The sequence below is a fragment of the Giraffa tippelskirchi genome, chromosome 2 (genome assembly GCF_054371585.1).
Source record: "Giraffa tippelskirchi isolate mGirTip1 chromosome 2, T2T-mGirTip1v1.2.pri, whole genome shotgun sequence".
Classification (NCBI taxonomy): domain Eukaryota; kingdom Metazoa; phylum Chordata; class Mammalia; order Artiodactyla; family Giraffidae; genus Giraffa; species Giraffa tippelskirchi.
The window spans coordinates 226,603,473-226,744,931 of record NC_137276.1 but is presented as its reverse complement, the minus strand read 5'-3'; the positions used below and the strand labels follow the sequence as shown (position 1 = coordinate 226,744,931).

The 141,459-nt window shown below is 44.6% G+C and overlaps 2 protein-coding genes and 1 long non-coding RNA gene across 6 annotated transcripts; 1 reads left to right on the top strand and 2 right to left on the bottom strand.

Annotated features, from left to right (window-relative positions):
- Nucleotides 1–50,265: 50,265 nt before the first annotated feature.
- Nucleotides 50,266–79,086, bottom strand: IL10RB (interleukin 10 receptor subunit beta). 3 transcript variants are annotated; one of them, XM_081572952.1, is made up of 7 exons: nucleotides 78,952–79,086; nucleotides 76,434–76,557; nucleotides 72,116–72,273; nucleotides 70,455–70,621; nucleotides 65,254–65,401; nucleotides 57,190–57,350; nucleotides 50,266–51,261 (listed from the first exon to the last, which is right to left on the bottom strand). In XM_081572952.1, the coding sequence occupies exons 1-7, from the start codon at nucleotides 78,998–79,000 to the stop codon at nucleotides 51,115–51,117; spliced, it is 954 nt and encodes a 317-aa protein (XP_081429078.1). In that variant the 5' UTR covers nucleotides 79,001–79,086; the 3' UTR covers nucleotides 50,266–51,114. The 3 variants fall into 3 exon arrangements, with proteins under 3 accessions (XP_081429078.1, XP_081429079.1, XP_081429080.1); XM_081572953.1 differs by having other exon boundaries at nucleotides 50,266–51,211; nucleotides 57,191–57,350; XM_081572954.1 differs by lacking the exons at nucleotides 50,266–51,261; nucleotides 57,190–57,350 and adding an exon at nucleotides 64,091–65,121.
- On the top strand, nucleotides 78,843–87,755 carry LOC145539242 (uncharacterized). The gene is made up of 3 exons (XR_014077663.1): nucleotides 78,843–79,275; nucleotides 79,787–79,924; nucleotides 86,883–87,755. It is a non-coding gene; the product is annotated as an uncharacterized LOC145539242 (long non-coding RNA).
- On the bottom strand, nucleotides 80,135–111,855 carry IFNAR2 (interferon alpha and beta receptor subunit 2). 2 transcript variants are annotated; one of them, XM_081572934.1, is made up of 9 exons: nucleotides 111,630–111,855; nucleotides 100,943–101,034; nucleotides 99,195–99,236; nucleotides 97,456–97,579; nucleotides 95,529–95,701; nucleotides 93,255–93,412; nucleotides 91,644–91,812; nucleotides 86,056–86,186; nucleotides 80,135–81,681 (listed from the first exon to the last, which is right to left on the bottom strand). In XM_081572934.1, exons 2-9 carry the CDS (start codon nucleotides 100,995–100,997, stop codon nucleotides 80,953–80,955), a joined length of 1,581 nt encoding a protein of 526 aa, XP_081429060.1. In that variant the 5' UTR covers nucleotides 100,998–101,034; nucleotides 111,630–111,855; the 3' UTR covers nucleotides 80,135–80,952. The 2 variants fall into 2 exon arrangements, with proteins under 2 accessions (XP_081429060.1, XP_081429061.1); XM_081572935.1 differs by lacking the exon at nucleotides 86,056–86,186.
- Nucleotides 111,856–141,459: the final 29,604 nt, after the last annotated feature.

Genomic DNA, 141,459 nt, shown 5'->3' with positions numbered 1-141,459 from the left:
AACTCCCTGAGTCCACCCAAACCCGTGTCCATCGAGTCGGTGATGCCATCCAGCCATCTCATCCTCTGTCGTCCCCTTCTCCTCCTGCCCCCAATCCTTCCCAGCATTAGGGTCTTTTCCAATGAGTCAACTCTTCGCATGAGGTGGCCAAAGTATTGGAGTTTCAGCTTCAACATCAGTCCTTCCAATGAACACCCAGGACTGATCTCCTTTAGGATGGATTGATTGGATCTCCTTGAAGTCCAAGGGATTCTCAAGAGTCTTCTCCAACACCATAGTTCAGAAGCATCAATTCTTTGGCGCTCAGCTTTCTTCACCATCCAACTCTCACATCCAGACATGACTACTGGAAAAACCATAGCCTTGACTAGATGGACCTTTGTTGGGAAAGTAATGTCTCTGCTTTAAATATGCTATCTAGGTTGGTCATAACTTTCCTTCCAAGGAGTAAGCGTCTTTTAATTTTAATTTCATGGCTGCAATCACCATCAGCAGTGATTTTGGAGCCCAAAAACATAAAGTCTGACACTGTTTCCACTGTTTCCCCATCTATTTCCCATGAAGTGATGGGACCAGATGCCATGATCTTAGTTTTCTGAACGTTGAGCTTTAAGCCAACTTTTTCACTCTCCTCTTTCACTTTCATCAAGAGGCTCTTTAGTTCTTCTTCACTTTCTGCCATAAGGGTGGTGTCATCTGCTTATCTGAGGTTATTGATATTTCTCCTGGCAATCTTGATTCCAGCTTGTGTTTCTTCCAGCCCAGTGTTTCTCATGATGTACTCTGCATATAAGTTAAATAAGCAGGGTGACACTTGCTGTAAAAGTTTGTCTCTGGGTGAAGCATGAACTAAGCTGAGCGCCAAAGAATTGATGCTTTTGAACTGTGGTGTTAGAGAAGACTCTTGAGAGTCCCTTGGACTGCAAGGAGATCCAATCAATCCATCCTAAAAGAGATCAATCCTGGGTGTTCATTGGAAGGTCTGATGTTGAAGCTGAAACTCCAATACTTTGGCCACTTCATGCGAAGAGTTGACTCATTGGAAAAGACCCTGATGCTGGGTAGGATTGGGGGCAGGAGGAGAAGGGGACGACAGAGGATGAGATGGTTGGATGGCATCACTGACTCGATGGACATGGGTTTGGGTGGACTCAGGGAGTTGGTGATGTACAGGGAGGCCTGGCGTGCTGCAATTCATGGGGTCGCAAAGAGTCGGACATGACTGAGCGACTGAACTGAACTGAACTGAAGCATGAACTAATTTCCTGTGTGGTGCTAGCTCTGTAACCTTAACCTAGAACCTCTCTTACCCCTTTTATTCAAGGCAAAACAATCCGAGGTTAGATAACTGAGCAGGACCCTATGAGGCCTTCCCAGAATAGAGCCCCCACCTCTGTGTTCTCCACCTGCCCTTTGTCTGTAGAAAAACTTTGGTCAAAGAATAAAATTGGCCAGAGAAGTGAGAAAATACAGAAAGAAAGGAAAACAGTCAAGCAAGACAAAATAGTAGTATTAGTACTTTAGCCATTAAAGTCAAAGACCTTTAGTTCATCCTCAGGGGCTATAGATAATATTCTGAGCCATGTCCTTGGAGCTGTTTTGCAGATACTGAAACCCCCACTGGCTGGAAGAAGTTAACTGTAAGCTGCCCACAAGCACATAGACTACAGACCTTTTGGAACTGAATGTTGATGATGCTGACCCCGATTTCCTCACCTCCAACCGGTCAGAAGAATGTCCACAAGTGAATCACACCCTGCTCCTAGAACACCATAAGACTCCTCACCATCTCCCTCCACCAGGGAGGGGCACAGAGTCTTCAGGGCTTTAGCTCTTTGTGGCCCCCTTTGCCCGGCAACACAATAAAGCCCTTTCTTTCTATTTCATTGCAAACTCCGTCTCCAAAATGTAATCCAGTGCCAGTGTATACAGAGGCTGAGATTTGGCATCAGTGACAGTTGCAGTTTTTCTATAAAACATGGTATTTTGGAGCTTCCCAGGTGGTGCTAACGGTAAAGAATGTGTCAGCCAATGCAGGAGACTTAAGAGACACCAGTTCAATCCCTGAGTTGGGAAGATCCTCTGGAGAAGGGCATGGCAACCCACTCCAGTATCCTTGGCTGGAGAATCCCATGGACAGAGGAGCCTGGTGGGCTACAGTCCATAGAGTTGCAAAGAGTTGGACACAACTGAAGTGACTTAGCATGCATGCATGGTCTTTTTGACTTTTTATTTTGAAATAATTTCAAACTTAGAGAAAAGTTGCAAAAATAATAAAAGAACTCCTGTACACCCTTTGCTCAGATTCACCAAACTGATACTTTGCCACATTTGTTATCTCTGTCTACACACACAAGTATGCATACAAACTTCTTTTTGGTTGAACTTCTTTAGCTTTCTTTAATCTGGAGCAGTTAACCTGGTCTTGGTCTTTCACAACACCTACTTTACTTTTTAAAATACAGACTAATTATTTTATTTGTTGTTTAGTCACTAGGTTGGGAAGGGTCTATTTGGCATGAGAAATAAGCTACAGGACTCATCCAAGAGGCAAAAGGCTGTCCTGTAATGCCTGTAGCAATTCCGTTGCTTTCATGGCAGCATACTGAAAAGGTCTGTCAAAATGAGATAAGCCAATAGCTGGCGGTGTAGCCACAGTCTATCTGGAGGCTGCCAGAGAAGTAGCAAAAGGCTTGCTGGTGAGGAGTTGGAAACTGAAAAAGCATGGTGGGTGTTAAGAGGCCCTGAAGATATTAGGATGGGCTGAGACATGGGCGATGAAACAATGCCCGCAGACTCCAGCTGCTGAGTTGGTTTAGAAGTGACAGGTAGACAGAAAGCCTTTGAGTAGATGGGAGAAATTCTCACCAGTGTCAATTAAGAAATCCAATTAGGAGTCTCTATTTTAGATTTAATGGTAGGCTTTTGGGGTTGAACTGAGGATCAGCTGACACTGTCATTTGAGGGGGAATTGTCCCTCAGGTGGAGAAAAATGAATCTGGGAGTCCTGGGGCCTAGAGGGGTCTTAAACCTTCCTTCCTCTTAAGTGCAGGACAATTTCTCTCCCAATGTCTGGATTTCTTACAATGTCTGCAATTGTCTGGAGGCAAATAGGAAGATCTCTGAGTGGTCTTGGAGTTGCTGTTAGAGTCATGCTTTTGTTTTTCTAAAGATTTCAGTTGCAAAGCGAGAACTGTTTCGTTTATTAATAACTCTTTTTCCCCTGCAGCATTCATTCCTGCAGACTATTTTCAAAGAATTGATTGCAGCTTCCATTATTAGCTTAGCGATTGCCCAGACAAACCAATAACACCATTTTTTTTAGTGCTGTGTGTTGTTTTTTTTTAATATATTTTATTTATTTATTTATTTGTCCACGCTGGGTCTTAGATGTGGCATGCGGGATCTGCTATCTTCCTTGGGGGCTTGTGGGATCTTTAGTTGTGGCATGTGAACCCTTAGTTGCAGAGTTCTCATTCCCTGACCAGGAATGGAACCTGGGCCCACTGCATTGAGAAGGTGGCGTCTTAGCCAAAGGACCACCAGGGAAGTCCCTGACCACACTATTTTTAATTTGCTTTTAATAACAGGGAAAAAATTTCCCGCCAAAGCAGACGTGAGGAGATTCTTGTGTTCTAGGGCTTTCGGGTTCAGTGCTGTGTGCCTTTGAAAAGTTTGTATAAAACATTTAACAAACGCTTTTGGATGCTCTCCATTCTTCTGAGTGTATAATTCCACCTCAGACCAAGTAATTCTGGGGGAAAGGCCTCTATTATTGCTTGAACAACAAACAGATTTATGGGTCCTATGCATGTGTTCTGGCCTATAATTCTTCTTCCTTCTGACAAATAACCCAACAGATAGAGACAAGGGAAAGCAGTGACCATTGGGGAGGAAGGAATCAATATAAAGCAAGCATACTCATTTAGCACATGGTGAAGGCCCTAAGTCATAAGGAACTGGCTCCAAAACTTACCTCCTGCTAATCTAAACAGAAGAGAGAAAAGGGACTCCCACCACTTTCCCTTCAACCAGACCTTGCAGGCAGAGACCTGGGTGAGTGTCTGTTAGTCACTCAGTCATGTCCGACTCTTTGTGATCCCATGACTGTAGCCCGCCAGGGTCCTCTGTCCATGGAATTCTCCAGGCAAGAATACTGGAATGGGTTGCCATTTCCTCCAGGGTATCTTCCCAACCCAGGGATTGAACCCAGGTCTCCTGCCTTGCGGGCAGATTCTGAGCCACTAGCTGGTCTTTGTTATGTGTCCCAGGATTTCTCAGCTGTAGCAGTCTTGGGGTGGCAGTCTGGCCAGTTTCCTGGATGGCTTACCAACTATCAGGGAGACGGAAACGTCCTCCTCTTGAGTTCTGGCAGGTGGATCATTAATGAAATTGACACAGATAGGTTAACAGGAGAAGAGAAACAAACGTTAATTCATGCACATGGAGTTCTCATAGAAATGCACCCTAAGAAGCGGCCAAAGCAGGCAGCTTCTGTACTTTTTCAATGGAGAAATAATAAATCCGTGAGGAATTAACAGGACAAAGAAAGTTAGGTTTAGGTGCTTAGTTAGTGAAGAATCTAAACAGAATTTGGGCTTGGGTAGTAAATTAAAGAAATAACAAGGTTTGTTTGTATAGGCTTCTTGGATTCCCTGTCTTCTGAATTCCCTATCTCTCCTGATAAAGGTGTCCTACTTCTACTTTTCACATGGGAGGCTTATTTCCTGCTTTCAAGGGAACAGAGGAGGGTCACTTTTTTCTTGCATTGGCTTCTTCTCTTTTGGCTCAGGGGGAGCACCTAAGTCTGCTCTTCTGAAGGATCACATAGCCCCAAAGATCGAAACTTCTCTGTCTAACCTCAGCTGGGCTGAAATTTAAAACCATCTGCCCTCACTGCAAATCTCTGCCCCACTGCTTCCCTTTTTCAACAGATGTCCCACCCAACTCCTACCTTCTTGGAAAATTCAAGCAAGCAACAGATCAGACTGCAGTTTCTCACCACCAAAATCTCACACACACCTGAAACTGCAGCCCTTCTTTCTCTCTCTCTCTTTTAAGCCCTTTATTAAGTTGAGAGGTTTAATTTTTAGACTGAAGGCTATGGATATTATCTGAAAGGGGTTCTTTGAAAGGAGAAATAACTTGCTCCAACGTTCCACATAGAAACATTCTGGCAGCAGCATGGAGAGCGAGTTAGAGAGAACAGTGGGAGAATGAAAGGTTTCTCAAAGTATAATTGCATGTATCCTTTTGGACCATGTTCTTCTTCGGATATATGCCCAGGAGTGGGATTGCAGGATCATATGGCAGCTCTATGTGTAGTTTCTTAAGGGACCTCCATACAGCTCTCCATATGTAACAACCTAAACAGGAATACAATTTGAAAAAGAATGGATACATGTACATGTATAACTGAATCACTTTGCTGAACACCTGAAACTATCACAGCATTGTTAAAAAGCTGGAAGATTTATAGGATCTGAAGAGAAACCAGAGTATGTAGCTATCACAACATTGTGAGTCAGCTATTTTCCAATATAAAATAAAGAGTTAAAAAAAATACAGTTACAGTGAGGCTGGCTTGAGAGGGTTGGCCTTTAAAGGCAGGACTGGAGTCATGGATAAGGGAAGGAGCTAGTGAATACCATGGAGTAGCATCTATCTTTTGCTAATTAGTTGTAGAAGAGGTTGTAGTTGAGGATGATGGAAGAAATGTTCACATATTGAGGAATGCAGAAGTCATTCTAGCTTACACATGATTTAACTTTAGGCTAACCAGAACAGCTTGTTTTGTGGCCTGTTAAACATGCATTGTACACCTGCTTTAACCATTAAGGGAAAAAATGCATTTAAAACTCAATATGGAGTAGTTGTAGTTCAAGCATTGAAAATGGAACTGGGCAGTCCCTATAGATGTGGTTTCAGACATGTTCCAGTATTACTGGGAACTTGAATTTTCTTAACTTGAAGACACCATCAGACCATTCTCAAAACAATTATCTGCCAGCAGCTGCCAGCTGGAGCCTTCTGGTCTCAAGTTCTCCTCTTGTAACTAGGCAACCGTTTCAGACCCCAACCAATCCTTGCTTGACAAGCACCCAGACCTCTTGCCAGTTCCAATTATAATTCTTGACAAACTTATATAATTTTTGGGGTTTTGCCTTTATAATCCTCCCCTATCTTATCGTCCAGCAGAGCACAATTCAAGTGCTTCTTGAACCTGCATCTCCCAGGCTATAGTCCTCAGTTTGGCTCAAATAAAACTATTTTCTATTCCAATTATAGATTGTTTATTGATTATTTCTGTCAACAAGGATGACTCCTAAGTTTCCACCTTGAAGAATGTCTTGATGGTGAGCCCATAATCAAGACATAAAATAGAAAAGAAATAAAGAAAAAGGTGGAAAACGTGAGTTTATGTTGAGACCTGTTAAAGAAGGTAATGGCTGTATATAGAATCTGAGTTGGAAAAATAGATTTCATAGTCATCAGCCTTATATTTTATTAAATGAATCCATGCATGTGTATGAGGTCCCTGAGAGGGAGCGTGCATAGAATGAGAATGACAGAAAACTGAGGAACATAGGCACGTAAAATCAGAAAGGAAAAGAAGAATCTGCAAATGGGCCCCAGAGGGGCCATCCAGAGAAAAAAGAGAAACCAAGGGAGTGACATAGTCTTTCTTTCTTTTTACTTATTTGTTAAAGTTTTTTAAAAATTGAGGTATAGTTGATGTATAATGTTATATGCTTCAGATGGACAACATAGTGATTCACAAATTTCAAAAAAGTTTTATTGGAATATAGTTAATTAATTAGTTTCAGGTGTACAGCAAAGCAATTCAGTTATACATAAACATATATTCATTCTTTTTCATATTCTTTTCCCATATCAGCTACCACAGAGTACTGAATAGGATTCCCTGTGCTATACAGTAGGTCCTTGTTGGTTTTCTATCTTCTATACAGTAGTGTGTGCACATTTATCCCGAGCTCCTGATTCATCCCTTCCCACCATGTCTCCTGTGAAAGTGCTGCACTCAATATGTCAGCAAATTTGGAAAACTCAGCAGTCGCCACAGGACTGGAAAAGGTCAGTTTTCATTCCAATCCCAAAGAAAGGCAATGCCAAAGAACGTTCACACTACTGCACAATTGCACTCGTATCACATGCAAGCTAAGTGATGTTCAAAATTCTCCAAGCTAGACATCAGCAGTATGTGAACCGAGAACTTCCAGATGTGCAAGCTGGATTTAGGAAAGGCAGAGGAACCAGAGATCAAATTGCCAGCATCCGTTGGATCATCAAAAAAGCAAGAGAGTTCCAGAAAAGCATCTGCTTCTGTTTTATGGACTACGCCAAAGCCTGTGACTGTGTGGATCACAACAAACTGTGGAAAATTCTTGAAGAGATGGGAATACCAGACTACCTTACCTGCCTCCTGAGAAATCTGTATGCAAGTCAAGAAGCAACAGTTAAAACCAGACATGGAACCATGGACTGGTTCCAAATTGGGAGAGGAGTACGTCAAGGCCGTATATTTTCACCCTGCTTATTTAACTTATATGCAGAGTACATCATGAGAAACACTGGGCTGGAGGAAGCATAAGCTGGAATCAAGATTGCCGGGAGAAATATCAATAACCTCAGATATGCAGATGACATCACACTTATGGCAGAAAATGAAGAGGAATTGAATAGCCTCTTGAAGAAAGTGGAAGAGGAGAGTTAAAAAGCTGGCTTAAAACTCAGCATTCAAAAACCAAAGATCATGGCATCCGATCCCATCACTTCATGGCAAATAGATGGGGAAACAATGGAAACAGTGACAGACTTTATTTTCTTGGACTCCAAAATCACTGCAGATGGTGACTGCAGCCATGAAATTAAAAGACACTTGCTCCTTGGAAGAAAAGGTATGACCAACCTAGATAGCATATTAAAAAGCAGAGACATTACTTTGCCAACAAAGGTCCATCTAGTCAAGGCTATGGTTTTTCCAGTAGTCATGTGTGGATGTGAGAGTTGGACCATGGAGAAAGCTGAGCGCCGAATTGATGCTTTTGAACTGTGGTGTTGGAGAAGACGCTTGAGAGTCCCTTAGACTGCAAGGAGATCCAACCAGTCCATCCTGAAGGAAATCAGTCCTGAATGTTCATTGGAAGGATTGATGCTGAAGCTGAAACTGCAATACTTTGGCCACCTGATTTAAAGAACTGACTCCTTGGAAAAGACCCTGATCCTGGGAAAGATTGAAGGCAGGAGGAGAAGGGGACGACAGAGGATGAGATGATTGAGAGGCATCACTGACTTGATGGACATGAGTTTGAGCAAGCTCTGGGAGTTGCTGATGGACAGGGAAGCCCGGCATGCTGCAGTCCATGGGGTCGCAGAGTCAGACTCAACTGAGCGGGTGAACTGAACTTAGATACACTTATCCATACTATCTTTGTTTTCTTACTTCCCGCGTATTTCTCAGCATACTAAGTCTGGCTCTCCCTCCCTACCATTGTGCTTACCTTGTTCTCAGCAAGATCACCAGCTAGTTTCTTCAAACCTGTTAAGACTCTTTCCAGGCTTTATCTTATCTGACTTGTCAGTAGCATTGCCTATCTTTCCCTGTTCGCTTCTTCTCAGGCCTCATTTCATTTCACCCTCTTTTGCTGTTTCTTCAGTCCCTCTGGCCTCTCTCAATCTCCATTGCAAACTCACACCATTGCTTTTTACTTAATATTAGTGTCCTCAACTGCTTTGTCCTGGGCCCTCTTCCTACTCATTTTAAACGATCTCCCCTCATGATCTCTTCCCCTCCATGAGTTTATTGACGGTCATATACACTGATAGCTCCCCAAATTGTCATCCGCTTAGATCTCTCTCCTGATTTCCAGATTTGATACCCAGCAGCATATCGGAAATATTTCTCAGTCATTCTGCATCCTATTTGAGGATTCTGCTTCCGGACCAAAATCCTATGTGTGACTTTTCAGTCCAGACCACAGGCAAGAATAAGGCTTTGCCTGGGTGAGGAGGGTCCTCAGTAAAGGGAAGCTGAGTTCCATACACCAACTCCCCACCTCCAGCAATACTAGCCGAGTTCATAGGCATATCTGCATTCTAGGCATCTCCTTTCAGAGGTCTCAGCTAAGGTACTTTTGTGTACTTTTTTGTTTGTTTGATTGATTTGGCTGTGCTGGGTCTTAGTTTCGGCACACAGGATCTTTGACCTTTGTGTCAGTATGTGGTTTCTTTAGTTACAGCACGCGGAGCCTTTTTAGTTGTGACATGCATGATCTTTAGTTGCAGCACGGGAACTCTGAGTTGCGGCATGCACGGGAACTCTGAGTTGCGGCATGCGGGATCTAGTTCCCTGACCAGGCATTGAACCTGGGCCCCCTGCATTGGGCTCGTGGAGTCTTAGTCATTGGACCACCAGGGAAATAACCTTTTCTCTGCTTTGATTTGGTACCTTTTCTCTCCCAGACCTTCTCCCCCTCCCCGACCTCCTTTGTTCAGGGGTCCTTGGCAGTGAGACATTTCTCCTGTCTGTGCTGTTTCTGGGACTTCCCTGGTGGCTCAGATGGTAGAGAATCTGCCTGCCATGCAGGAGACCTGGGTTCGATCCCTGGGTCGGGAACCTGACTGGCCTGAGCAGTGCTGTGGGGAAGGGGAACACTGGGCAGGGAGCCTCCACAGTGCCTCTTTGGCAGGCTCAATAGAATTAAATGAACAAAGGCTTGCTTGTTACTCTCAGTTTGGCTCTTGCCCTAATGGACTACCTGGACACTTTGATTGCTTGACATCATTCATTGGGCCCTTTTGATCTGAAAACTGTGTGTCTCTTCAGCTGAAGGAAATAGTTTGTTGAGCTTCTAGATCAATGTGTGTTTATAGTTTTCGTCAAGCCTGGGAAATTATTTGGCATGACTTTTTTGAAAGATTTTTTTTCTTTACTGCCCCCTCTTTCTAAACACACATATTTTAGGTTGCTTGAAGTTGTGCCAGAGTGTACTGATATTCTTTTCACTTTTTTTCAATCTTTTCTCATTTTGGATAGTCTCTATAGCTATGTCATCGAGTTCACTCATCTTTTTTTCTGCAGAGTCTAATGTGCTGTTAATATGAATTTAGAAAATTTTCCTCTCAAACATTGTATTTTTCATCTTCAGGAGTCTGAATTTTTATAGCTTTCATATCTCTTTTTTTGTAACATAAGAATGCTTCCTTCTACTTTCTTGAATGGTTTTAATGTTCCAACCTACTAATTCTATTCATGCTTTTTAAAAAATTGATTTTCCTCCTCATTATGGGTCATATTTTCCTGCTTCTTTGCATGCCTGGTAATTTTTGATCAGATGACATATATTGTAAATTTTATATTGTTTGGTGCTTGAAATTTCTGTATTCCTGTAAATATGCTTGAGTTTTCTTCTGAGAGGCAGTTAAGGCTTTTGAAAGAGCTTAGTTGTTTTGAGGCTTGGTTTTGTCAGGTGGGAGCGGAGAAGTGTTCAGTACGTCCGAAATTTGCCTGGCTGCCTGATGTCCCATGAGTCATCAGGTTTTCCGCTCTGGTGGGTGAGCTATCCCTACTCTGTTTGAGCCCTAGGTATTGACCTCATTGTTTCTTTGGGTGGGTCTTTCCATAGCCTCAAGTTTTCTCATAACACATGCTCTGATCAGTACTTAAGCAAACATTTGAGGGAACCCCTTTGCAGGTATCTAGAGCTTTCTCTCTGTCAGAATTCTGCTCCCTGTTATCCTGCCCTGTGAAACCTAGCTGCCTCAGTCTTTGTGGGCTCCTAGTTCCACAGAAGCTTTGGGTTCCTCTTTCTCCTTTCTGTGCTGATGCCTGGCAATTCTCTCTAGAAAATCAGCCTGGGCAATCACAGAGTTTATCTCAGTTGTTTCTCCTCTCTCAAGGATCGCTGTCCTGACTGTGTCTTGATAAATATCCAGAACCGGAAGTCCCACCATTGTACTGTTTTTCAGCTGCTTTCTCCTCTCCATTTTCTCTGTTTTCTTCTTATTAGGACATTTTACTTTCTTCATGGACCCTTGGTGTCTCTTAATCTGCTCATTCTTTTTTAATTTCTTTGTACTTCTGTGCTTGATTTTGGAGGACTTATTTGACTTCTAATGACATTTTTATTTTTGCAATTGTGTGTTTAACTTTCAAAAGCACTTTATTATTCTGATTTTTTTTTTTTTAAGTAGCACCTTGTTCTTGTTTGATGGGTCCACAAGCATCTCAAATCTTTTGAACTTGGGTTTTTGTGACATTCTTTTCTGTTCCAATAGTCCGTGTCGTCAAGTCAGTTTTCTCTATTTGCTTATCATTATACTTTTTTTTAATGCTGCTAGCTTTTCTCATTGTCTGGTAATCTTCGGGCATATATTTATTTAACAGGTCAAAAGTTGTTTTTTTCCTTTCAAAATGCACCAGAAATGGTTCTTGAGCATCATAACTGATGTCTTATTTAATAGAATATGTTGTGTCTGGGTTGGAGGTAATAAAAGGTTATGAATGCACAACAGTAAGCTCTTCTCAGTGCAACTGCTGAGACCACAGAATTATGAAAGTGATTCATAAGGGAAGCCACTGAGAGCCATGTGTACCCACATGTTTTTTTATTTTGATCATTTGCAAAGCTTATTTGCTGCTTCAAGAATAAACTAAAATCGCACTCCATCCTAAGCAGGGACTGAGTCCTATTTTTCCATCTTAGAATTGGGACCAGATGTTATTGCCTGGCCTTGCATATACTGATGCTGTTGGTAAACCATGACCCTTCGAGTTCCCTTTACCTGTCTGTGTACATCAGACAGCATCTGCTAATGGCAAGGGCACCTATACCTTTGTCGGATCCAGCCTAGAAGTTGTCAGGAATGAGGCGTGAGGGGCATAAATACCCCAGCTCCCTAACCCCTTAGGCAGGATACTTCTGAGAAATGTGTTCGACTTCATTTTCTTGAGCTTCTCCATGGGATTAAGATTTACTCATCCACTTTGAGAGCTGGTTTATTGGAAATCTTCATTTCCCTGTATCATGTTCTCACTGCTCTTGTCTTTGCACTTGCCAGGAAAACTACATGCTCTCCATCATCACCTTAGGATCTTCTTCTGGGGGGAATCCAACTAAGGTAGATCGTAATGTGAACCAAAAGCTCACACCCTCTTCATTTCTACTTCTACCAAAAGCCCCACTCCTTTCTCTCTGGAGGTTCATTAAGAGAGTCTGGTGAGGAGGGCCAGATTTCTACTCTTGTGCTTCCAAGAGTGTATTTACCCCTGCTAACGGGAGGAAGAATGCCTGTACTCAGAATGCGGCAGACCTGTCTCTAAGACTGTTAAACCACAAAGGACACAAACCCGCCAGACGGGCAGAAGGACAGACCTCAGCTGTCATAAAGAATCTCTTCTGCTGATGTTGGTGTTTCACATCCACTTATCTCCACCACAATGGGTGCTTTTTGAGTCCTGCAAAATAAGTAGTCACAACAATACAGGCATCTGCAAATTTCATAATAAATTAACAATTGATACACCATTTAAGGGAGTGGTCGTCCAACTTTTGTGTGTCTCAGAATCACCCAAGGGCTTGTCAGAGCACAGATTTAATTATAAGTCTCACCCCTCGAGCTTCGGATTCAGTCCTGTCGGGCTGGGATCAGAGAGTTTGCATTTCTGATAGGTTTCTCAGGTGATTGTTGCCGTCCAACCAGCACACTTGGAGAATCATTGCTTTAAGAAATTTTGAAGCTCTTCCCAGCCTAGCTAAGGTGATTATATTTTTTTAGTCTCTGTTCCTTTCATGGAATTTTCTAACACAATCTTTGTAGTTTTCCATGTGATTGTATTGTATTGGGTTGGGCAAAGAGTTTGCTTGGGTTCCCCCCCCCCCCCACCGTAAGATGTGATGGGAAATCTGAACGAACTTTTTGACCAACCCAACATCCAGTGGATTCAAAGTTTCTTATTTGTGATGATAGGATATTCAGAATTTTCTACCGTATCAGGCTAGCCTCTTCCACTAGCAGTTCTTTCATCCCAGTAAAATATTAGCCTACTGCGTTGAGTTTTAAATGCCATCAGAATCTCATTATTCTCAGAAATGACAATGAATATAGCCAAATATATTGCAAAGGCAGTTCAGTTTCTGTCAAAGATACAAAGTTTCCAATCTTTTAGGACACTCTTTACCTTCATAAAGTGATTGGCTTTGAAGGAAAAGCTTTGATCTTCCTAAGTCTGAAGCATTTGTTTTGTACTTCCCAGAATAAAGAACAAAGTCCCCTAAGGAGTTTGTGGGCGCAGTGTTTCTGGAAGGTGAGAAATTGGTACCAGGAATGGGGTGGAGAAAGGAAAGGGAAGACCTCTGCTGTGAGGCCAGGGCAAGTGTGGCCAGCAAACAGGAAGGCCACCAGCAGAGCTTAACTGTGCACCGTGGAGACCCAGACGGTCCGGGCAGGTTGGAGAGGATGAGCAAGAGAACAGGGACTAGGCAGCTCTGAGGAGGGAGTCGCAGAGCAAGGAACAGATGCTGGAGAGAAAAAAAAAAGTGGTCCTGGGGGTGGAGTGGGGAGCCAAAAGAACTCCCTGAGTTGGAAGCAGCAAAGATGTAGCTGCTTGTAGCTCCAACAGTGTGACTTGAGCAGAAATTGTCTCTGAAGGGCCCTCATCAGGAAATACGCTACGATTTTCTGTAATAAGAAACACTGTACGCTTCAACTGCTCTGTTGAAGAGCAAGATACAAAAATGGTTAGAGGCTGTTTTATTTTTTTAAATGTTTCATTTTATATTGCAGTAGGGCTGATTAATGATGTTGTGATAGTTTCAGGTGGACAGTAAAGGGACTCAGCCATGCATACATGTGTATCCATTCTCCCATATCCACACATGCCAAATCTTCTCAAGTTTATAAGGAGTTAAGATGGAAAAGGAAATAAGGCTTTCTGGAGAAATATAATATATTTGATGACAAATACATGAGGTATGTTTGTTTTTGGAAATGTAGTTTGCTCCAAATATTTTAAATAAACACACTAGTGATACTTAACCTACCACTCTAATCTGTGCCCAAACTAACTGACCCACTAAACCAGTGTTTTGTTATTTTAACTCTTCACTGTGGTCGAGATTCTTTCATTACTTAGAAAGCACTAAATTCCTGTCTTAGCTTTATCTTTACAGACCCCCTGCAAAAAACAATGCCTGAAACTACCCAGATATTCATCAGTGGGTGAATGAACAAACGCTGTGTGCATGTGTGTGTATGAATATTATTCTTCATGTTAAGTGAAAGAAGCCAGACATAAAAGGGCACATATTGTATAACCCCATTTATATACATTCCACTCAGAAAAAGCCAATCCGTAGAGACAGAAAGCCAATTGGTGGTTGCCGACTGGGGGCGGGAGAATGAGGAGTGATTATTTACTAGGTATGGGTGATGAAAGTGGTTTGGAACTTGATATGGGTGGTGATTGCTCTGCACTGTGAATATACTAAATGAAACTCAAGTGTACACTTTCACAAAGTCTATTTTATATTATGTGAATTTCACTTCAGTGGGGAAAAAAGGAAAAACATTGCCTGTGGTGCATCAGATGCAACTGTAATGCGAAGCTTACTGTTTTAAGGGCTGGGGATCTAGCAGCGAACAAGACACACAGTCTCTAACCTCACAGAGCCTGCAGTTTAATGTGGATACAAACGACTCTGTGAACCAGTATTTGTTGAGCTGAAGTGAAATAATGTAAAAGCTCCAGGAGTTGGTGATGGACAGGGAAGCCTGGCGTGCTGCAGTCCATGAGGTGGCAAAGAGTTGTGACTAAACTGAACTGAAGGTCAACCGATGATACCTGCTATGAGAAAGAACCAAGCAAGAGAAGGGACCGAGAAAAGGAAGACCTCTCCAAAGAGCAGACATTGCAGCAGAAATGCAAGGACATGAAGAGAGGGCTGTGTAAACAGAGAATGTTCTGGGCATAAGGAGAAACATGTGTGAAGGCTCTGAGACATACGTGTGCTTGGCATGTCCCAGGCACAGCAAGGAGGATGAAGGAGCTGGAGTACGGAGAGGGAGGGGTGCAGAGGAAGGGAGCCAGGCAAGTAGTCTGTAGGGCCTGCAGGCTCTGGGGAGGGTTTGGGTTTTGTCCCGAGTGAGATGGAGACTGTTATAGAGATTTCAGCAGAGGAATGAACTGGTGTCTCAAAAGGATCACTCTGGCTACTGTATATTGATTACAGTATTGAGTGGTGGACTGGAGAGGAAGTAAAGAAACCTGCTGAGAAGGTCCTGTAGTAATCCAGGTAATTGGTTAAAGGAGGGCTGGTTGGGGTAGAAGCAATGGTGGTGGACAGAACTGCTGCACATTGCAGCAAAAAAGGGGAGGGGGGTGGAAAGGACTTTCCTGGTGGACCAGTGGTTAAGATTCCACCTGCCAATGCAGGGGACATGGGTTCAATCCCTGGTCCGGGAAGATCCCACATGCCTCCAGGCAACTAAGCCCATGCATCACAGTTATTGAGCCTGTGCTCTGGAGTTACAGTTACTGAGCCCATGTGCAGTAACTACTGTGCACCCTAGAGCCTGTGCCCCCCAACAAGGGAAGTCACCTTAAGGAGAGGGCTGAGTACCACAATGAAGAGTAGCCCGTGCTTGCTACAGCTAGAGAAAGCCCATGAGAAGCAACAAAGATCCTGAACAGCACCCTTCCCTCCCCCCAAAAAGCTATACATTGGACTGTTTTGAAGGTAAGCCATACAAGTCTTGGCGATGGATTGTATTTAAGAGTGAGAGAGAACTAGAGGAGAAAAGGATGACTCCCACATTTTGGCCATGTCCTTGACTCTGTAAGTCTTTGGTTCTTCATATATAAAGCGAGGGGGATTTGACTAGGCCATGTTTAACGATTCTTCCAGCACCAAGAGTCCAAGATTCTAAGAGAACACTGGACAATACACAGAAACGGAAGGACCAAACCTCAGTTTACTCATCTGTAAAATGCACCCATCTGAGGCTGGTGGTGAGGAGCAAGTGAGGTCATAGATAACACTAGCATACCCTGAGGGTCAACTACTAGCTGCCTTCCTTTTTTTGAATAGAAAGACTAAAAGTTCTTTATTGGCACACATCTTCGTTTCTCTCGGGTGTATCTCTAAGGGTGGATTTGCTGTCAGACGGTAATTCTGTTTAGGGAACAGCCAGACTCTTCTCTGAAGCAGCTGCACCATTTTACAACCCTAACAGCAGGCAACAGGAGTTCTGATTTTTCCACATCCTTGCCAACACTTGTTATTATCTATCTTTTAAATTATGGACACCCTATTGGATGTGAACTGGTATCTCACCGTGGTTTGGATGGTATTGCTCTGATGGTTAATGATGTTGAGCAACTTTTCACGTGCATCTTGGCCATCTGTGTTTCTTCTGTGGAGGAATGTCTATTCATATTTTTTGCCCATGTTTAAATTGGATTATTTGTCTTTTTATTTCCTGTGAGACTTTTGAAAGCCCCAGTGCTTCTACTCACAGCAACATGCATAAGACCTTAGGTTAAGAAACTCTGGGCTCTGGAACTGGGCTCTGAAGGCCAATCCAGGATAGAATCAGCTATGAAATTGGGAAAGGAGATTTTCAAGGTCACCTGACGCTTACCTCCTTCTTGGCTTATAATGACATTGCACTTACCCCATTTAAAAATTTTAATGTCTAAGGGGTTCTTGTATACCAATAAGAATGCACATTAAATTATTTGTTTTTTTAAAGTTAACAATTAGCTAAATATTCACAGTCTCCCTAGATGATTATCATATCAAAAACATGAATTTTACAAACAAGAGTTCCCCAAACATTTCAACAGTGATCTTAATCAGTTAAACTATTCCAAATGAAAACTTGATGAAAATTATAAGCCAAATTATGAGATAGTATGCTGCTGCTGCTGCTGCTTTAGTTGCTAAGTCATGTCCAACTCTGCAACCCCTTGGACTGTAGCCCGCTAAGCTCCTCTGTTCATAGGATTTCCCAGGCAAGAATACTGAAGTGGGTTGCCATTTCCTTCTCCAGAGGCTCTTCCCAACCCAGGGATGGAACCTAGGTCTCCTGTGTTGGCAGGCTTTACTACTGAGCCACCAGGGAAGTCCCCATGAGATAGTATAAAATGCCTTAAATATCTTAAAAATCTGACATACATAAATGCAATGATTACAAAATTTTCAATATATAGCTCACAAAACTTTGTTGCAAAAATGCCACTGTCATATATCTAAATTTTCTCCTAAATTATCTCTGTTCTTATTCTTATTTTCTTTTTTAAAATTGGGGTATAGGTGCTTTACAGTGTTGTGCTAGTGTCTGCTGTACAACGAAGTGAATCAGCCACATGTATACCTATGTCCCCTTCCTCTTGAAACTCCCTCCCACTCAACCCTCATCTCATCCATCTGGGTCACCACAGAGGACCAAGCTGAGCTCCCTCTTTTTCATGTTGCTTTTCTGGTGTCCTGGAGCCCTCCACTTGCTCCTCCAGATCCACTCTCCCCCTGGTCTGCCCTGGGAGACATTTTGTATAAAATACAGCAATGGAGTCCTTTACCTTATGACTCTGGTTGGGTTCTGCCAGGGGGAGGCATCAATTTGAGATTGGAGGGTGGGAGACACTGAGGTGGGATCACTTCCTGGAGGGTCTCCATGGGTTGGCTACAGACCCTGCGGCTGACCCCTTTACACTCTCTGGAATAATGGTTCCTCCCATTCCCCTCCAGGCCTAGAGCTAGTAAGCTCTCCACTATCACCACCCTCATGCTACAGCATTCTTTCTGTTGGTTGCCCTTACCCCTGTCCTCCCCGCTACAGATAGCCCCGTCTTATGATCCTCTTCACCTGCTCTGTTGGAGTGTGCCGTTTCTTTCCTTTTAGACCCCTAACTGATAATCAGGTTACAATTTCAGTTGCCTAACTTGGAAAATCAGAGTGACCTTTGCTGACCAGTTAGCATGATCAATGCATTCATGTGTGCTATGTTGATTCAGTCATGTCCAACTCTTTGCAACCATATGGACTGTAGCCCACCAGGCTCCTCTGTCCATGGGATTCTCCAGGCAAGAATACTGGAGCAGGTTGCCCTGCCCTCCTCCAGGGGATCTTCCTGACCCAGGGATTGAACCTGTGTCTCTTATATCTCCTGCATTAGCAGGCAGGTTCTTTACCCATAGTGCCACATAGGAAGCCCATGATGATCAATACAGCATTATCAGTTGATAGCTCAGAACCAGGGACAGGAGACTTGCATCTGCCATCCAAGGGGTGTGTCCAGGCAGAAGAGCCTCTTTATCTTTTTTGCGTGGACTTTGTTTATTACATGAGACCCTGCCCAGGTTATTGGCTCTAAATAGTCTCAGTGTGATTTTTTTTAATGACCTCAGTCTTGTAATTCCTTGAGAAACAATGCTGTTTGAAGGTCTTATCTTGAAAGTAGAGGCTGGTAAAGGACTATGTCCAATTGCATAAGTCTTTATGATGCATCCAATAAAAGTCATTTTATTGCTTGTTCCAAGAAGTGCCTGGTTTGGATTGACTAATTATGGTCAATTCAATGGACCTAGACAATGATATTTTTTTTAATTTTTAAAATTACAAAATTAAAAAAAAATTTTGTGTTAGGGTATACCTGATTAATAATGCTGTGATTCCTGGGTTGGGAAGATCCCCTGGAGAAGGGAATGGCTACCTACTCCAGTATTCTTGCCTGGAGAATTCCAAGAACAGAGGAGTCTGGCGGGATATAGTCCATGGGGTCACAAAAAGTCGGACACCACTAAGCAACTAACACTTGAACACTTGATAGCTGATTAACAATGTTGTGATAGTTTTAGGTGAACAGTTAAGGGACTCAGCCAAACATACATGTATCCATTTTCCCCCAAACTCCCCTCCTATCCAAGCCGCCACATAACAGTGAGCAGAGTTCCCTGTGCCTATACAGTAGGTCTTTGTTTCTTATCCATTTTAAATATAGCAGCCTGTCCATGTCCCAAACTCCCTAAGAATCCCTTTCCCCCATCCTTCCCCCCTGGTAACCATAAATTTTTTCTCTAAGTCTGTGAGTCTCTGTTTTGTAAGTTCATTTGTATCATTTCTTTTTAGACTCCACATGTAAGGGATAGACAATGATTTTTATTTCTCAGTAATCATTAAGACTGACAAGAATGAAGCCTTTCTACCTCTGGGTCCGCTCAGGACCTCAGGGGCACCTGAAGCCTCCAGGGCAGTGAATATAGTCAAAATGACAGGGCCTTTTAGGGTAGCCTGCCTGGTGCAATTTCAGGCTTTCAAGAGAACAACCTTAGTGATGATTCTCATTAGCCGCCTGGGGGTCAAGAAGAGAAAGACCCCAAGATTCCACACTTGAGAACTTTCTGATACAAACTGTAATGTGTGAGTAGGTGTGGCAGGAGTTTTACTGCTTGTATTTTGAAAATCAATTTGATATTTGAATTTCCCCACCTGTGGACATGGGCTGCTCAACTGGGTGCCTCTAAGTCACTTTCAGACACTTTCTGCTGCCTGCGGGATCATTTTCTCCCAGGACTGCTGTGGAAACCAGAAACACAGCAACAAGTCAACATCACCCCCTGGGAGGGCTCTTCTTCCAGCCCTTTTTCCATCTAATGAAGAGAAGCAGCTGCTGTTTGCCCATCGCAGAGGCAGGCACTTTGCAGATAGTTTACTGCTGGTTTTCAAGTACACTCCCAACACTGCCCAGTTAGCCTGCTCCCTCGTTGAGTGAATTCACTGTATCACTGTCCTAGAGAACCATTTCATGTCTCCTTATTTCTCCCAAACTCCTCTGTTCCCTCCTTTAGCTGATGACATTTATTAGGAACGTAGGAGATGCCAGACTTTCTGAATTTCCCTCTACCCTCCCCAGTCGGCTCACCTGCCTGTGATGACCCATGCTCTCTTCTCTCTGTCCTGCCCAAGGCCAGGACCAGGGCTCTGGGTCCTGCCACCCTCTCCGGTCCTTTCCAAGGGCATCCTCCCAGCCCCCATGGGTATCATCAGCGTTTGCATCCAGGGCTCAGCTGAGCTGGAGAGGGAGATCCCAGCTGCCAGGGGTTGGAGTAGCTGATGAAGCAACAACCCCAGATGAGAGAGTACCAGTGAGGTTTCCATCTCTCACAGCGACGGTATACACAGAGGCACCCCATTCCATATCCTCCCATGGAACATGCCCTGGTCCAGGTCAGATGGATCAGCAGGGGTTGTCTCACTGTCGAGGGAGCCTGAATCAAAGGCTTCTGCAGTTTTGTGGACCTGGGCTTGGAGAGAGGGGAGAGTGACTGGGTGCAAGGCACAGTGGCCAACCGTGCCTCAAGGCTTTCTCCTCCTCCCTTATAAGGGGGCCTTAGCAGAGGCCCCTGAAGAAGACCACAGATGAAGAGATCTAGGAATGAACATGCCAGGGCTGCAAGAACAGTGTGTTAGAGCATGGCCAGCCAGGGACCCAAGTTCTGGACTGCAGCTCCGGTCAGAGACTTCAGGCCTGGCAGTCACCAGTTCTCAGGCAGGGAGGGAACTTCCCCTGGGTCCTGCCAGGTAAAGCCTTGTAATTGCCTATTAGTCAGGCCTGAAAGTCACACAGCAAGTTTTAAGGCAGGAGCTGGACTCCACGAGGCCACCTGTGGAGTGGTGGTCCTGTCTACTGAGGCCACCCAACAGTCTACAATCGCGGTAGAATATCACTTACCCTAATACCCCACCCCTGACTTTCTTACCCTCGTCTAGGTACCAACGCATTTCTCTGAGCCCTGAAGTCATACTTCTCAAAGGAGGTGGCTATGCCTGTGGCCTAAACTTCCCACACCCTCCCCTTCACTCAGCTCCCTGAAACCTAGATCTGAATCTCATCACTCCACCGGAGATGGGTCTTGTAAGGTTTCTGTATTGGGTTGGGTTCCCTGGAAACAGACTGAACAGAAAGGAAAGGCATCTGGAAATGATCTTGGGAACAACTTTCTTAAGGGGTGAGGAATGGACCGCTGGGCAGAGGGAGAAGCTGAACCCGGATTTGGTCACATCTCAGCCAAACCATCAAGAAGCTCTGCTGTGGGGTGATACTTCAGAGTTGTCTAGAGTCGAGGCAAGGACTGGATTTGCACTCCTGCTTCAAGCAGACATTGGACGTGGGCTTCCCCCGAGGGAGGTGGGAGCTTGCATAAAGTCCTTCCTTCAGCTCTGTCCTGACGGAGGGACTGGGAGACACCCCACCATGTCCACTACATGGCCTCTGGGCCACTGTATCTATTACATCTCCTGTCCTTATCTCACCTACCTTACCAGCTTTCAACACAGCTGACCACTTCCTTCTAGAAAAATCCTTTTGCCTCAATTCCCAGAACATCACACTCTTGTGGGTTCCTTTTTTTCTTACTTGTTTGACTGTTTCTGCTCAGGCCCTTTCATGAGGCTCCCTTTCTTCTCTTGGGCATTCCATCCTTCTGGTTCTTCTTCTCAAGTGTTCTTGTACTGTCTTATCTGCTTAAAAAATGCTACATCCTTGGGACTGCCCTGGTGGTCCAGTGGCTAGGACTCCATGCAGGGGGCCAATCCCTGGTCAGGGAACTAGATCCCATATACTGCAGCTAAGAGTTCACATGCCACAACTAAGAGCCGGTGCAGGCAAATTAAAAAAAAAAAGAAGAAGAAGAAGAAAAAACAACAACTAGAAAACAGCTATGTCTTTGATGCCAATGTTAATGTCTTTAGCCCAAAACTTCTAGCTCTTACAACCAGCTACCGACTTGTCATCTTAACCTGATTATCCCACAGGCATCTCATACTTGGCATGGCAGAATGGATGTCTTGGTTTCTCAGCTCACTCTATAGCTGCTCCTTCTCTGATTGATCTTTTCCATTGAGGAAAATGGCACCCCTTCTTTCCAGTTCTCCAGAGCTAGAAGCCTGGGCTGTAGCCTCGATTTCTCCCTTTCAGTCGGTTGTTTCTGCCTCCGAGAATCCCTCCGCTGCGGTCTTGCCCCCACCTCCAGCAGACCCCGCCATTGTCTCTACCCTGGCTGCAGAGAGGACCCCGTGCTGCCTTTCCCACTCCAGGCCCTCCACGGGGCTGACCCCGAGGACAGCCCACAGAGTCCACTGTTGACTCAGGTGGAGCCCCAGCTCCTCTGTGCTGGGCACAGGCTTCTTTCCTGGATTCCCATCTCCATCCTCCCTTCTTCTCCGACCTCAGCCCCTGGTGCTCGCGGCTGCACCCTCGTCATATTTAAGGATGTGGAGTCCTGGAAGAGACCTGACTGTGGTGTGTGGGGTCGCCTCCTCCTGATAGCAGAGTGAACTTCGGTTCATTTCAAGAACATTCTTTGGTAGGAGGGCTTCCCTGGTGGCTCAGTGGTGAGGAATCCACCTGCCAATGCAGGAAACGTGGGCTCAGTCTCTGGTCCAGGAAGGTCCCACGTGCCTCGGAACACCTGAGCCCGGGCGCCACAACTATTGAGCCTGTGCTCTAGAGACTGGGAACCACAACCACTGAAGCCCATGGGCATCCTAGTGCCCCTGCTCTGCAACAAGAGAAGCCACCACAATGAGAAGACCGCACACCGCAGCTAGGGAGTAGCCCCTGCTCGTGGCAACTAGAGAAAAGCCCACCCAGCAACAAAGACCCAGCAAGCCAAAAATAAATAAATAAGATGATTTTTTTTTTTAAAGAGTATTTTATGGTGGGAGTCTCCTGCTTTTTCCAAAGGAAATCTGATTTTCATGGCTCAGTGCAAAAGGTGGGTCTGGGGTGCTCTTGGTAGGAAGGTATCAGAGGATGGTGGTCCTGGGCTGGTCTTTGGGCTGCACCACAGCAGAGAGTCTGACTACTGTCCCTGAGTGACCATGACAGCCCCCTGGGGAGCCTCCTTGCTGGCCTTTTCATTTCTGTCTGGGAATTCCTGTGGTCAGCCTTTCTTGTTTGTTGCTGTGGCTCTTTGACAATTTATCACAGAGCTGCTGGTGGACATAGCTGTTTTATCCTGTACACATAGACCCAAACAGTGACAGCTGCATTCAAGTAGCACAATTTCTATTTTTAAGAGGGAAATGCCACTGAGATGATCTCCAGTCGTACAGATAACAGGGTTAGAAGTCAGAGGCTTGCCTTTTAGTTTTCCAAGAAAACCAAAGTCCACTTAGTGAGCACTGAGAATGTACACCACACCACTCCTGGCCAGGCAGATCTCTTTCCCAGGACAGCTTATAAGAGGCACTTGGAGGCACTGCAGGTGGTAGAGAATTTGCAAACTGTATGTTCAGTTGCATTTGGTTTCTCTGTGTTAATAATTTGCCTTGCCACAGGGGCTTGGGGACAGCCACACATAGGAAACAGCTGTCCCTTTCTTAAGGAATTTCTCCTCTTGACTGCCAAGTCCCGACTTTCGGAAATCCAAAGTAAGATGGTTTCTGATTACTGCTGCATTCACCAGGTTCTCTGGTAATGCTAGAATCTTACAAAGGACAGGTGTTCTGGCTCTAGGAGATATCAAGGCCTCTACCTGTCCGTGGGTAATGCCAGCATGCATTAACCCATCTTTGGGTACTGCCAACCTCCCTCCACCCCCTGGGCAGTTTGCAGACTCATCTGTGGTTAACACACCCTTATGCCAAGTCTAAATGACAGTCCAATGTCTGGCTTTTTGACTCAAAAACATCCCCCAAATGCTCAACTTCCTCAGTTAAATGGGAGAAAGTAAACATTTATTGAGGACCTTTAAATGATGAAATACAGTGATGAACAGGTTAGTCCTTGCCCACCAGTTGCACTGATAATTAGAGCTCTGATTAAGCTCTACACTACCAGCAAGAATACAAGATGATTTAATAAGTTGTTGTTCAGTCACTAAGTTGTGTCTGACTCTTTGTGACCCCAAGGACGGTAGCACACCAGGTCCCTCTGTCCTCCACTATCTCCCAGAGTTTGCTCAAATTCATGTCCGTTGAGTTGGTGATGCTATCTAACCATCTCTGCATTTACCTTTCCCCCTTAAAGTTATTTCTCAATGTTCATTGGTTTTTTTTGAAAAATTAATGACCTTTAAAAAATCTGAAGTATAGTTGGTTTACAATGGTATGTTAATTTCTGCTGTATGAAATTTTATTTTTAGGGCAGTATTAGATCCACAGCAAAGCCGTGTGGAAAGGACCAAGCTCCTGTATACCCTCTGATCCCACACTTGCCCAGCGTCCCTCACTACCAACGTCCCACACCAGAGGAGTCTGTTTGAAATAATCGATGAGCTTACAATGATGCAACATTATCACCCAAACTTCATAGTTTACATTAGAGTTCTCTCTTGTTGTTGGACACATACAGGTTTTGACGAACGTATAGTGCTAGGCATCCACCATTATTGTCTCAGGTAGAATAGTTTCACTGCCCGAAGAATCCTCTGTGCTCTGCCTGCTCGTCATTCCCTCCCCCACCCCCCAACCTCTGGCAACCGCCAATCTGTTTACTGTCTCCTTAGTTTTGTCTTTTCCAGAATGTCATATAGTTGGAATTATGCAGCTTGTATTCCCTGGTGGCTCAGAAGGTAAAGCGTCTGCCTATAATGTGGGAGACTGGGGTTCGATCCCTGGGTTCAGGAAGATCCCCTGGAGAAGGAAATGGCAACCCACTCTGGTACTCTTGCCTGGGAAATCCCATGGATGGAGGAGCCTGGTAGCCACCATCCATGGGGTTGCAGAGTCGGACACGACTGAGCGACTTCACTCATGCAGTTTGTAACCTTTCAAATTGGCTTCTTTCACCAAGTAATATATGGTTAAGTTTCCTCCACATCTTTCCATGGCTTGATGGCTCATTTATTCAGTGCTGAATAATATTCCATTGTCTGGTTTTGTTTGTTTGGCCCGTTCACCTACTGAAGGACATTTCAGTTGCTCCTAAGTTTGGGCGGTCATGAATAAAGCTGCTATTAACATGAAGTGCACAGGGTTTTGTGTGGACGTAAGTTTTCAACTCCTTTGGGTAAATACCAAGGAGTGCGATTGTTAGTTCATTGATTTTTAATGATATTTCCCCTGTTCTAATCTCCACAGTTTCAGAAATTTCAACCTGGGAAAACGGCCGAATCAAACACAGTTGCTCCTCCTCCTTCCATCTCCTTTCCCCTCTTTCCCTCCTTGTTCCTCCCCTCTGCCTTCCTCCCACTCCTCTCTTTGTAGCTGGTTTGCAGTTGTGCCCTGTTCCTTGGTCTGTAGTTGTTGGTTTGTTTTGGTCTCTGTATTTTAGCCCAAGGAGAAGGAATTTCATGAGAGCCTAGGTCAGGCAGCAGAGACTGACGGAGAGAGGATACCCAGGTTCAAGAGCACCTCTTTGCACAGTGATGTATTCTATCGATATACATTGAGCCAAGTTAAGTGCTGCAGGGAGAGAAAAGCTGTGATGGGGGAGGGGGATTGGATGAAGGAGTTCTCTAAATATAGTATCTCACTTCTACTTGCCAGAATGGGATGCTCTCAACGTCTCAGTTTTTTTTGAAGAGAATAAATCAGTGTGGGATTTGAAGAAGCGCAGCTGAGTGTTTGCGGGCTTCCCTGGTGGCTCAGTGGTAAAGAATACACCTGCAAGGCAGGAGATGCAGGAAACACAAGTTCGATCCCTTGGTTGGGAAGATCCCCTGGAGGCGGGCATGGCAACCCACTCCAGTATTCTTGCCTGGAGAATCCCATGGACAGAGGAGCCTGGTGGTCTACAGTCCAGGGGGTCACAAAGAGTCGGACGCAGCTGAAGCCTCTGAGCACACACGCACGCAGCTGGGAGGGGACGTGGAGGGACCAAAAACTGCTCGACACACCTCCAACTCCCCCATTTCCAACTTCGTCCCATGGTCCTGCCTCCTGGGGTGCTTGGCACATCTCTTTCCAGAGCCTTTCTGGGGGCTTCTCATGGGCAGCCCCTTCCTTAGATGCATAATTTCCAGGTTTTTCCGCTCTGCTAAGTGCTGTTCTTTTATTGAATTGTCAGGTTCCAAATACGTGTCAATATCTTTTGGCTCTTTTTGCTCTTCTTCCACTCTTGTACATGTGGGTTTCTGCTTTTTTATCCAGTTAATGTGACTTGGGTTGAAGTTTTCTGGACTTGGAGGCAGACGCGACACCTTAAGTCCTCAAGGTGGTCAGTTAGAAGATGATGCAGACAGAATTAGAGTAGAGGTCTGTTTGCCCTCCTAGGGAAAGACTAGAGATAAATAAATGGGTCCAGTGGGCTGGGTTTCATGACAAGGGGCTCAGGGCTTTCTGTGGAATATGAAATTCCTGAGTGGAGTTTTACATTGTTATTCTTGCACAAACTCACCATACTAGAAATCTCTTAAAAAAATATTTAGGGGCTTCCCTGGTGGTCCAGTGGTTAAAAGTCTGCCTTGCAATGCAAGGGACACAGATTTGATTCCTAGTCCGGGAAGATTCCGCATGTTGCGGGACAACTGGGCCCGAGTGCCACAAGTACTAAAACCTGGGCTCTAGAGAAGCCACCGCAGTGAGAAGCCTGTGCACCGTGATGAAGAGCAGCCCCTGCTCACCACAGTTAGTGAAAGCCCACGCACAGCCAAAAGTAAACATAGTTAAATAAATACTCTAAAAATATTATTTATTTGGCTGCACTGGGTCTTAGTTGCAGCATGTGGGATTTTTAGCTGTGGCATGTGGGGCCTAGTTCCCTGCATTGGGAGCCTGGAGTCTTAGACCCTGGGAAGCCAGGGAAGTCCCTAGACATCACTTTTGATTGCCAGGTTTGTGTCTTTCAAGTGGAGCAAAAACATCAAGGTAGCTGTGAGGCAACTTGGCACCAAACAACTGACTCTCGTTTAACACACAAAGAAGAAAATTCAAAGTCCCCCCACTGGCTCTGAACTGGCCGGCAGACACTGCAAATAAGTTGTATACTGGACCTGGGCAAATCAGTTAACAGAGGCTTAAATGGAGGGCAGAGAAGATAGTGTCTGTGTATATGTGTAAAGAAAGACTGTCATCTCCCCCCACGCGGGCAATATAGTCATCACATACCTCTTATCTGCAGGGCATTGCAACAGAAGGAGAAGCAGGGAACAATGATGAGTAAGACAGTCTCTGGACTCAGGTTTGCCCAGTCTCAGCCCATTACCCGTTGGCTGTGGGACCTGGAGGACTTTCTGTGTCTCCTCTCACTTCCTCCCTCCACTGTAGTCACACGGGGCCCCTTGTCCACTCTGGCTCAGGAAAAGGGGACACTCTCTGCTTCCTCTGTTGGGAATGCTCTTTTCCAGATAGCTGCAGCTCTTTTTAAAATTAATTAATTTATTTTAATTGGAGGCTAATTACCTTACAATATTGTGGTGGTTTTTGCCCTACGTTGACATGAATCAGCCACGGGTGTTCACGTGTTCCCCATCCTGAACCCCCCCCCCTTCCCTCCCCATCCCATCCCTCGGGGTTGTCCCAGTGCACCGGCTTTGAGAGCCCTGTTTCATGCATCGAACTTGGACGGGTGATCTAGTTCACATATGGTAATATACATGTTTCAATGCTGTTCTCTCAAATCATCCCACCCTCAGTTCCTGGACAGGCATCTCACCTTCTGCTCTTGCTTCTTCACTGCCTTCAGGTCTCGTGTTCAGATGTCTTATCTTCACTGAAGCCGTCGGTGATCTCCCTCCTACCCCCCAGCATTCCTTATCCACAATCCTCAGTTTTACTTCCCCGCCAGAGCACCTCTTGCAACCTGCCATATGACTCATTTATGTATGTGCCATTGCTGCTATAGTTTCTCCAAAGAAATAGAACGGATAGGATATGACAGACACACACATACATCTATATACACACAAATGCATGTATATGTGCATATATACACATATATGTGTGTATATATATATAATGCATATGTATTTTTATATGCGTATATGCTGAGTAAATAGCTGTCAAGTGAATGAATGAAACAAACCATCACTCACTGAGGTGAGGAGGACTTGAGGCCTGGCATGGTGCCTGGTCAGTGGGTTTGTGGCTAAGGTAGAACTCAACACCAGGGGCCTGTGTCAGTTATCTATGGCTGCATAATGAGTAACCCCAATATAACAACTTAAAACAACATTATGAGACTTCCCTGAAGGTCCAGTAGTTAAAATTCTGCACTCCCAATGCAGGGGGCATGGGTTCCTGTCCTTGCTGGGGAACTAAGATCCTGAATGCTGCACGGTAAGGCCAAAAACAAACAAACAAACAGAAAACAACATTACTTTCTCAGTCCTATGAGTCCAGGAATCCAGGCAGAGCTTGGCTGGATCCTCAGTTCAGAGTCTCTCAATGTGTCAGCCAGGATGAGGGTCCACTAGAGAAAAACCCACTTTTTCTTTGATTTACTTTTTATTGAAGTATAGCTGATGTACAACATTATATAAATTACAAGTGTACAATACAATGATTCACAGTTTTTAAAGGCTAGATGGCCTTACAGTTGTTATAAAATATTGGCTATATTCCCTGTGTGGTTGTGGTTTAGTCACTACGTTGTGTCTGACTCCTGTGAGCCTATGGACTGGGAACCTACCAGGCCCCTCTGTCCATGGGATTCTCCAGGGAAGAATACTGGAGTGGGTTGCTATTTCCTTCTCCAGGGTATCTTCCTGACCCAGGTATCAAACCCAGGTCTCCTGCATTGCTGGCAGATTCTTTACCAACTGTGCTACAAGAGAAGCCCATATTCCCTGTGTAGTACAGGAAAAATCCACTTTTAAGATCACAGGGATGTTGGTGGAATTCAGTTTCTTTAGGGCCATTTTTAGCTCAGAAGGGCTTCCCTGGTGGCTCAGATGGTAAAGAATCTGCCTGCAATACAGGAGACCTGGGTTTGATCCCTGGGTCAGGAAGACCCCCTGGAGGAGGGCATGGCAACCCACTCCAGTATTCTTGCCTGGAGAATTCCACGGACAGAGGAGGCTGGCAGGTTACAGTCCATGGGGGTCTCAAAGAGTTGGACACAACTGAGCGACTAACACTTTCACTCTCATTATCTCTGAGAGACACAGTAAGTGGTCCTGAAGAGAGATTCTAGTTGCCTGTCCAGGAACTGAACCTGGGTGACTTGGATGAAAAACCAGGAATCCTAGCTGCCTGACCATCAGGGACTAGAGGCTAGACGCGAAATGGCCCTAGCTCTTGCCCCTGTTTGAAAGCAAGAATGTTTCAAGGAGGCAAAGACTGTTAAAGCAGGTACAAAGTTTAGAGACACAGCACTTTATATGGGAGAGCACACAGGGAAAGTTTACTTATTTAAGTCAGAAACAAGGCGGAATGACACACCCGGAGAGAAAGGGTGTGGGTGTCTGGAATGCAGAACTCAGTAGAGAGGAGGTTAAACCTCTCATATAGGGTCAGTTCTGCCCAGTCTTTGTTTACCTTTGACCAGTTATCTTGTTTCTTATCCCACATCTGACTTATCCTAAGGTCCTCCCCCATCTTCATGAGCATCTTTTCGCCAAGATGGATTCCAGTGCAGAGGCCTGTGGGAGGCTTGACATCACCTATTATGGGATGGCATCCCCTCCTTTTTGACCCCTCCATGAGCCCTCCTGTGCGTGTGCAGACAGGGAGGTTTTGCTTGACCTCAGGAGTGGGCATCTTATCTCTTTGCTTTGGTCGAACTCAGTTCTTGCCACTAACTTTGTCCTTGGAGTGTCTGGGTGAGAACAAAGCTTCAGTTTTACTCTGTTTGACAAACACCAGCTGTCTAGTCCCGGGGCCCATCTACTTCCTGCCGCGGTTAAACTGAGGACCTTAATTCCTTACTGGCGAGTGGAGGTGGCCTCAGGTCCTTGCAACGTGGGCCTTTCCACCCTGGCAGCTTGCTTCCCCAAAGGAGGCAAGCTGAGCACTTCCCTGGTGGTTCAGTGGATAAGAACCCACCTGCCAAAGCAGGGGACCCAGGTTCGATCCCTCGTCCGGGAAGATTCCACACGCTGTGGGACAACTAACTCCGTGTGCCACAACTACTGAACCTGCGCTCTAGAGCCAGGGAGCTGCAACTACTTAAGCTCATGCACCCTAGAGCCTGTGCTCCACAAGAGAAGCCACTGCAGTGAGAAGCCTGCACACTTCAACAAGCAGTAGACCCCCCCCCCCCACCCCTGCGCTGCAACCAGAAAAAGCCACGGAAATAAATTTTTTTAAAAAGGGTACAAGCTGAGAAGTCACTCAGGAGAGTCAGCCAGCAAGACGGGAACCACCATCATCTGTAACTTAAATACAGAAGCGGCATCCCGTCCCCTTTGTTAGCTTCTGTCGAGTCACAGGTACCATCCACGCTCAAGAAGAGTGGATTACTCAAAGGTGGGGATCACTCAGAGGTGTGACTACCAGGAGGTAGGGATCAGTGGTGGCCATCCCAGAGTCTGCCTGTCACAGGTGGGTAAGAAAACAGACTCTGGAGCCAGACCACCTAGCTTCAATTCCCTGTTCTGTGACTTCTTCCCTGTGTGATCTTAGGTAAGTTACTTAGCCTCTCTGTGCTTGAGTCTCAACCTTTGAAAAATGAGGCAAATAACAGTATCCACTTCATAGGGCTGTTGTGAGAATTAAATAAACATGTGGAAGTGCTTATTTATATAGCTGCACACAAGACTGGCTATCAACTCCTGCTTCATCCGGGCAAGTACACAGTGTCGTCCTCAGAAGGAAAGATGTCTCAGCTGCCCTGGGTTTCCTGTTTTGGTAGAATTGCTCAAAGCAGTCCAGAGCCTGTCCTGGCCCTGATTTCTCCTGCTCAGAGATTTTACTCTCGTAGCTTTAACCTTCTGGGCATACTTCTAATCACAAACCAGGGTAATCATCTAGCTCACTGAGTGCCAGCCTGTATGTTCCAGGCTGTTGAATGAAGAGTTCTGATGGGCGTGGAAACTAAGGAGGTGTTCCCCAGTGGCTCAGAGAGTAAAGCGTCTGCCTGCAATGTGGGAGACCTGGGTTCGATCCCTGGGTCGGGAAGATCCCCTGGAGAAGTAAATGGCAATCCACTCTGGTACTCTTGCCTGGAAAATCCCATGGATGGAGGAGCCTGGTGGCCACCGTCCATGGGGTCACAAAGAGTCGGACACGACTGAGCGACTTCACTCACTCACTCACTCGGCTCAGACATCAGTCGTGAGGCGGCCAGGAGACAGAACATGAACACGACTCAGGGAGGAAAATCACATTGAGTCTTTGTTGAGACAGACTTTCAAATTTCTTTTCCGCATTTTCTCCCCCCAGGAAGTAGATTGACTTGAGTCTTGTCTGAACTAGGCTTCAGGGTACGAGACATCACGCAGTTACTCCTCTTCTCTGAGAAGAGGGTGGAATCATGTTCCTGTACAGTCAGCTGCTCGCTCACCTGCCCTCCTTCCCATTTTAAACATTAAAAAGAGGTTATAACTGGGCAGGTTAAAACAATGGAGCCTTTTACTACTCTGTCGGTTTCCTGTGGCTGCTTTGACAAATGACCATAAACTGAGTGGTTTAAAAAGAACCGAAATTATTCTCCCACAGTTCTGGAGACCAGAAGCCTAAAATCCAGGTGTTGTCAAGGCTGTGCTCCTTCACAGACTCTCAAAGAGAACCAGTTCCTTCTGCCTCTGGTGGTTCTGGACGTTTCTCAACTGTGGCCACATGACTCCAATCTCTGCTTCTGTAGTTACATCACCTCTTGCCCTCCTATCCGCAGAATTCCCCTCTGCCTCTCATACAAGGACACTTGTACAGGCATTTAAAGCCCACCTGGATAATCCAAGACAATGTGTATGTCAAGACCTTGAACTTGATCCCATCTGCAAAGATTCTTTTTTCCAAATCGAGTCACATCCACAGATCCAGGAGTTAGGACCTTGGTATCTTTTTAGGGGACTATTTTTCAGGACTTCCCATCCCACTGCTTGAATAATTTCATGGCTGAATGATTGAATGATGGCCCTGTGGACAAAGTGGAGATGATGGCCAAGCTATGTAAAAGTGAGAGGTGCTGAAATTGTGGACCGTAGGAAGGGCATTTCCAAATGTTTTAGGATGAATCAAGGCTCTCCCAAAGGCACAGTAGGAGAGGAGGCAACCCATGAAGATGAAGAGGAGTGTAACTAAATGTTTACTCACTCATGTTTTTTGAGCTCAGACTTACAGGACCCATTCTAAAGATTGAAGGCAGGCACACAGCTCTAGGCAAGCGTTTTAGAGCATCCAGAACCTTCTAGCGAGAGTGCCAGAGAGACTGCAACACCAGAATGAGCCAAGAATCTTCTAGAGATGAGCTTCTGAGAAGCCACATTTGCAGCAGGAAGAGCAAGGAAGGGCAGGCCCTCTCCCCTGGGTAGAAGGTGTTTCGTAAACGAACCAAGAGGAAACAAAACGGTTCCCCTGCTATTTTTGCTTCTGGCCTCACCATCAAAGCAGCTCAGACAGGAAAGAACAGATGGGGTGACAATATGCTGCTGGGCAAATCAAAGCCAGAGACAGGTGTAGTTAAGGGGTCCTGGAAGGAACTCTGGCTTCTGAGGCTAGAAGACTTGGCAGACTTGACTATGGACCAGTGAGAAATACGATGGGGGTGCTGGAGAGGGGCCAGTGGAGTGAGGGTGAAGGAGGCTCCAGGCACCCACAAGCAGGTCAGGGTCCTCACATCATGAAGTTCTCCAGTCTGACCTGTATTGTAGAGAGTTCATTAACCATGGCCCAAAGGGTAATTTTGAGTCTAGGGATACTTGTTGGGGATGGAGCTATTTGGTTGAAAAATCAATAATGCAATTTATCCAGTTCTGATACATAGAGTCAGCTAACCAGGCACCCCTCTCTCTGAATGTTTATTCTTCTGCCGTTTTCAAGGAGAATCAGCAGTGTGCATCTATCGAGCCCACTGGATTCGTTCTTGGGAGTGCTCTCCTCCCTTCCCCCGCTTCATTCCCTAACCCAGTCTGGACATGGATCCTCTTGCTGATCCCCCCTCACCCTGTCATTTTTCCCCTTGAATATGAATGAGGCAGATGAAGACATGGATCGCGTGAAAGGCAATCCTGACGGCTCTGGACCAGCCAAAGGCTGGCAGTGGAAATTATAAATGGGCAGAGACCACTTACAGAAGAGGTAAGGCCAAGTTAACTTGCAGAAGGGGAGTAAAAGCATGTAAAGCTTTACCCAGAAATATTTCTTGGGACTCCCCCTGGTGGTCCAGGGGTTAAGATTTCACCTTTCAGTGCATGGGGTGTGGGTTTGATCGCTGCTCAGGGAGCTAAGATCCTACGTGCCTTGTGGCAAAAAAACCAAAATGTGTCACAGCAATGAAAATCCCTTGCATTGCAACTAGAGCGTAGCCCCCACTTGGCACAACTAGAGAAAAGCCCATGAAGTGATGAAGACCAGCATAGTTTAAAAAACAAACAAACCCACAATAGGATACCACGATACCACCTCACACCTGTCACACACTATTATCAAAAAGACAAGAAAAAAACACTGCTGATGAGGGTGTGGTGAAAAGGGGACCCTTGTGTACTGTTGACGGGAATGTAAGTTGGTATAGACACTATGGAAAACAGCCTGGAGTTTTTTTTTTTAAATTACAAATAGAACTACCATACGATACAGGAATTTCACTTCTGGATATTTTTCCAAAGAAAAGAAAAACACAAATTTGAAAAGATATACAGACTTCTATGTTCACCACAGCGTTACTTACAGTCAAGACATGGAAGCAATCTAAGGTCCCTCAATAGATGAATGGATCAAGATGGTGTGGTAAACATACAATGGAATATCACTTATCCACAAAAGGAATGAAATCTTACCGTCTCTGACAACATGGATGAACCTAGATGATATTAGGCTAAGTGAAATGAGTTAGACAAAGATAGACAAATATCATACGATTTCATTTGATGTAGAATCTAAAAAACTTAATAAAAGAACAAACACTAAAAACAGGAACAAGAACACACTCACAGATGCAGAGAACAAAAAAGTGGTTTCCAGAAGGGAGGGGCTGTGGGTATGAATAAAATACATAGGGGTAATTGAGAGATAGAGATTTCCAGTTACAAAACAAATGAGTCTTGGGGATGAAATGCACAGCATGGGAAATACAGTCAATAATATTGTAATAACTTTGCATGGTCATGGTAACTAGATCTATCAGGGTGATCACTTTGCAATGTATCGAAATATTGAATCACTATGTTGTACACCCGGAGAAGGAAATGGCAACCCACTCCAGTACTCTTGCCTGGAAAATCCTATGGACAGAGGAGCCTGGTAGGCTGCAGTCCATGGGTTCGCTAGGGGTCAGACAGGACTGAGCGACTTCACTTTCACTTTTCCCTTTCATGCATTGGAGAAGAAAATGGCAGCCCACTCCAGTGTTCTTGCCTGGAGAATCCCAGGGACGGGGGAGCCTGGTGGGCTGCCGTCTATGGGGTCGCACAGAGTCGGACACGACTGAAGTGACTTAGCAGCATGTTGTACACCTGGAACTAACATAGCATGTAGGTCAGTTATACTTCAATTTTTTTAATTAATATTTTCCCCTTCTTGTTCTAGCCTTCTAGAAATTCTATGTAGAACTCGTGGCTAAGAAATATGATCTTAAGGAACGACAACAGATTGCATTTGCCAATAAAACAAGTGAACGACACACAGATGGTTTCTATTTTCTATAACCAGTGGAAGCTTTTGTGGCTGATCACAATGCCAGGGGACTCCAGGAAGCTGTGCAAAGAAGTGACGCTAGTGGTACCAGAACAAAGAACACAGGAAGCTCTCAGACAACCTCTAAGTCACGTAAGTGGCCCTCCTGAGTCCTGCCCTGGCATCCTGTGTGTACTGCAAATTCAGAACTTAACAATAAATAAATAACACTTTTACTGAGATATAATTCAGATACTATATAATTCACCCGTCTAAAATGGAGGATTCAAAAGTTTTTGTATATTCACAAATACATGATGGCCATCATCATTATCTTATTGCAGACCATTTTTATCACCCCCAAAGAGATCCTCTATCCATGAGTAGCCATTCCCCATTCTTCTCCTCTTCCTCCCTGCAACCCCAGCACTTTAGGTAACTTTTACTTTCTCTGTTAATGGATTTGCCTATTCTGGATAATTCATGAAAGTGGAAAGATATCAAATCTTTGTCACCCTTTGTGACTGGCTTCTTTCACTTAGCATGTTTTCAAGGTTTATGTGGCATGTAGGTCAAGTGGCATGGTCAAGTGGCAAGGTCAAGTGGCATGTAGGGATACTTCATTTCATTGCTGCATACTATTCCATGGTGTGGCTTTACCACATTTCGTGTATCCATTCATCATCTCATGGACAAGTGGGTTGTTTCCACTTTTTGACTAGTATGAGTAATACTGCTATGCATATTTGTATAGAGCAGGTTTTTGTGTAGATATGTAGTTTCAGTTCCCTTGGTTGTACAACCAAGACTAGAATTGTTAGGTCATATGACAATTTTATGTGTATTTCTTTGATGAACTGCCAGAATTTTCACAGCATTGGTTTTTCACACTGTTAGTTATTAGAGTGGTCGGGCCAGATCCTTGTCTTCCCTAGCATTTAGGATAACAAAGAGGGTACTAGATGCTTGCTGAGACTTCCGCTTATTTAAAGTCCTCTATTCTTCAGGGCCCATCAGTCCACTGAAGACCTTTACAGAGAAATATTTCTCTTTTTTTAAAGATTTTTGTTTTTTGATGTGGGCCATTTGTAAAATCTTTATCGAATTTGTTAAAATGTTGGGTTTGTTTTCTGAATTTCTCTTTCTGATAGTTTGTTGTTGGTGTATAGAAATACAATAGATTTCTGTGTATTGATTTCTCTGTATTGTATTGTACTGAATTCACTGATAATGTCTAATAGTTTTTTTGGTGCCAGCCTGAGGATTTTCTGCGTATGATATCATGTTGTCTGCAAACAGCCACAGTTTTACTCCTTCCTCTCCAACTGGATTCCTTCTATTTTTTTCCCTTATCTGATTGCTGAGGCTAGGAATTTCATGTTGAATGAAAGTGGTGAGAGTTGGCATACTTTTCTTGTTCCTGATCGTAGAGGAAATCCTTTCAGCTTTTCACCATTAAATATGGTAGCTGTGGGCTTATCATGTATGACCTTTATAACATTGAGGTATATTCCCTCTACAGCCACCCTGGTGGTTCAGCGGTAAGAATCTGCCTGCCAATGCAGGAGATGCAGATTCGATCCCTGGGTCAGGAAGATCCCCTGGAGAAGGAAATGGCAACCCACTCCAGTATTCTTGCCTGGGAATTCCCATGAACAGAATAGCTTGGCGGGCTACAGTCCATGGGGTTGCAAGAGAGACGGACGAAACTTAGTGGCTACATAACAACAACAATATTCCCTCTACACTCACTTGGTTGACAATATTTTATCATGAATGGATGTTGAATTTTGTAAAAAGCTTTTTCTGCATCTATTGAAATGATATGATTATTATTCTTCAACTTGCTAATGTAAATCTTATCGATTGATTTGCAGATATTGAACCATCCCTGCATCCCTGGCATAAACCCCATGTGGTCTTGGTGTAGAATCCTTTTGATATATTGCTGAATTCAGCTTGCTAATATTTTGTTGAGGATTTTTGCATTTATGTTCATCAGGGATATTGACCTGTAATTTTTCTGTGTGTGGTGTCTTTGGTTTTGGTATCTAGATGATGCTGGCCTTGGAGAATGAGTTTGGAAGTGTTCCTTCCTCTTCAATTTTATGGACTATTTTGAGAAGGTGAGGCATTAACACTTCTTTAAATGTTGGATAGAATTTACCTGTGAAGCCACCTGGTCCTGGACTTTTGTTTGTTGGAAGTTTATTAATTAGTGACTCATTTTCATTACTGGTAATCAGTTGACTCATATTTTCCATTTCTCACTGATTCAGTCTTAGGACATTGTACACTTATATAGGAATATATGTTGTCCATTTTATTGGCATAAAATTGTCTGTAGCAATCTCTTATGATGCTTTGCATTTCTGTGGTGTTGGTCATAACTTTTCTTCCTTCATGCTTGAGTTTACTGATTTTTGCCTTCTCTATTTTTCTTGATGAGTCTGCCTAAACGTTGATCAATTTTATCTTCTCAAAGAAAAACTTTTAAAATGTATCTGCTAGGATCTTTATGATTCCTTTCCTCCTACTAAGGTTTCTTTGTTCTTTTTCTAGTTTCTTTAAGTGTAACTTCAGGTTGTTTATTTGAGATTTTTCTTGTTTCTTGAGGTAGGATTTAGTGCTGTAAACTTCCCTCTTAGAATGGCTTTTGCAGGGTCCCATTGATTTGTGATCGTTGTATTTCCCTTTTCATTTGTCTCCAAGTACCTTTTTTTAAATTGGGATAGAGTTGCTTTACAATATTGTGTTTAGTTTCTGCTGGACAGTGAAATGAATCAGCTATATGTATACATATACCCCCTCCCTCTTAGACCTTCCTCCCACCTCCCCACCATCCCAGTCATCTAGGTTATCATAGAGCATTGAGCTGAGTTCCCTGAGCTATGCAGCAGGTTCCCACTAGCTATCTGTTTTGCACAGGGCACTGTACATATATCAGTCCTAATCTCCCAATTCATCAACTCCCACCCTGTGTCCACCCATCCATTCTCTACGTCTGCGTCTCTATTCCTGCCCTGCAAATAGGTTCATCTGTACCATTTTTCTAGATTCTACATATATATATGTTAATACACAAATTTGTTGTTCTCTTTCTGACTTACTTCACTCTGTATGACAGGCCCTAGGTCCATCCATGTCTCTACAAAAGACCCGATAGCATTCCTTTTCCATTCTACGTATGTACCGCATCTTCTTTACCCATTCATCTGTCAGTGGACATCTAGGTTGCTTCCGTGTTCTGGCTATCGTAAATAGCGCTGCAATGAACATTGAGGTGCATGTGTGTTTCTGAATTATGGTTTTTTCAGGGTATACGCCCAGTGATGGGATTTCTGGGTCATAGATTGTCATCAATAGTTGCTCTGTAAATAGTTGTAATTTGGGTGTGTCCCTGGGAGGAGGTGAGCTCAGGGTCTTCTTACTTCGCTATCTTCTCTCTCCCTTGAAACAGAACTTTTAAAAAACTTGTTTTGTTTTTTTTTTAAACCCTTAAGTTTCTTCCACAGTATTTCAGTTCAGTTCAGTTCAGTCGCTCAGTCGTGTCTGGCTCTTTGCGACCCCATGAACCGCAGCACGCCAGGCCTCCCTGTCCATCACCAACTCCCGGAGTCCACCCAAACCCATGTCCACTGAGTTGGTGATGCCATCCAACCATCTCATCCTCTGTCATCCCCTTCTCCTCCTGCCCTCAATCTTTCCCGGCATCAGGGTCTTTTCAAATGAGTCAGCTCTTTGCATCAGGTGGCCAAAGTATTGAAGTTTCAGCTTCAACATCAGTCCTTCCAATGAACACCCAGGACTGATCTCCTTTAGGATGGACTGGTTGGATCTCCTTATAGTCCAAGGGACTCTCAAGAGTCTTATCCAACCCCACAGTTCAAAAGCATCAATTCTTTGGCGCTCAGCTTTCTTTACAGTCCAACTCTCACATCCATACCTGACTACTGGAAAAACCATAGCCTTGACTAGACGGACCTTTGTTGACAAAGTAATGTCTCTGCTTTTTAATATGCTGTCTAGGTTGGCCATCCTTATTACATTTCTCCATTTCTTTCTTCTAAAGAGCTAAAAAAAGTTTAAAAGCTCACTTGGTGAAAACATTCCATTATTTGTCCTTGTGCTCAAAGATGGCTTTTGACATTAAAACAGTTTGCCACTGAGGGTTTGATTTCTAAACCACTCTTCTGCTGCTAACTAAAATAAGGGGGCTAATCTTATTTTGGCATAAGAAGCAAAAATTGGCAACAAGATTTGGCAACAAGAAGTAAAAATATTAAAAATGGGGGATAGAACTGAGATAATGTAAAATTCTGTGTCTTCTGATGTGCAGCTGAAGGTGAAAAACAACTTCAGTTCAGTTCAGTTCAGTTCAGTCGCTCAGTCGTGTCCGACTCTTTGCAACCCCATGAATTGCAGCACGCCAGGCCTCCCTGTCCATCACCAACTCCCGGAGCCTACCCAAACCCATGTCCATCGAGTCAGTGATGCCATCCAACCATCTCATCCTCTGTCGTCCCCTTCTCCTCCTGCCCCCAATCCTTTCCAGCATTAGGGTCTTTTCCAATGAGTCAACCCTTCGCATGAGGTGGCCAAAGTATTGGAGTTTCAGCTTCAACATCAGTCCTTCCAATGAACAGCCAGGACTGATCTCCTTGAGGAGGGACTGGTTGGATCTCCTTGCAGTCCAAGGGACTCTCAAGAGTCTTCTCCAACACCACAGGTCAAAAGCATCAATTCTGCGGTGCTCAGCTTTCTTCACCGTCCAACTCTCACATCCATACATGACCACTGGAAAAACCATAGCCTTGACTAGATGAACTTTTGTTGGGAAAGTAATGTCTCTGCTTTTAAATATGCTATCTAGGTTGGCCATAACCTTCCTTCCAAGGAGTAAGCGTCTTTTAATTTCATGGCTGCAATCACCATCAGCAGTGATTTTAGAGCCCCCCAAAATAAAGTCTGACACTGTTTCCACTGTTTCCCCATCTATTTCCCATGAAGTGATGGGACCAGATGCCAACTCAATTTAAAAGTAGACAGAAGAGAATATAACCTTTTTTTTTACTTGGGAGAGTTTCACTGATTTTATTTTTCTCTTGCCTATGTTTTGGTATTTTGTTAACTTACTTAATCAGAATTAGCTCTATTTAATCTGCATGTGCTAATGAGTTTCTATTTGATCTGCAGTGTAGTTGCCAGGTACTCAAGAAGGCTTCAGTTTACATTTTTATTACCTATTATTTCAACAGACACTTCTTAATACTAGGTCTATGTCAGGTGCTGGCATAGAGAAAGGGGTAGCAGCAGGGAGAATTACTTCCCAGATGACCAGTGAGGAGAAGCTCAGAAGCCTGGAGCAGAGCTGGGAGGAAAAATTTTTGGCCACAAACATATTTCCCTGAGATGTTCATAACTCTTAATAACTTCTGATCTTCTTGTAAAAGCAGAAGGTGATGGGTGGACCTTTTGTTGTTGTTTAGTCACTAAGTTATGTCTGACTTCTTAGTGACCACATGAACTGTAGCTTGCCAGGTTCCTCTGCCCATGGGATTTCCCAGGCAAGAATACCAGAGTGGATTGTTGTTTCCATCTCCAGGGGATCTTTCCGATCCAAGGATCTAACTCACATCTCCTGCGTTGGTAGGTAGATTCTTTAATGCTGAGCCACCTGGGAAGCCCTGGTGGACCCTTTAGCTGGGTATTAAAGTCAAGAGAACAGGAAAACAGACAGGAGTGCAGGGTTACAGGTACTCACAATCTCTCACACCTTGTCTGGCAGAGCAGCGATATGCACCTTGGTTGCACACTCCCTGGGAAAAACCTGGGAAAGCTTTAAAACCTAGGACACCTGAATCTCACCCCAGACCTCTAATTTAGTGGTCAGAGCAAGGCCTGGCATTGACAACTTCTAAAGCTCGCCAGGTGGCTGCAATGGCAGAAATGGCTGAGAACCACAATGGTGAGGAGGAACAGGGTGACCGAGAGCCTGATCTGGTCTTGGAGAGCAGGATTGGAAGTGCCTGTAAGGAAGCACAGTGAACTCTTCTCTTCTTCTTCCAGAAGAAGGTGGCAAGGGGAAGCCTGGGGAGGGGGTGATGGGAAGTTAGCTCAAGCTGGCTTCCCTTAGGGGGTCTTTCAAACAAACCTGACATATGTTTCTGCTATGGTGTCTTCATGGGGGCCTCCGAGATGACCTGGTGGATCCTTTTCTGATCTCAGAATTCTTGGACATTTTCTCACCAGTGAGGTTCTCCCCTCTTTCTTCACTTCCTAGCTGCAAAGCTTGCAGCTTTAGCAGTTAGATAGCCCACATCCTTTTCAAGAGAACTGGGCTCCAGAGACTTGGCAAGGCCCCAGAATCCACCCTGAGCCTGGCAGGGCCTGGGCCACACCCCTCATTACACATGCGAGTTGAACTCTCAGTGCAGCTCCTGCAGCCTGCCTTGGGCTTTCCTTCAGAGGGTCCTGTGGAGGGTTCAGCCTCAAAGAATAACTAAGATAATCAATGTGAAGTATTTATCACAAAACCTGGGTGCTACTCCCTTAATGTCAGTTGAGACAATCGGAAGTGTTTTCAGACATTGTGAGATGTCCTGTGGGACACAAATCTGTCCTGTCCTATGAGGGAAATTAAAATGGAGGAAGTCTTGCAGGGTGGGGCCGGAAGTGCCTATAAGGAAGTGCAGTGAGAAGCAGAAGCAGGAGAGCAGTCCTCTGACCTTGCTTCTGATCTTCCTGGACACTGTCCCAATTCCATGCCGGTCCCCAAGCACAGCTAGTCAGGCAGCACTTTAGATGAGAAAGGAAGTAGGACTTCGAATTCTTGAACCCCTGGAGGTTTGGCCAGTCATGCCTGGAGTTTAAAGATATCCTATGACTCACAAGATAAAACAAACAGGATTGTAAAAATGTTAAAGTCAATATTAACTGGACCTTGAAATGTTTCATCTTTAGTTGTTCTCCTCCGTGTTTTAGTTTAAATCCAAGATATGTTACACGGAAAATAGTTGTTCAGATTTACTCATATACCTACCAGTTTTTTTCCTGTATTTCTTTCTTTCTTTCTTTTTTCCCTTTCCTATATTTCTTCTTACATGTCATAACTTCCATCTGGGAATGGTTTCCTTCTGCCTAAGATATATCCCAGAGATCTTTCTCTAAAAAGGTCTTTTGATGTCAAATGTCATCAACTTTTGTTTGTCTGATTCTTTTTTATCTCTTTTACTGAAAGATTGAAGTCGATATCAGTTTGTGACCTGGGATTATGAGTGGGAACCCCTGGAGCTGCAATTTGAAGTCTCATCCATGGAGTGGATGCACTGCCTGGGACCTTTTCCTGATTGGGATTCCAGGGACTTCCCAGTACTATTTTTAAGTCTGGATGTAGGTCAGCCCAATTTGGTGATGTATGTGCTATTACTCTTTTCTATTGTTTCCATTTCTCTTCTTTTAATGACTGTATGTTGAAATTAAGTCATATAATCTTCTATAAAAAATTGAAATTATTTATGTGTTACAAGTGGTTTCTTCTGTTAACAAATCTTTTGAACCTAAAATGAAAGTAAAACTTTCAGTAAAACACCTCCCCAATTAAGAACCACTTCTCTAGAATTGAGGTGACTCTAGAAATGTTATGATACTTAACTTATCCATATCTCAAATTCATCTTATTCTCCTCTGAAACAAAGCAAGATCTTAAAACGTTTCATCTTCAGTTGTTTTCCTCCCTGTGTTTTATTTTAAACCCAGGATATATTGCTATTGTTTTATACAGAAAATAGTTGTTTAGATTTGTTCATGTATTTACCAGTTTCTTTCCTGTATTTCTTCTTATGTATTATAATTTCCATCTGGGGAATGGTTTCCTTCTGTCTGAAATATATCCCTTAGATCTTTATTTAAAAAGGTCTTTTAATGTCAAATATCATTAACTTTTGTTTGTCTGAGTCTTTATTTTATCCCTTTTCCTGAAAAATATTTTTGCAGTCTTATAATTCAAAGTTGACAAAAATGTTAGTGCACTTGAAAGGTATACTATCACTTTTTGGCTTCTTTACTGCTGAGATCATCATCCATAATTTACTTATCTTTTCTTTGAAGATAATATGCCTTCTCTGTTTTTGAGGCCCTGTGATTTCACCTTGAATTAAATTTGCCCATTCCCATTCATTTTAGTTCACTGATTCCTAAGATGTTGATGATCAATCTTGCCATCTCCTGCTTGACAATCTCCAATTTACCTTGATTCATGGAACTAACATTCCAGGTTCCTATGCCATATTGTTCTTTACAGCATCAGACTTTACTTTCACCACCAGACACATCCACAACCGAGTGTCATTTCTGCTTTGGCCCAGTTGCTTCATTCTTTCTGGAGCTATTAGTAATTGCCCTTTGCTCTTCCCTTGTATCATGCTGGCAACCTTCCAACATAAGGGACTTCTCTTCCGGTGTCATATCTTTTTGCCTTTTCATACTGTTCACGGGGTTCTTGTGTCAGGAATACTGCAGGGGGCTGCCATTTCCGCCTCCAGTGGACCATGTTTTGTCAGAACTCTTCACTGTGGCCCATCCATCTTTGGTGGCCCTGTACCATATAGCTCATAGCTTCATTGAGTTATGCAAGCCCCTTCGCCATGACAAGATGGTGACTGCAGCCATGAAATTAAAAGACACTTGCTCCTTGGAAGGAAAGCCATGACAAGTCTGTGAAAGTTGCTCAGTCATGTCCGATTCTTTGTAACTCCATGGACTATATAGTCCATGGAATTCTCCAGGCCAGAATAATGGAGTGGGTAGCTGTTCCCTTCTTCAGATAATCTTCCCAACCCAGGGATCGAACCCAGTCTCCTGCATTGCAGGTAGATTCTTTACCAGCTGAGCCACCAGGGAAGCCAATGCAGGCGTGTTAGTCACTCAGTTGTGTCTGACTCTTTGGGACCCTATGGACTGTAGCCCACCAGGTTCCTCTATCCATGGGATTCTCCAGGCAAGAATACTAGAGTGGATTCCTGTTCCCTTCTCCAGGGGATCTTCCTGACCCAGGGATCTAAACTGGGTCTTCAACATTGCAGGCAGATTCTTTACCATCTGAGCCACCGAGACAGCATATTAAAAAGCATCACTTTGCTGACAAAGGTCTGGATAGTGAAAGTTATGGTTTTTCCAGTAGTCATATACGGATATGAGAGTTGGACTGTAAAGAAAGCTGAGGGCTAAAGAACTGAAGCTTTCGAATTGTGGTGCTGGAGAAGATTTTTGAGAGTTCCTTGGACTGCAAGGAGGTCAAACCAGTCAATCCTCAAGAAAATCAATCCTGAATATTCATTGGAAGGAATGATACTGAAGGTGAAGCTCCAGTACTTTGGTCATGTGATGCAAAGAGTCAACCATTGGAAAAGACCTTGCTGCAGGGAAAGATTGAAGGCAAAGGAGAAGAGGACAGCAGAGGATGAGATGGTTAGATAGCATCACCAACTCAATGAGCATGAATTTGAGCAAACTCTGGGAGACAGTAGAGGACAGAGGAGCCTGGTGTGCTGCAGTCCATGGGTTGCAAAGAGTCAGACTCGACTTAGTAACTGAACAACAGCAAGTTTTGCCCTGATGTGATTTCTTCTTCTTTGTCCAGCTAGGGATTTGTTGGAATTCCTGAGCTTGTAGACTGGTGTCTTTCATCAGTCATTATCTTTTCAAATATTCAAATACTGCTTTTGCCTCGTCCTTTCTCACCTCTCCTCCTGAGACTGTGATTCAGTTCAGTCAGTTCAGTCACTCAGTCGTGTCCGACTCTTTGTGACCCCATGGACTGCAGCACACCAGCCCTCCCTGTCCATCACCAACTCCCGGAGCCTACCCAAACCCATGTCCATCGAGTCGGTGATGCCATCCAACCATCTCATCCTCTGTCGTCCCCTTCTCCTCCTGCCCTCAATCTTTCCCAGCATCAGGGTCTTTTCCAATGAGTCAGCTCTTCGCATCAGGTGGCCAAAGTATTGGAGTTTCAGCTTCAACATCAGTCCTTCCAATGAACACCTAGGACTGATTTCCTTGAGGATGGACTGGTTGGATCTCCTTGCAGTCCAAGGGACTCTCAAGAGCCTTCTCCAACACCACAGTTCAAAAGCACCAATTCTTCGGCACTCAGCTTTCTTTATAGTCCAACTCTCACATCCATACATGACTGGAAAAACCATAGCCTTGACTATACGGACCTTTGTTGGCAAAGTAATGTCTCTGCTTTTTAATATGCTGTCTAGGTTGGTCATAACTTTCCTTCCAAGGAGTAAGCATCTTTTTATTTCATGGCTGCAGTCACCAGCTCCAGTGATTTTTGAGCCCCCCAAAATAAAGAGACTGTGATTTGTAATAGATCATCTCACTCTATTCTCATATGCGTGCGTGCTAGTCGCTTCAGTTGTGTCTGACTCTTTGCAACCCTATGGACTGTAGCCCACCAGGCCCCTCTGTCCATGGGATTCTCCAGGCAAGAATACTGGAGTGGGTTGCCATGCCCTTCTTCAGGGGATCTTCCCACCCGGGGATCGAACCTGTGTCTCCTATGTCTCCTGCATTGGCAGGGGGGTTCTTTACCACTAGCGCCACCTGGGAAGCCCCTCTCATATTTCCCATCCTTACATTAATGCATCCTTGATAATGACTTCAGATCTACCCTCCTGGCGGTGGTTAGTTTGTCAACTTGACAAGGCCATAGTACTCAAATACCTGATCAAACACCAGTCTGAATGTTGCTGTGAAGATGTTATTTTTAACATGAGATTGGCTTTTAAGTTAGAAGGCTTTGAGTAAAGCAGGTTACCCCTTTATCATGTGAGTGGGTCTCATCCAATCAGTTGAAGGCCTTGAAAGAAAAAAAGACTGAGGTCCCCAGAGGAAGGAGTAATTATGCCTCCATACTGCCTTTGGACTCAGCTGAAACATCAATCCTTCCCTGGGTCTCTGGCTGTCAGTCTGCTCGACATATTTTAGACTTGCCCACCTCCGCAATTCCATGAGTCAATTCCCTAACAGAAATGTCTTGCTTCTCATTGGCTCTGTCTGAGTCCTGACTCATATGCATCCCTTTCTGCCCCATTTACTTACTTTCATTTCAGTTTTCCTAATTTGCTGTTAAGCGCATTCTCTGACTTTGAAACATCAGTTACAGTTGACCCTTGAACAATATGGTGATGACGGGCACTGACCTCCTGCACTGTCATAAATTCACATATAACTTTACAGTTTGCTCTCATAGCTGTGGTTCCACAACCATTGATACATTACATACATTATGGTATGTATTATTGAAAAAAAAATCTGTGTATAAGTGGACCTGCACAATTCAAATCTGCATTGTTCAAGGGTCAACTGTATCATAATTTTCATTGCCAGAGGTCTATTTTTGGAGAAGGCAATGGCGACCCCGGAGAAGGCAATGGCACCCCACTCCAGTACTCTTGCCTGGAAAATCCCATGGATGGAGGAGCCTGGTAGGCTGCAGTCCATGGGGTCGCTAAGAGTCGGACACAACTGGGCGACTTCACTTTCACTTTCATGCATTGGAGAAGGAAATGGCAACCCACTCCAGTGTTCTTGCCTGGAGAATCCCAGGGACAGCGGAGCCTGCTGGGCTGCCATCTATGGGGTCGCACAGAGTCGGACACGACTGAGGTGACTTAGCAGTTAGCAATGGCGACCCACTCCAGTACTCTTGCCTGGAGAATCTCAGGGATGGCAGAGTCTGGTGGGCTGCCGTCTATGGGGTCGCACAGAGTCAGACACGACTGAAGTGACTTAGCAGCAGCAGCAGCAGAGGTCTATTTAGCACCTCCTCTACCATACCCCCACCCCGTCACCAAATCCGTTTGAATCTTAGTCTGCAGCAGATTTTATTTATTGCTCCCAATTATTCTCTCTCTTCCTTGTGAGGGAATCATGCAGTCCTGACTGTTCCTACGTGACTTGCAGCTCTTCCCAGGGAAGGAGCACACGTTCCCATTCTACTAACATCGGACTTGGCCAAGCTTTTGGCCAAAGGAAGTGGAGGGCAGTGACATGCTCCATGTTCAGCAGAAGCTCTGAGGACGATTGTGGTCTGGTAGTTCTTTCCCCATTTGGCAGGTCCTTCAGCCTAGATTCTAGAATAAAGACATCATTGAGAAAAGAACAGACCCTCAGTTGATTGCCAGCCATGCACAAAATGAGTGAGAAAGAAGTCTTTGTTCTCCAAGCCACTGAGATTTGGGTTCCTATGAATCACTCAGCTTCTTGTGCCATCCTGATGCTATCAGGATGCTTTCTTACATTTATTTGACTGCGTGCTCTCTTTCCTTGGACCATTTATGTCAGCATCTGAAGTCTTGGTGGGTCAGGCTCAGCTGCCTGTTGTTTCTGCTGGCTTTTCCTTGTGACGTTTTCCTTTGGGGCTTTGTGATCTCTAACAGTTAAACTCAAGTTTTATTTGACCACGCAGGAAGAGGGATTAGGAGCTGCAAATCTACAGTTTTGAGATTATAAGCTCTCAGGAAAGATGCTACTTTGCCTCTCCAACCAGAAACAAAACTGAAACCGAAAAGGTTCCCTGGCAGTCCTTGGGGCGGGAGGGTAGTAGGCTGAATAATGATGCTCAAAGGTACCAGGTCCTAGTCTCTGGCATCTGTGAATGTGACCTCTTTGGGAAAAGGGTGTTTGCAGATGTGATTAAATTAAGGATCTTGAGTTGGGTAAGTTATCCTGGATAATTACCTGGGTGGGCCTTAAAATGCAACCACAGGTGTCTCTATAATAAAGACACAGGCAGAGGGAGACAACAAAACAGAGGGAGAGAAAGTGATCTGAATACAAGCAGAGATAGGAGCGATGCTGCTGCAAGCCAAAGACTGCTGGCATTTGGAAGAGGCAGGAGCAGACTGTCCCCTAGAATCTTTGAAGACTTTTCTGACACCTTGAATTCAGCCTAGTGATGCTGATTTTGAACTTAAGTCCAGAGCGGTGAGAGTAAGTTTCTGCGGCTTTAAATGACCAATTTGTGACACTTTATTACGGCAGGAAACTGACAGGGGGTGGGATGGGATTCATTTATTCCTAGTTCACCCTTACACAGGGAAGGGGATGCTCTTTGGGATTTCAGACTTAAGGGGAGGTGTCCTTTCCTCCCCACCTTGGCTGAGCCCCGAGTCTTATCTTTTGTCCCGAGTCCTTGCAAGGGGCTGAAATCCTACAGGGTTTGTCAATTACCCTCCAGGGTGAAAGGTGGCATATTCCTTCCTTTCTCACTAGGGATCATTTGAAATGCTGTTTTTTTTAAACATAACATCCAGCATCTTACTTGACTTCATCTGAGGGTCAGGGAAGTTGCCATACTATGGGACAGGGAAGCCTAGATGAGGTTCCCTAAGATTGCTGACATCTTGGGGGCCAAATGATAGACATGTCCCCCTCCTATTCATTGTGCAGAGACACGAGCCATATTTCCTCATGAAAGAGGCAGCCAAGAGACACACGGAGTCATGCGGAGGATGGCGAATACGAGGGCCACTTGGGCAAACGTCCATCATCAGTGGTGGGAGACAACAGTGTGTGTGTGGGGGGAGGTGTGCAAACAGACAGTGCATCGCCCAGTGTGGCTAGAGAGCCTGGTCCCTGAGATGTCTCTGATTCCACCCCCACAACACTGTATTCGGGGCAGGGCAGGCAGTGGCTCAGGGGTCAGCTCCTGGCCCGGGAGGGCCTCTGCCTTTCTCTGCCCTCATCTTAGCCGCACTGTGTCCCCCATTCTTGGTATGAGTCGTTACCCTGCGGTCTCCAGCTAGTCAGTCTCAGGCTTCAGCTGGTCCCCTTGAAGCCCCTCAGGACCTCCCAGCTCTGGGGAATGAGTGCTGCTGTCAGTCCTTCTGCTGGGGAACCACCCAGAGATGGCTCACTCCTGTCATACCCCTATGACAGGGGTAAATTTAGGACTGGAAATTTAGGACTGGAAAATTCCATATCCTCTCTGCTTCGCTTTGGGAAGCCTGCTCAGGGCTTTAGTTGCAATCATTAGAAACTGACTGGCTAAAACGAGTGTCTCAACCTGATTTGGGGGAGCTCACAGAATCTCAGGAAGGGTTGGAGGAAGAGCCTTGGGAGGTGAAGGCAGAAACAATGTCCAAACCAAACCCAGTAGAGAATCTGCCTGCAGTGTCAGAGACCTGGGTTCAATCCCTGGGTCAGGAGGATCCCCTGGGAAAGGGAATGGCAACCTGCTCTAGTATTCTTGCCTAGAGAATTCCATGGACAGAGGAATCTGGTGGCCTACACAGTCTATAGGGTCGCAAAGAGTTGGATACAACTGATGAACTAACCCTTTCAACACTTAATGCTGGTGCTGAGCCTCCCAGGCTACTGGATGCTTCTACTGGAACCCTGGCCTCTACTGCTGCCCTGCATGCCCCTCCCCCTCTCCCAACTCAAAGCCCAGCAGCAAGGGGGCTGCAAAAGAGCAGGTGGCATTTTGAGCCCCTAAAAAGGGAGAAGCGTTCACCCTTTCCAAGATGGAGACTCCTCAGACACGTGAAGGGCTTTAGGCAAGGACTGGATGAATAATGGGCAATAAAGGAATATTTCTTTCCTTCTCTCCCAAGTCAGACCCATTCATGTACATGCATTCCTGTCACGCCTCCTTCAGAGACAACGAGCTGAACTGGGGAAGGGAACTGACTTCTCCCATCGTAAGACTAGCTCCAAACCAGAGTCAGGGGCTGAGAACCCAGAACATGGTGATCTCTCCCTCACAACATCACGGAAAGTAATTTAAAAATACTGAACAGGTCAACAAACTTTTCACCTTGTCCCCCCATATTGTTTCCATTAAAAAAAGTGTCAAATTATTTTAAAAAGTGGGTTTTAAAAAAAAAATTTTTCTGTTTTGGGGAACTTCCATGAATCTCCTTTATTGCGCAACCTGGCCCAGAGGAAGGGACATTTGTTGCTGACCTAGGTTTGTGAAGTCAGTCACACCCATGAGATGATGCAGCTGATAAGACCAGCTACTACTTATTGAGTAACTGCTGTGTGCTGGCACTGGGGTGGGCATTTTTCACCGAGTGTCACTAATCCTTAGGTCTTTTCATCTTCATGTACAGATAAGCGTCTGAGGTGGAATTCAAAGCCCATGTGTGCATGCTCAGCTGCTCAGTTCAGTTTGACTCTTTGTGACCCCATGGACTATAGCCTGCCAGGCTCCCCTCTCCATGGAATTCTGCAGGCAAGAATACTGGAGTGGGTTGCCATTTCCTCCCCCAAGGGATCTTCTCGACCCAGGGATCGAACCTTGTCTCCTGCGTCTCCAGCACTGGCGGGCGGGTTCTTTACCACAGAGCCACCTGGGAAGCCTGGAATTCAAAGCTGAGGGCCTTCTATTTTCTGAAGCTTCCCGGTGGCTGTCGGGCCCCTGTGCCTGGCACAGTCCCTGGCTGACAGCCAAGCAGGGACAGAGGAATATCCACTGAATGAATGAACAGTAAAGACAGCATATGAGAACCTGGTTCACTCTAACAGCCGCACAGATGGGAGTGTCATTTAACGCACATGGACTAAATAGACAGTAAGGCTTTAATTGAGCAGCAGCAATATACAAAACGTGTCTGCATAGAAAAATAAATCCAGTCCTAGTGTCCCTGAGAATCCAGAGTCTGCACTCTGTACAGTGCTTGGTGACAGCGACTTCTGAGTCGACGTCATTTTCCCTGTCAGTCTGTTGGCACTCTTAGATTTCACAATGCCTTGGTCTTTCTTCCTCATTTTCTGTATTTTTGTTTCTAACCATTTAAAACTTTTTTTTTTTTTTTTGATCGTTCTGTTGTTTTGCCACATGGCTTGTGAGACCTGCGTTCCCTGACCAGGGACTGAACCTCAGCCCTTGGCTGTGAAAGCGTGGAGTCCTAACCACTGGACCTGCTGGGCAATTCCCTAAAATCTTTTTATATTAGTGAATACATAAGACTGAGAATCATACCTTTGGTGGCCAACCTCAACCTTTTTTTTTTTCCTGGCCACACATGTGATATGTGGGATCTTAGTTCTTCAACCGAGGATGGAACCTGTGCCCCCTGCATTGGAAGCGTGGAGTCTTTTAACCACTGGGATGGACCATCAGGGAATTCACAATGGCCAACTTTTTTTTAAATCATCAAGGCCTTTAAAAAGTGGCAAGTTCCCAAGATTTTGCCATGTGAGCATTTTAAAGTCCAGCTCCTTGGTGGTGTGGACATTGTCCCAGCGTCTGTGTGTGAGATCTCCACCTGGGGTTTACTCAGGTGGTCTCGGGCTGCACTGGCTGGCCGCTCTGACTGCCCTTGGAGGCAGATGTGAGAAGGAGGGGGTCACTGCACCGGCTGAGTGTGCTCCCCCCTCGGACACCAGCTGGAAGGACCCCTGCCCACGTCAGTTCCTGAGACTGCCGGCCCCAGGGTTCGGCTTGCAGCTTTCAGACACTTCTGTGATGATGCTCAGTTTGTCGAAGACTTCATTCTCATCAGACAGTGGGAAGGAGAATAAGAGAAGAGTGCTGTGATGAGGGTGGCTCATAAACTGCAGGGAGGAAAAAAAAAAAGAGCTAATTAACAAATTTTCCCATTTCTTTTTCTGGGCTCACAATTTTCTACGGAACTCCTGGCTGGAAAATGCTGTTTTAAAAAAAATGTAACTAGAGTATTCAGTTCCTCACAAAATTAAAAACAACAATTACCGTATGGGCCAGCCATTTCACTTCTGGGTATACACCCGAAAAGAACTGAAAGCGCTGTCTCAGAGAGATAGATCCATTCATACCCCTGTTTTCAGAGCGTCATAATTCATGAGATCCAAAGGTGGGAGCAGACCGAGTGCCCATCCACACGTATGTGCGTGCGTGCTCAGTCGCTTCAGTCGTGCCCGACTCTTTGTGAGCCCACGGACTGCAGCCTGCCAGGCTCCTCTGTCCAGGGGGATTCTCCAGGCAGGAATACTGGACTGGGTTGCCATGCCCTCCTCCAGGGGATCTTTGCGTGGATCAGCTTCTTCCCAGGGATCAAACCCATGTCTCCTGCATTGGCAGGTGGAGTCTTTACCACTAGTGCTACCTGGGAAACCCCATCCACATACGACTGGATAGATACTGGGTTGGCCAAACGTTTGTTTGGGTTTTTGTTATATCTTCCGGAAAAATCCAAACTAACCTTTTGGCCAACCTGACAGAATGTGGTCTATCTGTATAATGCAATATTTTTCAGCCTCAAAATGTAATGAAGTTCTGATACATACCAGAACATCGAGGAACTTTATGCTAGGTAAAATATGCCAGATACAAGAGGACAAATTGGGCACGATTCCACTTACATGAGGTACTTAGATTACGCAAATTCACAGACAGAAAGTAACGGTGGTGGCCAGCGGCTGGGGGAGGAAGGGAGATGGGGAGTTCTGTTTAATGGACCCGGTTTGTTTTGCAAGATGAAAGAGGTTATGAGGATGGAAGGTGTACGGGTTGCACAACAATGTCCATGTACTCAATACCACTGAACTGTATGCTGAAAACTGGAGATGGTGGCAAATTTTACGTTATGCATGTTTTACCGCAATTCAAAAAATTCGACAATAAATCTGCACCTCCTTTGCTTAGTGATCACAGGTCCTCCTCTGACAGTTCCTCTTGTAAACCCGGAGGGAGACTTAAGGACAATCGTGATGCCGCCCGGGGCATCCGTGTCTCTAGGAAGCCGGCATGGGATACATGTGTCTTAGAATAACAGTCACTCTCCTGTGCATCCTCAGGCTGAGTTGGAGGCCCTCTCGGGTGCTCCCCAGCACCCCGGCCGTCCCTTTGTTCAGCCTTCAGCCCTGTGCCATCCTGTCCGGCAGCCAGCAGCCATGTGGAATGTGGCCGGTCTGACTCTTCGTGTGTCGAGAGGTAAAACACACACCAGATTTTGAAGACTTTGTATGAAAAAAAGAATGTAATGTTTTGACAAATGAAAAAATTATTGATTCCATGTCAAAATGATATTTTGGATATATTGGCTTGCATAAAATGTATTACGAATATTAATTTCATCTGTTCCTTTTGGTTTGTTATTTACTAATTGGAGTCTAATTGCTTTACAATGTTGTGTTAGTTTCTGCTGTACAGTGAGGTGAATCAGCTATATGTATACATATACAGCTATCGTATACATACATGCATATATGTATCCTCCCTCTTGGGCCTCCATCCCCTCCCCATCCTACCCACCCACATCATCGCAGAGCCTGAGTTGAGCTCCCTGTGCTGTACAGCTGGCTCCTGCGAGCTATCTGTTGTTGTTTTGTGTTTTGTTTTGTTTTTCTTGGCCATGCCTCAAGGCACGCAGGATCTTAGTTCCCCGAACAAGGACGGAATCTGCGCCCCATGCAGTAGAAGTATAGAGTGCTAACTACTGGACTATCAAGGAAGTCCCCTGTTCCTTTTCACTTTTGAAAAAACTGTGCATGCGTGCTTAGTCACTCGGTTCAGTTCAGTCGCTCAGTCGTGTCTGACTCTTTGTGACCCCATGGACTGCAGCACGCCAGGCCTCCCTGTCCATCACCAACTCCTGGAGCTTACTCAAACTTGTGTCCATTGAGTTGGTGATGCCATCCAACCATCTCATCCTCTGTCATCCCCTTCTTCTCCTGCCTTCAATCTTTCCCAGCATCAGGGTCTTTTAAAATGAGTCAGTGCTTCGCATCAGGTGGCCAAAGTATTGGAGTTTCGGCTTCAACATCAGTCCTTCTAACGAATATTCAGGACTGATTTCCTTTAGGATGGACTGGTTGGATCTCCTTGCAGTCCAAGGGACTCTCAAGAGTCTTCTCCAACACCACAGTTCAAAAGCATCAATTCTTTAGCATTCAGCTTTCTTTATGGCCCAACTCTCACATCCATACATGGCTACCGGAAAAACCATAGCTTTGACTAGACAGACATTGGTCGGCAAAGTAATGTCTCTGCTTTTTAATATGCTGTCTAGGTTGGTCATAACTTTTCTTCCAAGGAGCAAGCGTCTTTTAATTAAAAGACGCATGGCTGCAGTCACCATCTGCAGTGATTTTGGAGCCAAAAAAAATAGTCTGTCACTGTTTCCACTGTTTCCCCATCTATTTGCCATGAAGTGATAGGATCGGATGCCATGATCTTAGTTTTCTGAATGTTGAGTTTTAAGCCAACTTTTTCACTCTGCTCTTTCACTTTCATCAAGAAGCTCTTTAGTTCTTCTTCACTTTCTGCCATAAGGGTGGTATAATCTGTGTATCTGAGGTTATTGATATTTCTCCCAGCAATCTTGATTCCAGCTTGTGCTTCATCCAGCCCAGTGTTTCTCATGATGTACTCTGTATATAAGTTAAATAAGCAGGGTGATAATATACAGCCTTGATGTACTCCTTGTCCTATTTGGAACCAGTCTGTTGTTCCATGTCCAGTTATAACCGTTGCTTCTTGACATGCATACAGATTTCTCAGGAGACAGGTCAGGTGGTCTGGTATTCTCATCTTTTTGAGAATTTCCCACAGTTTGTTGTGATCCACACAGTCAAAGGCTTTGGCGTAGTCAATAAAGCAGAAGTAGATGTTTTCTGGAACTCTCTTGCTTTTTTGATGATCCAGTGGATGTTGGCAATTTGATCTCTGGTTCCTCTGCCTTTCCTAAATCCAGCTTGAACATCTGGAAGTTCACAGTTCACCTACTGTTGAAGCCTGGCTTGGAGAATTTTGAGCATTACTTTACTAGTGTGTGAGATGAGTGCAATTGTGCAGTAGTTTGAATATTCTTTGGCATTGTCCTTCTTTGGGATTGGAATGAAAATTGACCTTTTCCAGTCCTGTGGCCACTGCTGAGTTTTCCAAATTTGCTGGCATATTGAGCACTTTAACAGCATCATCTTTTAGGATGTGAAATAGCTCAATTGGAATTCTATCACCTCCACTAGCTTTGTTCATAGTAATGCTTCCTAAGGCCTACTTGACTTCGCATTCCAGGGTATCTGGCTCTAGCGAGTGATCCCACCATTGTGGTTACATAGGTCATCAAGATCTTTTTTGTATAGTTCTTCTGTATATTCTTGCCACCTCTTCTTAATATCTTCTGCTTCTGTTAGGTCCATACCATGTCTGTCCTTTATTGTGCCCATCTGTGCATGAAATGTTCCCTTGCATTTAGAAATCAGAAAATCTCTAATTTTCCTGAAGAGATCTCTAGTTTTTCCCATTCTACTGTTTTCCTCTATTTCTTTGCATTGATTACTGAGGAAGGCTTTCTTATTTCACCTTGCTATTCTTTGGACCTCTGCATTCAAATGTGTATATCTTTCATTTATACCTTTGCCTTTAGCTTCTCTTCTTTTCTCCTTATTGCCAAATTCAGACTTAAATTGAAGAAAGTAGGGAAAACCACTAGACCATTCAGGTAAGACCTAAATCAAACCCCTTACAATTATACAGTAGAAGTGACAAATAGATTCAAGGGATTAGATCTGATAGACAGAGTGCCTGAAGAACTATGGACGGAGGTTTGTGACATTGTACAGGAGGCAAGGATCAAGGCAGTCCCCAAGAAAAAGAAATGCAAAAAGGCAAAATGGTTGTCTGAGAAGCCTTTACAAACAGCTGAGAAAAGAAGAGAAGCTAATGACAAAGGTTATATTAGTACCTATGTAATATCTTGGGGCTTCCCTGGTGGCTCAGGGGTAAAGAATCTGCCTGCCAATACAGGAGACACAGGTTAGATCCCTGGGTTGGGAAGATCCCCTGGAGAAGGAAATAGGAACCTCCTCCAGTATTCTTGCCTGGAAAATCCCATGGACAGAGGGGCCTAGCAGGCTACAGTCCATGGGGTCGCAAAAGAGCTGGACACGACTTAGTGACTAAAGACCAACAACCACATAATACCTCAATCTTGGTTACAAAGCCTAAAACAGTTATTATCCCAGAGGGAGACGTTTCCACGAGGGGACACGGTAGGGATTCCATCAAACTGTAAGTTATAGCTGCCACCTTCTCACGTCAGGATCCTTGTGCCAAAAACCTAGCCGGCCAGGAAAGCAGTCAGGAGTCACTACGTGGGTCATCAGGAGGAGAAAAGGCTGCTGCTACATGATGGGACTTGGAGGGGAGGGGGGATTCCTGCCCAATTCTGATGGTACGTGGAGAAGCACAAGAGCCGGGGTCTCTGGTGTCCTGTGACCAGGGGCTCAGCCCTGGCAGAGCGGAGGGTCTGAGTCGCCCCCATCAGGTCAGTAGCCCGTGTCAGGGGAGAAGAGACGGCAGAGCAGTGAGATCACGGGTGTCACTTGCGCCCACGGGACCAGCTGCAGTGGCGGGGCTGGCCCTTGTTCCCTTAACGTTCCTCTTGTAACCTTCCCCGGGGGAGCAGATCGACTCAGCTCTTAGAGAAGCTGCACCCCTGGGTCCTAGCGGTTTACACGTAGGCTGGAGTGGACGCTGAGATGCGCCATCCTCACCTCAATCTTCTTTAGGAAGCAGGCGCTTGCTCCCTTGGCTGCTGGGAGTGGGGAGTGGGGAGTGGGGCTCCCCCCCTACCCCCCACCCCGGGAGGTTCCCTGAGCCGAAAGAACTGCTCCATCCCAACTGCGCCTCCTTCCAGGGGGAGCCCACACCCAGCCCAGGGGAGAGGCGGGCTTCATTTCACATTTCCTTTCACTTCATTTCTAAGTGAAACGAAAATGAGAATGTAAGCAAGATTTCATTTCTTAAAGCTGCTTCTGTCCTACAGGCTCTATCCAGGTACATTCTTTCTTCCACCCAAACATTTTGAAAGTACCTTTCCTGTAGCTCAGTTGGTAAAGAATCTGCCTGCAATGCAGGAGGCCCCGGTTTGATTCCTGGGTTGGAAGATGCCCTGGAGAAGGGAAAGGCTACCCACTCCAGTATATCTGGCCTGGAGAATTCCATGGACTGTATAGTCCATGGGGTCGCAAAGAGTCAGACACAACTGAGTGACTTTCACTTTTTTTTTTTCACTTTCCTGGAGGAAAAAAGAGAAGAACTGCTTTCCTAAAGCCTGGGACACACATTCCGTAATTTCAGTCACTCTCAGACGTTTCCCCCTCTGACACTGCTCCTGCCCCTCCGCTGTCCCTGGCTGTTTGCTGGCACTCAGCCTAGAGTCCTCTCTTTCCCATCTTTTCTGCTCTGAGCTCGGCATGGTCCCTTTCTGCTCCAGGACCATCACCTGGCTCTCTGATGACTTGGGGCTCTGGGTAGGGAAGGTCAGAGAAGGAACAAACATCCAGGCTGGAGGAAGGGCTTTTAGGAACGAAACCTTAGCCCCTCCTTCCTATAGAGCTGTTCCCTGAGCTCAGACTTGTCTGAAAGGGCACCAGGAATGGGACCTGCATGCAAGGTGTGTGTCATCCTCCAAGAAACCACGCCGGGCTGAGTTAGGCAGCTCTGACTTTGAACATCAGCGTCTTCTTATCCACATCTGGCTCTGTGCCACTACCTACCTCTTTCAGGTGCTGCGGAAGAGAATTCCTCGGGGGGAAGGCGTGCCTGGCCTTCCTGTAAATGCACCGCAGCAGGAAGAAGCAGCCAAGCAGCAGTAGGAGGGCGGCGCACAGGGAGGCTGCCAGGACACCGCTGGCCACCATCCAGGACGGGGTGGTTTCTGCAGGGATGAAGGGCTGGGTCATATTCGCGTCATGCATGGCTTGGGTGATGGTGACCTTAACGCTCTTTTCACTATCATGATCTAATTGGGAACCCCTTACCGCTGGGGCGGGGGCGGGGTGGGGGGCACAGGTGTGTCTCAGAAGGAAACACAGCAGCAGCTATTTGAGGATCCAGAGGTTTTCAAGTCTCACCCTTTCCTACCATCCTCCAAGTTGGGTTTCTGGGGCATGATTGCTGATACGCCCCAAAAAGCAGCAGCTGCACGAGCTCTGATCTCGCTATCTACCCACAGGGGAGCCATCAGCTCCTGGGGCTCCCCGGGCACCAGAGCCCCAGTGACACACACGTGCTACAGCGTTTTGTACTGAGAACTGCACAGGGGACCCCATCTGACCCCCTGCGCACAGAGACCTCTCCAAATGCTAGTGCGGTGCCCAGCAGCCCAAAGCTGATCTCTGGGCGCCCCCCTCCCTTCCCCAGCACCTCTGTGAGCACCTGTCTGGAAAAACTCAAAGCTACCAAAAGAATTCACCTTTGTTATGCCAACTCTTGACCTTCCTTTCTTAGTGCACTTTCATAAAAACCTCAGGACTGTAAATCCTTCCTCTCTCCCTGTGAGACCTAAATTAGCTCCTTCAATCCAGGAATGTCTTTCTCAAGGATCTGGAAGCCAATCCTTTGACATGTCATCAACAGGATGGAGCATCAGGACAGAGGAAGAGTCTCTGCCTCAGAGTCCCAGTGGGAAGGGGAACACCGCAGGTGATAAAATCCAGTTAGCAGCAGACGCAGAAAACGGCCTAAATGCGTTAACACCGCCCCACGCGCCCACCCAGTTTTGGTCATTTGTCACTTCCATGACCCTGATCTCTTTTCGCCCCGATTCCCAATTCTGTCTTTAAAATGCCCCATCAGCTCTTTCGCCTCCTCCAGTCATGAATGAATCAAATCTGTTTTTACCACCCTAACTGATGTCCGGTTTTATCTTGGACTGTCTCCAGGGGGTCACCCTTGGTGGCCCAGCTCCCCTCATTTACCAGGCCCCTTTGCCAGCCTCCCTGTGACCAGCCCTGTCAGCCAGCACCACCCTCCTGATGCAAACTGAAAGTGTTTGGTGCTGGGAGAGGCCAGGAGAAGGAACCTTGCCCTGGAAGAGCAGGTCCCTCTATGGGGATTGTGGCAAAGTGCCAACTCTTACTTCCCCAGGGCAGATCAAAGAACCCTGATCGGCACACAGTCCTGGAGCCACCTGGACAGCAGGCCCCCTGCTGGCCTCTCCCAGCACTTGGCACAGTGCATGGCCATAGACACTCCTTAAACATCTAGCGAACGGTGAGGGCACCCATCAGGGGGAAGAGGCTGCACTGGCCTGCTGCCCACTCTTGCACTGTGATTAACACTGGCAGTGACCTTGCAGCCTTTCCAGCTAGTGCCCTGGCCGAGTTCAGGGAACTCACTCCTTATCCCTGTGCCCCATGAATTCTTGTTTCAGTTACTAGAATCGAGCGGTGGTGACTTTAGCAGGTTCAACTCAGATGGGTTTTCTGGGTGGATACAGGGTTGTGGGGCAAGGGAACTGGTGGGGGTGGCCCCCAGGCTTTACCAAAGCTGATGATGGTAGGTCAGCTTTGGGATCTGACATCCCAGCTCTGGAGGAAGTTCCAGGACCCATCTACTCATCTCTTTATCTTTCCACCTAATATTTCTGTAGCTCTCTAATTTGCCATGCATCAGAATCACTCATTAAATATTCATTGAACATTGACTCCTGGGCCCCACCCTGGCATGGTTGGTGACACTGTGATGTTTCCCCTCGGGGGCAGCTCCTGGGTCCCCTTGGGCCTCCAACCCAGACGTTTCAGCATCTTACACAAGGACATTATTCCATGGGCACACCTGGTTGATGGTGATAAAATTCAAAAGATGCTTTTGTGACTTACCAAGAAGGGGAAATGGGGAAGGAGAGGGGATACTGCTTTACATAGGCTGTGAATTTTGGAAGAAACTAGTAATCAACTGAACTGAACTGAACTGAACTAGTAATCAACACTCTCTATGTAAAGCTCTCTAACTTGTTTCAGTCTATCTGACCATGCGGTCAGCTGAACTCCCTTTTCCTCTTTCACCCAAGGGCAAGTCATGCCTTTGCTTATGTATGGGATCAATCTGTAGGTATGGGCGGAGATGTTACTTCCTGTTATTTACTGGTTGAGCTGACTTTGGGCAAGTTACTTCATCTCTCTGAATCTTCACCTTCCTTCTGGGAAAGGGGAGAAGAACATTTCCACACTTTCACTGAAAACTTGTGAGGTTTAAATAGAAGAACTACATTTAAAAAAACAAACAAAAAACCCCTAAACTGATGTCTGACAAAAGCAGGTTTTCAGTGGGCTATTCTTTTCTTTTATAAAATGTCTGGATTTTGTTAGTTAATGAGTGATCATTTAGAGTCACAAGATATTTGAAATACTTTTCTTTTTGGTCCAAGTGTGAGCCTCATGCCACGTTTCATGACATAAGCCTTAAGTAATATTTTAAAGGTATGATTTTATTTTTTAAAAAATATTTATTCGGCTGTCAGGTCTTAGTTACAGGGCTCTAGAGCTCAGTAGTTGTAGTGCAAGGGCTAAGCCGCCCCATAGCATGTGGGATCCTAGTTCCCCGACCAGGGATCAAACCTGCATCGCCTGAAATGGAAGGTGGATTTTTAACCACTGGAGCATCAGGGAAGTCCCTAAAAGTATGATTTGAAAAATGTCCTTATTAATAACAGTAATGACACCTAACCCGTATTGCAGGCTGACACTGTGCCTGGCACTGTCCTGGGTGACACCTTTGATTACTCTCATCTTGTAGATGAGGTGACTGAGGCACTGGGCAGTCCAGGACCTGCCCCACGTCACTCATTGTGTTGGAATTCACAGCAGGGAAGGATGGGACACAGGACAACCAGGCATGTACTCAGCCCTGGAGAAAGCAGTCAGCAGGTGTTTGTTTAGAGGAAAGAGCGAAGATCCCAAAGTCAGGATTCTAGTGATTTAAACAGGATGGGTGCTCCCAGGGCACAGAACTCTCATTCAAGTACAAATGATTCATGAGCGGAATAAAAAGGTAGGCTTTGGGGAGTTCCCTGGCGGTCCAGGGGGTAGGACTCTGTGCTTTCACTGCCAAGGGCCTGGGTTCAATCCCTCGTTGAGGAACGAACATCCCACAAGTCTTGCGGGGCAGCCAAAAAAAAAAAGGTTTTTTGGTTTTTATTAAGGCAGGCTTTTGTTATTTAGAGGCACTTGTTCAGAGGCTCAGCCACAGGGTGGAACACAGGCAGGTGGACTTAGCTTTGGACAGCAGTGGCTCGGCACTAGCCGGGGGCTACAGAAAAAAGAGAGAGGCAGAGAATTCCCTCTAGAGAGACAGCAAGACTCCATTTTCTATGTGGCTCTGTAATCCTGAGAAACCGTGCTTAATATTATTGCAGGATACTTTTGCATGACACTGGAAAGATCACGTGACCGGGTGAGATGAAAGATTCCTGGATTTGGGCAAATAACTTTGTTCATCTACAAAACAAGGGAAAGAAATCTCAACAAGATTCAGGAAACTCCAGGCTGGTAAGCCTGATTCAGTGTCCAGAAAAAAATACAAAAATTCTAAAATGGATCGTTAAGTGGCTACTTGCTGTTCGTTGTTTAGTCACTAAGTCGTGTCTGACTCTTTTGTGACCCTCTGGACGGTGGCCCACCAGGCTCTTCTGTTCATGGGATGTCCCAGGCAAGGATAACTGGAGCAGGTTGCCATTTCCTTGTCCCGGGATCTTCCCGACCCAGGGATCAAACATGCGTCTCTTGCACTGGCAGGCTGATTCTTTACCATTGAGCCACTAGGGAAGGCTGAAATTATGGCAAAGTTGCATTTGATTCTTTGAGATTCTATGGACTGCAGCACACTAGGTTTCCCTGTCCTTCACTATCTCCCAGAATTTGCTCAAATTCATGTTCACTGATTTGGGGATGTTATCTAATCATCTTATCCTCTGCAGCCCCTTCTCCTCCTGCCCTTAATCTTTCCCACCATCAGGGTCTTTCCCAATGAGTCAGCTCTTGGCATCAGGTGGCCAAAGCACTGGAGTTTTGGCTTCAGCATCAGTTCTAATGAATATTCAGGCTTAATTTCCTTTAGGATTGACTGGTTGGATCTCCTTGCAGTCCCAGGGACTCTCAAGAATCTTCACAGGCACCATAATTTAGAAGCATCAATTCTTTGGCACTCAGCCTTCTTTATGGTCCAACTCTCATATCCGTACATGACTACCGGAAAAACCATAGCTTTGACCATCCAGACCTCTGTTGGCAAGCTAATGTTTCTCCTTTTTAATATGCTGTCTAGGTTTGTCATAGCTTTTCTTCCAAGGGGCTGTGTTGCGTTGTGCTTAGTTGCTCAGTCGTGTCCGACTCTTTGTGACCCCATGGACTGTAGCTGGCTAGGCTCCTCTATCCATGGGGATTCTCTAGGCAAAAAGACTGGAGTGGGTTGCCATGCCCTCCTCCAGGGGATCTTTCCAACCCATGTCTCTTGCATTGCAGGCAGATTCTTTACCATCTAAGCCACCATAGAGGTGTCTTTTAATGTCATGGCTGCAGTCATCATCTGCAATGATTTGGGAGCCCAAGAAAATAAAATCTGTCACTGTTTCCACTTTTTCCCCATCCACTTGCCATGAAGTGATGGAACTGGATGCCATGATCTTAGTTTTTTGAAGGTTGAGTTTCAAGCCAGCTTTTTCCATTTTCCTCTTTTACCCTCATCAAGAGGCTCTGTAGTTTCTCTTCACTTTCTGCCAGTAGAGTGATATCATCTGCATATCTGAGGCTGTTGATATTTCTCCCAGAAATCTTGATTCCTGCTTGTGATTCATCCAGCCCAGCATTTCACATGATACACTCTGCATATAAATTAAAGAAGCAGGGTGACAATACACAGCCTTGACATACTTCTTTCCCAATTTTGAACCAGTTAGTTGTTCCATGTTTGGTTCTAACTGCTGCTTCTTGATCAGCATATATGTTTCTCAGGAGACAGGCCAGGTGGTCTAGTATTCCCATCTCTTGAAGAATTTTCCAGTTTGTTGTGATCCACACAGTCAAAGGCTCTGCATAGTCAGTGAAGCAGAAGTAGATGTTTTTCTGAAATTCTCTTGCTTTCTCTATGATCCAGTGTATGCTGGCAATTTGATCTCTGGTTCCTCTGCTTTACCTAAACCTAGCTTGTACATCTGGAAATTCTTGGTTCACATACTGCTGAAGTCTAGCTTGAAGGATTTTGAGCATAACCTTACTGGGGTGTGAAATGAACACAACTGTACAGTAGCTGGAACATTCTTTGGCATTGTCCTTCTTTGGGATTGGAATGAAAACTCACCTTTTCCAGTCCTGTGGCCACTGCTGACTTTTCCAAATTTCGTGACATGTTGACTGCAGCACTTTCACAGCATCATCTTTTAGGATTTGAAATAGCTCAGCTGGAATTCCATCACCTCCACTAGCTTTGTTAGTAGTAAAGCTTCCTAAGGCCCACTTGACTTCACATTCCAGGATGTCTGGGTCTAGGTGAGCAATCACACCATCATGGTTATCCCAGTCATGAAGATCTTTTTTGTACAATTCTTCTGTGTATTCTTGCCACCTCTTCTTCATCTCTTCTGCTTCTGTGAGGTCCTTGCTGTTTCTGTCCTTTATTGTGCCCATCCTTGCATGAAATGTTCCCTTGATACCTCCAACTTTCTTGAATATATCTCTAGTCTTTCTCATTCTATTGCAGGCTGGTTTTTCTCAAGCTGTGTTCTTGGAAATGCTCCTTCTCAAAAAAGGTGTTGAAAGATCAAATATGCGAAAAATGCTCATATATAGGGTGTTTTTCTCTGAGAGGGAGATGCGGTGAACCTTCATTTCCAGGCACATCTGACTACAGGGCTCTTGTTTTGAGAAACATCCCATAAACACTCATGGGACACAGTTGAGACAATAATGCACTTGGCACTGGGTGTTGATTTCAGCTGATATTTGCCAAAGTCTTTCGCGGACAGTCAAACACAATAGCTTACAAAATAGTCCACTGTGTTCATATGGATTGGTGACCATTAAGTAGTCAAGCGGTTTAGAGAAGGCCTATCCTGGACACGCGGAGAAGGCAGTGGCACCCCACTCCAGTACTCTTGCCTGGAAAATCCCATGGATGGAGGAGCCTGGTAGGCTGCAGTCCATGGGGTCGCTAAGAGTCGGACATGACTGAGCGACTTCACTTTCACTTTTCACTTTGATGCATTGGAGAAGGAAATGGCAACCCACTCCAGTGTTCTTGCCTGGAGAATCCCAGAGACGGTGGAGCCTGCTGGGCTGCCATCTATGGGGTCACACAGAGTCGGACATGACTGAGGTGACTTAGCAGCATCCTGGACACACCAACGGTTTAAACAACAAACTGTTAAAGATCCTGAAGCTCTTCCTAGCAAATCAGTTTTTCTTTGATAAGACAGTGCAAAATTGGGCGAGAAATACGTCCAATGACAAAAACCAAGTTTCGGGAAGAACTTGATAAGCTGAGTGATGAAGTGTCATGATGGCAGCAACACAGCGGCCTCAGGACTGCAGTGACACAGAAGATGGGAGTTTTCCCCTTTGTCTGGAGGAGATAATTTTTTTTTGCATATGGATACTCAGTTGCTTGGCATCATTCTTGTTGTTTTTTGTTTTTAGACCTTTTATTTTATATTGGAGTATAGCCAATTAACAATGTTGTGACAGTTTCAGGAGCACAGGAGAGCAACCCAGCCATACATATACATGTTTCCAGTCTCCCTCAAACTGCAGAGGGAATTCTTTTATTACAATTGCTCTCCTTTGTATTTCTGTAATCCCCAGATCACTGCTTTGCTTTCCAAAGGGACTCCATAAATGAAAAGAGCCAGGATCAGACCTGCTTGTATGCATCTGAGCTGGCGGATCCTCTGGACAACGTCTTTAAATAACAAAAAGCCCCCAAAGGCCCCTCATTTGTGTGCAGACTATAAGATTTTATCATCTCGAATGATAATACATCTGTACCTAATTACTCAGTGTCTAGGCCAACTGGTACCCTCCTCTTCCCTCTTTTTCTCCTTCCCTTCCTCCCTCCCAGTGTTTTAAGAAACATCAAGCGTGGAGGCACTCTACTAGACACTGGTGTACGTGTACCTCATATATGGGGGACTGTGTTGAGGTTCTGGTGCCATAATTCATGAGGAACCCTAAAACTATCTTGCTGAGGACAGTGATGGGGTTTCCAAACTCTTCCTATGATGTGTGAAGGAACTGGAGGTGTACAGCCTGGGAAGGAAAGGCTTCTAGTGGAGGGCATCAGGGCTCGACCTTTGCTGGGTGGTCTTGGGAGGACTGAGACTTGCTCAGGGAGCCCAAGAGGAGAGAACAAGCACACGGGAGGTGGGTGTGTGTGGGGAGACCTTAGCTCTCTGGACAGAAGGACTGTCCATCAATCCCTTGGGTCCAGGAGTGAACGAGCTGCCTCAGAAGGTGGTGGTCTCCTTCCGAGCATGAGGCTCAGTCAGTCAGGGATGAACTGGAGTTTGAGCTGGGTGATGATCTCTAAGGAGCCTTTCAGCTGGCACAATCGCTGGGAGTCTCTAAAGCCACTGAAGATGCTCAGAGGAGGGAATTCCCTGGGGGTCCAGGGGTTAGGACTCTGTGCTTCCACCGCAGGGGACACGGGTTCAGTCCCTGTTTGGGGAACGCAGGTCTCACAAGCCTTGCAGCATGGGTCCCCACCACCACCACCCATGTCCCCCCGCCCCCCACCCAAAAACAAGGTGCTCAGAGACAGAACTGCAGACGGTGCATCTCAGGACTCACCGTCAACGGTTGTTTGCTCACAGACAGGCTCACTCCATTCTCCAGCTTTGTTCCGATCAGGAAGAAACCCTCGAACTTGAACACAATAAGTTGTCTGTGACTCAAGATTTCGGAGGAACTCGAAGTCATACTGACCAGAGATTGAAAACTAGTAACAGAGACAAAAATCAGAACATGTCTCAGCAGTGAAGGGACATCATTTCCCACCGCACCCGCCGCTCCCCAACCCCGCCATCTGCCACTTACTGGTTATAATCTTTACTTCAGGCTCAAAATAGGAGGATAAAGGAAGCAGATGCTCCTCCCAGGTCATCTCAGGTGACCCTGAGATCATTCTAAGTGGGGAGGAGGGGGAAGGGCAAGGACTGACCATGGTCCTGACAAACTGCCTCATTCCCTGAATTCCCTAGTTTAAATGATATGCAAACCATCCCGCTTTTTTTCTTTTTAAAGATAAACCAGTTGTATGGGTTGAATTTTGTCCTTCCTAATTCTTACATCAAAATCCTAACCCCTAGTACCTTCACAAGTGACTTGGTTGGACAGGTCTTTTTAGATGTAATCAACGTAAATGAGGTTATTAGCATGGGCCCCAATCCAGTATGACTGGTGTCCTTAAAAGAAGAGGACATTTAGACACAGACGGGGACACAGAATGCCACTTAAAGATGAAGGTGGGGCTTGGGGTGATGCCTCTATATACTGCTGCTGCTGCGTCGCTTCAGTCGTGTCCGACTCTGTGCGACCCCACAGACGGAAGCCCACCAGGCTCTGCTGTCCCTGGGATTCTCCAGGCAAGAACACTGGAGTGGGTTGCCATTTCCTTCTCCAGTGCATGAAAGTGAAAAGTGAAAGTGAAGTCACTCAGTCGTGTCCGACTCTTCGCGACCCCATGGACTGCAGCCTACCAGGCTCTTCTGTCCATGGGATTTTCCAGGCAAGAGTACTGGAGTGGTAAAGGATCCAAAATTGGCCAGCACCCACCAGAAGCTGGGTGTGAGGCCTGGAAGAGATCCTTCCTCTTGGTCCTTAGAAGGAACCAATCCTGTTGACACCTTGATCTTGGACTTCCAGCCTTTAGAACCTTGAAGCGATACATTTCTGTTGCTTCATCCATCCAGTTTATGGTACTTTGTTACTGCAGCACTGGCAAACAAACACACCAGTCATCTACAGTAAGACTCAATGTGATTTTTGGCCCTAGCTGCCTGGGGTTCTCCTCTGAATCACTTCCCCATTCATGCACCTGGGCTGCCTTCCCTGAACGGTTCATTTCACCTCAAGGATATACACCATAGCCTGCCTCTGGTGGGACCATCCCAGACTTATCTCAGTTTAATTTGAATATAAGATATCGTAATTGATGATATATTTCTGAATTTGAGAACCCAAAATAGTGTTGCTGGGAAGAACAAAATCTGGCTCCATATTTGATGTTTCTTTTATTTTAACCTTTGCTTCCTGTTGCTTTTGTTCACTACGAGGATACTATTTATATATAATGGCCTGCCTGGGGGTATCCTGCCCCTCTCCTTTAATACTAAACCCAAGTGCCTTTGTTCAGGATCCTGTCCACCTGTGAATGGCTATAGGAAGGAAGAAATGAACACATCCGCTCCCCGCCTCCAACCCCCGAGGTTGGCCATTCCAGGAGATCCTTGCAAGATTAATAGCCTTTTTACTTCCTCACTTCCTCTCCCTCTCTATTCTATAAAAGAACCTGGCGTCCAGAGCCCAGGAAGAAAGTTATTTTGAGACATTAGTCTGCCATCTTCTCAGTTTTCTGGTTTTTCAAATAAAGTCATTGTTCCTTGGCTCGATACCTCGGCTCTGATTTATTGGTTTGTTGTGTGGTGAGCAGCTTGAGCTTGGACTTGGTAACAATAGTTTCCAGCAAAATAAAGGGAATTAAAAGAGTACATATGGCTATATTTCCAGCATGGTTACAAATTCCTTATAAAAGGGCCTTATGAAAAATTTGCCATGTGACTAGGAGCTTCAATAGAAACTGAGCACAGACTCTGTTTTTACTTTGGTAATTGGTTACTTTTCTTTGGGTGCTGGGTTTGCTGACAGCTTGTCTCTATTCTTTTACTTTAGGAGAAGCTGAGCTCGCTGAAGACAAGAACTGGATTTTACCAATTGAAACATGAAGAGTATAGTAGAACTTCTAATGATTAAAAACAGAAATAAAAACAAAAATTCTTGGCTTTCATTTCCAGAAACCCAATATCTCTAAAACCTTACAATGCATTTTTTTTTCAAGGCTAAACTCAGAGGCTGACACGTCAGAATCAGATAGGGAAGAGATGTGAAGTCTTTTTTTTTTTTTAACTTTTGGACAGCTTCTTCTTCTTTTTTTTCTTTAGGATTTATTATTTTTTTTGGCTGTGATGGGTCTTTGTTGCTTTGCTCAGGCTTTGCCTAGTTTTAGCAAGCTGGGGTTACTCTTTGTTGAGGTGACTGGGCTTCTCACTGTGGTGGCTTCTCTTGTTGTGGAGCACGGGCTCTAGGACACATGGGCATCAGTAGTCATGGCAAATGGTTTAGTTGCTCCATGGCACGTGGGATCTTCCTGGACCAGGGATGGAACCCATGTCCCTTGCATTGCAAGGCCAATTCTTCACCACTGGACCACCAGGAAAGCCCCAACTTCTGGTTTTATCTCCTCACCTTCTCCCACCAGGAAGAAAGAATTTCTAGAAGCTTTTAATGTTTTTAGCTCAGGGACCTGAATTGGAGACACTTGCATTCTAAAAGGGAACCATTTAATCTTATTTCTTTCAGGCTGCTGTAAACAGAATACCAAAGAATGGGTGGCTTATTAACACACATTTCTTTTCCACAGTTCTGGATACTGGAAAGTCCAAGATTAAAGCACCAACAGATTTGGCCTTTCAGGAGGGCCTGCTTCCTGGTTCATAACTGGGTTTTCTTGCTGAGTCCTCCGCAAGGGGTGAGGGAGCTCTCTGGGGCCTCCTTTAAAAGGGTGCTAAGACCATTCACAAGGGCTCCATCTTTATGATCTACCTCCTAATACCATCACATTGGGGACTGGATTTCAGCACGTGAATTTGCAGAAGGGTGAGGGTGGGGATGGGGGTAAGGCGACAGGAACACTGAGTTGATAGCACAATAAACTGGTAAAGGTGGCCCTGCAGGCCCTGAGAGACACGCATTGGGGAGCATGCAGCCTTTCCAAGACTCTGTATGTTCACACCAAAGTCTTCCACACCACAAGCAGAAGGAAGGGACAAATGTGTAACCAGATGCCAGTCCTGAGGGCATATTCTAGATAAGAAGCTAAAGATAGACTGGATTTTGCATTTCATGCCTGGGGCAGGAGGCACTCAAGCCCTGGGTAACTGTGGAATCTGATTCTTAATCCCTGCTAGCTCCAGGAGTCATCTTTGTATCTCAGAGTTTAGCAGGGACCCCTGCATTCGACACGCAATCATGAAACTTATTGTTCTGTATTGCTTCCTAGGCACATGTAATCTCAGGGTCTTGACTAGAAGCAAAATCATCTTTCCTGTGAAGAAGGCAGATATCCTGCATCATTTAATGAAGCATTTAAAAAAATTGAAGTGTAGCTGATACACAATATCTTAGTGGTTTACAACATTGTGATCTGATATTTGTATACATTATGAATTAATCACAATGGAGCATTTTTGGGGGGAAATTAACTTGAGATTTTGGGGGACTATACAGTATGTAGATATAAATTTAATTACATCATTCCTCAGATAATACAGGATTCCCTGGTAGCTCAGCTGGTAAAGAACCTGCCTGCACTGCAGGAGACCCTGGTTTGATTCCTGGGTCAGGAAGATCCGCTGGATAAAGAAGAGGCTAACCACACCAGTATTCTTGGGCTTCCCTTGTGGCTCATCTGGTAAAGAATCCTGCAATGTGTGAGACCTGGGTTTGATCCCTGGGTTTGGAAGATCCCCTGGAGAAGGGAAAGACTACCCACTCCACTATTCTGGCCTGGAGAATTCCATGGACTGTATAGTCATGGGGTCACAAAGTGTCAGACACGACTGAGCGACTTTCACTTCACTTCACTTCAGACAATACACACAGGTGACCTGTTCTTGCCAACTGCATGAGCATTCATGATTTAATGTAGAGGAGATAACATATATGTAACGTAACTTACATAACATGTATGTAAGTCAGTTTAGGACCAGAAATGACATTCGGCTCAGAAGCACTGGAAGAATTAAAGGTGACCAAAGATGAATGAAAACAGCATTTTAACCTGTCTGCACAAGGGGAAGGGAATCTCACAGAGTGACCAATACACATTGTTCAGGCAATGGGACAAGTTTACCTTTCTTTTTACTTTTTTTCATTATGTCATTAAATTCCTCAACAATCCTGTGAAGTAAGTTATTGCTGCTGCTTAGACGCGTCAGTCGTGTCTGACTCTGTGCGACCCTATGGACTGCAGCCTGCCAGGCTCCTCTGTCAACGGGATTCTCCAGGCAAGAGTACTAAGAAGGGGTTGCCATGCCCTCCTCCAGTGGAGCTTCCCGACCCAGGGATCAAACCCGGGTCTCCTGCACTGCAGGTTATATGCCCATTTTGCAGACCTGAGAAGCTGAGGTCAAGAATGTGACCAGGGTCACACAGTGGCAGGGGCAACATGCCAGCAGGGTCTTTCCACTCCCAGCTCATGTTTTGAAAGGCACTGTTCCTGAAAGAGGAAAAAAGCAATGGGGAGAGGTGGGGTCAGTCCCACAAAATGTGACACCCACCATTCATCCAGGGCTGGGGCTGCCCTGACCATGGACTTGACTATTCTGTGGTGTATGTGGGGCCTCATACCATGAAACAGTAGTCATTCACTGATCACCTGATTCCTGTGACCCCAAGTTCCCCCAGCAAGCTGCTGAGTCAGCTTAGCCTTCTCTAGCAATTTCCCTCTGGGGAGAAAAAGGCTTGTTCTCCTTCATCAGCACCCAGGAAGTCTGCTCTCTGTGTTGCCCTTGAAGCCTGGGAAGTGTGACCAGACACAGCAGTCATCCCCAGAATGGGTAGCTTCTGGAGCTCAAAGGACCAGGCCAGAGATTCTCTGGACCATAAGGTGCTGCCACCTGGCAAAGCTTTTCTCCATCATCATGGCCTGCAACCAGCATTGACCAAAGGACAGGGCGCTGACATCTGCAATGCACGTGATTCACCGCACTTACCTTTTCATCAGAGCCATTTTTCCAATATTGCACATGGTAAGTCCATGAGTAATAAATGTTCCTCATGGTCCATGTTTCAGGTTCATTCTCAATTCTTGGGGCAAAGAAACGCATATGTAAAGAATTAGCAAGTGCTTCTACTTGCATCCTGGGGGGTCCGATAGTGGCTGAGGATGAGAACAAAGCAAAATGACAATCAAAATTCACATGTTAAAAACATCAACATTTACTTTCCGTAACTGGGCAGACCAACTGGGCTACTGAAGTACTCTGCCCTTTGATACACCACTGTGGTGATGTTGTCTGATGTGGCTAAGGACAGTTAGATTTTGTTTCTTAAAAAAAAAAAAATCTTTTTACCTTTGCCTTTATTAATCAGGTTTCGTCCTTTTATATTTATTGTGATTTCTGATATATTTGCAATTATTCCAACTACATTACTTTGTGTTTTCTGTAAAGACTGCTTTTTTTTTGTTTTTAATGGCTTATTCCTCTCCCCCCCTCCTTTGTATTTTTATTTTTTGGTTGGGTTGAATTTTCTTTATTTCCATTGCTAGGTTGGAAGCAAGAGATGGTATTTCTATTTTCAGTGTTTAACCTATATAATTAAACCACTTTCCAACAAATACATTTTCCAACGAAGTCTGAAATCACTCCCCTCTCCCCATAGCTCTTTTACTAGACAGTCACGTGATGGGTTCCTTCAACTCATTTGGGTCTCTGGCCAACTGCTGCCACCTCAAAGAGAACTGTCTCACCATGCGATGTAAAGAACAGCTCCCACCACTCCCTGTCCCGGCACCTTACTTTATTTTCTTTACAGCCACAGTCACTATCTGTCATAAAATATGTATCTGTCTATTTATTGTCTGTCTTCCCAATTAGAATGTACATTCCACCAGGGCAGGGGTTTTTGTCTTGTTCATTGCTGTAGCTTCAGCACACAGTAGGTGCTGGCACACAGAAGGTGCTCAATAATAATTGTGGAATGAATCATGAATAGCCCCGGGCAATCATGCTGTTTGAGTTACACCTGGTATTCTTGTCTGGCAGCTGTTACATTTGGGGGCTGCTAATAGGCCTGGGTTAGCATTCTACCCTGTTTCTACTCCGTTAGAAGCTGAAGACCAGGTAAGAACATTCATCGGGTGTTTTTCCGAAGCAAGTATAAATAGGTCCACGTGACAGTTTGAAGCACTCTCCCATCATATAAACTTCAAGAGGCAAATACTGGACTCAGGGTAGTCATTGCTGAGAGCCCTGGCACAGAAGCCCTGGGTGTGAATTCCTGTGCTACTTGCTCATCACCCCTGTGACCTTGGGGCAAACTGCATATCTATCGATATTTGGCATCAGTTTGTAAAGAGAACTTCCATAAATGGGCCCTAAAATAGGATTTGGAACCAGTCATGAACTGGTAAGTCTGTTCAGTTAAGGAGCAGAAACCTGTACTATGTTTATTGCCTTATACTGATCCTATCCTGTCTCTCCCACAAACTTCCTTAAGGTCACAGCCCTCTTTATTACAATCCCTCTGCTCCTCATCCAAGGCCATCCACTTGGTGGGCACTCAAAGAATTTTTGCCCATGGGCCAACCAAGGGGGAAATAATCAAGGCAGGGTGATGACATTACAATGAGATGAAAACTAAGTTGGCTTACTGTCATCCACAGGACAGAAGGTGATGTTTACCCAGTCTGAACTCTCATCAGCAAATTCAGCCCTGACTCTCAAGGTGTGGTCACCATACTTGGAAAGACTTGAGAAATCACATTCCGTCAAGAAAATACTTGTGCAGATATCTTGGAATTTCCTGTAACTACAAAATCAGAAGAAAAAAAAATCATGAGAGTTCTATTTGGGAAATTAAAATGGAGGAAGTTTTGTCCAGGCTTCAGAAGCAGGAAAGCAGACCCTTGACCTTGCTTCTGACCTGCTTGGACACTGCCTGGATTCTATGCCTGCCCATAAGCACAGCTACTCAGGCAGGACTTTAGATAAGAAACAGACTGGATCTTGGAATTCTTGAGCTTCTGGTGAAAGTCAAAGTCACTCAGTCATGTCCGACTCTGCAACCCCATGGATTATACAGTCCATGGAATTCTCCAGGCCAGAACACTGGAGTGGGTAGTCGTTCCTTTCTCCAGGGGATCTTCCCAACCCAGGGATCAAACCCAGGTCTCCCGCATTACAGGCGGATTCTTTACCAGCTGAGCTACCAGGGAGCTCCTGGAGGTCTGGCCAACCACGTCTGGGGTTTAACAAAATCCTATGATTCACAAGATAAAACAAACAGCATCATAAAAATATTAAAGTAAAACTAGAGCTGCATTTTTTGGTGCAAACTGATGATATCAGTTTTGGGCCTGGGAGGCAGGAGCCTCTGAAACTGCAATTTGAAGTCTAACCCATAGAGTGAACACACTACCCAGGACCTTTTCCCAATTGGGACTCCAGATGACTATTAACCAGGGACTTCCCGGCTCTATTTAATCTGGATGTCGGTTGGCCCAGTTTGGTGATGCGTGTGCTGTTACTCCTTTCTACCATTTCTATTTCTCTTCTTTTAATGACTGTATATTGAAATTAAGTTAAATAATCCTCTATTAAGTGTTGGAGTTGTTTAATTGTATGTAATGAGTGGTTCCTTTTGTTAACAAATCCTTTGAACCTGAAATGAAAGTAAAACTTTCAGCAAAACAAGGTCTAACCTCAGTCTCTCTGAGGTTGTCATTGCATATGTGCATTTTCTAAACTGTGCTCCATGGGACCTTAATGATCCTTGACATATCATTAGGACTTTTCAAAAATAATCCATCCCATGGTCAAACAACCTGGGGCAAAAACGAGGTGAAACATGAATAGATGTCTCTTCTCAACAGAACTTCTCAGAGCATGTGTCTTTCCAAAAAGGGGCTGAATATTCAACATATTTGACCGAGAAAGCTTCCCTTTTTGATTATGTCTCTCTGAAAGTTGTGGGGCATAGTTTGTGAAATGTCGATATACACACATTAGCCAAAATAGGTATATCACAATGACTTCAAATAATGTCCTATATGCAACTATGGCTCAATTATGCTGGAAAAATTATTATATTTGCTGGCCTCAGATCTCTAGTCCTGATACCAACACCCAAAGGGAGGGTGGCAGAAACATGGCGTGGAAGGAAAGGGATGTAACTTAACCTCACAATAGCTTCAGGAACTATAATCAGCACCATCTGATGTAAGGAAATCTAGGATCTTGTCTTGCAAAAAGTAAGAATTTTGTCTAATTGGCACCTTCCTGCCTTGGTGCCAAAAACAATCTAGCTGCCCTCGGAGGCGACAATGAAGGTGATAAAAATAATAACAACCAACGTTTGTCAAGCATGCGGGTGTCCAGCAGTGTGCTATTTCAACAGTATTACCTCACTGAATTTTCACAACTGCAGGAGGGCAGAAATGACATCACTCTTATTCTACAGACAAGGCACAGGGGTAGAAAGTCTAGAAACTCACTTGTGGAACTCAGGCCTGCTTGACTTCAGAGTGCATTGATTCAGGCACGCCCCCCCACCCCCAAACACACTTCACCCCACTCTTAGGAGGCAGAGATAATTGGGCTTACGCTTTTTTACTGTCTGCTTTTTTCACTTAATAGGCCACAAACACTTTCTCAATCAATCAACTTTTCATGGCTGCTTAACATCCCATCATTGGGAAAATCCAGGGGTCATTCCATGAAGGGAGTTTTCTCACATGTGGCCATTTCTTCCATGCATTTAAACTAATGCATCAATTGACTGGAACACAGAGTATTTCAACAGTTATTTTGCAGTGACTTCCCTTTCATTAGGTCATTTGTTAATAGTATCTACACATATTTTTCTTTCCATTAAGTAGTTAATATGATCTGTTCCCTGTATTTACATCTAGTTGTTTTAGATGTTTCCATATTAAAATTACCAGTACATTCTCTGAAGCCCCACCCTTGGCCACCCCTACCCAATTCACACAGACAATGAGAGTCTGTGCCGTGTGACCACTCAGGCTGAATTCTAATCAAATGTTTTCTAGAGCCATAGAAGGGCAAACACATTTTTCAGGGTCAAATTTCTTCCACACCCAGCGTATATTTTGTTTTCCCCAGCAGAGGCCCAGCTCAGTCTGCGCGTCTATGCTCAGGAGACTGGAATCCAGGTATTCACTCTTGGTTATTAGCAGTTCTCATCTAAAAGACAAACATCTAAAACCAAACACTTCTACTCCAATGGCAAAGAAACAAAGAATAGAACAATAAGAAATACACTACAGGGAGAGAGAGAGACAGAGAGGGAAGTTAGTTTTCCACAACGAAATCCCCAGAGCTGTCAAGACAGAGTGGAGAAAACACAGAGATAAAATTAACCAATCAATGCTAGAAAATACACCGCAGGAGAAAAAAATTAAGTCTCCGGCTGACCCTTCTTGAGTCCTTGGGGAGACTGAAAAAACTGGAACATGCACTTACATGCCAGGACTGTATCACTGGTGAAACTGCCAAATCTTGGTGATGGTGCTGCAGTGATGTAAAAGGTTATCCTTGCTCTTATGAAACACACAATGAAATATCAAGGGGCAGAAGGCATTATGTAGGACAGAGACACTGTGGCAGACCTTAAAAAACTGGTGAATCTGGATATAGGCTATTTGGAAGTTTTCTGCATTATACTTGATATTTTGAAATTTTTTGTTACTTGGGAATTATTTTGAACTAAAAAGTTGAAAAAACAAGTAAACAAAGGTGATCTTATTTATCTTTCTCCTTGTTCTCTGACTCAGCAAACTCTGGATATGTTGGTAAAATGAGGAGTGTAGGATCAAAGCACCTGAGACTCGCATTTCCTCTCGGCTCACTGAAGGAGTGTATCTGCCTTTGTCCGTTTCTGAGTCACATGGGAAGCAGGTGTGCAGCTCACTGCCCTTTGGCCTCCTGTTGCTGTTTTGCACCCTACACAAAGATGTGTCACCTGCAGTCCAGCCTGTGACATATGGTGGCAGGCCTGGCACAGGGAGAAACTGACAGGGAGGGCAGGTCCTGGGAGCTCGGAGCATCACTGAGGTAATAGTGGCGGGTGACACTCATGCTTCCTTCTTAAGCCTCTGCTGTCTTCAGAGAAGACAGCTTTCAACAGCCAGCAGCTCTCCTACTATTCAATTTCGGGACACAACCTCAGAGTAGCTGAGCACACACTATGCAAATGATTTGTACCCCCCAGCACTGAGGTATGCAGTTTATAACCGAGGCTGGTGGGTGGTAAGCTAGCAAGGGGCTTCCTGCCTGCTTTGCATACCTCGGTTTTCTTGGATAGCTCCCACTTACAAACTGTTGACTTCGAGCAATACTACTCTGGGCCTCCCTGGTGGCTCAGACGGTAAAGAATCTACGTGCAATGTAGGAGACCTGGGTTCGGTCCCTGGGTTGGGAAGATCCACTGGAGAAGGGAATGGTTACTCACTCCAGTATTCTTGCCTGGAGAATTCCAAGGACAGAGGAGCCTGGTGGGCTACAGTCCATGGAGTGGCATAGAGTCGTATACCACTAAGCGACTAACACTTTCACTTTCAGCAATACTACTCTAATAACTGGAAGATGGTCTCATCACTGGCATTTTTCTCTTAAAAAAACATCAACAGTGACAAGCCTGATAAGTTCACATTGCAGCAAGCTGCCATGGTGGCTGATGACACCCAAGATCTATAGGATAAAATGTCTGTCGCACCATGAACCATCACAAGAAACAGGAGAAAGGATTTTACTGTCTGTTTTCGGGGAACAGAGCTTTCACAAGAATTCTGGGACAGAATGAAAAAGGCCAGGGGAAATGCTCTCCCTGGGCTGTTACGGTCACTTGGGTGACAGCAGTCAGGCTCTCCCCTTGGTCCAGCCCAGTGACCAGCCCTGCCAAGGCCACCATCCTTTGCTGCCCTCCTGCCAAGAGCACCCCAGACTTACCTTTGGTACTGAGCTGTGAATGTCAGATTCCCCTTGGGAAAAGCAGGTGACTCCCACCGTAGAATATTCTTGAAATTAACTGAATCCATTCTGACATTTTCAGGAGGGGGCACCATTCCTAAAGCTGTAAACATAAACGGAAAAAAGTTGGCAACTCTCTTTCTCAAAATGGTTGTTCAAGAAAATAACCATGTCCAATACTCAGGTCACGTACTCTATGGCTCAAAGTCTTCACATGGGCTTGTGGGAGAGGGAGACACACTTTAGCGGTGCTGAGGAGTCTGGACTGAATTTGAAGAGAAGAAATTGCTAAGGGGAGAAGGACAGAAACAGAGAAGTAGGGATGGATGAGGGTGACCTGGAATTTGGGTGGTGGTAGAAAGGTGCGAGGGCTTCCCAAGTGGCTCAGTGGTAAGGAATCTGCCTGCCAATGCAGGAAACATGGGTTTGATCCCTGGGTTGAGAAGATTGCCTGGAGAAAGAAATAGCAATCCACTCCAGTATTCTTGCCTGAGAAATCCCACAGACAGAAGCCTGGTGGGCTACAGTCCATGGGGTCACAAAAGAGTAGGATATGACTTAGTGACTAAACAACAACAGAAAGGTGTGAGGAGGTAGATTTTAAATCTATTTCCAGAGGTATTAACTTTAGACTTCCTGATACATTCGGTGTAAAGAAGTAGATGTTAATATCCACTCCCTGCTTAAGCACCTGATGCCCTGACTGGGGCTGGGGATGGAAATCAAACAGCACTAAATATTCATTGGAAGGACTGTTGCTGAAGCTGAAGCTCCAATACTTTGGCCACCTGATTTAAAGAAGTGACTCATCGGAAAAGACTCTGATGCTAGGAAAGACTGAACACAGGAGGAGAAGGGGACAACAGAAGATGAGATGGTTGGATGGCATCACTGACTCAACGGACATGAGTTTGAGCAAACTCTGGGAGAAAGCAAAAGACAGGGAAGCCTGGAGTGCTGCAGTCCATGGAGTCACAAAGAGTCAGACACGACTGAACAACTGAACAAAAACAACAATTTAGGATTTGCGTTAGGTTTGAGATACTGAAGGATACATAAGTAGGAATATCAGAGACAGCTGGATGAATAAGCCTGGGGCACAGAGGGTAGATTTGAGCTAGAGATAGAAATAGTTGTTAAACCTTTTAACAGAAAATGCCGAACATACACAGCAGTACGGAGAAGAGTATAATAACCGCCACTTGACCATCACCCAACTAGCACCAAAAGATAGAAACTTGAAAGTCATGAGCCTGTGTTGTTGTCGTTCAGTCACTAAGTTGTGTCCGACTCTTCTGCAACCCCATGGACTGTAGCCCACCAGGCTCCTTCCAACCATGGGATTTCCCAAGCAAGATTACTGGAGTGGGTTGCCATTTACTATTCCAGGAGATCTTCCCTGACCAGGGATCGAACCTACATCTCCTGCATTGGCAGATAGATTCTTTACCACCAAGCCACCAGGGAAGCCCAATGTTAGTGTTAATCCCCCCACAGTGTCAGACTCTTTGGGACTGCAGCCAGCCAGGCTCCTTTGTCCGTGGAATTCTCCAGGTAAGAATACTGGAGTGGGTTGTTATTTCCTTCTCCAGGGGATCTTCCCCACCCAGGGATCGAACCTGTATCTGCTGCATTGCAGGCAGATTCTTTACCATCTGAGCCACCAGGGAAGCCCAGAGCTGGTATTTAATGCCAAAGTTCTGCTGGTAGCCCCCAGAGGGGTAGTGTAGGAGAACGAGAGAAGAGGACTGGGTATGAACTTGGCTGTATGGAGGTCTCATAGAGGTGGAGGATCCCAGGGAGAAACAGCCTGATATAGGTGGGAGGGAAACCGGAGAATGAGGGATCCTGGGAGACCCAGGATGAGTTCATCAGAAAGGAAGGAGGGATTCATCGTGTTATTTGAACCTGGGCAGGCAGTTTAGAGGACTTCCCTGTAGCTCAAGTGGTAAAGAATCTGCCTGCGATGCAGGAGACCAGGGTTCAGTTCCTGGGTCGCGAAGATCCCCTGGAGAAGGGAATGGCTACTCACTCCAGTATTCTTGCCTGAAGAATTCCATGGACCTCTAGAGAAGCCTGGCGGGCCCCAGTTTTCGGGGTCGCAAAGAGTCGGACACGACTGACTAACACACACACACACACACACACACAGAGGCAATTTGGAGCAGAACAGGAAAGGTTTCACTGGATTTAGAACTCAGAAGCCGTAGAGCTGTAGGGGTTGAGGGGCAGAATTCAGATCTTGGGATGCTGGGCCTGACGGCCCGCCCAGGAACTTAAGTCACTTTGAGTGCGCCTTTGGGGGTGCGCTCAGGGGGAGTCGTCTTTGGGGGTCAACGCTGCCAGGGGTCGTAGCCACGCCTCCCGCTTCCGGAGCGCACTTCTTCCAGTCCCGACGCAGCGCAACAGGCGAGTCGGGGTCCCCGCGCGGGCAGCCTTGGCGGTCGAGCCGACGCTCCGGAGACTACCCGGCGCCCCCTCCCCGCAGACCCCTCACCTGACATCAGGAGGCAGCCGCCCAGCCAGCTCCGGAGGCTGCGCGCCATGGTCGCGGCAGGAGCCGGGAGGGCGCTCAAGGGGGGAGCCTCGAAGACAGCCGCCGGGCACCGGGGCACACCCCCCCACCCCCTACGCTCGTACGCACGTACGAGCGCCCGCCTGCCAGCTCCGAGGCTGCTTCCGGGAATCGGAGGGGCGGGGCGATAGCCCCGCCTGGGCCCCGCCCCGCCTGGGCCCCGCCCCCGCGCCCTGTTCTGAGGCCGCTGTCACCCGCCTGACTGTGGCAGAAACAGAAGTGAAAGGGGACTTCTCTCGCCTGCGGGTGAGTGGAAAACACCGTTAGTAAAACAGGGTGCGAAACTGTACATGAGTGTCCCCGGTTACATTAAACGCATGCTTTGAAAGGAACCCTCAAGTTAAATGAATACACTCCAGATAGTAAAGAATCTGCCTGCTACGCAGGAGACCTGGGTTTGCTTCCTGGGTCAGGAAGATCCCCTTGGCGAACGGCATGGCCACCCACCCACTCCAGTATTCTTGCCTGGAGAATTTCATGGACAGAGGAGCCTGGGGGTCTGCAGTCCGCAGGGTCTCAAAAGAGTCGGACACGACTGACTAACACAAAGCCAACCCAGAGTTGATATCTGGATGGTGGGATTAAGGGTGGTGATGTTTTTTCTTAACAGTATTCAGTATTCCCCAAATTTTCTCCAGTGAACAGGTGCAGTCTCTATGATCTCCTCTCCCCCGCAAATAAACTGATTTTAAAGCACTCCATTAGCAAATCTAGCTTGAGAGAATCTTCTTTACAGTAACTCCCTTCTCCCCCCCAGGGATAAGCAGCAACAGAGAACCAAGTCATTTATGTGACCCGAACCATTTCTCTCACAAGACTGCTGACAAAGGCTTAATTTCCTCTTTTTCAATGTGTTATTTAATAGCAGTGGTGAGGATGGAAAACCCAAAGCAAGGTAAGTACTAGGTGATGTAAGACACTGGCTGACTTCTGTCGCTAGAACATTCCACAGGAACATGAGCTCAGGGAGGCAGAAGGTCCCTTTGGTTCCTAGAGGCCACAGAGTAGTTAGAGGGAGTTTTGTGTAACCCAGAGATGCCAGCAGAACTACCCCACTGCATATATGTCCTGTCTAATAAGAAACAAATGTGGAGACATTTCCAAGTTTATATTAAAAAGTATACGTTTTATTTTTTACCAACCACTGTACAAAATTACACCTTAAAATATGACACAGACCCTATCCCTCTCCCTTATGCAAATGTTTCTCTATTAGTCATCTGTCTGGCACCAGAGTTATTACGTGTGTATGTGTGTCTGTCTTCCTCACTCAGATTGAGGAGGACTGGACCAGGGGCTGAGAGTTGAATTCTCAAGAGTGTAGGTGACACAATATTATCCGAGGCTGCCCCAGACTTGGTTGGGGCTTCCTTTCTTCCAGTCCCAACCCAGAGCATGTGCTTTCCTCGTGCATGTCCTTGCTTTCTAACTGCTCGCCCTCCCTCCTCTTTTTCTGTGTCTTTTCTGGTCTTTCCTCAAGCCTGTGGGGAAAAAAGACACTGCTGCGTGCTCCTGCTATGAGCCCTGCTGAATGTCTTCCTTTTCTCTCCCTACTCCACACTGACCCGATTTAATAGTTTCCCAGAAGTCTTACAGGGCCCTGGAACATCCCCTGAAAACCACAGGGATCCTGTTCTTTACTCTGGGAAACATGATGCAGAAACATTAGACATCCATGAGAGGAAAGGGAACGGGCAGGGCATTTTTCCCATCAAGGCAAATTGCCTTAAGCAGGTAAACAATGCACTGAATAATATCAGAATACTCTGTTTCCCACCTCCCCTCCCCCCAGAGTGAGAATTTGCATAGATGACATCACCAGTCTCCTACTCCTCCCCAGGGAGAACAGAGACCCCCCCCAAGGAGCAAGTGCAGGTGCTGGGGGTGGGGCGGGGGGAGGCCCAGAGGCAGCGTGCGTCCAAGTTAATTAAATCTTTTTAGATTCACTTGTCTTACTAGATACCCATCCCCCATGTTAACGTCTGACTCGGAAGTGTCACTTTTATCAGAAGGAGCATCTTGGGGCCTCGGGCACTCCACAGAGGGGTCGGTGAAGGGCAGCTGTGTCCTTTCTTCACTGGCCACCAAAAGGCTTGAGTCTGTCTCGTTGAGGTCCTCCAGCACGACTGTCTCTTCTGGACGAGATGGGGACATTAGAGTGACTTCTGAGTCCTTGTCATCCTCAAGGCCTCTCATACACACAGAATTCAGATTCACGTTGAAGACAATTCTGCCCTCAGACTCCTCCGTGGAGTCACTGTCCTCCTCGGAAGTGGAGTCCAGCAGCTGAGTCCCTCTCATCTGGTAGCCCCCACTTGTGCCTTCCGACTGCCAGGGGCCGGGCCCTGGTGCCACTGGGGTCTCAGCATCACCCCTGGGCTCAGGCAGGTACGGCTCCTCGGCACTGGCATCGCTGCAGTCCTCCAAGCTGGCTGAAGTGGTGGAAGTTGGACACAGCCTGCCCGTTAGTCCGTGCTTGGTGTAACCACCTGAATTTACGCAGGGAGCTGCCTCGTTTTCAATGTCACTTTCATCATCATAATTATAATTCCACACTTTCTTCTTTCTGTTGATGTGAATGACCTCCACGGTAGCCAGTTTTTCCAACGGAGGCAGCTCGGGAAACACCCAGGCTGACCGTTTATAAAAATTCTTTAAAGAAAAAAAAAAAAGAGAATTATTAATCCTGAGTGTTTGTTCTCTGTCTTTTTGACATCATAAAACTTAATGGAGTTAACTAACTGCACAGAGATGGGAAAGGTGGTCATGAAGACGATGACCGCAACTACAGCAATAGTGGACAGTTACACAGGGTTTACTATTTGAGGGGTATTGCTTTTAGTAAACTACACATTATAATTCATTTCATCCTCACGACTTCTCTATGAAGTAGGCTTACTAGTCTTGCTCCCACTTTACAATTGAGAGAGCAATGCCGAGAGGTTAAGAAGCTTGCCCAAGTTTTAAGGAATACTCGGTGGTGGAGGCTGGGTTTCAAACTAGGAGGCTACCTGCAGCAGAGACTGGCCCAATCCTTCCCGCTGCTGTCCCTTTGCTGCTTCTTGCTTGTCATCGATAGGTTTGATAGATTCAACTGGATAGATTTCAACTCCGGATTGCTGACATTCTTATGGGTGTTAGGGAACTGTGAGTAAGGAGAGATTCTAGGGAGCTGATTCCACTGGGGTCAGAGCTCCCTGGACTGGACGATCTTAGAGATGCAGGTGACCCCTAAAGGGTCAGAGATGAGAAGAAACAGGGAGACTGGAGGTTGCTCTAACCCAGCACCTCCAGGATACAACAGGTGAGGTGGGCTAAGGAGACCGGCTACAATGGGGTCATGGTGAGGAGGGTGGTCACGAGATTCCCTTCACAGACCTTGAATCATCATCGACATCCTTCTCCTTTCCATTGTCTTGCTCAGGCTGCCCAATGTGGCAAGCCTACTTTTCCCTGACTCGATTCAGATGCAGCCTTAGGATGAATTGTTCTATTGGGTTGTTTGATCATTTTTCTTATTTATTTATAGGGGCTGTTTGTATAACCTTGGGTTTCCCAGGTGGCCCTAGTAGTAAAGAACCCGCCTGCCAGTGCAGGAGACAGAAAAAATGCGAGTTCAATCCCTGGGTTGGGAAGATCCCCTGGAGTAGGAAATGGTAACCTGCTCCAGTATTCTTGCCAGGAAAATTCCATGGACAGAGGAGCCTGGCAGGCTATAGTCCATGGGACCACAAAGAGTTGGGCACGACCTAGATGCTAATTATTTGTTGATTGTTTATGCTGCATGTATTTTCCCCTAGTCTGTGGTTTAACATTTTACTCTTGTTATGATGACATATGATGAAAAGAAAATTTCCATCTTAATTTAAGAAGGTATATCAATTTTCTTTCTCCATGGTTTCTGCTGAATCTTCCTTACCTTTAAGTATGACTCCCATATGCCCTTCTAAAACTTTTAATAGTTTTGCTGTTCATATTACAGTCTTTAATATGCTTGAAATTGATGTTTGTGTATGGTGTGAGGTAGGAATCTGGTTTCATTTTTCCCCACATAGGTAGCATTTATTGACCTCAATCCTTTCCCCACAGCAATTCCTACAAAACCCTAAGCCTAACCTTGTTTCCACATATGTGAGTCTCTCTGGGCTCCCTGTTTGACTAGATCTTTGTTAATGCCTTTCAACAAGGTTTGATAATTTTCTCCACAATGGGCTTGTGACATCTTCTGTTAGATTTCTTCCTTAAATACTTTAAAAAATATTTTTATTACTATTGTAATGATGTTTTAAAAACTGTATGATTCCACTTAAGTTGCATGATTCCGTTGAACTGTATGATTCTAAGTTCAAAACCAGGTAAAACTAATCTATGCTGTTAGAGTGTAGAGAGTGGTTATCCTGGGCATGGGCAGTGACTGAAAGGTGGAAGAGAGACTTCTGGAAGGGGTTGGTCATGTCTTCTTTCTTGGTCTGGATGTGACTTATGTGGGTATGTTGAGTTTGTGAAAATTCAGTCTTTTGCTATGACTTGTGCACTCAATTTCTTGGATGTTGAAAAGCAACTTATAGAAAAACATATTTATTTTTTAAGTGACTGTTGCTAGGGTATAAAAAGCAGTGTTTTTATATTGATTACTTTGTGTGTAACTTATTAGTCTAAATAAGTGGCTAATGTGGCTAAACCTATTAGTCCTAATACTTCATCTCTAGATTCTGAATTTCTTACTTAGCCAGTCATATCATCTATTAATGATCATTGTCTCTACCCCCCATTTTTCAGACTTTAACCTCCATAAGGGAATATTTTTTGTTTGTTTTATTCACATCTAGATCCCCAGCACCCAGCACATGTGGATATACAGTAAATACACAACACATATTTGTTAAATGCAAAAGAAGAGGTGTAGGAGGAGGAAAAGAAGAGAAGGGGGAAAGAGGGGAGAGGTGGAGAAAAGACAATGTTTAAAAATTTTAACTTCTGTTATTAATTAGACATACATACACAAACATGCTAGACCTAGGGTGTTCTGTTTTACTATTCCTAGAGTTTGTACTTAAACACAGAGCAACAATTTTTGCTGGAGAAATAGCAGACAGACACAAGATAACAATACTTCCTGTCATTACTTGGAGATAACATAATAATTGGTGTAAATATAATTGGCATATAATTTGGGTTCATTTTAAGGATAGGAAAAACCCAGGGAGACCTGGGAAAAGGATTAGTAATGAGTTTAGGTAATTCAGGCAGAAAATTATCCAGAAAGTGATGGGTGTGGTGCTAGGGGATTTTGTATCTCAAGGCTGCAATGAGAAACATCAGTTGGAGTGGGATTTACCTAAGAGCTCAAAGCCAAAGCTATACATGGCCAACAGAAGAGTTGGAGTGGAGGCTGAGAGTAAGCCTGCAACTGAACACTAACATAAAAAACTCAAAAAAGATATACTGTTAAAGCTACAAAAGATAAAGTTATACTGATAGATAAAAACCAAACCATTCTTGCACGACAGGGATCACAGTATGGATAAAATCCAACACAGAGCCATTTACTTCTCATAAGCCACAGCCAAATGCCACCTAGGTTGAAATACTAATTGTAATTAAAAACTCCACAAGCATCTCTCCTCCCAAACAGTCCATCCCCCAACTCAACCTAAACAAACAAGAACAAGGAAGAGAAGAGAATAGCAGTCATAACAAAGAATGAAATAATGCCATTTGCAAAGACTTGGATGGATCTAGCGATTATCATATTAAGGGGAGAAAGACGTATTAAGTCAGAGAGAAAGACAGATATCATACGCTATCACTTATTTGTGGAATCTGAAAAAAAAAAAAAAGATACAAATGAACTTAGAGGAGCCTGATGGGCTACAGTCCATGGGGTCGCAAAGAGTCGGATGTGACTGAGCGACTAACACTTTCACTTTACTTTTTCATTATTATGTAAAAGTAGGTAAACAATAAGGACCTACTGTATAGCACAGAGAACTATATTCAATATCTTGTAATAAGCTATAATGGAAAAGAATCTGAAAAAGAAATTATATATATTCTTTTTCAGATTCTTTTATATATATATTATTAAACTGAATCAGTTTCTGAACACTTGAACACAACATTGCAAGTAAACTATACGTCAATTAAAAACATTTAAAGAAACAAAAGAATAATAAAAAAAAAGACTATACTTTTACCACCTGTAGAGGGATGTTTATTTGTGGCTATCTGACAAACTAGAAGGTGAATGAGTTCAAACGTAGAAAAATAAGATATTTCTGAATATCTTCTAATGTAGAAGGGAAATGACAGGATAGGGAAAATGAAAAATGATGGGCAAAGTGGTTGAATCAAAACATGTGAGGAGGTTTTAGAAATATGAACGATCAACACCTAGTCTTGGTTGGGTGCCAAAGATTCTGAGCAGGAAGAATATGCCTCATGAAACACAGAGAAAACACGAAGACAAAGTGACTGGTTCCACTTACAATTAACACAAATAAGAGACCTTTGGGGGACCGTTATACCATGATAAATGAATACAAGTAGAAAAAAAAATGTTTAATCAATGTTGGCAAAGCTTTGGAGAAAGGTGTACACCGTGATGTTGACACTAGCATTATAAATTAGTTCTTTACATTTTCATACAAGATATATTCACTTTGTGTATATATTCCAAACTAAAAAGACAACCTGTATTAAAATGTTCATTGTGTTACTCCTAATGGCCAAAGAAATGAAAAGGAAATCAATCCAAATGCCCAACAGCTGAGAAATGATTAAGGAAAAAGGAGACATTAATAACAATGGAACACTGTGACAATGGAAAATCATATGTGGACAAAGTATAAAAAGAAAGCAGAAAATGCAATATATAGGTTTATAGGAATGGTAAAGAACCCAGAGTGATAAAACACCTTGATGTTTTGAGAAAATGGGGTTTCTTCTATGAAGATATTTAAGTGTATAATAAAAATTCTTAAGTCAAAATGAAAAATAAAGGTAGAAATTAAAAAAAATACATACCAAAACTTTGGGGAAATCATCTCTTAAGCATATATAACCAATCCGTTTCAGTATCATTACAGTGCTTATGAAGACAACAGCTATTAAAAACAGAGTAATTATTCCTCCTATTGCAGCAGATTCTGATGACTCTGTTGATGAAAAATCAAATGGCTTTATTTCAAAGTAAATCCAGTGAACAGTCACGGGGAACAAATGTATATTAATCTGGTTGTGGAAGGGGTTATTATGGGGGCAAAAGTTGGAAAAACTACTGTTAAATACCAAAGAATGGAAATTAATCCAAGTACAAATTTTTTTAAAAAATGTTAAAATTCAGTTTCTAAAAGTAAAATTTCTTCCAGTTGATAATTATGCTTTATGACTGCATTGTCTAATAATGTGGCAGTCAGCCACTTGTGACCATTTAAATGTAAATTATCAAAATTAAAAAAAACACTGTTTCTGAGTCACACTAACCAGGTCTCCAGGAGGAGTTGAAAAAGGGAGTTTGTCTGAAGATGACAATTGGGTCACTTGGAAGCTAGACTTTGGCCATGCCAGAACCCAGAATTGGGGTGTGGTAGATTTTGTTTTGTCCAGTTATGAGTTCTCCTCTAGGTTCTTGTCAAAATGACTTTTAGAAAATTTCAGTTTTCTGAATGTAAACAGCTTTTGCCTATAAGTCCAACTAGGCTGAGAATAAATCAATACTTATAGAATTAAGGCTGTCTTTAATATCCAGAAAAGCCTTTATTAATATTAATCTTATAACCACAGCCTCAAGCAAAACAATACAGGAGAAAAAAATTAAAAATGGCTCATATCTTTCTAACGTCTTTTAAAAGGTTAAAGAATGGACAGAAAGAAACTCGGTGAAGATCTGAGCCCTTAGACGGCAGAAGACTCATGAACCCCTTTCATTCCCATCAAGAATGAATGGGCCATCATCAAGAAAATTTACAAATAATAAATGTTGCAGAGGGTGTGGAGAGAAGGGAACCCTCCTACACTGTCAGTGAGAATGCAGACTGACATAAGAATACAAACTTATGCAGAACAGTATGGAGATTCCTTACAAAACTAAAAATAGAGCTACTATATGATCCAACAATCCCACTCCTGGGCATGTATACAGAGATATATGCACCAATGTTCACTGCAGCACTATTTACAATTGCCAGGACATGGTGGCAACCTAAATGTCCATCCACCGAGGAATGGATAAAGAAGATTGTGGTACATATATACAATGGAATATTATGCAGCCATTAAAAAGAATGAAATAATGTCATTTGTAGCAACACAGATGGATCTAGAGATTGTCATACTGAGTGAAGTAAGTCATATAGAAAAAGACAAATATATGATATCGCTTATATGTGGAATCTAAAAAAAATGGTACAAATAAAACTTATTCACAGAACAGAATAGATTCACAGATGTAAAAATCAAACATAGTTATCAAGGGGGAAGTGGGAGAGGGATAAACTGGGATTGACATATATACACATTACTATATATAAAGTAGATAACTAGTAAGGACCTACTATAATGCATAGGGAACTCTTCTCAATACTCTGTAGTGACCTATATGGGAAAAGAATCTGAAAAAGTGTATATATACATACGTATAATTGATTCACTTTGCTGTACACCTGAAACTAATGTAATATTGTAAATCAACTATATTCCAATAAAAATTTTAAAAAAAGAATGAATGAAGATGTGTCATATCAATGGTAGTTCTAGAATCAGATCTAGTCATAAAGGCACACCTTTATAATACAAAATCCTTACATGTATAGAGCTTACATTCCTGAAGAGGATTCTGTGAACTTAAGTGGTTTCTTTGGAGGAGCAATATGATGTCATGGGATTCTAACCCATGTGTCCCATCCCTCTGAGTCACTTAACTAGAATTTCGATTTTGGCTCTGCTTCCAGGGAATGTAAACATGACACCACCCTATTTAAAAGAGACCTGGAACTTCCCTGGTGGTCCAGTGGTAAAGAGTCTGCCTTGCCATGCAGGGGATGTGGATTCAGTCCCTGGTCTGGGAAGATTCCACATGCCATGGGGCAACCATGCACTGCAACTAAGACTCGATGCAGTCAAATTATATATATATATATAAATGAAAGAGACCTACCATCCTTTACCAGACATTACCCCTCCCCTGCCCTTTCTGCTTAAATTTTCTCCAGAGTATTATAGTATTATACTTAACCATCCCTTAACACAATACATATTTTATTTTTTTGAATCTTGTTCTTTTGTCTCCCAATATAAGCTCTATAAACTAAGGAATTTTTATCTGTTTTGTTCACTGCTGTATCCCCAGTATCTAGAAGAGAATCTGGCCCATAGTGGGCCACGATAAACATTTGTCAAATGGATGAGGACAGCTTTCCCTCGGGACCTTACTGAAAAAAAGTCAGCCGATTAGTTTAAGGTTTGACAAAGGGGAGGCATTTCTCCATTTCTCTGGAATAAATCCCACTTTATCAATACTGCTGTAAGATATCAGTGTTTCACCACTGATATCCCAGTAACTTAACTCTGGTTCCAGGTCATCCTCCAAGAATCCCCCACCATCCAAACCTTTCTGGTCCCTGAGTTTAGCTAGTTGAGGGTGGCTCACATGGCCAGTTCACACAGTGAGAGGGGTCACATGATCTGAACCTACTTGGTTCCTGAAATTTCAGACAAGAATTGTGACATGAAATATTTGGATAGCGAGGCATACTTGTACCTTAACTGTCTCATGTAATGATTAAAGAACAGAGGCTGAAATATACAAAGTGATGTGTTCGCACCAAGGAAACATGAAGTGATGGGACAGCACATTTCTGTATGACCATTCTTAGCAGGTGAAACAGAAGAGTCAGGGGAGACAGTGAATCATCACAGAGCAAGGACATCACCTTGCGGTGCCTTTGGTCAGGCTTAGATTCACCTAAGGGCAGACTCCCCACTCCAGTGTTCTTGCCTGGAGAGTCCCAGGGACGGCGGAGCCTGGTGGGCTGCCGTCTATGGGGTCGCACAGAGTCGGACACGACTGAAGTGACTTAGCAGCAGCAGCAGCAAGGGCAGACTGAATTTCTGCCAACCACCATCCGTCATGTCCTATTACTAATCTGAGTTTTTATTGCTGTGATATTCTGATTTATAATAAGAAGTACATCTTCGGTCTTTGTCCTCAATTCTGAAACCCCTAGAAATTTCTAAATAATAAGAGCAAAGAAAGTGAAAGGAGCTTTTTTTTGTTATTCAAAACAAGCCCCTCTGAACCTCACTTGGTTTATGTGAAACCCAAAATGAATGAACATAATTTGTATCCTAACACCAATTCTCAACATCAACCAGGTGTCCAGAGATGCGACTCATTTCTGATAGTACCAGGAGTTAGTGCAGAACCCACAGGTCTATCTACTGGCTTTGATAATTTGCTAGAATAGCTCACAGAACTCATGAAAACAGTTTATTTCCTAGATTCCTGGTATATTATAAAAGATATAACTCAGGAACAGGCAGAAGGAAGAGGTACACGGGGCCAGGTATGCGGGATGGACCTTGAACTTCTGTGCCCTCTCTGGGCATGCCATCCTCCCAGCATCTCAGTATGTTCACCAACTTGGAAGTTCTCCAAACCCCATCATTTATGGTTTTTAAGGAGGACTTGTTATATAGACATGACCAATTAAATTCTTGGCCATTGATGGTCACTTCAACCTCCATCCCTTCTCCCCTCCCCAGAAGTCAAGGAGTGGGGCTGATAGTTCCAACCCTCTACATCATAGGGTTGGTTGCCAGGGGAACTTTCCAAATGTCAATGGATATGAACATCCACTGCTCGATATTTTCTCAGGAAGCCAACTGTTTTGCCCTGTGTATCTCTTCCTTCTGCCTGTTCTTGAGCTATAATCTTTTATAATATACCAGGAATTGGTGTTCCTTCATTCTGGGTTTACATTTTTATAAGAGCCATAGACATGAAGAGACTATATGCAGTTTTAGGTTTGTTCAGTTGCTAAGTCGTGTCCGACACTTTGCGACCTCATGAACTATGGCGCGCCAGACTTCCCTATCCTTCACTGTCTCCCACAGTCTGCTCAAACTCATGTCCATTGAGTTGGTGATGCCATCCAACCATTTCATCCTCTGTCATCCCCTTCTACTCCCACCTTCAGTCTTTCCCAGGATCTGGGTCTTTTCAAATGAGTCTGTTCTTCGAATCAGGTGGCCAAAGGACTGGAGCTTCTGTTTCCGCATCAGTCCTTCCAGTGAATATTCAGGATTGATTTCCTTTAGGATTGACTGGTTTGATCCCATTGCTGTCTAAGGGACTCTAAAGAGTCTTCTCCAGCACCATAATTCAAAAGCATCAATTCTTCAGCACTCAGTCTTCTTAATGGTCCAACTTTCATATCCGTACATGACTACTGAAAAAACCATAGCTTTGACTATATGGACCTGTGTTGGCTGTCTAGGTTTGTCATAGCTTTTCTTTCAAGGAGCAAGCATCTTTTAATTTCATGGCTGCAGTCACCATCCACAGTGATTTTGGAGCCCAAGAAAATAAAGTCTGTCACTGCTTCCACTGTTTCCCCATCTATTTACCATGAAGTGATAGGACTGGATGCCACAATCTTAGTTTTTTGAATGTTGACATTATAAAACTGATTTAACTTAAAGCTGTGAAATAGTTTTTCCTTTAAAACTGATCTGTGTATCATTTGATTCTGAGTAACACTGGTGAATAAACTCACATTGCCTGGAGTTATAGCAAACACCAGGCACCTTGATGTGTCAGCTGCTCATCAGTGGAGCTCACCCTCATCCACAAAGAAGCCATTGCACTTACAGTCACCCCCTTCTAAATCTCATCTTATTTTATTTTGACTCTGGTAAATCAGAGCGCTAAAGAAATTCTCACTGGGGTTGGGAAATTCAGAAAGGCTTCTTTGGGGGAAATTTTCATAGATTTTCACTCTGGGCAAAACAGTTGGCTTCCTGAGAAAATAACGAGCAGTGGATGTTCCTAAGGCTGACTGTCCTCCCTGCAAATTCCTCCATTCGAAGAAAGGTCCGGGGAGGCGGCTGTATACTGTTTTGACTCCTTGACCACAGAAGGGCTTTCAGCCTTCATCCGTGACCAGCTCATCCACACTGGCAAGTTTCCTTTTCGTCCATGAGTTACAGTCAACCTTCTGGAGAGCCAGGCCACGTCTATGGACCTCACTGCGACTGTCGTCCTACCCTTTGGCACCTCTGCAGGCAGTTGCTTCAGGAACCAAGCCTCCTCCAACACTTGACTTGAATAACGGCCAAACCAAGGCCACACAGAACTGAACCTGATCCTGCCCCAAAAATAAAAGCATTTCCCCTTCTGCCTCCTGAAGCGGAAGTTACCTGATTGTCCCCATGGGATGGCAACATGAAAGCAGCTCTACCACATGGTAGAGGCTAACTGACAGAAGACGTCTCTGTGATGTGCCTTTGTTGGAAGAAGTATCTTGAGTGCTTCATGATTTTCAGATTCTTTTCTTTAAATAGGTTTTCCCTCAGAGGAAAAGCAAACCATGAATTTTCAAAAACTGTCATACCTGATTCTCGTCTGGGTTGAAAGAGGATACATTTTAAGGGAGATCTGTTTATTTTTCTTGGATCTTTAGGCTCAAAATAAACAGACACACAATAGTTTGTGTTTGGAATTAACTTGTCGATGACATAATTGAAATTTTCAGGGATGTTTCCACTTATTTGGGGTTGATGCTGTAAAAATATGCAAAAAAGAAAAAAAATCAGTAAGACATTAACTGAGAATTTCGTTTAGAGGCAAGCCCTAAGACAGTCTTGGAGAATTGGTCTTCAAATCTTAAAAACATGGATAGAAATACCATAGGCTTGGCAAGAAAAAGTTATTCATAAGTTACTCAGGCAAATGATTTATTCAAAATTACACGCACATGTATAAACACACACATCTTTAAACCATGAAATCTAGTCTAGCAACTTCTTTTACAAATGAGAAAAAGACCCAATGAAGAATAAAGTTCTCCAGGATGTCGTTTTTGTAAGGTGATGTTACTCAAGATCACCTTGCAAAAATCAGAAAATAAGATTATCCTACTTCATTAATGATATGTGTCTACACTTCAGAAACTGCTTTCATACATATTAATTCATCTGATTATCAAAAGAGTCTGCAAAGTAGGCATTATTCCCGTTCTCCAGATGAGGAAACTGTAGCTCAGAGTGGTTTAGTAACCTCCTCAAGGCCACACAGCTTATCTGTGGCAGAACTGAGGCTGAGGTCTAATTTCCCTGTCTTTTCCCTAAAAATACCTTGCCTCTTCTTCCCTGGCTACTTCTGTTCCATTTTGGAATTAAAGAGATGATCTGAAGAGGTTCTTTCATGAAAAATAACTTTTGTAGAATGTTTTATAGTTTTCAAAGTACATTCTTACCAACGGTTTGATAAATGAGGCTTTCCACCAGCTCAAATACAGCCTTCTATAATATTTTTCTACAAGTTTCTATTTGGAAGGAAGAGGAACTTTTTTTTCTCACCCCCACCCCCTAATAAACTAAAGGGTCATGCATGGCAAATAAGCAATGAGAGGAAAAGGGATGGAGCAGAAGTGCCCTGGTGGGAGGGCTGTGGCCTTGAAGAGAAACTGCAAAATCATAGCTGGGCACCAGAACTCTGGGTTGCACACTTGGGATGATCATTGTAGTCATCATATGACCTTCAGTCTGCAATGCTTGCTTCCTGTTTCACTGGAAGCTCCTTCCCCCTTGGTGGCCATGGACTCCACCACCCCCACTATGACTCAGATGGATAGTTCCTACTCAGAGCCAAGGTCAACCCCTTCCCATGCTCATGAGAGTCTGTCGCTTTCATCTCCTCCAGAACATCACTCCCTCCACCACTCCCCCCCATCCCACTGTGGAGCATTCCCTCTGCAATAGGAATCTGCTGTCATTTCTTCCATCTAAAAAGTCCCTCCATAGACCCCCACTTCCCCTTCCAGCTATCACAGCATCTCCCTACCCCTCTTTATAGAAAACCCTGGAGACATCTTTCCTGAAGTCAAACAGCAAGGAAGCCCAGACTCTTCAGTTTTAATTGTCCAAATCATTACAGGTGTCTTTTTTTTTTTTTTTTTTAGCAATGTATTCATTGCCAAGTCAGAACTGTTTTGCCCACTTACCCTCTTAACACTGTTCCTTGCATGCTCTTCAATAAATGCTAAGTAAAACTGTAATTCTTCTGCATTTAGTATCTCGAGATTGATGGATTGAAATTTCACATTCACACTGATGTGGTTTGTAAAACCAACAATCTCAAACTTTGGTGGGTCCAAAGGCCCTGTTTAGAAAATGAAATAAACCCCAAGGTTAATCAATAAATAGCATAGCCATAATGATAACCACTGTCCTGATAAAACCATACCTCTTTACAGCTCTCTTTTTGATTACCTGTGGCCCTTGAGGCATGGGTTATATATATATATATATATATATTTTTTATTGGTGAAAACCTGAGAGCAATAAAAGTGATTTGTTTACTATTTACTATTGCCACAAGAAATGGAGGACAGATTTTGGGGTGAAAGTCAGTATTTCACAATTTTCAGGTTGTATTTGAAACATAAGAGTGAAAATGACTTCTCATCTAATAATATAATAATAATACATAACCATTGCTGAAATATTAGAAAATACAGATAGGTGATTGTCTTTGAATGTGGTTAATCCTCTTTTGCGTATGCAGTGTGTGGGTAAATACATACACACGTATAAAAGCTGAACTAGTGTACACACCCACCTAAACTAAAATTAAATCATTCTTACAGTGTTTTACATGGTGTATGTTTTCACTTATTTCATAAACATATTAAATGCATGTTTACCTATGAGCTGGGAAACTAGGGCCTGTGGGTTAGATTTTGCACAGCCTGAAAGCTGAGAACAGTTTTTATTTTTGAAAGGGTTGTGAACAAATTAAGGCTATGTGACCGAGACTATATATGGCCCAAAAGGGTAAAATTTTTGTCTCAGTCTTCAAAAGATTGATTCACTCTTTCAAACAGTTAGATTGGCTCTAATTTTTCTGAATGGAATCTGCATATCAGTGAGTATTAACAGAGCTCAGTCTTTGCATTTGGCTGTAATCATTTCTTTAGGACAAATTCTTAGAGGAATTTGGGATTAGAGCAGGCCCAGGTTAAGGTTTTCAACACATACTGCCAAATACCTTCGGAAAGACGGTCAAGCTGTATTCTCCGCATTTCTTCTAAGTTTGAGTATTTACCTACTTTTTATATTTACCATTTGAGTCTTGAAAAATGATATCTTATAACTATGTTAATATACATTCTTTAATGGTCTGAGTAGTCTGAGTACCATGTTCTATAAGTTGGGCTTTTCTTTCTTTTCTACGAGGACACATACCCAAACACATAATTCCACAATTCCAAGAATTTCTAAGTATCTAAGTTTGCTCCATGGGATTCAGCTATCATCACTTTGCTAAGCACAGATGTGTGTACATGCACACCCACCCAGCCTTTAACAGGGTTCCTTTTGCTGCTGAGTCACTCAGGTACGTCTGACTCTTTGGAACTCCAGGGACTGTAGCCCACCAGGCTCCTCTGCCCATGGGATTCTCCAGGCAAGAATACAGGAGTGGGCTGCCATTTCCTTCCCCAGGGGATCTTCCCGAGCCAGGGATCAAACCCATGTCTCCTGCTTGGCAGGCAGATGCTTTACCACTGAGCTGCCTGCAAAGCCCTTTGCAAGATCAGGATACCAGAAATGTGATGGAGTCTGGCGGAGAGCCACTGCCAGCTGCTCTGGAGCTGTTAACACAATCACCAGAAGGAGCCACCTCCCGTGGTAGGGAAAGAAAGAGTGGGCACACCCACTCCTGGGATCCAGGCTTCTCTGTCTGGGCCCTGTGTGCACACACACCTGGGTGCTCACACATGCCAGAGCTACTGGGATCTGATCTGGGAGAGGGGCTGCAGTATTAGGGAAAACACAGACCCCCAAAGTTATGACAGCTCAGACACAGGCCTTTCTGAACCCCGTTCCCCACTTCCTGTCAGGCTGTGAAGCAAAGCAAAAAGTAGCAGCTACTATAAATCAGAAGTGAACACAGCATTGTAAATCAACTATACTTTAATGAATAATGGCTTCAAAAAAAAGTAGCAGCTGCTACTGCCTGAGTGACTGCCTTATACAGGCATAGAGAGCCCTTATCGTCAAAGAACAGGTTATCATTCCACTTTTTTGGAGAAGAAAATGGAGGCTCAGAGAAGCAAAGTAACCACTCCAGGGTGACAGAGATAGGAGGTAGCAGGGCCAGGAGGTGAACCCAGCCCTGCGTCTAAAACGCCTTTACAGAATTTCTTGCTTTCTGGCAAAGCAAGTAACAATGAACTTAGCGAAGATGATGAAGATAATAAATGAGACAAACTCACCGCCTGATTCCAGGAAGAAAGAGCCCATACAACTGACCAGCACTGCGTTCTCTCTGAATCCAACCACTCGAGAGATGTACATGTCCGTCGCGTTTACCCACACGTTTGTTAGGTCACAAAACGATCTTGTGATGTTTATACAGTCCTTGACGACCTTCATATCTTCTGGTTTACTTAGAAAGGCAAAGAGATGGTCAAAGAAAACGTTAGCTTCTATGTGATGAGGGTCCATTAACACGAAGCCCCGCTTGCATATTCCTGTGTGGCTCTGCTCAAAGGTCCCTTGTGGGTTTTCTTTCTTTTCATTTTGAAATTTCTTTTAAACATTTTATTTTGTATGGGAGCACAGCTGATTAACAATGCTGTGACAGGTTCTGGTGGACAGCAAAGGGAAATATCTCCGTGTTGTCACCGGCTCTCACCCCCTTATTTCAAATGGAACACTTTACCCCTCTCTCTTGATCCCTCCTTCCTGTCTTTATTTTTCTTCATACCATTTGCCCCCATCTGGCTTATTATATCTTTGCTGACTGAGACCTCTGCCTACTTTCAGAATGTCTGCTCCAAGAAAACAGGGATCTGGGTTCCGAGTTTCACCCCTGGCATGTGGTAGGTGCTCAGTAAATATTTGCTGGGTGAATGAATAAGCAAATGTTGGGTGTTCATGGCAGAGGCCCCAGATCTCTCTAATTCTACAGGACAATCATGACTGCCCCTCCCTGAGACCCCTTCTTTCTCAGGCTGAGGATCGCATGGTCAGGTCCTAAGTCAGCCTATATAGGACCAACACAGACATCTGCCCTCTTGAGCTTCAGAAAGGCAGGTGGATGATACACGTGACTGCCTAAGGCAGGGAGAAACTTACAACATTAGTAGGTAACAAAGAGAAACCCAATCCTAAAGGAAATCAACCCTGAATATTCATTGGAAGGACTAAGGCCTAAGCTCCAGTACTTTGGTCACCTGATGCGAGGAGCCAACTCGTTGGAAAAGACCCTGATGCTGGCAAAGATTGAGGGCTAAAGGAGAAGAGGGCGGCAGAGGATGAGGTGGTTAGATAGCATCTCCAACTCAAAAGACTCGAGCCAGCTCTGGAAGATAGTGAAGGACAGGAAAGCCTGGCATGTTGCAATCCGTGGGGTGGCAGAGTCGGACATGACCTAGCAGCTGAACAACAACAACAGAGAGACACCCACCAGACGTCCTTCAGCAGGTCAGGTAGCTACAGGAAGAGCAATAAAGTGAACAACCAACTGAAGGCCACTCCGGGGGGTAACCGGATCAAAGTAAGGCTTAGGAGGGTGATTGTTGGATGTGGGAAAAGAGACCCGAAGAGGACGCTGTCCATCAGGCCCTGAGTCCCTGCAGCCACCCCTGAGTAGGAGGATTAGCACAAAGAGGCTGAGCTCTGCCCCAGGGTCACAGCTGGTTAGCGACCAAGCCAGACTTCGGACCTGGGCCTGTCCTCGTCTGGACCAGGTGGGTTTCTGATGTCCCGCGTGCCTCCCTGAGCAGAGAAAACTAAACATAACCCATCAATACGGTCACCAGGTCTTTGGACTTCTGTCCTCAGAACAATGCAGCACTTTCGATGCCCAGACTTACTGAACTAGGGAAGTAATTGTGAATAAATAGGATAATTATTTTACATCTGAGGCTTTGACCTGTAGAAACTGGCTTTGGTTCTAAGTACAAATGTGTCAAAAGTAACTTTAGGGTGTTCAAGAATTCAGTGTAATTAAAAATGGAGGAGTCTTTTGTCTTGGACTTTTAAAGCTCTGAATAAAAAACTGAGATTGAGAGGGGCTGAGTGAGGGGAGGAGAGAGAGAGAAAAGCTCTATCACAAGTAAGGTCACCTCTTCCCCACTTCCCACATAATAGAAACATGATATAATTAGCAAGAGAAAAACAGAATGTCAAACCCACCTCATGATTGTGTACCATAACGTATAGTGAGTTGGTACAACTGAACGGTTTTTTAATTCCCATGATAAGATTGACTGGAAATTTTGGAATCTCATCTTTAAAGTGCAATAGTCATCTGAAAAATCTAAAGGGAACAGAAGTTAAACAAAAAAAAAAGATTGAAATCTGGAACCCAGTGTTGTTATCGTTTTGTTATCAGTTCAAACTGTCCCTTGGGAACTGAACTCCCACACTTCTAGCAGAGAAGCCCCGCCAAGAGCCCAGGGATCTTGGAAACCCAAAGGAAATGGTTTTGTTGAACACTAGAAATGAGCTAATACAAGTAATAAACTCAGCACCGTGTAAACAGAATTTGGTGCTAGTGGTTTAAGTGGTTAAGTCGTGTCTGACTGTTGCAACCCCATGGACTATAGCCTACCAGGCTCCTCTGTCCATGGGATTCCCTAGGCAAGAATACTGGAGTGGGTTGCCATTTCCTTCTCCAAGGGATCTTCCCCATCCAGGAATTGAACCCGGGTCTCCTGCATTGCAGACATCTTTACTGACTGAGCTACAAGGGAAACCAGAATTTGGGCTCACCCAATTATCACGGGCTCTCAGTGGCAATTTGTATCAAAATAATCCATGTTATCCAGGGCTACCTCATGCTCTCAAGTCAAGCCTCAACCCCTCCTCCGGTTCCCCCTATATAGCTCAGCCCATGGCAAGCTTTCCTTCCTCTGAATTTCCCACTGTGCTAGCTCTCTATCACAGAGGGGAGGTGGAGAATGTGCGCCCAGATTGGATCTTTCCAGGCATTTCACCCCCATGCCTATGCTGGAGGAGATTTGATTCACAGACCCATTTCACAAACTGTGAAACTGAGAAGTTGAATTATGCAACTCAGCTGGAATGTGGCAGTGGCAAAGGAAACCTCACAGTTACATTTGTCAAACCCTGCCTTATACGGTTAAAATTTCAAAGAGCATCTTAGTTTCCTGTGGATAGGACCTTTGCTTCTTGATTGCCAAGTCTTCATCCCCCAGTGCTCATCACAAGGCTGGATACATATTTAACCCATAGTGAAGTTTTGTAGGAAGGTTTATATGTAGACAAGAAATTTAGCTTAAAAAAAATGTATTTTCTCTTATCTGGTACCAGGTACCAGATAACAGGTGGGAAAATGTAAATTAAAGATAAATGATTTCTGGAAGATTTTTTGTTTGGCACAGTCTGTGTCTCCTCATTCTTCTATTAGTGAGACTATTAAGAGCTGGATAGTCTTTTAAGGGGCTTCCCTGGTGGCTCAATGGGAAAGAACCCAGCTGCCAGTGTAGGAGACCCTGGTTCAATCCCTGGGTTGGGAAGATCTCCTGGAGGAGGAAGTGGCAACCCACTCCAGTATTCTTGCCTGGAGAATCCCATAGACAGAGGAGTCTGGTGGGCTACAGTCCATGAGGTCACAAAAGAGTCAAACATGACTGAGTGACTCAACAACAACAACCACAACAACAATTCCTTTAAGGGGTTTAAAAATAAATTCTAGTGTTAATTTCCTGTAATAGTTTTATGAGACAAATGTGAAAATCAGAATTGGCTAACTTCTTCTACAGAGAAAGTATTGGAGGAAAAAGGTTCAAACAAAATGGCAACAGATCTGAAGTCAGAAATCCAATTTCCCACATTTTTTCACTTCTAAATGGTTGCTCCCCCACTCTCATCCTTACACAGAATTTTGTTAAGTCAAGAAAATCTCTTACCAGGCACCACATACGAAATACCAAACACGAGGCTGATGTGCACTGGGAAGAAGAAAAACATGTTAGAAAAGCAAACAACCCTTTTTCCAGGCTCAATTTATGATTGTTGTTCTGAGTCTGGCACTCTTCCACACATGTGTATTAATATTGGACTAAGACTTTCTTGTGTTAAAGAAAAAGGGTCAAGTAAATGGTTCCGGGCTTCCCAGGTGGTAAAGAATCTACCTGCCAATGCAAGAGACAAAGGAGACTCAGGTTTGATCCCTGGGTTAGGAAGACCCCCTGGAGTAGGAAATGGCACCCCACTCCAGTATTCTTGCCTAGAAAATTCCATGGACAGAGGAGCCTGGCGGGTTACAGTCCATGGGGGTCACAGAACTGGATACGACTGAATGACTGAGGACGGAAAATGATTCTTAGAGAGTTGATGGTATCAGCAGTGCATCTTCCAAGGATGTTTTATCCTGAGTGGATCCAAAATAAGATGTTTGGGAACTGATACTAGTAATGAGGGTTGGCTAGTTGGGGAACTGTCCTGAGAAGCAGTCATCCATCTGGAACAATTCTCAGAAAGTGAATAAGCATGTTGCTAATTTTAAAACTCCTGAGGCAAAGATATTTACTGAGGTTGGTGGAGGGAGAAAGGTCTTGGTGATGGGAAGGGGGGGGGTTCTCATTTGTATTCTGAAGTCACCACGACTTGGCAGTGGGAGGGCGGGTTTGGCATTTTTTAGTAGGTGAGGACCAAGGCTGGCATATACTCCCCAATGCATGACATTTCTTGGGGGAGAAGTGCCCCAACCATGGATCCCTTATTGATCAACTATGGAACAGATGACACAGTGATACTGAAATAGAACCAAAAGAAAGGTAAAGAGAAGGCACAAATGAATAGGGTGATGGAAAAAAAAAGTGATAATAAATGAAATGTGGAAACCAAAGTTCAGGGGTAACATTTTGGTTTTGTGATGAAGAGGGAGATGAGAGTCTGGCTGTTGTTTTATGTTACTTAGTCATTAAGTCATGTCTGACTTTTTGTGGCCCCATGGAATGTAGCCTGCCAGGTTCCTCTGTCCATGGGATCTTCCAGGCAAGAATACTGGAGTGGGTTGCCATATCCTTCTCCAGGGGATCTATTCCAGGTGGAATTTTTTGGAGGGGTTTTGAGTTGTTGTAAATATATTCTCCTCATCTGTTATCTCATTATTACCCTTTGTTGAATAGAAAAACATTTAATTTTCATAGAAGACTTTTTTTGGTCATGATGTGTGCTTTATAAGCTTTAAAAAATCTTTCTTTACACTTAAGATACATAGATAGACTCCTACAGTTTGCCAGACCCAGGGATCGAACCCAGGTCTCCTGCATTGGCAGGCAGATTCTTTACCACTGAGCTGCCAGGGAAGTCCTAGGGGGTCTGGCTTCTTTCCAAATGTAGGAATGGAGTGATAAACTCCACCCTGGATTAGAATGAGAGTATTAAGGGAAATTCCTCTTCAAATTACAATGAAGCTAGCTCCCTTCATTACCGAGCCTCAAGTCTATGATTATTTGGTTGTTTTCCTAAAACACCAGTAGAACAGAAACCCATTGTAAATCAAACCATCAACACAGGATTCCTATCTACGTTCCACTTGACTCTTGACATTGGGCAGCTCCTCATACTGTGTCATCAGGACCAGGAAATCAACTGGCTGCTTCCTAACAGGGTCCCTGTAGATGGAGCTGTGAGAAAACGTAACACTCACCCATGGGATACAAATTCAGTGGTCCAATCGCTGATACATTCTGGCTCAAAAACATTTTTGTTATTTTATGTGTCCTTTCTTTACTTTCACATCTGAAAAGAAATCGATATTAGGTTATCAGAATTCTGAAGTATCTAATTAAACTGCAAAGACAGCAGACAAAGACAATCTGTATGCAGGTCAAGAAGCAACAGTTAGAACTGGATATGGAACAACAGACTGTTTCTAAATTGGGACAGGAGTACATCAAGGCTGTATATTGTCACCTTGCTTATTTAACTTATATGCAGAGTACATCATGAGAAACGCTGGGCTGGATGAAGCGCAAGCTAGAATCAAGATTGCTGTGAGAAATATTAATAACCTCAGATATGCAGATGACACCACCCTCATGGCAGAAAGCGAAGAACTAAAGAGCCTCTTGATGAAAATGAAAGAGCAGAGGGAAAAAGTTGGCTTAAAACTCAACATTCAGAAAACTAAGATAGTGGCATCTGGTCCCATCACTTCATGACAAATAGATGGGGTAACAATGGAAACAGTGACAGACTTTATTTTTTTTTTAGCTCCAAAATCACTGCAGATGGTGACTGCAGCAATGAAATTAAAAGACGCTTGCTTCTCGGAAGAAAAGCTATGACCAACCTAGACAGCATATTGAAAAGCAGAGACATTACTTTGCTGACAAAGGTCTGTCTAGTCAAAGCTTTGGTTTTCCCAGTAGTCATGTACGGATATAAGAGTTGGACCATGAAGAATGCTGAGCACTGAAGAATTGATGCTTTTGAACTGTGGTGTTGGAGAAGACTCTTGAGAGTCCCTTGGATAGCAAGGAGACCCAACCAGTCCATCCTGAAGGAAATCAGTCCTGAATGTTCATTGGAAGGACTGATGCTGAAGCTGAAACTCCAATACTCTGGCCACCTGACGCAAAGAACACATATGAGTGACCGAGCTGAACTAAACTGGGTCTTAGTTGAGGCACGTGGGATCTATTTGTTGCAGCATACAGACTCTTTAATTGTGTCCCTCAGGTTCAGTAGTTGAGGTGTGTGGGCTTTGTTGCCCTGTGGCATGTGGGAGCTTAGTTCCCTGACCAGGGATTTAAACTGCATCCCCTAAATTGCAAGGCAGATTCTTAACCACTGGGCCACCACGGAAGTCCCCAGCAGGAAATTCCTGATTCCGGGTTTCCTCTCTGCCCTTCTGGGAGCTGGATCATTCACCCCATTTACACAAGGAGCTTTATCTCAGCTTGTGGAACCAATAGTCATTTGGTTCCCAAAATTTAAATATACGAAAGAGCACATTTTGAAGTGTCTTGCTCCTTTCGGAAAACTATTTTTATTTTCTTGGTTAGTCTTTCAGAATATATTCATGCATATTTTTGTTCAGTCGCCTGGTCATGTCCAGCTCTTTGAGACCCCATGGACGGCAGCACGCCAGGCCTCCCTGTCCCTCACCTTCTCCTAGAGTTTGCCCAAGTTCATGATCACCTTCATGCATAAGCAAAATAAAAAATGTATTTTTATTCCCCCCACCCTTATTTTTCCAAATACAGAGATAGCAGGTGATGCTAGTGGTAGAGAACCTGCTTGCCAGTGTAGGAGACACAAGAGAGATCTTCTTGACCCAAGGGTTGAGGAGGGCATGGCAACCCACTCTGGTACTCTTGCCTGGAAAAACCCATGGACAGAGGAGCCTGGTGGGCTACAGTCCATGGGGTCAGAGTCAGACACGACTGAAGCAACTTAATACACACATAGCATAAACATTCCCTGTCTGATTTCTGCTTTTTTCCACTTAAAAACAAATTCGGGAGCTCTTTCTACATCAGCACCAAAGAGAATTTCTTTCTTTTTTTTTTTTTTTTTTGGATAGTTACATATAGTCTACTCTGCAGACATAGACATAGACATAGACATTTATATGACCAGTCCCCATGAAGAACATTTGAGTGACTTTGAACTGTTTCTGCAATGGATTCTCTTGAAAATGTCTCATTCTGAGCATGTCAAATCTAAGTGTGAGAAAGCTTCCCAGAGGCAGGACTGCTCGGCCAAAAGGTGTTCAGTCAGGGTCCCAGCAGGTAAGAGCACATTCAACTCTGGCTAAGTTGAGGAAGATTGTCATCAAGGGACTGTTTAATACAAACGTGTGAGGCGGCTACAGGCCAACATAAGGATGAGTGTGGCATCTGAAAGTAACAGCAGCGAGAGCTGTTATCATCATCGTGGGCTTGAGGTATAGAGGGAACGTCCCAAGCCTGGAATTTGAAAGGAGAGAATCCAGTGTGAGGAGCACAAATATTCCCCACTGTCTTCCTTCTCCTCTCTTGGGGCTCCCCATTGGCTGACTCCAATGGAAGCCATAGGACCAGACAGCCGGTGGCTGTACCCATACAAGACGGGATCCCAGGGCACAGTAAGAGGTGGGGAAGGTGGAGGCTTGGTTTGCAGGGGCAGACAGAAGAGACCAGGCCCAAAGGGGCCGTGCATGTCTTTTTTTTTTTTTTTGCTTCACTAACTGTGAGGCTTGTGTGATCTTAGTTTCCCCGCCAGGGATGGAATGCTGGCCCTCTGCAATGAAAGCCTCTCTGCAATGAAAGCACGGAGTCTTAAGCGCTGGACCACCAGGGACGTCCTTGCATTTGTGATTTTGATAGAGACGGCCACACTCTCACCCTTGTGGCTGTAGTAGTTTATACAACCTCTTGCAGTGTGTGAGAATTTCTGCTTCCCCACACAGGAAGAGCTTATAGGGAATGATAATGATAAATAATAATGATAGTGATAACCATCAAGCTCTTGGATTTCTGAAAATCAAATTCATAAATGCAAAGTTGTCTTCAGACTCATATTACTTCTGTATTTCTCTTATTCTGAGTAAGACCGAGCACATATGGCAGAGATATTTCCTTTCGAGTTAACTGTCTCTCTGTCTTTTTTCTATTGAGTCGTTGCTTTTTTTTTTTTACATTGGTTCTTAAAAATTTTTTATTGGAATACAGTTGCTTTACAACGCTGTGTTAGTTTCTGCTGTACAGTAAAGTGAATCAGTTATACATATACATATATCCCCTCTTTTTAAGATTTCTTTCTTTCACATCAATTTGAAGGAGCTTTTTAAGTATGAGGCAATCTGGCTCTTGGTGATATGAGTCATAGCTTCTTTATTTTTCTCTGCCGTTGTCACTTGTGCTTTGATTTGCCTGTGCAGCTTTTTTCTTTTTTAACAGAAACTTCTGAGCTTTTAGACTTAAAGATATTTTCTTTCTTAGCATTTGCATTTTGAGTTAGTTAGAAAGTCTTCTTCATTCCAAGGTGAGACAGGAAGTCTTGAAACATTTTACGGACCCCCGTTGGTCTCATCCCTTCTCTCCCCCAGATCTCTGTCTCCAACCAAACTACTGGGTGTTCTCCTGTCCCCGCAAACAATGGGGTAGCACCAAGCCCCAAGTCAAAGTGAAAAATGACCACCAAGTAGCAGAGGTGAATTCAAGCTAAGAACACATTAAAAAGTCCCCTCGACTATCACGCTATCAAGCCAGAAGATTCCAAGTCAAAATTGCCACCTACCACCCATGAGCTGTCCGGGCACCTCAACTTTTCCCATAACATGTGTGTGCTTGGTCGTGTCTGACTCTTCACAACCTCCTGGACTGTAGCCCGCCAGGCTCCTCTGTCCATGGGATTTTCCAGGCAAGAATACTGAAATGGGTTGCCATTTCCTCCTCCAGGGGAATCTTCCCAACCCAGGGATGGAACCCACGACCCCTGCATCTTCTGCATTGGCGGGCAGATTCTTTACTACTGAGCCACCTGGGAAGTGTACCATCATTAGAACATCCACAGAAATGTCTTTATGACATGCGATGTTATCAGCCATCATCACTCCTCAGCAGAGGGCTTGCCTGGTTGTGGACATAGATGCTGGAAGCACCAAGACTGTGGAATGCCACCTTGGGGGGTGGCTCCCTTCTACCTGACCACTTGTCCTGTGGCCTCTGGTCTCTCTGTTTTGTTCTGATGGTGGCACATTTTTGCCTTTGTTCTGCCTCTGCAGAACCTTCTCTCTCCTCAGCAGCTGAAAGTACACACATATAACTACACAACTAGAATCCCTCTCTCTTGCTCTGGGCCACAGGATGTTGCCTCCCTTTCTTTGTTCCTGGTGACTCATACTCCACCTCCAATTAGATTTCTGGTAGCAGATTCTTGCTTGCTTGGAAAATCTAATTTCCCATCTTGGCATCCCGCCTGGAACTGTTCATGAAGCTCTTTAAAACTCTCCCTGATTTCAAGCAGCTCAGCCTTCCTAAAGCTCTGGTTACTCTTATCTCTGCAGCCAGGGCCGGCTTCAGTCACCCCAGGGGCCCTGTACACAAGAAGGGTCCCACTCTTGGTTTATTGCTCTCCTGTGGCCATCTTGAAATTCTTAATCGTTTTATCTTTGAACTTGTGTTTTGTTAGTGAAGTCTGATGGGACAAAATAGGAGATCAATTCACATTTGGATCTTGCTCCCCCAACCCTGCAAGATGGGGGCCTGACCTGGCCACTCTCTCTACACCCCATGACTGCTTGATGTTCTTTTCATGGGGGCAACAACTGGGTCACAAGGTGGGAGAGCGATCATGGTGCATTGATGCCCTCCTGGCGTGTGTGCAGGGAGGCTGGGCCAGGCAGAGTGGCTACCTGATCTGGCAGGAGTTAAATGTCAAGATCAGTCTTGATCGGGGTACATAGCAGGGCCAGGAGCAGAGGTTTAAAGACTCTTCACCGTCCACCAGCGTGCTATGGATTGGGATGGCAGATCCTTGGAAAGGGGAGACTCAGGGTTGCCTTTTTCAGAGTCCATCTCAGGCTGGTGGCTAGCAGTTGAAGATTGTGGGCAGCCTTCAAGTTCAAGTGCATGTGTGCCCAGGGTTGCCAGGGCAAAAGGATCCCCGGCACCTGTGGGCAGTGGCCCTGGCCCTGGCTGTGTGCCTGTGGGAACCTCCTCTTCTTCTTTGCTCCCCTTCTGAGTCTGGGGTTGAGTTTACTGCTTCCACCTACTTCCAGGAATTCTCCCAAGATGTGCTGCTGCTGCTGCTGCTGCTAAGTCACTTTAGTCGTGTCCGACTCTGTGTGACCCCATAGACGGCAGCCCACCAGGCTCCACCGTCCCTGGGATTCTCCAGGCAAGAGTACTGGAGTGGGATGCCATTGCCTTCTCCGCCAAGATGTGCTAGGAAATGCCAACCCTGTATTATAATTTGGTGATTCACCATCGGGCTTAAATGCTTTTATATTTGCATTTAGATCTGGTTTCAGTTCAGTCACTCAGTCGTGTCCAATTCTTTGTGACCCCATGAACAGCAGCATGCCAGACCTCCCTGTCCATCACCAACTCCCGGAGTGTACTTACACTCATGTCCATCGAGTCGGTGATGCCATGTAACCATCTCATCCTCTATCGTCCCCTTCTCCTTCTGCCTTCAATCTTTCCCAGCAGCAGGGTCTTTTCAGATGAGTCAGTTCTTCGCATCAGGTGGCCCAAGTACTGGAGTTTCAGCATCAACATCAGTCCTCCCAATGAACACCCAGGACTGATTTCCTTTAGGGTGGACTGGTTGGGTCTCCTTGCAGTCCAAGCGACTCTCAAGAGTCTTCTCCAACACCACAGTTCAAGTGGCCCACACAAGTGTCTCACTCTGAACTCTGAGCCACAAATCACACCTGCTCTGAATCTCCTATCACCATCATCCCCTCTCCCTTCCTCCCTCCCCCAACAATCCTTGTCACTGATACCCAGACAAACACTACTAATTTTCAAGGCCCAGCTCAAAAGGATGCTACTGTGCCAAAGTGACTCTTCTCTGAGTTTCAACTCCTCCAGACAGACAGACAACCCTCACAGAACTTGCTGCCTCCTGTTCTCCCGGGAGAGAGCAGAACTGTGTCGTTTCTTCTATCCGGCACAGCCTGACACGTGTTTGCTCGTCAGTGAATGAAAGGATTCAGAAAAACTCTACAAATAAAATGACATGTATTTTTTCCCCTGGAAATTAAAAAAAAAAATACAAAAAAGCACAAAGAAGAAAGTAGCAGTCATCTTTATTTTTACTACTGAGCATCAACCATTGTTAACGTCTTGGCATATTTGTTTCCGGTTTATTTCTTGTTTTGGTAAGAATAGTTCAACTCACTCATTTAAAAAAAATAATAACGCATAAAAGTAAAATCTCAGCATCCAGATAGTTCCATTATTAACATTAATGAACAACATAATCCCAGAGATCTTTCTAAGTACACCCACAGCACACACACACACACACACACACACACAGTATTTTTGTCTAAATTTAATTTTACTTGGAAAAAAACTGAAGCAAAGGCAGAAAAGTTGTTGACATTTCAATTATTTCCATAAGAAAGAATAACTCCCTAAAATATCCCTCCAAAGTTAAAAAAATTACAAAGGTGTTGCAAGTTGGAATATGATATTCACAGCACTAACTATTCACCTCTATTTACTGATCCACGCCTTCAAAGATGAGAACTATAGGGCCTGCTCTCATATATCCTTTCATCTTCCTCTTCCGCCCCTACCTGATTACTTTTTCTTTTTGTGTGTGAGCCCAGATTTATATAATAATCACATTTTATTTCACAATTTCCAAAGATGTTTTATATTAATTCCACATTTTAATAAATACTCACCAACAGTCCTTTTCTTTTTTTTTTTTTGGCTGTGCTGGGTCTTTGTTATGGCACTTGGAGTCTCTATTGTGGCCAACAGTCCTTATATCATGAGTTCTCGAAGCCTGACTTTATTACTTTGACTTCTCTCTTTATTTACTATTTGCTGGATTTTATTCTCCAGCATTTTTTTTTCCCATAAGGGCTCATGGGTGCTGAATTTCCTTTGTTCTTTCATATTTGAGGAAGCCCCTTTCTGTTGACTTTCAACCTGAATGACATCTTCTAGCTAGACAACATACCCTCTTGGGAAAAAGTTTCTTTCCCTAGAACTTTTCCCTTGGAACCATTGTCCTCTGGCATCTAGCACAGCCCTGGAGACATCTGAGAGCAACTTGATGTGATTTTTCTCTCCTTTATTTACTCTTTTTTCAATTTCTCAATAATAATAATTCTTTTCCTTTCAATTTAAACTACTGAAGATATCATGGTAGTAAGCATTCCTATATGAAAATTTCCTGGAAAATATCATGCTCTTTTGGCCTACAGGCCATTTTTTCTTCATTTCAATAAAACTTATCTTATTTTTATTTGCATTTTCTGTCCCATTTGTTGGTTTCACTATGTCAGGAAACTCAAGTGTCCTAATGCCTGACTGTGCTTTATCTGTCTTCCACATTGAATTCTTAATAAATGACTTCATCTTTGTCTCTGAATTTTTTGGGCTTAAGAGCCTTTCCTCTGTTAAAATAGTTTTACTTTCAGCAGGATCTATTCTATTCTTTCCTCTTATTTCTTCTGTAATTATGTTTCAATGATCTTCAGTGTATTCCTGTAAGTCTGCACTCTTCCTTTTCATCTCAATTAAAATTTTTTCTTACCTTTGAGTTTGTTTTATTGAATTTGTATTTTTAAACCAATTTTTGAAGGATCTAAAGCTATTGTGGTGGTTCAGACAGTAAAGAATTTGTCTTCAAAGCAGGAGACCTAGGTTTGATCCCTAGGTTGGGAAGATTTGTCTTCTTGCCTGGAGAATCCCATGGACAGAGGAGCCTGGTGGGCTTTAGTCCATGGGGTCGCAGAAGAGTCAGACACAACTAAACAACTAAACAACAACAACAACAAAAAGCTATTGTAAAGCATGGCCTTCTGTCCCAAGAGTAATATTTTCTTTTTAAAAAGTTTCCTGCAAGCTATCACTGGTGGCTCAGGTGGTAAAGAATCTGCCTGCAGTGCAAGAGACTGGGGTTTGATCCCCAGGTCAGGAAGATCCCCAGGAGAAGGGAATGGCTACCCACTCCAGTATTCTTGCCTGGAAAATTCCATGGACAGAGGAGCCTAGTAGGCTAGAGTGCATGAGGTTGCAAGAGTCGGACACAACTGAGTGACTAATCCTGCAAGCTATCATGTTCTTTCCTTTCTTTTTTTCCCCCCACCATTTCTGCTTACTTCGTTCGTACTTCGATTCCTTTGTCTCCTGCAATTGTGACACAGTGGAGTGAAATCCAGACCTCATTTAAAAAACTGTGCCTGATTCCCGTTTGTTCTGTGAAGACTGGGCAGTTTCTCTAGCCCAAAGCATTGGTGCTGGGATGTGGGTGCACTTATCAAGGAAGTGTAGTCTGGGCTCTGCTTTCTTCTGGAACACCCGGTTAAGTGTCCTGCAGGCAGGGTTGAGGAGGGGTGGATCAACTGTGGGGCCTTTGTGGGGTCCCCTGACTCTGGTGTTGGCTTCTCCTGTCCTGCGCTCCCCCCCATATATTTCCCTCCCTCCCTGAGCAGAAAGCGCCTGCTGCTCCTTTGTCCGAAAAGGAAACAGCTAAGTCATGCTAAAACCCGCGGTTTTGTTCTTTCTTATTTATTACGGAGCACTTGTAGGATTTTTGTGGATTCCCTACCATTTTTTTTTTTCTGGTGGTTGGGTACACTCAAATTTTAAATATATTTTTAAAAACCTCAGAATTAAAACAACAGTGTTTCAGAGTAACAGGGCTTAAGAATAACTCTCCCATGTACCAGTTTGTTAAACCCTGGCTTGTGGGGATACTGAATGAATTCATTCTCCTGCTGGTTCTTGAAAAGATTCTCAGTGGTTCTGAACTACTCCCTACCCAACATCCATCCATGTCTCTCTCTCCCTCTCTCTTTCCCTCTTTTGTATTTTCCTTGCTCCATTTCTTACCACCCTTACTTCTCTCCTAGCAAACTGTTTTCATTTATTCTTCCTGAACTGCACACTACCAGTTTCATTCTTGGAAGCAATGAAAAGTCCTCAGGGAAAAGTATCATCAAGCTCTGCCAAGGGAACCTATCTTACAAATTATAAAACGCACACTTTCTTCTGACATCTGAACATCTGTGAAATCAGGGTGCTCTGTATGGTGGCATGACATACCATAATTGACAGTGGTTTTTCCTACCCAGTGACATAAAAGTTTTTAAAGTACACCTTATGTCCATCATTGTGTCTTACTTTTGGTAAAATATGATTGCCCATCAAAGACTATATATGCTTCAGACTCTACAATAGTTTGAAGGTTTGCAAATGTCACAGGAAGCCCAACATGCTCTGTGTACGCAAGTGGAAGAGGATGGAAAATACATTTTAATAAAAGTTTCACTTTCAAGACAGTACCTCCAGGCAATGATTCTTCGTCTAATTTTTTTTTAAAGATAAATTACCAGGTGTCAAATTTTAGGAACCAAATCTCTGGCAGATTGTTTTTAAATCTGAAATAAATACATGAGAAACATCAGAAGAAATACACGTAGGGATAAAAGAGTCACGCAGATTTTTGATGCTCCAACGTTGAAAAGCAACTCATGAACTAGAGAACTCAGAAGTTCACTTTCTGCCACAAAGGGGTCAAATCTTATCAACTAAGGGCACACTGATAGATGTTTTCTTTAGAGCCAATTTTGCTACGGTCTTGCTTTCACCCCTGTCCTCTCCAAGTCAGGAGAGCAGGAGGCGGGTACTTTGAAACCTGGCCAAGATGCGGGGCAGGTGGAAGCCCAGCTGGTCTCCGGGTCAGTTTGCATGAGACCAGGAGCGGGTGAGGGGCTGGGACTCCAGGATTCTTGCAGCACCTGCCTCCACAACTCCTACCTCGTTCCACACAGTTTCTAATACTTTTTTTGCCAAACAAAAGCAAGGAGATCAAGCAAATATTAAAAGAGAAAGAGAAAGAGACACAAAGAGAGACGGGATGGCTAGCGTTCCTCAAAGCCATCTTTCGCTTTGTTAAGGATGTTGATGGATCCAACTCGTAACTGGGTTTAACTAGTTCCATCGGTCAGAGTCGAAACGTTAAGCATCGACTGGCACCCGGTTGCTCACCCCTCCCGACCCCGGACGCGGGTCCACTCCTGTCTCCGCGACGCTGTCCCATCGTCCTGTCCCCACTCCAGCCTCCAAGCGATGGGTCTGTAAGGACTGTAGGACCATCCAGCTCCGGTGGCCCCTCCGTACCTCTCTCCGGAGCGGGGACAAACTATGCCTAACCTTGTGTTCTGCTGGAGGGCGGACGGAAGACCCCGAACCAGACACCCGAGCCGGTAACCCAGCTTTGCAGGGCGCTGTGGACCCTAAGGAATTTGACTCTCACCTCCAAGCGGCCAGGGCCCTTGGGGGGTCAGGTGCGGGGCTGGGGGCTGCAAGGCTGAATGTACAAACAAGGGGTCCCTGGGAGGGTGCGTGGGAGGCAATGAGGACGCCGGGACAGGGCCGAGGGCAGCGCGGCCGCAGGGGACAGTCAGTGGATGCCCGCCAGGGACCCTCCAGGGCCCCGGGGAACTTGGAGAGGGGATGCCCCCGGGCAGGGGTGCGGCGGCGCGCACGGCAAAACCCTGAGATCCGGGGCGCAGGCGGGAGGAGGAGTCCCGGGCAGAGACAGGCTCCTGGAGAGGGATTCCGGGAAACGGCGGCGCAGAGACGGCGTCGCCCGGTGCCCTCCCCACCCTCCCCCGCCCCGCGATCCCCGCCGCCCCCGCCGGCCTGCGTTACCTTGACAGTGTGGTCTCGCCGCTGCCCTCGGGGTGCCAGCCTCGGGCCCACCAGCTCCAGCCGGACTCTGCCGTCGCCCCTCCGCACCCCAGCTCGGCGCTCGCGACCCCGATGCGTGCTACTGTTGGCCCCTTCGGCAGGGACCGCCGGCGCGGGGCAAAAGCGAGCAGAGCCGGAGAGGTGGTGGCCCGCAACCTCCGCACCCGGGGCGCCCCGGATGGATCTCGGGGTCTCCGCCCAGAGAGGTGGAGCAAGCCTCCGGCGCTGGTGCGCGCGCCCGGCTGCTTTCGGATAGCGCGGGCGGGGCCACCAGAGCTTATAATTTACCCACGTGTACACTCTGGGGACAAAATGATCTCTGTTCCTTTCCAAGGCAAACCGTTCAACATCACAGTAATCCAAGTCTATGCCCGGACCAGTAGTGCTGAAGAAGCTCAAGTTGAACGGTATTATGAAGACCTACGAGACTTTCTAGAACTAACACACCAAAAAGATGTCTTTTTCATCACAGGGGACTGGAAAGCAAAAGTAGCAAGTCAAGAGAGACCTGGAGTAACAGGCATTTTTGACCTTGCAGTACAAAATGAAGCAGGGCAAAGGCTAACAGAGTTTTTCCAAGAGAACACACCGGTCTTAGCAAACACCCTTTTCCAATAACACGAGAGAAGACTCTAGCATGGACATCACCAGATGGTCAATACCAAAATCAGATTGATTATATTCTTTGCAACCAAAGATGGAGAAGCTCTATACAGTCAGCAAAAACAAGACCGGGAGTGGACTGTGGCTCAGATCATGAGCTCCTTATTGCCAAATTCAGACTTAAATTGAAGAAAGTAGGGAAAACCAGTAGACCATTCAGGTATGACCTAAATCAAATCCCTAACGATTACACAGTGGAAGTGACAAATAGATTTAAGGGACTAGATCTGATAGTCAGAGTGCCTGATGAACTATGGACAGAGGTTCGTGACACTGTACAGGAGGCAGTGATCAAGACCATCTCCAAGAAAAAGAAATGCAGAAAGGCAAAATGGCTGTCTGAGGAGGCCTTACAAATAGCTGAGAAAAGAAGGGAAGCAAAAGGCAAAGGAGAAAAGGAAAGATATACTCATCTGAATGCAGAGTTCCAAAGAATAGCAAGGAGAGAGAAGAAAGCCTTCCTCAGTGATCAATGCAAAGAAATAGAGGAGAACAATAGAATAGGAAAGACTAGAGATCTCTTCAAGAAAATTAGAGACACCAAGGGAATATTTCATACAAAGACGGGCACAATAAAGGACAGAAATGGTATAGACCTAACAGAAGCAGAAGATATTAAGAACAGGTGGCAAGCATACACAGAAGAACTGTACAAAAAACATCTTCATGACCCAGATAACCACGATGGTGTGATCACTCACCTAGAGCCAGACATCCTGGAATGTGAAGTCAAGTGGGCCTTAGGAAGCATCACTACAAACAAAGCTAGTGGAGGTGATGGAATTCCAGTTGAGCTATTTCAAATCCTGAAAGATGATGCTGTGAAAGTGCTGCACTCAATATGCCAGCAAATTTTGAAAACTCAGCAGTGGCCACAGACCTGGAAAAGGTCACTTTCATTCCAATCTCAAAGAAAGGCAATGCCAAAGAATGCTCAAACTACCACACAATTTTACTCATCTCACACGCTAGCAAATTAATGCTAAAATTCTCCAAGCCAGGCTTCAACAGTACGTGAACTTCTTGAACTGACCTGAACTGAACACTATGGGATGGCTCAGCCATAAAGAATCCGCCTGCAATGCAGGAGCCACAGGAGACAGTGTTCGATTCCTGGATCTGAAAGATCCCCTGGAGGAGGAAATGGCAACTCACTCCAGTATTCTCACCTGGAGAATCCCATGGACAGAAGAGCCTGTCAGGCTATGGTCCAGAGGGTCACAAAGAGTCCGACATGACTGAAGTGACTAGCATGCACACTTTATTAAGACCACGCCTTCTGCCCCCTCACCCCTCGTGTATGTAAGCTCCATAGGGAAAGTTGAATTCAGTCACTGAGTCATGTCCAACTCTTTGAGACCCCATGGACTGCAACACACTAGACTTTCCTGTGTATCACCAAATCCTGGAGCTTGCTCAAGTCAGTGATGCCATCCAACCATCTCATCCTCTGTCGTCCCCTTCTCCTCCTGCCTTCAACCTTTCCCAGCATCAGGATCTTTTCCAATGAGTCAGTTATTCACATCAGGTGGCCAAAGTATTGGAACTTCAGCATCAGTCCTTCCAATGAATATTCAGGACTGATTTCCTTTAGGATTGACTGGTTTGATCTCATTGCAGTCCAAGGGACTCTAAAGAGTCTTTTCCAACACCACAGTTAAAAAGCATCAATTCTTTGGCACTCAGCTTTCTTTATAGTCTAGCTCTCACATCCATACATGACTACTGGAAAACCATAACTTTGACTAGAGGGACCTTTGTTGGCAAAGTAATGTCTGTGCTTTTTAATGTGCCGTCTAGGTTGGTGATAGCTTTTCTTCCAAGAAGCAAGTGTCTTTTAATTTGATGGCTGCAGTCACCATCTTCAGTGATTTTGGAGCCCCAAAAAAGAAACAAAGGATTTTGGCAGTTGTATCCTCAGGGCACTTAGGTTGTATCCACCTGGCACTTAGAACAATGTACTCAGTTTAATCCATTCAATAAAAATGTGTTTGATGAATGAATAAAAGAGTGAATAGTGAGTAAAAGAGGGAATGAATTCTCTTCTCTCCTGCACTCCTCCCCCACAAAGTTCTACAAAACTGCTCAGATCATAATTTTCCAATCAATAAAACAGGGATAAAAATACCATTGAGTTGTAAAGGCTTGGTGTAGTTCCAGGATCAAGCAGTCCTGTATATACACTGTAAATATTGGCTCCCCATTCTCTGTGGGTCTTGCCCCTTGGCTTCTGGTTGCCTTTCGAACTGTGGTGCTAGAGAAGACCCTTGAGAGTCCTCGGACAGCAAGGAGATCAAACCAGTCAATCCTAAAGGAAATCAACCCTGAATATTCATTGGAAGGACTGATGCTGAAGCTCCAATATTTTGGCCACTTGATGCAAAGAACTGACTCATTGGAAAAGACCCTGATGCTGGGAAAGACTGAGGGCAGGAAGAGAAGGGAGCAACAGGGAATGAGATGGTCAGATGGCATCACTGACTCAATGGACATGAGTTTGAGCAAACTCAGGGAGGTAGTGAAGGACAGGGAAGCCTGGTGTGCTGCAGTTCATGGTGTTGCAAAGAGTCAGACAAGGGTTAGTGACTGAACAACCACTCAGTGTGTTTGGGGGCAGGTAGAGAGGCAAGGCAGTCCTTCATTAGTTTGTTTACCTATTATTTATATCCCATCAATTTCCAAAGTAGAATATGAGATAACTTACGATAAAACACATGTATATTTTAAACATTAAAGCAACTGAAATGTAAATGTTAAAATCCTTTTGAAAGAGAAGCAAAATATATACTTACTATATAGGTTATTCTAATTGAGCATTCAGTTTCACTTTCAGCTTTCTAACAAGGGTGTTAGAACTTTTTGTAGATAATAAAAAGAAAATTTTTCATCCATCAAATTAACTAACATTTGCTAATGCCTCTGCATATGGAAGGCACAGAAATGATCATAAGAGTATGTCAGAGTGCTTCATAAGTTACCCGTAGTCTTCAGGAGAAGCAGAATTCCCATCAGCCACATAAAACCTGAAGGGACCTCATAACCAGGTCTTGGTCCTCACAGAAAACATCAACATTGAAAATATTTTCAGCAGCAGTGAAAACAACAGAAGATGCAGAAAGAGTCTCTGAAAGCAGAAGAAAGCCAATACAACACTGCATGCACTTTTTTGTAAAAAACACGGCACAAAGGTAGAGAATCCACCTGCCAAAGCAAGAGACGCAAGTTAGATCCCTGGGTCAGGAAGATCCCTTGGAGAAGGAAATGGCAATCCATTCCAGTGTTCTTGCCTGGGAAATCTCATGGACAGAGGATCCTGGTGGGCAGAGGATCTCGTGGACAGAGGATCCTGGAGGATCTCATGGACAGAGGTCCATGCGATCACGAAAGAGTTGGACATGACTGAGCGTGCGCGCACACACACACACTTACATATATTACAAATAAAAATTTATCAAAATGTTAACTATGACTAACTGAAGATTGGGTAGTTATATATGTTTTTTTCTTTTTACTTATACAATCAGGAAAAAGATCTGTTTGAAAAAAAATGCTGTCCATTCCTAGATGTAAAGAGTTTGGAAATTATCACTCCAGTTTTCACAACAAGAGAAAAGCTGAACCAATGGAAAAATCAACTCTTCTTAGATTCATTAGTGAATTGAGCTCACAGGGCAAACTGCAGCCCCTGAAACTGGAAAAATGGGCTAACTCAGAGAATCAGTGGACAAGGAACAGAAGCTTCAGGAAATAGGAAACCAAACCATACTTGTCTAATAGCTTGAGAGTCAGAAACTCCTGGAGACCCAGTTTTAGTGGAGTCCTCCTACTTTCTTGAGCTTTTTTCACAGGTGTCCCACCAGGTTCTCATGGTGAACAATGGAGAAACTTCCTTCTTATTTGGCCAGAGGAAGGAGATGTGGGTTTGATCCCTGGGTTGGGAAGATTCCTCTGGAGTAGGACATGGGAACCCACTCCAGTATTCTTGCCTGGAGAATCCCATGGACAGAGGAGCTTGGTGGACTACAGTCCAGGGGGTCAAAAAGAGTTGGACACAACTGAGTGACTAAACAACAGCAACAGCAATACCAGTTTGACCCAGGTCAAAGACAGTTAGACAACTCAGCCCCCTCAAACCTTTCTGACATTAGGGGAGGAAAAAAAAAAAACCAGAAGGGCAGAGGCTAAGAAGCTCCTCTGAAAGTCACAGTCCAAAGGTTCAGGCTCATTAAAAAAGAGAAACAGGCTCTGCAATTTAACTTTGAGATTACTGATTGTTTCCCCTCCCCCAAACCTTTCACCACACTGATAGGACTCTAGTGGATTACAACTCTATTTAAGAAGAAGCTTCTAGGGAAACCCAGAGACAACAGGGAAGACAAAACACAAGGAAACGGGATGAAATGAAAGGCTCAGATACCTATAGGTGCAGCAAACATTAAACACAGACTAACTGTTAGCCAGATAAACATGATGTTTCACAGTGAATGATTATTTATCTCAGCTCCTGTTATCTGACACATCATGTCCAGCTTTCTACAAAAAGTATGAGGCATCCCCCAAAGCAGGAAAAACACAATCTGAAGAGACAAAGTAGGTTTGAGAACCAGACTGAGATATGATAGAGGATTTGGAATTCTTAGCCTAGGTGGGTACATGACATCGCACCTTCATCAAAACCCATAGAACTGTATAAGACACATAGAGAGTTCTAATGTGACTATTATAACATGTGGTTAATACTAATGTATCAATATTGGTTCATCAGTTTTCACAAATGTACCATGCTAGTGCAAGATGTTAAAGATGAGGAAACTGTGTGGAGGGGAAGGGGACTGTGGGACATCTCTGTCCTATATGATCTGTGGACCAATGTTGTCTCCCATTTTTCTTTAAAGAGACAGCCTTCCCTGGGTATTTTTTTGTCATTTCTGCTAACATGTGTTTGCTCAATTGCTCAGTCATGTCTGACTCTTCGTGACCCCATGGAGCGGGGCTCCTCTGTCTCTGGGATTCTCCAGGCAAGATTGCTGGAGTAGTTTGCCATTTCCTTCTCCAGGGGATCTTCCTAACCCAGGGATGGAACCCGAGTCTCCTGTGTCTCCTGCACTGGCAGGCAGATTCTTCACATCTGAGACACCTGGGAATCCTCACTAATGCTCTGTGTTCCCATAAAGTCTACTATATGCCTAAAAATACACGTTTGTTCATTCATTCAGGAATATTCATTGATGCCAAGCACTGTTGTAGGTTTCGAAGACAGCACAGAACAGTCAGTCCCCTACATATGAACCTTCAAGGTGTGAACTTTCAAAGACTCAAACACATGTCCAGTCATATGTCTGGTATATGTTGCTGCATGGTTGTGCTTCTATGTGCTTTACTGTACAGTACTGTATAGAGTATCGTAATACACTGTGTTTATGTCAAGCCTAGGATGTCTAGAAGCAATTGTGAAAGCAGTGGGGATGTAGCCGGTACTTCTGTAATTTTCAAGGTACTGTCAGTTCAGTTTAGTCACTCAGTCATGTCCAACTTTTTTGTGACCCCATGGACTGCAGCGCGCCAGGCCTCCATCTCCATGACCAACTCCCGGACCTTACTCAAACTCATGTCCATCAAGTCAGTGATGCCATCCCACCATCTCATCCTCTGTCATCCCCCTCTCCTCCTGCCTTCAATCTTTCCCAGCAGCAGGGTCTTTTCCAATGAGTCAGTTCTTCGCATCAGGTAGCCAAAGTATTGGAGTCTCAGCTTCAACATCAGTCCTTCCAATGAACACCCAGGACTGATCTCCTTTAGGGTGGACTGGTTGGATCTCCTTGCAGTCCAAGGGACTCTCAAGAGTCTTCTCCAACACCACAGTTCAAAAGCATCAATTCTTCAGTGCTCAGCTTTCTTTATAGTCCAACTCTCACATCCATAGATGACTACTGGAAAAATCATAGCTCTGACTAGATGGACCTTTGTTGGCAAAGTAATGTACTGTGATATTAAAAACATTTTCTTTATTATTTTTTTTGTGTGTATTTTTTGTTTTTTATGTACCTGGGCTAACTTTGCTGGACTTATCCAAGCACTCTCAGAATGGGATTTATCCATACGTAGGGGACTTACTGTATGTAACACAGGCCGGTTCCTTCTGTCCTCTGGGCTCATGTTGCAGTGGGTGGGGAAGTCGGGGTGGTGGTGGAACAGCACGTGGTGGTACAGATTGCGCATCGCCATGTCCAGTCACATGTTAGTTCATGTGTCTGGTGTGCACCGTCACATGCATGCACCTTCTACAAGTGATTGTGCTTTTGTGTACTTTACTACACAGTATTATACAGAGTGGGCTTCCCTGGTGGCTCAGTGGTGAAGAATCCTCCTGCCAATGCAGGAGACACAGTTTGGATCCCTGGTCTGGGAAGATCCCCTGGAGAAGGTAATGGAAATCCACTTCATTATTCTTGCTGGGAAAACCCTACGGACAGAGGAGTCTGGCTGGCTGTGGTGCATGGTGTTTCAAAGAGTCAGATCCGACTTACAACGGAACAACAACAGCTGTGTAGAGCACAGAAGTGCAGAGTCTTTATTTCAAGCCCAGGATGTCCAGAAGCAGGTGTTAAAACAGTGGTGATGTAGTTGGTACTACTGTACTTTTCAAGGTACCATACTGTAAAATTAAAAATATTTTCTTTATTTTTTGTGTTTGTTTTTTATGTACTATTTATGTGAAAAGCATCACAAACCTATTATAGTCCTGTACCATAAAGCCGATGTGTTAATTGGGTACCTAGACTAACTCATTGGACTTAGAAACAAATTGGATTTAAGGGCACACTCTTCAGAATGGAACCTCATATGACCCCACCCTCCAGTTTCCTCTATTAACATCTTGTAACAATGTGGTACATGTGTTATAATTGGTGAGTCTATATTGATACATTGTTATCAACTAAAGTCCTTAGTTTATACTAGGACTCACTGTTCATGCTGTACATTTTTTTCATGCTGTACATTCTATGGAGTTGTAACAAAAGTATAATATCATGTATTCACCATTACCCATCACACAGAATAGTTTCTAAAAATGCCCTGTGTTCCATCTATTTGTTAATTTTCTCCTCCTTGGTCTCTGGCAACTGCTGATCTTTTTACTGTCTCCATAATTTTGCTTTTTCTTTTATGACGTACAATTGGGATCAGGCTAGTACATAGCCTTTTTAGACTGGCTTCTTTCACTTAGCAATATTCATTTAAGGTTTCTCCATATCTTTTTGTGACTTGATAGTATCTTTTTTTGTGCTGAGTAATATTCCACAATTTGTACCACAATTTGTTTATTCATTCACCTATTCAAAGACATATTTGTTGCTTCCAGATTTTGGCAATTATGAATACAGCTGCTATCAACATCCATGTGCAGGCTTTTGTGTGAACATTTCCAACTCATGGGTAAATGTCAAAGAGTGCAATTGCTAGATCATATTTTAAGAGTTATGTTTAGTTTTGTAAGAAACTACCAACGATCTTCCAAAGTGTCCATGCCATTTTGCGTTCCCATCAGCAATGAATGAGAGTTTTCATTTCTGCACATCCTCACATCCTCACCAGCATTTGCCGCTGTCAGTGTTTCACATGTTAGCCATTCTAGTGGGTGTGTGGTGGTATCTCATTGTTGTTTTAAGGGATGGGTTTTTTTAAGATGAGGCTTCCCCTGTGGCTTAGCTGGTAACATCTGCCTGCAATGCAAGAGACCTGGATTCGATCCCTGGGTTGGGAAGATCCCCTGGAGAAGGGAAAGGCTACCCACTCCAGTATTCTGGCCTGGAGAAGTCCATGGACTGTATAGTACATAGGGTCACAAAGAGTTGGACACAACTGAGTGACTTTCACTTCAGTTCACTTTGTTTTTAAGATGGGAGAATACTATGCATGTTCACAGTCTATTGAAAATGGTCCCATAGAGAGTGGTAAATTGATCATGGGGAAGAGATAAGGAGTGAAATTGTTGAGATAGGAGGAACGGTGGGCCTGGGGGAAGACTGTCTTAGGTAGAAGGGACTTTTGTCTTTTGTATCAGGAGAAAGGAAGGCAGAGTGGGTAGACTTGGTGGCAAAGGTAACAGAGTGACAACTTCTGCTTTTTGCAGGAAGTATGCAGCAAAGTCATCTGCTGAAAACAAGATGTGTAAACAGGGTCATGAAGGTGGTTTGTAGAGAGAGAATTTCTAAACGTGGAATACTCTTAACGTATCAAAGGCTTCAGGACAGGAGGGGATCTGTGAAGGAATTCCTCTGGGCTGAAAAGAATACTGATGTGGATTTGATCCTTCCCTCCATAAAACACACACCCCTACACCTCTCTGCTCTCCTCGGTATGGGGAGGAGTTCAGTGGAAAGAATGGCAAATCAAGGAGCCAGAGAACGGAATTCTGGTTTCAACCTCGGTCAAGTTGACTTGTGAGGTTAAATGCTGAGTTCTAGCTTCTGCTTCGGAGAAGGCAATGGCACCCCACTCCAGTACTCTTGCCTGGAGAATCCCAGGGATAGGGGAGCCTGGTGGGCTGCCGTCTATGGGGTCACACAGAGTCGGACACGACTGAAGCGACTTAGCAGCAGCAGCAGTAGCAGCAGCTTCTGCTTGGTGACTCCAGACTGAAAGTCTAGATGCTGTGCCCACAGAGCACTGTGAATTTTCCCTCAAAGTTGCACGTGTGAGGGGGTTGGGGGTCAGTTCCTCCCCTGGGTCTCTGACTCAGAAACCCCCAGCCCGGGTAGTTTGACCACATTTAGCCTCTCCTTGCAGCTGCCCACCTTCGCCCAGGCAGGTGGAGGAAGTGGGGTAATGAGGAGCTTGCTTCTTTCAACTCAGCTGCAAGTTGTCTCCGCAGCCTTGACACTTCGGGGCCCTGTGTGATCCATGCCGAGTGGGCGGCCTCCGTCACCCAACCTCAGTTAAGGGACTAGACAATAAGCACGTGACCCTCTTTTCCCACGTCTGATTCTCAGAATGAATCATTTCCTTCCTCCTTCACCCTCTTTTTAAGCCAGCACTATCCTCTAGGGATTGGCTCTACTCACACCCACACCCTTACACACCAGCGTGGGATAATATACCAGGGTCCTGTGGCCACTGCAGTTGAGTGGGGTCGGGATCATCCCCCAGGCTTGCATGGGAGATGGGAGCCACCACTGCTGGAAAGGAAAGAAAAAAAGAAAGAGGGAAATTTGAGACAACGCACTCATCTAGAACATGCTGATAGACGACGTGATTCCTAAAGTCTCCTGAGACTTTGTACTGTGGCAATGAATTAATTTTGCATATGCATTATTAAATGTATCGTTTAGTGAATTACTACATAAATGAAATGTAGATTGATTTTTTAAAAGCCTAAACCTCATTGTTTTCTCATGTACCCTAATTCTCCCAGTAGCCCCTGACCATGTGTTGGGAGAACTCTGCACAGAGAGCTGATGGATATCCAGGAGACCCTGCCTTTCTAGGGGAGAAGCCCAAGAAGGCAGGCACTCATATGAGGCTGGCAGATCAAGGTGCCTGGACTCAATCCTAAGTCCCTGTGGGTCATTGGGAAGCAATGACTCTGGGGAGAATTCCGTCAGTGTTCACAGAGGGAAGCTGTAAGAAACTCCAAGGCAGGGACTTCTTCCCTGGTGGTCCAGTGGCTAAGACTCTGCTCCCAAAGCAGGGGGCCCAGGTTCGATCCCTGGTCAAGGAGCTAGATCCCACATGCTGCAACTAAGAGTTTCCATGCTGCAACAAAGATCAAAGATCCCAAGTACCACAACCAAGACCCAGTGCAGCTAGATAAATAAATAAGTAAATATTAAAAAAGTAAAGAAGAAAGAAACTCCAAGACAAATGCTACAAGCCCTCTTGATGGACTTAGTGCCCTCTTAAGAAGAGGAAAGGGCTTCCTTGGTGACTCAGAGGTAAAGGATTCGCCTGCCAATACAGGAGACACAGGTTTTATCCCTGGGTCAAGAAGATCCCCTGGAGAAGGAAATGGCAACCCACCTCAGTATTCTTGCCTGGGGAATCCCATGGACAGAGGAGCCTGTGGGCAGACACAGGGTTGCAAAAGAACTGGGCCCGAATTAGCGACTAAACAACAAGAAGAGAAAGAGACTTTCCCCAGCAACCATACTAATCAGCACCTGGATCTTAGTCTGCCAGCTTCCAGAGCCATGAGAAATAAATATGTGTTGTTTAAACCATTCAATCTATGGCATTTTGTTATAGCAGCCTGAGCAGACTTAGACGTATAGTTGTAATATAATTGAACTTCCCAGAAATGTAACTACTGTGTAAACTGAGAGAAGCTTGTGTTTTGATTTGTTCAGAACTTTACCATGAGTTCTCCACTCATACACCAATAATACTACTTGTGATGTCTGAGTCAGTGAGAGATCACACCTGTTTCAACTTGTGTGACAGCCATGGTCTTCATGGTGAGTCCAGAGCAGGAAATTAGCACAATCCAGTTTACAGACTAACAAGTTCTCTGCTTGTTGTGTGTCTAGGACAGATCTGAAGTAGGAGAGACTGGATGCAGAGTGCAGTGCAGAGGTTCTTGCTGGACCAGGATTTTGGCAGTAGGGATGGATTAGAAATATTTAGGAAGATGAATAAATAGAACTGGGTGCTAGATTGACTGTGTGGAGTGAGGGTTACATTAGAAGTCAAGGCAAACCCCCAGCATCCTGGATTAGACATCTCTTGGATGGTGGTACCATTTTCTTTTCCTTTTTAAAAATTTGTATTGGAGTATAGTTGATTTACAGTGTTGTATTAGTTTCAGGTATATAGCAAAGTGAATCAGTTATACATATACATCTATTCCCTCTTTTTTACATATTTTCCCATATAGGTCATTATGGAATATTGAGTAGAATTCTCTGTGTTAAGTCGTCTCTGACTCTTTGTGACCCCATGATCTGTAGCCCGTCAGACTCCTCTGTCCATGGGGATTCTCCACGCAAGAATACTGGAATGGGTAGCCTTTCCCTCCTCCAGAGGATCTTCCCAATCCAGGGATGGAATCCATGTCTCCCGCATTGCAGGCAGATTCTTTACCATTTGAGTCCCCAGGGAAGCCCTTGGGCTCTACAGTACATCCTTGCTAGCTACCTATTCTACATAGAGTAGTGTGTGTATGGCAACCTCCAACTCCCAATCCATCCTTCCCCTCACTTATCACCCCTGGTAACCATAGGTTTGTTTTCTGCATCTGTGATGTTGTTTCTGTTTTGTAAGTTAATTCATTGGTGCTGTTTTTTTGATTCTACATACATGCAGTATCACATGGCATTCATCTTTCTCTGACTTACTTCACTCGGTGTGACAATCTCTAGATCCATACATGATGGTGCAAATGGCATTGTTTTGTTCTTTTTTGTGGTTGAGTAGTATTCTATTGTATGTATGTACCACATCTTCTTTATCCATCCCTCTGTCAGTGGACATTTAGGTTGTTTCCATGCTCTTGCTACGTGCTTCAGTGGACATTGGAGCGCATATATCTTTTCAAATCATGGTTCTCTCTGGTTATGTGCCCAGGAGTGGGGTTGCAGTATTATATAATAACTCTATTTTTAGTTTCATAAGGAACTTCCAAGACTCTTCTCCATAGCCACTGTACCAATTTACATTCAGTGGTACCAGTTTCCAAGATGGTATGTGTGATGGTTAAGGTACCCAGGCTATGATAGGTGATAAATAAATGTTCACATAGTGAGATATAGGGAAGTCATTCTGACTTATTCATGAGTTAACTTGAATTTTACGCTGACTAAAACAATCTGTTTATGGCCTATCAGACATACATTGTACATATGCTTCAATTATTAGAGAAAAGGGCATCAGAAATTAAAAACAAAGAACATCCATGTTAAGAATAAAGATTTAAATGCATCTCATCCTGGGACACCAATGCTGGTGCTCCTTTGATGCTAAGACTCCCTTCCCAGATGCCAAGGCCAGGCTGACTTGCTATGTGTGAGCTGATCTGTGCATGTGTGTGAGTTTTACCTTCAAACAATATACCCCTAATTTGTTTAAACTCCTTTGCTCAGACAAGATAAAAAACTGTGCTGAAAAACTAGGCTTCTCTGGAGCAGCTTCTCAGATTAATCTAGGAAGATGGTTTCCAGGCTAGTCTTTGATTTGACTCAGAAAACTCTTTTCTATTTTTATTATAGATTGTTTTTTGATTATTCTCATAGGCCATGGTACCTAGCTTTTCATTAAATCTCAGTCTAGATATAATGTGAAGGTATTTTTTAAGATGTGGTTAATATTTAAATCAATAGACTTTGAGTAAAGCAGATCACCCTCCATCGTGAGGATGGGTCCAATCCAGTCATTTGAAAGTCTTAAGAGAAAAGTCTATAAGTCCCTTGAAGAAGGAGGAACTCTGCCTTCAGAATACTTTCAGACTCAAGTGGCAGCATCATCTCTTCCCTAGATCTCAAGTACACCAGCCTCCATGATTGCTAGAACTAGATCAAACCAGTCAATCCAAAAGGAAACCAATCCTAAATATTCATTGGAAGGACTGATGCTGAAACTGAAGCTCCAGTACTTTGGCCACCTGATGCGAAGAACTGACTCATTTGAAAAGACCCTGATGCTGGGAAAGATGGAAGGCAGGAGGAGAAGGGGATGACAGAGGATGAGGTAGATTGATGGCATCACTGACTCAATGGACAGGAGTTTGAGCAAGTTCTGGGAGATAGTGGAGGACAGAGGAGCCTGATGTGCTGTAGTCCATGGAGTCTTAAAGAGTCCAACACAACTTATTGTCTGAACAACAACAGCAGCAATGGTGTGCAAAGGGCCACTGATGCTCTGAGAGCAAGTGAGCTACTCCAGAGAGATGAGAGAGGGAGGACCCGGGGATGTGAAGACAGAGCCCCAAGCAACATTTAACATGTAAGGGACAGCGGAGAAAGTCAAGCCTGTGGGTGAGACAGGAGAGGAGAGTCAGGGAGATGATTAAAAAAGAGCAGGGTGCTGTCCCAGCTGCCAGGGGAAGAGGAGGCACAGAGGAAGAGGCCCAGAGTTAAAGGACACCAAAGTGTCCGGAGAGTCAGGCACTGAGCAGTCGTCTGTGACCTGGCGGAGCACACGTGTTGCCCAGTGGAGGGTGAAAGCGTGGGCTGAGGACCGAGATCGAGAATGGAGGGGACTCGTTTGCGAGAAGTTTTGCTGGGAAGGCGTGGGATGGGAGCTAGTGCTGTACGTGTCGGGTGCAGGGAGGAGAGAGGTCCGGCTTCACTCTTACCCTTTCTGTCCCCCAAATGGGAGAGCCATAAGTGCATTTGAAGGTTGATGGAAAGGACCCAGAGGCACTGGGGAGGCGGAGGCAATAGAAAACCAGGGAGCCTGAGGTCTGAGTGTGGGGAAGTGACAGCCAGATATCTCTGGAGATATCTCCCCAGATATGTTCAGACTAGGGTTTCCTATGCTAGTGGTAAAGAATCCACCTACCAGTGCAGTAGACTCAAGAGACTCAGGTTGAATCCCTGGGTGGGGACATCTTCTGGAGGAAAGCATGGCAACCCACTCCAGTATTCTTAGCCTGGAGAATGCCATGGACAGGGGAGCTTTTCTAAGAACCAATGCTAATTTCCTCTTACATTTTGGAAGTTTTCCAGGATGATGAGTTTGTCCTGAAGAGATCAGTCACTGCCTCTTTGGTGCTGTCTGGAAACCAAGGGCTTCCTCTGCCCTGCTCTTTTATTCCACATGTTCTTTCATTTAAAAAGTATTCTTTTCTTCTTCATTTTTAATTAGACCCCAGGTACACTGAATGGGAATAAATAGTCATAATCCTTAGTTCATGACATTCTCTTATCATGGGTCCATATTTGTCCTGCTTCAAATCAATTACTTATTTTGTTTTGTTTTTAGTATTTATCCAGTTTCATTGAGACATAATTATTGCACAATATAAGTTTGTTGTTGTTTAGTCACTGAATCCTGTTTAACTCTTTGTGACCTCGTGAACTGCAGCTTGCCAGGCTTTGCTGTCCTTCACTGTCTCCAGGAGTTTGCTCAAATTCATGTCCATTTAGTTGGTGATGCTGTCTAACTGTCACAACCTCTGCCACCTCCTTCTCCTGTGCTAAGTCTTTTCAGTCGTGTCCGACTCTTTGCGACCCCATGGACTGTACCCAGCTAGGCTTCTCTGTCCATGGGATTCTCCAGACAAGAATACTGGAGTGGGTTGCCATTTCCTTCTCCAGGGGATCTTCCTGACCCAGGGATTGAACCAAGGTCTCCTGCATTGGTAGGCAGATTCTTTACCACTAGCACCACCTGGGAAGTCCCAAAATGAAAGTGGAAGTCGCTCAGTCCTGTCTGACTCTTTGCGACCCCATGGACTAGTTCTCCAAGCCAGAATACTGGAGTGGGTAGTTTTTTCCCTTCTCCAGCAGATCCTCCTAACCCAGGAACTGACAGGGTCTCCTGCATTGTAGGCGGGTTCAATCCGCCTTCTCTTCCTGCCCTCAATCATTCCCAGCATCAGGGCATTTTGCAATGAGTCGGCTCTTTGTATTAGGTGGCCAAAGTATTGGAGCTTCAGCTTCAGTATCACGTCCAGTTCTTCTAATGAATATTCAAGGTTGATTTCCTTCAGGATTGACTGGCTTGATCTCCTTGCAGTCTAAGGGACTCCCAAGAGTCTTCTCCAGCACCACAATTCAAAAGCATCAATTCTTTGGTGCTTAATCTTCATTATGATACAACTCAGATATCCATATATGACTACTGGAAAAACCATAGCTTTGACTATATGGACCTTTGTGAGCAAGGTGATGTCTCTGCTTTTTAATACACTGTCTAGGTTTGTCATAGCTTATATTCCAAGGAGTAAGCATCTTTTAATTTCATGACTGTAGTCACAATCCGCAGTGATTTTAGAGCCCAAGAAAATAAAATCTGTCACTGTTTTCACTTTACCCCTTCTATTTGCCAAGAAGTGATGAGATCAGATGCCATCATCTTAATTTTTTGAATGTTCAGTTTTAAGCCAGCTTTTTCACTCTCCTCTTTCACCCTCATCAAGAGGCTCTTTAGTTTCTTTTGCTTTCTGCCATAAGGGTGGTGTCATCTGCATATCTGAAATTATTGATATTTCTCCCATCAATCCTGATTCCAGATGGTGAGTCATCCTGCCCAGCATTTGGCATAATGTACTCTTGCATATAAGTTAAATAAGCAGGGTGACAATATTCAGTCTTGATGAACTCCTTTCTCATTTTAGAACCAATCAGTTGTACCATATATGATTCCAACTGTTGCTTTTTGACCGACATACAAGTTTCTCAGGAGGCAGGTAAAGTGGTCTGGTACTCCCATCTTTTTAAGAATTTTCCACAGTTTGTTGTGATCCACACAGTCAAAGGCTTTAGTGTAGTCAATGAAGCAGAGATAAATGTTTTTCTGGAATTACCTTGCTTTCTCTATGAGCCAATGAATGTTGGCAATTTGATCTCTGGTTTCTCTGTCTTTTCTAAATTCAACTTGTACATCTGGAAGTTCTTGGTTCACATACTGTTGAAGCCTAGCTTGAAGGATTTTGAGCAAGACTTTGCTAAAATGTGAAATGAGTGCAATTGTGTGGTAGTTTGAACATTCTTTGGCATTATCTTTCTTTGGGATTGGAATGTAAACTGAACTTTTCCAGGCCTGTGGCCACTGCTGAGTTTTCCAAATTTGCTGACATATTGAGTGCAGCACTTCAACAGCTTCATATTTTAGGATTTGAAACAGCTCAGCTGAAATTCCATCACTTCCACTAGCTTTGTTAGTTGTAATGCTTCCTAAGGCCCACTTGACTTCAAACTCCAGGATGTCTGGCTCTAGGTAAGTGATAACACCATTGTGGTTATCCAGGTCATTAAGACGTTTTTTTGTATTGTTCTTCTGTGTATTCTTGCCACCTCTTCTTAATCTCTTCTGCTCCTGTTAGGTCCTTACTGTTTCTGTCCTTTATTGTGCCCATCCTTGCATAAAATGTTCCCATGGTCTCTCCAAATTTGTTAAAGAGATCCCTTGTCTTTCTGTAGTTTTCTTTTATTTCTTTTCATCGTTCACTTAAGCAGGCTTTCTTATCTCTCCTTGATATTCTCTGGAACTGCATTCGGACGGGTGTGTATCTTTCCCTTTCTCCCTTGCCTGTCACTTCTCTTGTTTTCTCGGTTATTTGTAAAGCCTCCTCAGAGAACCACTTTGACTTCTTGCTTTTCCTTTTCTTTGGAATGGTTTTGGTCACAGCCTCCTGTACAATGTTATGAACCTTGATCTATCTTTTTTCAGGCACTCTGTCAGATCTAATCCCTTGAATCTATTCATCACTTCCACTGTATAAGGATAAGGGATTTGATTTAGATCATACCTGAAGATCTAGTGGTTTTCCCTGACAAAATGTGGTTCACTGGAGAAGAGAATGGCCAACCACTCCAGTGTTCTTACTTTGAGGACCCCATGAACTGTATGAAAAGGTAAGATGAGAATAGCAGGACAGTTGAGAGAGGATTCTCTCATATTTCTCATTCTTGAAGTCAGGAGACCTCCCCGACCACACATGCACAGAAGGGCTCCTTGGAGGTCAAAAAGGGAGTGATGTCAAGTGATGCTAAGCTACCCACAAGCCTTTGCAGTAGGATCCACTTTGGCTAAGAGAGGACTGCACACATGGGATGATCTTGAGATATACCAAATATGGACTGTGAACCGGGCAAATCAAAAATGATTCGCCAAAGGAAATCTGAAAGAAATGCCCCATAAAAGTAATTCAAATTGCCATGAGGGTGCGATTCAGCGACTCTCTCTCCAAGTCTGCCTGTGTGTCTATCCACACGTACTGTACTCTTTTTCCTTCTAATATTTACTTGCTTCCCTACTTTCTGTCTTTGTGGACTTTTTTTTTCCTGCAGAGCTGAGGGGCCAAGGCTCTTGTCATTGACCACAGGTCTAATGGCTAGAATTTGGTGCTCTAACCATCAAGACTAGGCCTCAGTCTCTGCTGGGAACCCAAGCCCCACTGCAAGCTATTTTGGGCCAAGGCAACCGGAGATTGGTCCCAGAGATCGGGGTGCTTGATGTGGGTAGAGACACCTCACTCCTCAGGGAGAAGCTCTGTTATTTGTGAGACTCCCTCCTGATGGTGGGTCTTTGCACCAAGGGTGGGGATTTTGGTGAGACCACATCCTTGCCTCTCCCAAGTTCTTGATGTGCCTTGTTCACCCTTTGTTGTGGAGGAGTTGTTCAGCCAGTTTTCAGGTTTTTTCCGAAGGGAATTGGTTCCTCTTTATCTGTAAATTTCTTGTGTCTGTGGAATGTGGGAAGTTCAGTATTTTCTTACACCTCCATTTCTAACTGCCCCTGTTCCCTTATTTCTCGATAATTTATTTGTTCTTGTTCAGTTGCTCAGTCATGTCCAACTCTTTGTGACCCCATGGACAGCAGCACACCAGGCTCCTTCTTGTCCTTCACTATCTCCCCGAGTTTGCTCAAACTGATGTCTGTTTGAGTCGGTGATGCCTTCCAACCATAACTTCTCGGATTTTAACAACATTTCTGTTTCTGATGGAATCTGTCATCCAGTATTTGTTTTGGAAATTGTTATGCTTATCAAACGTCTTTTGCTATTTTGACCTGTGATCTCATTTTTCCATCGTGAGAGTGGAGGTCGGGGGGAGAGGGCTTGACCATCTTTGTTAGGCATTAGCTACAGAAGAAAGCTGGACTTTAGTCCGCTTGCCCCAGGGCGATGGGTAGAGACAGATCAGTCCCAGAAACCATGTCCACCCAGTCAGAGTTCTCTAAGTAAGGCAGAGTTGAGGGAAATTTCAGAGGTGGAATTCCTACCTGAGCAGTGGCCAGAGGCCCACACAGGCATCTAAGAGGAGCAAAGAATGACCTTGGCCTGTGGGCTTTTGAAGTGGCTCTGTGAAGCATGAATCATCCCATTACTGTGAGCCCAGTTCTACTTAGGTTGGTTGGAAACAAGAGGAATTGAAACCATTTACTTCAGATTGGGACTTCAACTCACGGGCGGGGACTCACACCCAGCCAGAACTCAGTTTAGGACTCAAACCCACGTGGCAAGGACCTGAACTCAGCCAAAACCCACTGTCTTCCAACTGAGATCACACACCTGGTTTCAGGACTTAATGAAGCTCAGGTGCTTGATGTCTTATCACAGAAAGAATCCAGTGAGAGACAAAGTGATAGGCAAGAAGTGGATTTGTTTAGAGAGAAGCACACTCCACAGACAAAATATGGAACATCTCAGAAGGTGAAAGCAGCCTTGAAATATGGTGAGGTTAGCTTTCATGGGCTGGGTAACTTCATAGGCTGAGTGCTTCCCCCTCAGGCTTCCCTGGTGGCTCAGTGGTAAAGAATCTACTCGCAACGCAGGAGACCTGCTTTTGACCCCCGGGTCGGAAAGATCCCCTGGAGAAGGGAATGGCAACCCACTCTGGTATTCTTGCCTGGGGAATCCATGGACAGAGGAGCCTGGCCTCCATGGGGTCGCAAAAGGTCAGACACTTCTGAGCGACTTTCGCTTGCACTACTTGCAACTTCATAGGCTAGTGAGTGGGAGGATTATTCCAACTCTTTTGGGGAAGGGGTGGAGGTTTCCAGAAATTGGGTCACTGCCCACTTTTGGGTCTTTGATGGCCGACACTGGCACTGTCGTGGTGCCTGTGGGTATGTCATCTAGCTTGCTGATGTGTTACAATGAGCATATACTGAGGTTCAAGATCTAGTGGAAGTTGACTCATCTGCCGTCTTGGACCCATTTGGTTCTAACTAGTTTATGTTAAGTCCTAGGGCTGTGTCATTCTTTCAGTACATTCCTTCCCTCCTGTTTCAGCATCATTTGTTGGACTGAATATTTTCTAGGAAAAAAAATCATCCCAAGACCAAACTACTGTACTCTCGCTGAGTCATCATCTGGCAGATTTAGTTACAGCTGTGGGAGTTGGATATTCTCTTTCCTTTTCAGGCGGTAGTTTCCAGAGTTGCTCCACTCCGTGTTTCTATGCCTGAATCACTGGACATGAATGATTCTCTCTGTCCTGCATTTGTAGTTTCACTAGTTTAATAGCTGGTTTGAAGAAACACCTCAAACCAGTCAGAACTTATCCTTACTACGTGGCAAATGCGCTTTTCTATTCCTTTTCTTCTTTTTCTTTCCTACTGTCTGAGACTCACTAAAGTGATTTCATGATCCACTAATTGACTCCAGGCTGTAGTTTGTAAAACATTCATTTGGAGGAAGGCAAAGGAAACCCACAGGCGTGCGTGCTTAGTCCCTCAGTCCCTCAGTCATGTCTGACCCTTGCGACCCCATGGACTGTAGCCCACCAGGCTCCTCTGTCCATGGAATTCTCCAGGCAAGAATACTGGAGTGGGTTGCCATTTTCCTCTTCCAGGGGATCTTTCCCACCCAGGGATTGAACCCGTGTCTCCTATGTCTCCTGCAATGCAGGTGGATTCTTTAATTGCTGAGCCATAGGGAAACCCCCAAAGGAAACCCACAGGCCACTTTGTGTGAGGGGGTGATTAAAAACAAAAATAGGGGAGTTTACAACTTAGGTTAAAATTAGCTAGGCGAAAATGATGAAGGACGCCCCCTCCCCAACAGCTGTCCTCAGCTGGGAGGCTCTGCTGCTGCCCATTCTCTGCTGGGGCAGCCACAGTGGGATGGGGGTGCCCGTGTGCCACAGCTGTGTCCCAGGCTGTGCTGGGAGCCCAGCCAGCCAGCAGATTGACGTTCACCTCACAGCAACCTGTGGGTTTCCTCTGCTTCCTTCCAAGTTCGTTTTTCCAAAGTCTGGTTCAGGACTTATTTGTGGGTTGTGAAATCAATTTAGTGAGTCTCATATAACATCAGAAAAAAAAAAGAAATGGAGTGGAAAATAGCAGAGTATATTGTACATAGTAAGGATAAGTATTGACCTATTTGAAGTGTGCAGTATATGGCATACATGCAGTGAATGGTGTGTGTGTGTGGTAAATGGTGTGTGGGAGTGTGTGTGGTGTGTGTATTTTGTATGTGGTATGGTGTGTGTGTATGTGGTAATGGTGTATGGTGTGTGTATGTTTGTGGTATGTGTGATAAATGGTGTGTGGGAACATGTGTATATATGTATAGGTAGTGAATGGTGTGTGGTATGTGAGTGTTTGTGGTATGTGTGGTAAATGGTGTGTGGGAGTATGTGTGTATATGTATGTGTGGTGAATGGTGTGTGTGTGTGTGGTAAATGGCATGTGGGAATATGTGTGTATGTATATGTGATGAATGGTGTGTGTGGTATGTGTATTTTATATGTGGTATGGTCGGACACAACTGAGTGACTGAACTGAACTGAACTGAATGGTACGTGTGTATGTGGTGAATGGTATGTGGGAGTGTGTGTGTGTGTGTGTGTGTGGTAAATGATGTGTGGGAGTATATGTGTGTATGTGTGTGTGGTGAATGGTGTGTGGTGTGGGTGAGAGTTTGTGGTATGTGTGATAAATGGTATGTGGGAAAATGTGTATATATGTATAGGTAGTGAATGGTATGTGGTGTGTAAGTATTTGTGTTGTGTGTGGTAAATGGTGTGGGAGTGTGTGTGTGCATGTATATGTGGTGATTGGCGTGTGTGGTGTGTGTATTTTATGTGTGGTATGGTATGTGTGGTAAATGGTGTGTGGGAGTATATGTGTGTATGTATATGTGGTGAATGGTGTGTGTGGTGTGTGTATTTTATGTGTGGTATGGTGTGTGTGGTAATGGTGTGTGGGGTAATGGTGTGTGGGAGTATATGTGTGTATGAATATGTGATGAATGGTGTGTGTGGTATGTGTATTTTATATGTGGTATGGTCGGACACGACTGAGTGACTGAACTGAATTGAATGGTGCATGTGTATGTGGTGAATGGTATGTGGGAGTGTGTGTGTGTGTGTGTGTGTGTGTAGTAAATGATGTGTGGGAGTATATGTGTGTATGTATGTGTGGTGAATGGTGTGTGTGTGTGTGGTAAATGGTGTGTAGGAGTATATGTGTGTGTGTGGTGAATGTGTGTGTATGTGTGGTGTGTGTGTGTATGTATGTGTATGTATATGTGGTGAATGGTATGAGGTATGTGTGTGTGTTTGTGGTGCGTGTGATAAATGATGTGTGGAAACATGTGTATGTATGTATAGGTAGTGAATGGTGTGTGGTGTGTGAGTGTTTGCGGTGTGTGTGGTAAATGGTGTGGGAGTGTGTGTGTGCATCTATATGTGGTGAATGGTGTGTGTGGTGTGTGTATTTTATGTGTGGTATGGTGTGTGTGGTAATGGTGTGTGGGAGTATATGTGTGTATGTATGTGTGGTGAGTGGTGTGTGTGTGTGTGTATATGGTGTGTGGGAGTATGTGTGTGTATGTATGTGTGGTGAATGGTGTGATGTGTGTGTGTGTGTGTGTGTGTGTGTGTGCACGCAGTGTATGTGATATGGATGTATTAGGATGTAATCAGAAGTGACTTTACCTCAAGGCTGATGGGGAAATATTCAAGTATTGGATTATGGGAAGTCATTCTGTCTTATATTAATATGTGGTTTGGCCTCAACTTTGTATGAATTAGAATGGCCTGACTCAAGGCCTGTCAAACACACGCAGCACATCTCTAAGCATTAAGGTCAAGAATATCCAGTTTGGCAAGAGGATAAATGACTCCCTTCCTATGTGTCCGTGTTAACACTCCCTTGAAGATAAGATTCCCTTCCCAGACACTAGGGCCCAGCCAGCTCACTGTATATGTAGTAAGTGGTCTCTTTTGTAAAAAAATTTAAATAAAAAATTTATAATTTACACAAGACTTTTTCTTTAAAAAATGTCATAGGGGGATTTTTTTCATCAGCTCTTCATACAGTACAATCCTTTTGTTGAACTAAAGTTATACTGGCAATGAGTATTTATGGATCCAAAGCAGACTTGAGCTTCTGACGTGAAAAATTTCACATTCATTCTAGTTCACTGATTAGTTGCAGAAACGAAACATCTGTCCAGATTTACACAATTCAGTAAAAAGTTGTCTCTTGAAACCTCGAAGGAATGTTCCTTGTCACGTTAGGTGTATCTTCTTTGTTCTGACAAGGTATGAACTTGCTGACGACCGTGATTCTACACACCAACTTCTCAGAGCTACCAAGAGGCTCCCTCCAGGGCTACTGCCCTCAGTTTGGCTCAAATAAAACTTTCTTCCATTCCTTATTAGAGATTGATTATTGATTATTTGTGTCAATAATACTAATGAATTTGAATTTCCAGGACCCTAGCCCCTTGGAAAGGCTTGTCCCTATTTTGTATTTGGGATGCCCTATTATTTTTTTTAAAGAGAGGAAAGCTTTATTTTCCTCAAACCCTGGGCCTGTTTCCAGTTGTGCAGTAGCAAGCTTTACTTCCTGTGTGTGTGTGCTAAGTTGCTTCAGTTGTGTCCGACTCTTTGTGATCTCTCAGACTGTAGCCCGCTAGGCTCCTCTGTCCGTGGAATTCTCCAGGCAAGAATGCTGGAGTGGGTGCCATGCCCTCCTCCAGGGGACCTTCCTGACCCAGGGATTGAACCAGCGTCTCCTGCGTCGCAGGTAGATTCTTTACTGCTGAGCCACTGGGGAACCCCAAATAAAACATAATTCTCAATTTTTAGGTTGTGCATTTCTTTTCAGTCGTAAAGCCCAGGGAATGCCACACTTCCAGGAGCATAGCATGCTAACACCACACTGAGCATTGACTTGTCCCTATGCTCTGTGTCTGCCACATAGTGGTCTCCAGACACTCTTACTTCATGTGGGCCTTGCTGCACAAGCCTGTCATGTGCTAAGTCCTCCCCTCACTTCAACCCAAAGAGTCAGAAACTGCTGGAGAGGGTTCAAAGATGTGTTATGTTTTATACAACACAGGAAACATACTGTGTAATAACTGTAAATGGAAAGTAATCTTAGACAAAGGTCTAAATTTTTTTTAAAATTAAATAAAAAATGTAATTTAAAAGAAGAGTCAGACTCTGTTATCACCCTCCTCATTTTACAGATGAGAAAACAGAGGCCCAGAGAGGTTAAGTAATTGGCTCAAAGTCACACAGTAAATAGTCAAGCCAGGATTTTAACTTTAGGGTTTGGCTCCAGATTTCCCTTTGTGACCACAATGTAGAAGACACTTGATGGTTAAATGGATTGTTAAGAGAACAGAAAATGTGAAAGCCATATGTAACCTAAGCTGATCTTTAAAGAGAATGTTTGGGTGAGCCCCCTTGTGACTTCCCAGGTGGCTCAGCTGGTAAAGAATCCGCCTGCAATGCAGGAGGCCTGGGTTCGATCCCTGGGTTGGGAAGATCCCCTCGAGAAGGGAATGGCTTACCCACTCCAATATTTCTGGTCTGGAGAATTCCATGGAGTGTATAGTCCATGGGGTCGCAAAGAGTCAGACATGACTGAGTGACTTTTATGTCACTTCACTTGGGTAAGCCCCCAGATGCGGTGGGAAATGGTAGGTGGCCTGGGGGCTGGGGAGAGCTGGCTTTCTCTGCAAGTGCCACTGTGGAGCTGGGTGGGCTTCAAGGTAGCCTGGAGGTGGGGGAGCTCCAGGATGGAAGATGGGGCTCCGGGGGGGGGGGGTGTGCACAGTACGGGAGAAGTGGGGAGACAAGGCGCACTTGGACATCAGAGAGGAACCCCCCACCCCCGCCACCCTGCAGGGCACTGGCGAATCAATATCTCAAAGCACATGTTGTGAGGCTGTTTACTGTGGATTTTGTGATGGAACCACTGAGCCCTTCATCTTCTGCCCCAATACTTTCTGAAATGCTCACAGGTCTTTTATGTGTGAGCAGATTGCTCTGACAGAGCTCAGAGAAATCTAAGGATGCAGGCCCAGTGGACTGACCTCATGAGTCACAACAGTGGCAGGCCTGAGCCCATCATACATGAACCTGCAGAGGCACAGGGATCCTAGCCAACTTCTGGGGTCTAGAATGAATGGCTGAGTGAATCAGTCTTGATTCAGTGCTCTCCTCTCATTTCACTGGAACTGCCCCTCATCCCACAGCCCTGAGGGTTTGGAAAAACTGGCCTGCCTCTGGACCCAGGCTCTAGCTTTTCATCTTTTTTATTAATTACGTTATTTGTATTTTGGGCTGCGTTGGGTCTTAGTTGAAGCACCTGGGATCTTTGTTGTGGCAGGCAGGCTTAGCTGCCCTGTGGCATGTGGGATCCAGTTCAACAACCAGGAATGGAACCCTTGTCCCCTGCCTTGAAAGGTGGATTCTTAACCACCGAACCACCAGGGAAGTTCCCCAGCTTTTCATCTTTTATAAAAATTAAGCTCTACCTCCAATGTCCTGACATGCCCAGTAGGTATAAGTAACCTTATGGTAAAGCAAGCACACTTTTAGCAAAGAATCCTAAGATCCCCTGGAGAAGGAAATGGCAACCCATTCTAGTATTCTAGTCTGAAAAATCGCGTGGACAGAGGAGCCTGCTGGGATACAGTCCATGGGGTCACAAAGAGGCTAAGCTAAACACCACGCCTCTTTTTAGCAGAGGATTGTTCTTTTCAGGTCATATTTGGGATATTAGTAGTGAAGGTGAAAGTGAAGTCACTCAGTCGTGTCTGACTCTTTGCAACCCCATGGACTGTAGCTTACCAGGCTCCTCCATCTATGGGATTTTCCAGGCAAGAGTACTGGAGTGGGTTGCCATTTCCTTCTGCAGGGGATCTTCCCAACCCAGGGATCAAACCTGGGTCTCCCACATTGCAGGCAGATGCTTTACCATCTGAGCCACCAGGGAAACCCCTGGTAATGGTGTATTTTGTATAAAGTCTCTGATACATGGAGGCATAAAGCCGTATCTACAGAATCTTTCTAATGATTTTTGTTTGCAATGAACTGGTTGCTGAGAAAGATGACTTTGGAGGCATCTGTCATCCTGAAGATAACTCTTTAGACTGGGTAGACCACAGTTTAAGATGGCAGGGTAGAGCCCAAGGTGGGTCTAGGACCAGTTAGCCTGACTGCTCAGGACACCTGTCCCTGCCTTTGTTCCCTCTCAGAGGCTCTAAATTAAGGGTGTATTGTTGGACAGGACTCCATCTGCCTGGGGATCGAGGGTGCTTCATTGTAGGCAGGTTGCTATTGTCTAACTGCAGGATAAATGAGGCCACCCCAGGCTCAGTGAAGTTTCTTGTGTCACCCCAGGCTAGCCAAGCAGCAGAACTATTCCAGCCTTGGGGATATGAGCAAGAGTGGGGAAGGGGGAATCGGGAGGGAAGAGAGAGTCCCTGGGCTTGAGGATGTCCGGAGTGGCGCTTACCATCCTGGCCTTACCATCTGCAACTCCCCATTTGGTGAGTCATTAACCCGACTGGGCTTCCGCAGATGACTGCCAGCTGCCCTGCTTGTATCCTGAACTCACTAACTTTCTTCCGTATCTTTAGATGTGGGAACTTGCGTGGCTTTCCTAAGAGTGACTGGGTCTGGGCTTTCTTTTAATTTGAGCACACCATTGATGCTTGCCAATATGGTGGTGGGGTGAAGACCTTTGAACCACTGGTTCATCATTCTGGGAGTAAAAACAACATAGGTAATTTAATTTTTAGAAAGCAATGAAAACATTTAATGCATGTATTTATTTTTAATATATATTATGTGGGCTTCCCAGGTGGCCTTAATGGTAAAAAACCCACCTGCAAATGAAGTAGACTTAAGAGATGCAGGCTCGATCCCTGGGTTGGGAAGATCCCCTGGAGGAGGGCATGGCAACCCACTCCAGTACTCTTGGCTTGAGAATCCCATGGACAGAGGATCCTGGCAGGCTATGGTTGAGAGAGTCATACAGAGTTGACTGAAGCGACTTAGGATGCATGCATGCATATGTAATATACACAAAATGAATATATAATATGTAGTATATATAACATATGGTCTTCCCTGGTGGCTCAGCAGTAAAGAATCTGCCTGTAACGGAGGAACAGCAGGAGACACGGGTTTGATCTCTGGGTTGGGAAGATCCTCTGCAGGAGGGCATGGCAACCCACTCCAGTATTCTTGCCTGGAGAATCCCATGGACAGAGGAGTCCATGGATTCACACAGAGTCGGACACGACTAAAGTGACTTAGCGCGCATCCATATGTAATACATATGTAATATATAAAGAGATATAGAGAAACCCTGGGCTGGAAGAAGCACAAGCTGGAATCAAGATTGCCGGGAGAAATATCAATAACCTCAGATATGCAGATGACACCACCCTTATGGCAGAAAGTGAAGAAGAACTAAAGAGCCTCTTGATGAAAGTGAAAGAGGAGAGTGAAAAAGTTGGCTTAAAGCTCAACGTTCAGAAAACTAAGATCATGGGATCTGGTCCCATCACTTCATGGGAAATAGATGGGGAAACAGTGGAAACAGTGTCAGACTTTATTTTGGGGGGCTCCAAAATCACTGCAGATGGTGATTGCAGCCATGAAATTAAAAGACTCTTACTCCTTGGAAGGAAGGTTATGACCAACCTAGATAGCATATTTAAAAGCAGAGACATTACTTTGCCAACAAAGGTCCGTCTAGTTAAGGCTATGGTTTTTCCAGTGGTCATGTATGGATGTGAGAGTGGGATGGTAAAGAAAGCTGAGCGCTGAAGAATTGATGCTTTTGAACTGTGGTGTTGGAGAAGACTCTTGAGAGTCCCTTGGACTGCAAGGAGATCCAACCAGTCCATCCTAAAGGAGATCAGTCCTGGGTGTTCATTGGAAGGACTGATGTTGAAGCTGAGACTCCAATACTTTGGCCACCTCATGCGAAGAGTTGACTCATTGGAAAAGACCCTAATGCTGGGAAGGATTGGGGGCGGGAGGAGAAGGGGACGACAGAGGATGAGATGGTTGGATGGCATCAATGACTCAATGGACATGGGTTTGGGTAAACTCCGGGAGTTGGTGATGGACAGGGAGGCCTGGTGTGCTGCGATTCATGGGGTCGCAAAGAGTCGGACACGACTGAGCAACTGAACTGAACTGAACTAAAAATATCAAAAGATATTTTTTAGGGTTAAACAAAACTGAAAGCAGAGTGGCTAGCTATTATGGGCTGAATTGTATCCCTCCTCCCACCCCCCTCCACCTCCAAATTCATATGTCAAAGTCCCAACCCCCAGGACATCAGAATGCGACTGTGTTCAGAAACAGGGCCTCTGAGGAGGTGATTAAGATAAAATGAAGTCAGTAGACTGGGCCCTAATCCAATACGACTGGTGCCCTGATCGGAGGAAATTAGGACACACACAAGGAAGCTCCTGTGAGGACACAGGGAGTAGACAGTCATCTACAAGCCAAGGAGAAAGACCTCAGGAGAAATCAACCCTGCCAACACCTGAATTTCAGACTTCTGGCCTTCAGAACGGAGCAAATAAATGTCTGTTGTTTAAACCGCCCAGTCTGTGGTGCGCGGTTCGGGCAGTCTGGCCGGCTAAGCAGCCATCTTGTTCGTGTCTGTAGCATCCTTTAAGCTAGGGAAGGGCTCCCTCTGCTGTGTCTTTATGTTACACACCAAATACCCTGAAAACAATGCATTTCATGTTTGGACACCATAGGATTAAGAACGAAGTACTTAGATGCTTCTTTACAGAATCCTTTATAGAATCAAGAATATAGAATCCTCATCGAATTCTTTAGAGATTCCTTCACTAGTAAGCAGGGGTGCTATTAAAAATATTCAGCAACTGGGGGAGTGGTTTCCTATTGTGCCAGATGTGGAGGAAAGGGTGGGGAGGTCTGGGGGAGGGGCTGGGTGGCCTGGGCAGGCTCTGGAGGATGGAGTTGGAGGGAAAGACTGTGCACCAACCCCTTATGGAAGATGCAGCCGTTCGGGGCGTCCCGTTGAAGATCAGTTTGTAATCACATAAAATCCTTTTCTAATACTTCCTTTGTGAAACTGCAAATCTTTAACCTAGTTAGTACTCTTAGAAATAGTCCTCAAGCAAGTATGCTTTACTACTCAGGAAATCACTGTCTGGCCATGGTTTGTGGTTGTTCAACACACATCTCTCGTGAGTCAGATTCATGCTACTGACCTCACCCTCCTTCTCGTGGACAAGTTCTATGAATGAGACAGAAAGTCTGAAGACCAAGTCAGATGCATCACAGTTAGAGGGTGAAACTCTCCATCCCTTCCATCGCTACAAAACAGAGGGCAACCCAAGCAAATTTTGGTCTAAAAAGCTATCAAGAGAATCGTAAGATCAGCCCCTAGATGGGTAGCACATGGTAGGTGCCCAATTAATGATTTTAAAATAAGTGAATAGTGACTGGACCCCATGAAATGGAAACACGTGGCAGCCTGTGTTCCAAATGTAGGTGGTCACTTAGCTGTTGTCGATTATTTCTGTAAAGTGAGAGTTGTCTTCTGTTGTCCAGAGAGCAAATGAGAAAACAGAGGGTAAAAGCCCAGAACCTGTCCAGGCTCAGCCTCCATGACCCTGTCCAATACGTAGACTTAGTGTTTCAAATAGGGACTGCCTGGCATGTCCATTCTGCGTGGAGTGAGGAGTGTGGTCAAGCTAAGGAAGCTTCTAATGAGTCCTGACTTGAGCCTCCCATCCGTTCCACCACCCACGGATTCAGGAAGCATTTACTGAGTGCAGCCCACGTGCGGGAGTTATGGCAGTGAGCATGACGGACACACATCCTTCTTTCTGGGAGCTTACTTGCTCATGGGGAGGGCAATTACACACACACGTGTTGTAATCGTGATGAGGCGAACTAGGAAGAAATACAGGGTGACATGAGCCCGGAAAAATGGGAGCAACTTCAGCTGTGAGGGGCTGGGAAGGTTTACTGGAGACAGTCCTCTCTAAGGCGAGGCTTGGGAGGAGAGGCGGAGGGGTTGTAGTGTGGGGAAGCCTTTCACCTTGGGCAAATGTCTAAGGCATCAGCACCCTCAGAGCAGACTCAGGGACAGTGTGCGGGGCTCGAGTCCATGTGTGGGGACGTGGGCTTACTCAGTCCCTGAGAAGATGCGCATTCTTTGATTGTCCTGGTTCAGAGGTGATGTCTTTGCCAAATTGGCACAAAGGGACCTTTGG

Bases quoted from the DNA above. Each gene is read 5' to 3' on its own strand.
- IL10RB (XM_081572952.1), bottom strand. From the start codon at position 79,000: ATGGCGCGCAGCCTCCGGAGCTGGCTGGGCGGCTGCCTCCTGATGTCA. The intron at 70,622-72,115 runs GTAAGCCAACTT...TCTCATCCTCAG, and splicing joins CTTCTGTCCTGTGGATGACA to CCACTATCGGACCCCCCAGG. The intron at 65,402-70,454 runs GTAAGTGCGGTG...CTCTGTTACTAG, and splicing joins AAAATGGCTCTGATGAAAAG to TTTTCAATCTCTGGTCAGTA.
- IFNAR2 (XM_081572934.1), bottom strand. From the start codon at position 100,997: ATGTTTTTGAGCCAGAATGTATCAGCGATTGGACCACTGAATTTGTAT. The intron at 99,237-100,942 runs GTGAGTGTTACG...TCTTCTTCCCAG, and splicing joins ACTGAATTTGTATCCCATGG to TGCACATCAGCCTCGTGTTT. The intron at 93,413-95,528 runs GTGAGTTTGTCT...TTTTCTAAACAG, and splicing joins TTTCTTCCTGGAATCAGGCG to GGCCTTTGGACCCACCAAAG.